We start from the raw sequence: 132,848 nt of genomic DNA on the forward strand, positions 1-132,848 counted from the left end.
TTGTCCCGGGTGGCACGCCTTCTTTGGGTGTGAGGCAGCGTCTGGCAGAAAGGATTTTAAGACCATTGAAGGTACGTGAAAGGGACAAGTCCTTTTGGTTCAGCCTTGGCTTATGCCCCAGTTCTCAGGCGAACTTGCAGTGTGACCTGGAGCAGATGGTCTCTTCTCTGAGCCTCAGTGACCACATCTGCAAACCTCGGGAGGACCAGGCGTTCCAAGGGCGGTTCCAGCTCTTACATCCTCCGACTCCCCTCTTAGAGAACGCTGGCTGCGGTACTCCGCGGCAGAAGCCGACACACAGCTGGGCCTTAACAAAGAGCCCGGGTCTCGGGCAGGTTCCCGCCCCCAGCAGGTTTTGGAAAGTCTGTGCGGCCGAGGGGCGGGGCTTCAGCACGCCGCAGCCAATCACCAAGGGCCCAGGCCGCCGGGGCGGGGCCTCCGCGAGCTGCGGCGGCGGGCAGGCTGGGTCCGAGCATCCCGCGGCTCCGGACCCCCCGGCCCGGACATGGCGACCGTCCGGGCCTCCCCGCGTGGCGCGCTACTGCTTCTCCTGGCCGTGGCAGGGGTCGCGGAGGTGGCAGGGGGCCTGGACCCGGGCAGTGCGGGTGAGTAACTGCTGGAGCAGCGGTTCGGGGCGGTTCGGAGCGGCCGCCTCAGCGCTCCAAGATGGCGCGGGGCAGGGGGCGGGGGTGCCGGCGACCCCCAGACCCGGCCCAAGTCCGGTGACCCGGGGTCCGGAGGTCCCAGCAGGCTGCAGGAGGAGCTGAGGCGGGACGAGCAGGACCCCTCTCCACGCTCGCTCTCCCCTCCCCGATCTGCTGAACTGGGAGCGGTGACCCGGGTTTGAGGCCTTATTCTGTCACCCATCGAGCAGGGGCCCCCAGCTCAGCCCTTATCCCCTCACCCGGCTCGGGTCACTGTACAAAGAGAGTGAATGCCTTTGCCCAGGATCGTCGCGAGGGTCGGATAGGATTTATGAGGTGCCGCCGCCTTACCCCCGCCCTGGCCAGTTATTGTTGCTTGTTCCTTGACCCGCGGTTCAGAAAGGCCGACCTCGGGCAGCGAGCATTGATGGGCCCTGCAGCCTGCCTGACTTCTGAAGTCTCAGAAGAGAGTAGATCCAAGCCTACTAAATCCGATTCTGCTGCCGTTCGCTGTGGGTATGCTGTGTGTCCAAGACAGCGCTGGGCTCTGGCAGGAGACAGATTAAAATCCAGTAAACTGACTCTTTGGGGGCTTACTGGCTTGAGGAAAGTTTAGTTCTTGCTCTAGAGGAATTAGACCACTAGTGGATAGCAAGCTGTTCAGTGCTTATTGAGTGTCTCTCATGTGCTGGGCTTTTAGGAGTTGTTGCCATCTCCTGCTTTCCAGCAGCTCTGGCTAGGAGGTGGGGTGCAACAAGACATGAGCAACTCGAATTCAAGGCAGAAGGGTCCAGAGGAGATGAAGGGCTGTGAGTGCACAGAGGGAGAGAGATGATGGATGATGTCCACCTAGGGCAGGAAGAAAATTGAGTGACGCCCCAACTGCACTAGATATTAAAAGATGGCTGGGATTTATACATGCAAACGTGGTGGAGAAGTGCATTGCTTACAGGGAGACACACCTAGAAAGAGCAAAATCAGTCTCAAGGTTATAAGGTAGCTTACAATGTTAAAGGTTTTTTTTTGTTTTTTTTAAGTCAAGAGTATTTGAAGAAAGGAGAGGATTGTCAGGAACCTGGGGTTAGATAGTTAATTATAATTGGATTCTAACAAGCTGTCAATTAGACAAATCAAAGGAGAGAGAGAGAATGCTGTGTATTCGTGGCTAAATCAGCTTACCTTTCTGGGTCCCATTTTTCTCATTAAGTTAAAGAAATTGAACTAAAGCACTTTCAAAGTTATGGTTCATTAGAAAATTAGTCGTCCATTCTTATTCTACAACTAGTCAATTCTGTGGGAGATAGCAGGGTAGAATATAGTTAAGAATATTTGAACAAATTAGTTAGCTTTAGTCTCTTTGTGCTTTAGTATCCACATTTATTGTATACAGAAATTCTCATAGATTTTATTGTGAGAATTGAGGTAATACATGTATAGCATTTATAATAGCATATAGTAAGCACTGAAATGTTAGCTCTTCAGGTTGGGAAACACTGTACACTGTACCCCTCTCTTATAAATTCGCAAACACGTTAGATTCATAATAATTCGCAAGTATTCCTGTAGTAAAGAAACTTGTTGCTGGGAGAATAGAGAAATGGGGAACTGACTGCTGATGGGTATGGGGTTTCTTTTAGGGTGATGAAAATGTTCAGAATTGGAAAGTGGTGAGCACAGTTCTGTAAATGTACTAAAAACAACTGAATTGTGCACTTCAAAAGGATGAATTTTGTGGTATATGATTGTTAAAAGATAAACTGAGGCATATTAAAATGTTAAGAGTTTGAGCAAAAATTGATTTGAATTGGGCAGTGCCAAATGGGAAGTAACAGGAGCTAGGGGAAGGACTTTTATGAAAGAGGTGGAAACAAAGCAAGGAAATATTCGATTGGTTATAGCTTGAGCAGGTGCCTTATTTGAGAAAGTCCAGGTGGCTGTTTGCAATTGATTGTCCTTAGGGTTCTGATTTCTTAACCTTGGGGCACTATAGGCTTAGGTTTTGACTTGCTTAGGTAGGCTACTGAGGCATTGAAGCTGCCTCAGTCTGATGGCCTCCTTGTTTTATTAATTTAACATGATTTATATCTCAATAAAATTATTATGCAAAGAAAGAAAGAAACTTGTTTGCTTAAAGAACTCTTTTTTTCTTCATAACACCTAATGCACACTTTAGAAAATTCTGGGCTAGATGATTTCTAAAGGACCTACCAATTCAAAAAGTCCATGACAATATAGAGTTTGCATTGTTTGGTAAGAAGAAAAATTCCAAGTTTGATGTAAAAGTGAGATTTGTCCCTTGTACTAAATTCTTAGGCATATATTGCCTGGTTCCTTACATAAAGGGCGTTGAGTAATACAATGGACAAAGGCTTCCACTGTGGATTTGTATAAACTGTGGAAAATGTTCTTCAATCCTAAACAAAAATTAAGAACACAATATTAAATTGTATTTCATTGAAGGCCTGACTTATATTCCTGCTCAGACAGTCTTCTTTCCCATCTCCTTACCCCATCCAAAGTTGGGTACTCCTGTCTCCTCTGGTATAAAGCGTTACACAAGTCTCATCCGTTCTGACTTGGAGATTTTTGTTCCTGTTGGGGGAGAGGGGGTGAGGGAAGGAATCATTTGACTTGCTCAATTATTATTTTCTCCTGTGAAGTTTGGCCACACCCTCCTCATTGGAGTAATGCCACACTTCCTATCCTGTGTACTTTCTGGTCTCCTCAACACCCCCAGCTCTCCTCCCCAGCACCTCTAGTGTTCCCTTTGGAGGATGAGATGGAACCCTATGCTGCAGTCTCAGGATCTGTGTGTCGTGGCACCTGATATTAGCTCTGTTTCCATTTAAGATATTTTCTAATAGTACAAAAGAGAGAAAGATGTAACATTAAGGGCTAGGTTTCAATAAGTTGACATTTAAGAAATTATGTAATAGTCAGCCTAGAATCCTGAAAAAGAATGTAATGAATTTTAAGTTAGAAAAAGCAACCGCCTATCTGGAGGAATGTAATAAGAAGCAGATTCTCTTCCCTAAGAACTATCTTGGCCCACACTGTACAAAGAGCTAGAGTTGGTGATAGACCAGATATGACAGTTTATTCTGGTGTGCTACTAAAAGTTTCTATCTTATATCCATAGATTTAAACAGTCTTTCATTAACCATGCTTTTCACCATATGTCACTTCTGGAAGAAAGTGGGACAATATCAAGGAGGTGGTTTTTATTTATTATAAGTGTGTTTTTTTAAAAGAGCAAAACAGATACTACAGGGGTTTGTTTATTCAAAAAATATTTGCATGCTTACTATGTGCCAGGCACTGTTCTACGTGCAGGGTTGCTGCTCTCAAGGGGCTTACTCTAGCAGAGGGGAGACAGGCAATAAACAGTTAAATAAAATGATTTCTGGTAGGGTTAAATATGCTGTGAAGAAAATACATAGATGGTAGCGTAGAGCAACAGTCCCCAACCGTTTTGGCACCAGGGGCCGGTTTCGTGGAAGACAGTTTTTCCACGGGGTGGGGGGCGGGGGGAGGGGGATGGTTGAGTCGGTAATGCTAGCAGTGGGGGAGCAGCAGCTGAAGCTTCACTCGCTCACGCTCCACTCACCTCCTGCTGTGCGGCCCAGTTCCTAACAGGGCCGTTACTAACAGACCATGGGCCACCAGTCCATGGCCAGGGGTTGGGGACCCCTGGCGTAGAGGGGAGTGGTTCTTAACATAGTGATGACAAGAATGGCTTCTTTGAGAAGTTAAGGTTCTGAACTGAAATCTGAAGACCGAAGGTGCTGTCCTTAGAAAAGGCCCGGGTGGAGACCAGGAAGTACATAGGCCCTAAGGCAAGAAAGAACAGTAGGTCAGTATGGTTGCAACATAGTGAGCAGGAGAGTAAACCAGGGCTAGATGGTGCTGGGCCTTGCAAAAAGCCACGTAAGGACTGTGGATTTTATTCTATATGCAAATAAAAACCAATGGACTTTTAAGTAAGAGATAAGTGCTTTGATTTCTATTTTAGATCACGCGGGCTGCTGAATGAAAAAAAGTGATCGTAATAGGGTAGGAGTAAAAGCAGAGCTACTAGAAGCCCATTTAGTAGTCGAAGCAGGAGATAACGTCTTACCATAGAGTGGTGGTGGAGATAGAAGAGGAGAGAGTCAAGATATATTGCTGTTGGATTGGATGTGGAAGTGAGGGAAGGAGGCAGTAAAGATTATTTATAGATTTTTACCTTGAGCAACTTAGTGAAAAGTAATGCTATTTACTGAGGTTGAGAAGATGGGTAGGACCAAGTTGGAGGGTTGGCAGGTGAGTCAGGAAGAGAATCAAAATTTCCGTTTTTGTATGTGTTTAAGATGGATATTAGGAATAACTCCCCTTGGTCCATTGCTTTCTAAACTTAATTTCATGCCTGTAAGTATTCCATTCAGCAGATATTTGTTAAGGGGTTAATAGTGCCAGACACTGATAGGCACTAGGTATATAATGTGGTAAGCAAAAACAGACATGGTCTCTGCTTTCGTGGGGTTTAAGGTTTAGTGAGAACATCAGACATTAAATATCGCCAAAAAGTGTATAATATCTACACTGCTAATATTTATGTGGTTATATTAGTACATATCCATTTATATTCTAAATCTGAATGTATTTGAGGAAAAATGTGATTTAGTCAAGTAACGGGTGCCGTAGAGCACATAGATTACATGAAGAAGACTTCAAGAAAAGTATTAAGAGAAACATTTTGACCATGGACTATACCATTGGGAGCCAGACATTAATATTTTCAGATCCCTTGTTTTACAAGTGGGTGTCCTATGGCATAGAATGGGGAAGGGAATTATCTGAGAGTACTGGGTATTAGCATCTGCAGGGAGGATCTGAGGAGTCATTTGCTTTAGTTGTTTCATAATTATGAATGATAATGTGTTAAGGCTCTTCTGACCCCCAAAAGAACAGAAACCAAGGTTGCTCAGGATTAGGGAGCTAGTTATATAGCATCTAACAGGGAACACATGGAAATCCAAGCATAGGAAATTGAGCACAGCACAACCTCAGGAACTGCTGTGGGAACTGGAAAGCTGCCAGCAACCAAGACTACTTTTAGAGACAGTCTCTCTCTACCTCTTATAGAGTCTGTCTGTACATCTCTTGCATTTCACACTCTCCACCAACCAGCTTCCTCATTTTACTCATGGTTTCTGCACACCGTAAAACTTCCTCAGCCACAGGTCATCTTGACCTTATAGTTGCAGAGCCCACCACCAACTGGCTGTATACCTCTGTGCCTGTGCATGTGATTGGGTCCAGCTTATCTTCTGACCTGGGTCAAAAACTCATATGATGTTTGCTAAATCATGGCTTGGTCACCGTGTGAAATATGGTATGGCAGTGGTATAGTGGGAGAAATAAACTTTTTGTACTTTATTTTCTGATTAAAAAGGCATTGTATAAATAGGAAATTATTATTAACCAATGAATAAATACAAATTTTCAAGCTGAGCACTGTGCTAAATGGGTACAAGAAGTTTCTGTTCAATCTGGAGATACCATTAGTACACACATGAAATTATTAGAGTTAAGTGTTAAAGCTTCCAGTTCTGACTGGAATCGTAAGACATTAAATAACCAAAAAACCAACATAGCCTGGAGTTGTTGGAGAAGAAAGGCTTACTAAGAGTTGAGATGAGATTTCAGCCTTGAAAGATGTTTAGGATTTATGTCAGCAGGAAAGAGGGCACTAAGCACTTCAGGCAGAAGGCTGTGTTCAAGGTAAATGTAGGCTTTCCTTGTTAAAAAGTAATAGAAGATCAGGGAAGGGGAGGTAAGAAGATGACTTGGAAAATTTAGAACTGGAATAGCAGGAAGCCACTGTAGGCCCTTAGATTAGAAGAGTGACATCATGAAAGGTCTATTTAAAAAATTAATCTGGCACTCATTGATAATAGAAGAGAATGAGCATAATTGGCTGTTGTAGCAGTGCAGTATGAGGCAAGCAATGGAGAAGGATATCCATCTGTCTAGATAAATAAAGTGGTATGACAAGATGTTAGCAGTGTTGAATCCAGGTGGTGGGTATATAAATAATCATTTTATTGTTTGGCTCTTCCTTGGCTGATGATATATTTTATGTATATACACAAACATATATATCATTGAAGGGATAAATGTGACAATTGTAAGAATGCATTTATAAGTTAAAGTTGCAGTTGTCATTTAAATGTTTTTAAAGTGATTGTCAATTTCCAGGCCATTATAGAAAAAAACATTTGATTAAAAGTAAGATGAGATTTTTAAAATTAATGTATCTTTTTTATTTGAAATGACTGTCTTTTTTATTTGAAATGACTGTTTTCCGCTATCAACTTGGATTTAGTTTTTTCCCCTTCAATAGTGCAGGATATATATATTCTGTTCTAGTAATTCTCTAGGAATACATTAATTAGAAGGAATCTTTATTTTCTTTAGAAAAGAAAACAAGACTGGCTTTTCATTAACCAAATTGAATTACAGCTTTTGGGAGGCTTCTGTGGCAAAATCTCTTTTAACTTCAAAAATCCTATAATTCTGTGAATATTTTAGCTTTAGATTAGGGTGTGTATTTGTTTTTTTTAAATGCTGGTTGGTCTTAGAAGTTGCATTTTTCCCTCGTGGCTGGAGCATGTGCTTCCTGCTTACTTGCCTATCTTTAGTAGACATGTGGTCCAAACCAGCAGACAAACCTTGATGTTTCTAATTATTGGATGATTCTACTCGCATATTTCTAGGTTACATTAATACCTTCTTAAACCCAATATACATGGCCTTTAGTAATCAGTTTTTGGTTTTTATTAATTTTATAATTACAGACTTTTGGAATAAGAATGCAAAATATGACGCTCTTCCTTATGTCTCTAATAAGGATAACACCTGTGCTATTTATTTTCATCCTGTCAATATCAAGTGTTATTTTGAACTAATTTACCTTTATCTGCTCAGTTCCATTTTATGAAAATAACCAGAGTTTTAAACTATTCTTGAAGAGCTAGAAATTAGGTTAGAATTAAATTATAAAAACAAAACATTTCTAGAATTCACAATGTCTTCTCTTGTATAAACCATTAGGCTTTGGAGAGTTTTTTTGCACTCTAATAGTTCAGTGACCCAATTAATCCATTTTAAAAGCTCTAAAAAAGACAGAGACCTTTAATTGCCACATTAATTGCGTTTGAATCCTCTGCCCTCATTCTTAATGAAGGCATATGACTTGATATCTATTTGTAGATATTTATTTCTTAAAAAATATGCAGTGTTTAAGATTCTAGTAAGTTTTTGTTGTTTCAAAGAAAGAAAAATGTAACGATGACTAAGGTTAAAAATAAAGTGTGGAAAATGTGATGGAGTGTAGGTCCCCTAGCCTGTTCTAGGAGGGTGGCAGTCCTCTCAAGGGAGGAAATGCACTATTACAGAGGAATGCTTGGTTGGGAGGGGAAAGGGCATTATTACCAGAAGACTTCAGGCTGCTCTCTTTAATCCCATTTTGTCAGAAATTTCAGAAGACTTTTGGAAAGACTAGAAGGAAATATGTCAAAATGTCAACACACGTTCTGGCAGGACAGTGGGAATATTAGGTCATTTTTCTTCTCATTTTCCAAATTTTGGGGTTTCTTAATGAAAAAATGAATTATTTTAAAATTTTAACTTTGGTGGTCACTCCACTATAAATTTGACCTTCACCATTAAATAGGAAAAAAACAGGCCTTTATATTTTTAATAAAACCTTTCATTGTTATTGGAGTTTTAATTATGACATGTTTTATGTTTCTGTTCTAAATAGACCTTTGCTCCAAGAAACTTTTTTCCAAAAATCCTTAGGCCCAAGTCAGACTCTTGTCTGCCTGACTGTTTACTTTTTGCTAAGCCTGTGCTTATTGGGACCATATGTTATCCTGAGCTATCTTTGCTCTTGATCAGCTGGATTTTCTGCCCTCGTGTGACCTTTGTTGTTGGAGGATAGTAGAAAGTGGCAACAACTTGAGCACTTCAAAAGAGCACATCAGTATCACACAGGAGACTCCCCCCCTTTTTTTCCTGCCTGTCTTCTCCATTCTAATGAGGCTGGGGACATAACAGAATCTTAGAAGAGGGGGTCGGCATGGTGTGGCATGGCAGGGGAGAAGGGGTGTTGTGAGAAAGTCTCATGAGTGATTGCGCCCTCCCTCGAGTTAGTAGCTTCTAAGAAAGCAACTACAGCCTATAAACAAGGAATTTTTAGAATTTCTGAAACTTAATGGAATTTCTATATGTTTTTCAGAATTTAAAGTCAAATGTTTAGAACTTCAAGACAGCTTTTCCCACATAGTATTAGAAAGCCAGCCCCACAGTAGTCTTTTATGAAACTAAATATAGTGATATAATGTCACTATAATATCACTATATATCACAGTAATATCATATACCCTGTCATTGTTTTATGGATTAACAGTGATTGGTTTTGAACTTAAAGGAGTTGGTAAGAGCTAAAGAGGACCTTTTTTATTCATTCATTTCTCCCCAATACTAATCCTACCTTCAATCAAAAAAGCTCTGCTTTCACGTATACTGAAATTATATAGATTTCATTTAAAGAGATTATGTTGCATATATATATATAAAACCATTGTATTGATCTAGCTGCCTGAAATATAATATTTTTATGTCCTTGTCTCTTTTGACTTAGCAGTCTAAACAGTCACTGATCAATGTAGTATCTTTTTTTTCCAGTCAGCATCACTCTAGAATAGTAACATGCCCCTGCTGATTATCTCTATCACCAATTTGTTAATTTCTCTGGGCCCATAATGCTGCTTGGCAAATGTTTCCTTTTCTCTGATATTTCTCAAATTGGCATTCTGAAATGTTAATACGTGGCATGAAAAAAAGTATTCTGTGCTCTGAGAAATCTGTCTACTTAGATCCCTTTTTAGGAGATTAATGATGCATATTAACATATTAAAGCCTACATAAAATCCTACAGAAAAGAATTCTCTTTAATTTTTTAATCCTTTGTTTCCCAATTTATTTGAACATGAAACATTTTCTCTTGAGGGATAGATATTAACAATTCATGAAACAGTGTTTCATAGAACAGAAGTTTGAGAAACATTTATAGTTGCCTTCTTTATTCTCTACGATGGCTGTTCCAGACCTCTACAACCTCACCTCAAGCCCAACACCATCTCAATCCTTTTTGTTTTCAGACCTAATCTCTACTTCACTGAGATAATGGAGGCTTACATGTAACATGTCCAAAACAAAATTCACTATCTTTTTATCATTTAACCTTACATTATAGGTATAATAATAGAATATAGCCCATAGGGTAATAATGAGGGTTGAATGAGATAATACATAAAGCAAGCAGTAAAATTCTGGCATGTAGAAAGTACACAGTACCTAGTAACTGCTATTACTAAATGACAGTCTCCCCTATTAGGTTGTAAGCTTCTTGAAGGCAAAAACCACATTCTCCAACACAGCACCGTCCTTGACTTGAAATAGGTACTCAGCAAAGGTTTGTTGAGTTAAAATGGATAGTAATAGTAATAATTGTTGAATAAATGGTTTGTGTAACCATCTGGCTTAGCTTAATCATCATGTTTATTTAACAGTAGGCAACATCAGGTGTTTATTTTTTCTCCCTAGGTGCGCTGTGTTGTAATCATTCAAAGGATAACCAAATGTGCCGCGATGTATGTGAGCAGGTAAGCTTACATAATAATTGTAGAAGATATTATTTAGTATAATTGTTTTGGAGAAATCTGCTGGGCAGCACTTAAAACAAGTGTTCAGAGTTCACATCACCAATAATGGAACAAATTAACGTGTGTCTGCTGACATGATGGAGCACAGTATCTTAAGTAGGATTCTTGTCCAAAATACATAACCAGAATCATGAGGAAACAATAGGGCAAACCCAGATTGAGGGATATTCCTCAAAACAACTGCCTGTACCCTTCAGAGGTATCAGTGTTATAAAAACAAAGGCTGGGCTTCCCTGGTGGCGCAGTGGTTGAGAGTCCACCTGCCGAGCAGGGGACACAGGTTCGTGCCCCGGTCCGGGAAGATCCCACATGCCGTGGAGCGGCTGGGCCTGTGAGCCATGGCTGCTGAGCCTGCACGTCCGGAGCCTGTGCTCCGCAACGGGAGAGGCCACAACAGTGAGAGGCCCGTGTATCGCAAAAAAAAAAAAAAGAGAGAAAGAAAAACTAACTGGAGATAAATCCTTTTTCATTGTCGTTAGCATTCATAGACTTTACAATCTTGACTATTTGCAGGTAATAATATATGTAATGATTTAAATTTACAGAGACATCAAATTACAATTGCATTAATTAAAGTTGTAGTTGGAAGTGAGCCAACTAGCCTGATGAGTGAACTTGTCAACCCCTCAGCAGCTTTATTTAAAAGATGGCTTTGTCTCTATTTTATGGAATTCTGTGGAGAAGTTTTTGCTACAGTGCTATTCACAAAGTTGTTCTTCACCAATATAAAGGGTATGGCATAGTCTATTTTTCATTGTGGTCAGTTGACTAAAAGCAGTTTATAGGACAGTTTAGAATAGATTTATTGTTTTTTCTTTTCTGTTTTTTTTTTTTTCTCCCCTGTACCCTAACAGGTTAACAGCTGGTTTTCTCCATTTTTGATCATTAGACTTGCCGTATTTAGACTTTGTTGATTATTTGCCAAGCTAACCAACCTTTCAAGAAATATTACCTCACCTTAATTTAGATCTTTCCAAAGGTTTTCCGTTTATAAAGGGAAATTGGAAAATATTCTAGACAATTCATAAATCTAGAGGATAAGTTTACCTCCTCTATTTTCTTATTGAAAAAATGCCACAAAACTTTTTTTTTTTTTGTCAAATAGATATTCTCCTCAAAAAGTGAATCCCGACTAAAACATCTGTTGCAGCGAGCCCCAGATTATTGCCCTGAAACAATGGTAGGTCTTATTTAACTGAACTATGGAAGCTTTTGTCTAATGAAGCACTCTAATGAGTTACTTTAGATTTAGCAAATCTTTCAGTGTGATTGGGGTTTGTGGTCAAAGTAAAATGTTAGATTTAACTAGGTACTTTAAAAAGATCTTCACACAAATTGCTAGATAGAATATTGTTTTTCATTGTTTATTTTATACCTATGATGTAGGTATATGACATATTCCAGTCTTTAAATTTCATTATAATAGTTTATCTGGAATTGGGAATTTTACTTATTATCATATTTTGACAATTTTATGAAAACCATAATAACTAAGTCTTACATATATTTTGATTTTTAAAAAGTTGGATTTGGGGTAAGGGAAAATGTGTGACTTCTCATTACTTCTGTCTTCCCATTTTCTGGTATATTATAGATACATTGCATGCCTGTCTGAATGTATTGCATGCATGTAACTTAAAATGCCTCTAATGCATGGGCCATCCTCAGCGTTTGGGATACTCCTGAGCCAGGCTAAGAAAGTCTGAGCTGGCATGAGGGAGCCTCCTTAGATAAGGTAGCTTGGGTTAAATGGGGGGGAAGGTTGATGATCAAACAGTTCTGACTGACATATTTTCCTTTAGTCACTCAACAGGCACTTTTATCTCTGTGCTTGGAAACAGTTATCCTAGTAAGCATCCTGAGTAACCATATTTGTCCTTAGTACTCTCAGATGGAAAGATGGGAAAGCAGCAAGCAGCATTTTTACATCTCAGTTCTGTTTTTTCTTCCCTGAATAGCTGGTTGATACTCATATAGTTCTAGATCATTGATTGTGTAGACACAAACATAATCAAATTAGCTATACATAATTTCTGTAGAAATTTTCATATTTAGGAACTGGTTATCTACATAAAAGTCTTTTGGTGATTACAATTTTAGGTTGAAATTTGGAGTTGTATGAATTCATCTTTGCCAGGTAAGCAATAGAACTGCAACATTTAGCGCTTTATTTTTTGAAACTTATTTTGTGATTGTAAAATCTGTGTCATAGTCCTGAAACCTAATGTTTACCCTTGAATTTCTATCCTCTCCTTCCTGTAGGCACCCAAATTTTCAAATGTATAATTAATTCTCATTCACTCAGTCCTTAATGGTACTCTTGTCTCCACTTCTACCATTCTATTGAAACTGGTCTTTGAAAGATCACCAGGATCTCTTGGTTCCTAGATCTTATGGCTTTTTCTCAGTACTTATTCTCTTTGACTTCCCTGTGACACTTGATATGATTGACCACTCCCTCCTTGTGACCTCACCTTGGCCTTGTGACTTTGCCCTCTCTTATCCCCACCTCCCCCACACACTGTCCCCCCCATAACTACCACAGTTATTTCTGTGTGTGGTCCTCTTCCCTTCTCTCTCCACATTCACCCTGGTAACCACATTCCTTCCCAGAACTGTTATCTAATCAGCTCTGGGAAGATAACTTTCAAATCCAAGTCATTGTTCATGACCTCTACACGTCTTTACCTGGATCTATGCATCCAGGTGGCATCTGAAGTGCCAATTCAAAACCAAACTCATCTTATAACTGCTTTCTCTTGTGAATGACACTCTAGACTGGAAGCCCTCAAGTCATTATCTCTGATAGCTTTTTCTTTTTAGCTCATTGACTCTCTTCTTGTAAAATCTTGCATCTATCCTCACTATTCCTAGTTCAAGCCTTTATGATTACACCTTTGGGGTAGATTATTGCAATAACCTTGTAACTGGTGTTTCAATACACCATAGCTGTCCTCCCCACCCCCTTCAAAAAAAATCCCTCCGGGGATATCCACTTCCATCGGAATAAAGGTCAAACTCCCTAGCCTGGTATTCATGGTCTCCTAGGATTAAAGCTCATTTTCCAGTCCTGGTTAAAGCCAGTGCCTTGAAAAAAAGGGGCTATATCTTATGTTTCTCTGAATTCTGAAGGCTCTCACACTGTTTGAAGTTTTCATTTCAAACAAAGTGGACTGTTTGCTTCCTAGAATTGCCCACGTCCTTGCTTGTTCTCCCAGTTATCCCTCTCCCTAGTGTCTGCAATTATATATATGTGTGTATTGTTCCTATCAAATTGTAATCTCCATAAAGGGATAAATCATATATTTTATCTATCTCATAGCCCACAAAATACCTAATAGAGTGTCTTGTACATAATAGGGGTTCAGTGAATGTAAATGCTTGTTGAATAATTTAATATTTTCTAAGAGGCACTGGATATGTGAAAACAGCAGTAAAATGCATTATGGTGTAAAAGTTCACAGAGTTTATGACCTACATTGATTCCATTCAAAATTCTTTCTAGAATATGAGTGATTCTGAATAGCAAGCAGCAAAGATTGAGAGGAAGCTAACTATACTAGGCAATGGGACTAGATGGGAGTCTGTTGCCCTTTATACCATTAAAACATGTAGGGTTATAGAAGCTTATGATATGCAGGATTTTTAGCCAGTTTTAACAATTGGGCTGGTTTATGATTATATTTTGAGAGCTTTGTCTGTCCATGGGCCATTTGTTTGCTTTGGTTTGTTTTTTAGCAGAATACTTCTATTTGTTATATTAGGTCTTAGTTTCGTGTAGAGAACTATGTTACATATTGCCTTGAATCCCTGACATTTTTAAAAAATGGAAATAATAATCTAATGTACATGTGGATTTGCAGATCTATGTATTATATGGAAGCAGCATAAAGCATTTCTTAAAAGAGATAAGAAGGAATTTGTAGCATTCCTACAAGTGAATCTTTTCTTTTTTCATAATTATTACTTATATCTCCTAATTTTATCCTAGGAGTTATTCATTGACATTTATGATTGCAAAAAGGGATCTGGAAATTGCATTAGAACACTTTGTAATTTTATCACCTTTTGGTATCACTGTAATTTGGTTGGAGAAATAGAGCTATGCATAAATTGAACCAGAATAGTCATTTTGCCCCACAGTAAAGTATACCCATCAAAGTCAGTCATGGCTCACAGGAGATGTTCCTGTCTGTTTACTAAGTATCAGTTTTTAAACAGCATCATGTGTTTTATGATATTCTAGGTATTTAATATTTTGAATGTTGGAATACAATAATACTCATGCCCTTTTTTGTTTGTTGGCTTATTAAGTTAAATTGGAATCCTTTCCTCTTCTGGTTCATAGTCCAAAGGTGAAGAAAGCCTCTCATTGCTTTCCTTAGCCTGTATGTCCTCTAGAGATTCTGTTTACCTAAGAGTGAGAATGAGCTAAAGAGAGTTTAGGGTGGGCAGGGAGAAGAGGGAAAAAAACAAAGGACCTGGTAATTATGCTGTGAGGGACCCTGAGAAGACTGATAGCATTGAGAGTAAGGGTGGGAGGAGGGGCTTCATACTTTGAGACCCTGCTATCTAAGTTAGCTTTCTCATGGACACCTGCTTTGACTTGTAGTGGTATCCATGAACCAGTTTGGCACTCTATTTGTGTTTGTCACTACTTATGACCAAAACATTTGAACATTTTCTTTTTAAGGTGTGTTTAAGAAGTCTGATGGCTGGGTTGGCTTAGGCTGCTGTGAACTGGCTATTACCTTGGAGTGTCGACAGGCATGCAAGCAGGTAACACTTGGCAATCAGGCTCTTAAGCAGCGTGGAGTAGAGTTTCAGTTTCGGCTGTGTCTTGGACCTAGCCTACCTCATATCTTTGGAGAGGTGACCCATAAAAGCTGCAAATTTAGCATTTCTTACATGGACCATTTCCTTTTAGACATGCTGCCTTTTCAGATATGGCTGCTGCATGTAAGACCCTCAGCCTTCTCTTATTCTTTCTTAACTTCTATCTGCCACACAAAGAAAGAATATGATAGGAATCAAGGCCTTTTGTATTCTGCCTATGGTCATGCTTAGTCAGTGCTGAATGACTCCAAATGGTCGTGTAAATTTCAGGCATGCTTGGATGAGAGCAGTTGACACAGTTGGCTTATTTTGCTTTCATCTTCCCTCTGTCGTTCATCATGGGTTTACTCTGAGTATGTTCTTTTATACCTTCTCTGCCCCTAAGGTGAGCCTGTCTCCTACAGTGAATTATGACTTCTCTTTGATTTGATATATCTCAGGTCCAATTCAAGTTAGGCCCCTGAACTCTTCCTCACTGTATGTTTTTCATAGTGGTTCCTCAGAGTGCTGTGGAAAAACTGGTCTCCTGGCTCCTCATACTCCAAATGGTGGGAGTATGGAAAACTGGGAAATTTAAGTGTCCCTAAAACTAAACGGGAAAGCCTTCTCTTATTTTCTCCTTCTAGTGACTGGTCTCTAGACAGGAGTATATGAGACATGGTGATGCCTTCACTTTCATACAGACCACTGAGCCACACTCTTTGGGCAGCACATAGCCTAGCTATCTGCTGTTCTCCTCCAGGCATTGAGATGAAACTGAGTTGTAGAGCATTTGAGCTGTAGTACATCTAGTGGGCCACAGAATAGTTGCCAGTCCATTCTGCTTCTTGCTTTCCCTGTCCTCATCAGCTGGTCTATTCAGAATTGCATGAGCCTAGGTGATAGAACGGGAGGAAATAGAACAAGGAACCAGAGTCCATGGCTCTGGAACTCCGTCTCTAAATGAGGATTATCATCATGTGGAAGAACAGCCACCCCTCAGCAGATTTGTTTTGGCTTGTTTTTTATAGAAAGTGTATACTTAAATGTAGTAAATAACTTTCTATTTTTCTGTCTGTCAGTTTCCTCATCTGTAGAAGGAATAATATCTTCTACATAAACTTGTTAAGAAAATTACATAAAAATAACTTATTAATTGCCTGGCATTGCCTTTCACTCTTTAGTTGTCTCCTCTGTTATATATGGATCTTGGCTCATATGGGAACTTAAAACATGAAGGGTTAAAGAAAAAGCAAACTATAAATGCCCTAGCAAAGCTTCACAAGAAAATTCACTGCAGCAGAGCTTCAGAGCTTCACAAGAAAATTTGCTACAGAATGGAATTCAGCTTAAAAAAAAAGTCCTCTGATTTACATTTCCTTCAAAGTTATCTAGTTTCTGAAATAACAAAAGGACTGTGTCATGATGTGAGATTAAAGCCATAAAAGTGAGAGTGAAATTCTAGCATATCTGGAGCTAATGTTTGTTTAATGTGGATTAAATAAATTAATGCAGAAATTTGTTATTTTTTAGGCATCTTCAAAAAATGATATTTCCAGAGTTTGCAGAAAAGAATATGAGGTATGCATTTTATTTAACAAATTTGGATAGACTAATTAGATGTTATCAGAATTGATAAAATCACTCAAATTTTAAAAATGAATTCATCGTTAAATAAATTGCCTTTTACTTTACAGAAAATATGGCGTTGAGAAAAATGTCATTTACCTTTTTTTAGAAATGTTATAATTTTAATTAACTTGTTGAAATTAAACGTTAATTTGAAAGAAATGCCTAAATCACATATACAGAGGATTTAACCTATGATGTTTTCATAATAAAGCAACTGGTTGTATCCAAGGTTGTAAAATAGTTTTTCTTAGGTTCCATATCCTCTTTTGCCCCTTTTCCTATACCTTGATCCATCCAGGTATCCACTTTTATCAACTACCTCTAATTGGAAGAAACAAAATCACATTGCTAGTGTGAGTAGCTTCAGACTTTCCTAGCATCTTACATTTGGGGGGGAAAGGTACATACCAAATTACAAAGGCTATTAAATCTGAAGGACTCTTGTCTCCCAATGGTGGTGTTTCAAGCACTGTGGTATCTAGATTGGGTGTGGGGGGGAACAGGTTGAGGAGGGGCAGAGGTAGAGGAGGTATTTCACATCAGACAAATATGTACAAAAGATTGTCCCTAATGTGATAGAGCTCCTCACTGGGACTACTTTGTTCAGTTCCTAGAACTTCATTGTTAAGTATGACAATATTATTTTTTATAGTGTAAGACCGTGTAATTAAGAATACTTAAGCACATATGCCTCATTCATCATTTGTATGTATAAACATTGAGATTCCTATTGCTTTTAATAGTCTGTATTCTCTTGGAGAAGAAAGATAGAACAACTCTCTTAACTGCTTCTAGATTATAGTTCTAATTTTTTTTTCTTTTCTCAAAGCCTGTAATTATAGCTCTCGATTAATATTTTGGAATTGGAAAAATCTTATTTATCCTTTGTTCCTTTGTACTATTGCTAAGTTATATCTGTTTCTCTGAAGACAAATTTCCAAATTAACTGCAACTCTTTTCTGTTCTTATTGAAAAGAGCCTTTCTACAAAGAAGTAAAAGATCTTTCTTTTTTTTCTTATCTCTCTACCTTTGAAATAACTAGTTTTAGTTTCTCTTGAACAAAGTGGCTAACTGTGATAATTCCTTCTTTTCTCCCACATGATGTCTGACACTGTCCATCTCCTGTAGCCTGTCCTCCATTATTTTAGTGTGCTTCCTTCTCTTGTCTGGATTTCTGCATTGCCCTAGGAAGTCTGCCAGTATGTGTTGATGAAGGACGGGACAGGAAAGGTAAGAGAGATAAACACTGTCCTATGAGAGAAATACTAAGAGTAGTTTACCTTTTCCAGTCTATCCTCCCCTATTTGGCCTAGAATTAAGCAACTATCTTCCAAAAATATACATGCCAAGAAGGTTCTTTCGCATATATATAAACGTAAAATATATATATGTAATACATATATGTAAAGTATACATGTGTTTTATATATATATGTGTGTGTTATATATATATAAAACTGTACAAATTATTCAAGATAATTCAAGATTCAATTTGATTTTTTATGTTATTTAGAAATAAAAAGAGAGACAAGAGCACTTTAACACAGAAAGAAGTTTCTGCATTATAAGCCCCAAATAACAGTCACTCTCACTGAATTGTTAAAGTCTAGTCTAGACATAATGGCTATTTGTTATAAAGTGAATTGGGTAACATTGGTGTAGTGCAACCTATTTTAACTGGATTAGTTGCTTATCAACATTAGAATAATTTATAAAACTAGGCTTTTGGTACCTTTTCCTTAACACTGGAGTGGTCCCTGGAAGTGAATTTCCAGATGTGTAAGCTATTCCTTTAGGCTTACAACTTTAGGAGTTAACATTTACCCTGAAGGATGGTGTTGTGCAGTTTGACTAGAGATTCAGAGAATGAGCGGTTATATTTGAAGGAGCTAATGTTTATCTTTACTGATAAGCTGCTGCAGAATCCCCTTCGAGGGGATTTCCTGAGAAATTTACTTACATGAATAAAGTTTAAAATTTTTATGCCATTTAAGATTGTTTTGTTCCAACCAAGCTAAGATAAACTAGTGAAATGTAAAGCATTTTTATGTGTGGTTTTATAGTATCTGGTTTCTTTTTAGGCAAATCAACAAATATTTATTGAATAGTGAGAGGCAGTTTTATTATATTAGAAAGAAAACAAACTTTCGGGAATTCCCTGGTGGTCCAGTGGTTAGGACTCCATGCTTCCACTGCAGGGGGCATGGGTTCGTTTCCTGGTCGGGGAGCTAAGATCCCTCATAGCTGCGCAGCATGGCCAAAAATATATAAATAAAATAAAATTATCTTAAAAAAAGAAAGAAAACAAACTTTGAAGTCAGACCTATGTTAGAATTATGGTTAAGCTACATATAGCTCAACTTCAAATACTAAAGAATTATACCTGAGTCAAGATAGTTAAAATATGTACTGAACATGCAAGAACTCAAGGAAATTGGAAAGCAGACTGAGCATGTTGGGAGTTAACAGGGAAAACTTTGCAAAAGAGAGGCCTGAAAGGATTGGTATAATTTGGGTCAGAAGACTGGATCAACAGCATGTTAGCAAAAATGCACATGACTGAGGTGGGGGGTGAAAAAGAAGATAGGCCTATTTTGGGCTGAGAATCTGCTTGGATAGGAAAGTGGGACCAGATCCTGGAAAAATGATATTTTGGGGCTCAGCCCATTATTTAGTAGAGGGAGATGATAAAGATTCTGTGATAGGAGACCAACATAACAAATAAAAGTCCAATATTTTAGAAAGCTTCAAGTGTTAGGTATGTGCAGGCTAAGTTTTAGATCCCCCAAGTTCCTCTAACTTAGCTAAAAACAAATAAGGCCCACAACTAGGATGATAGCAATAAAATCGAGTATTTGGGAATAAATCAGAGATTTGAAGGTAGAGTCCGTCATTCAGGATTTGTTATAAAGGATTGAATATAGGAGATGATGTTCAGGGAAATATAAAAAACAATTAGTGAATTGGGAGATAGGACTAAAGAAGTTATATGGAAAAGCAGCGCAGGATAGGCTGAAAGAGAGTTTAAGGAACATGGAGAATAGAGGAAGTATTCTAATTGGAATACTCAAAGAAGAAGAAAGAATATGGGACAGAGGCAGTGTTTAAAGAAGCCCAAGAAATCTCCAGCAGGATTTTTTTTTAAATCCATACGTTACAGACAGACCTCATAGCCACAGGTCTTAAAAGCAGTCAGGAAAAAAGACATTGTCTTCAAAGGAGGTCAACAGCTGATTTTTCAGTAGCAATAGAGGAAGCCAGGAACAGTGGAATGATACCTAAACTGTTCTGAGAGAAAATAACTATCATATCCAGCAAAAATATTTTTCAAGAAAGAAGGCAAAATTAAGGTATTTCCATATGACAAAAACAGAGAATTGCCAGTACTGGACCCTTGCTAGAAATCCTTCTTTAAAGGAAGTTCTAAAATATCTATAATTATTTGAGATGCAAAGGAAAATGAGAACAATAAAAATACAAAGTGACTAAGTTAAAACACACACAGGTTGTATAAAACAGTAATAATTTATTATTGAGTTTAAAAAAAAGAGAAAATACACAGCAAAGATAGCATATACATTGGGAAGGGATTTTAAAGAAATTGAAGTACATTGTTAGGTCTTTTTAAGTGTAAAAACCCATATCTCAGAGGTAGTTAGGAATACCAGACTAAAGATGAGGAGAGATCATGCCCAAAGTCAACCATGAAGTGACTCTTGAACGTTGAGAGTGAAAGAAAGCTTTATGAAAGAAAAAATATAGAAAAAATAGAAAGCTGATTTTGAAAATCGTTTTTAGGGAATGGAAAGAGAAGGAGCCATGTACTGATCTGACATTCAATGAGAATATTAGATTGAGATATTCCAAGAAAAAGAGAAATTCTTATTAGTGAAAGTGTTCAAAGCAAAGATTTACTGGATAAATACATTGTGGAGGGGATTTCTGCAATGGATAGGAGATTTGGCTATTCTCCCATCTTTGCAGTTCTCTTATTCTGACTCATACCTATGAAAGAGTACCACCTTCAGAAATTGAGAATACTTCTTTCAGAATCACACACATTTGGTTAGAGCTATCAAAATCAACCAGTGGCTTGATAACTCCATCACAGATGTGTTCAAGTGTCATGGGCATGCTTGGTTCTAGGTTAGCCATGCGTTTTCACAGGCTTGGTCTTGGCCCATCTAGAAGTATTTATCAGGCCACATGCACTCATGGATGTATGATACTAGACCAGGGATGATATTTAAAATATTAAACAACTGGAATGACCGGCACCAACAATCAGAACAAATGCTGGATATAAACTAGAGCCATACTAGTTTAGCCATACTAGGGCAAATTGGCTGATTAGAACTAAAGTAAAAACTTAATCATGTTTTCCATGAGGTGTGAGACATCTAGTGTAATACTTTTTGCATAGTCTTTGTCTATAGCTGGCTGAAAACATTTTCTTCTAGCCACCAAGACGGTGGTTAAAAACAAAAATTGGTTGTTGATAGTGATTTTCTTGAATGTCAGAATAAACATCAAGATGATATGAGGCTGGTGTATTCCCAGAGACCTGGCAGTGTCTGTAACATGATGAGACAAATTTTAGTTTCAGGTTCATAAACCCATTTCATACCTTTATGTCACACCTTACCTGCCGTTCTCTAACATAATGGCCATAAATATATATACCTTTCCATTTGCTGCATGAGCCACTGAAATACAGTGTTGCAAATTTGTCCTCAGACTTTTGTGCTTTTACTTTTTTATTCCTTCTTTCACAGATCCTTCTCTGCGCTTTTCTTTATATTGTTTTCAGAAATGTGATTTTCATTTCTCTCCTTTCTTCCTAGCTTTCTTCAGTCCAGTTCCTTGATGTTATTTCATTAAGGAAGTTGAGAAACTATGAAGGAAAGTCAGTAGGAGATATTTTTGTGAGGATTTGCTTTTTTTTTTTTTTCTTTTTAAGCTTAATCCATTTAAGTTTTAAACTAAACTGTTGCTAAAGAAAACTAAAATAATGTTCTGTCCTGGGGCTCTGGTTCTCTGAGAATGCTGAGATAAAATTAAGACTCTGAGGATATTAAAAAGAGGCTCTAAGAACCACAAAAACAAAGATGGTCAGCCTTGTGAGTGCCAGGCTCAGGTCTGTCAGCACTATCCTATCAACACACAGCTAAATGCATAAGAGTGCAGGTATGTGTTAAATTTTATTTTTTGAATATTCACATGTTCAAAATTCAAAACAGTATACAATAAAAAGTCTCTTTCCTACCTCTTATACCACAGCCACCCAGTTCCTAAGGTCACCAGAGATATTTTATGCACATAAAAGTAAATATGTATATATAGTCCTCTTCTACCCTTCTGTACACAAATGGTAGCTTACCACACACTTTGTGGTACCCGTGGATGCCAGTGTTTGGTGCATATTTATGTATGTCTGTATGGGCTGTCCAGTGTATCCTCAGGAAATGTCGCAATAAAATGTTCTGTTTTAAAGATTTCTATGTTTTAATTTTATTTTGTTCCTTTTCTCTCAAATTAACCTTGATTCTAGATTTACTACCAGAAGCATAAAGGAAAAGGGATGAAAAAATAGCCCTAAAAATTTAGACCTAGGAGGGCAGGGATGTAGGACCAGCAGGATTCTCTGGACAGCTAGGGGCCTTCTGTGCCTCGGTATGATTGGATCTGTGCCGCAGTAGTTCCAGGAATAGAGTAGACCTTCTTACATGGCAGATGACAGCCTAGGCTTTGGACAGTTGGCTTGGGGATTTTAGCAAAAAGAATCATGTGGTACTTTGCCTCAGCAGAGCCTTCAGCACCTAAATGTAAAGCTTCTTTTAGTACCAAGGAAACTCCAAGAATTGTCAGAATATGGTAAGTAGAAGACTGTGAATGGGAGGCTTTGTAAATGGTAAAATGCTATACAGGTATGCTGTGTCAGACTAGATTTGAGCCGTTACCTGCAGCTGATGAGCTCCAAAAAGAGCGAAACCTATTAGGTCCTGCAGTACTGGCTTGAGATAGTATAAATCCTTGATTACGTTCCATTTGTATGTTGTTTTGTTCTGTCATACTTTGTACTGGGGAAGGGAATAGCTCCCATTTAGTCTCCTTGAGCTAGTGTATTTCCTCTGCAGTCCATTCTTCTTATAAGTCACCTGAATGAGATCATCCCAAAAGGGAAATCTGATCAAGTCTGATTAGATTGTGACCTGGTCTGATCCAAATGGCCAGGTTTTTCTCCCTAGGCAATCTCATCTACTCCCATAGCTTTAATTGCCCCAATATGATGACAACTCCAGAATCTTCTTTGCTAACCTCTTTTTCTCCTGAATCACTGCTGGATATGTGTTCTTTTGATGTTCAACTGACATTTCAAATCAGCCAAACTGACTGTTAACCTTCCCTACCTCTTCTTCCCTCCACCCTACTGCTACACAACACCACACATACACACATCCCCAAACAAAAACTTACCATTTTCTTGCATTTCTTGCTTGGTTGTTTAAGTACAGTCCTCCCAGACACATAAACTAAAAGCCTAAGAGGTGTTGTCTACTCTTTCTTCTTTCTCACCACCTCCCACAGAACAAAACAAAAAATAAAAAAACTGGCTATTAAGCTCTAAAGATTTGCCTCTGGAATATGTCTTAAATTGGTCTCCTTTCCAGATCCTCAGTTACTGCCTACCTCAGGCCTTTATACCACTTTGGGGGACAACTACAATAGCTGCCCAACTAGCTTTCCTGTCTCTAATTTCTCCTCTTATTTACTATCTCCACTTCTCGTAGGGTGACCTCTTAAAAGACCAAATATGGTCGTATCACTCCCTTCCTTGAAACTCTTCAGTGGCTCACCTGTAAGATACAGTTCATGTTCCTCAGCCTGGTATACTTAAGCTTTTCTCGACCTAGCCCCCGACTCTTCCCTCCTTGACGCTTCAGCAGCTTACTGCTTATAACTTCCCAGATTACCATGTGTTGTATTTGTTAGTTGTACCACCTGTTGCCCTCCTGGAATTCCCGTTCCCTGAATCCATCCTATCATCCCCATCCATTAGTAGACTGGAGCCAGCTCCCACCAGCTAGGGAGAACTGGTTGTTAAATATTCAGGAGTTTGGCAAGCCAGCTTTTAACTTGAAAAGCAGCTGTGATGGGGGTACTTATACCACGCATATCAGCAAATATTACAAATCAGAACTCCCCTTCACCCCCACCCCACCCCAGCATGCCATAACCCTACTGAAATTCTGGCTTAGATGGTTCCTCTTTAAAACCTTTCCTGCTCAGCCCTCTACCGTCACACACACAAAATTAGTTGCTATTTATAAACACTTGACATGCTTTATTATAGCATTGGTCACCGTATAGTGTAAGTCTTTGTTTTCAAGTCACTTTTTAATGCTAAAGTCTTGAGTTCCTAGGACAGAGTCCATTGTCTCAATTGTCTTTGCATGCATGTCATTCATTCATTCCTTCAACATTCATTGAGTTGATACACTTAATATGTATCAGGCACTGTTCTCAGAGTACAAAGATGGAAGGATTTAGCCACTGTCTGTAAGAAGTTCATAGCCTAGTCCATGGGAAGAGAGAAATTCAAATAGTCCATTACAATACAGTGAGACAAGTACGTTGCTAGAAGTCTGTGCAAGACACGTTGAAGCCTGGAGGAAAAAACCCTTCCCAGGGTAATGGGGAAGTCTTCACAGAGCAGGTAAGACTTAAAAGATGAACAAAAATTTGTTGCCTGTAAATAGGTGCTACAGTTAGTATTTTTATAGATAGAATTTTTTAATAGAAAGTTTTCCCACTCTGGACAGTACATAAGGTTCTTTGTTTCAGAGTAAATAGCAGTTTTATGCGAAAACCCTGTGTAAATATCTATGAATCAGGCATTCTTTGAATGAACAGAGAAAGCACTGAATACTGTATCTGTAATCACAATGTTGTGTAGCAAACCATCCCAAAACTCCATAGCCTAGAATTATTATTATTTAATAATAATTTATTATTTCTCATGCATTTAGCAGGCCTAGCTGCTTCTGGCTGGGCTCACTTGTGCATCTGCAGTCAGCTGGCAAGTCAGCCAGGGTCTGGCTGGTTTAGGATGCCCTTGGCTAAGTCAGCTCAGCTCTCCTCTTTGTGTCTCTCCCAGCCTTCTAGCAGGCTAGCTCAGGCAGGTTCCCATGGTGGTGGCAGGGGCTCAAGAAAAGAAGTGGAAACATGCAAGTATATGTGCAGGTCTCTACTTACCTCATGCTTGCTACTGTCCACTTAACTAAAGCAAAATCACATGACTAAGTCCAGAGTTAGTGTGAGAGAAATAGATACAGGGAAATGTAAAAAATTGGGGCCATTGCTGCAGTCAATTTGCCACAAACACATACTCTGTGTAAGCTGTGTTCTAGACCTCATGTTACTCTGCAGGTATTACTTGCTAGTGAATTTGCTTCCAGCTGGTTGGATGCTCTGGGTGATAATGAGCAAACTTCTCTGAGCAGTCTGGACCTATTAATCTTATCTCAGTTTTGGGTTTCATTTTTATCCCACTATTGAAATGACATTTATTATTTGGGAGGCTGAAGAGTCATTTGTTTAGTGATATCCATGTCCTATTAAACTCCTTTACATATTCTAGTCACTTAGAATTTTTTTTACTAAAAAGCCATGGTGTCCACAACAAGGAGAAAATACCTTGTGGAGGTTTAAAAAACATGTTTTTAAAGGTCAGTTATTGGGGAATTCCCTGGTGGTCCGGTGGTTAGGACTCGGTGCTTTCACTGCCATGACCTGGGTTCCATCCCTGGTCGGGGAACTAAGATCCTGCAAGCTGCACGGCGTGGCCAAAAAGAAGAAAAACAAAAGGTCAATTATTTAATCTCTCCAACTTAGCTTTTTTTTTTTTTTGCAGTACGTGGGCCTCTCACTGTTGTGGCCTCTCCCATTGCGGAGCACAGGCTCCAGACACGCAGGCCCAGAGGCCATGGCTCACAGGCCCAGCTGCTCCGCGGCACGTGGGATCTTCCCAGACCGGGGCATGGACCCGTGTACCCTGCATCGGCAGGCGGACTCTCAACCACTGCGCCACCAGGGAAGCCCCAACTTAGCACTTAATAAGCTAGATTCTTCATGCAAAACTTCAAACTGGGAGAACTCTCAGTCCATCTGTGAAAAGCAAACAGATTTTATTTATTGAGACCTTAGGAACAAAGCAGCCCCTTTTAACTAGTAGCCTTGGGAATAGGAAACATTAATAACAGTTCATAGAATGTACTCTTTTGGGTCTTTGTCCAGAAGTGACTAAAATATCCAAGATTCAAACCTGGTTTTGTTTGTTTTTAATAAGATTCATGTGAAATGTTTGTTTCATTTTCGTCATCCTCATCATTGGTGAGAAAGGGAAGCTGGAGGGACCAGTAGTAGTAGAAGGGCAGTGGACAGAGAAAGTATTGAGACAAGTGGACAAATGGAGAAATGCCAGAAGGGGTCACTGAAGTAGAAAAGTGAGTGGCCAGGTCAGAAAATAAATCTGCAGAGCCAAGTTCTGAGCAAGAGGTTAGAGCCGCAGAGTCTACCTCGCAGATGGACCCCAATGGCTCTTCCCCCCAGAAGGAAGGTCAGTGTGGCATAAAGGATCACATAGGGTTCCCTTTGATTTCACGCTGTATCTTAGTTTTTCTGCTAGGTGTGCCCATAGGTGGGAGGGCTTATTGCAGTTCTCAAAAACCATTTTAGGTAGGGTAGGGAACTGGCTAATGAAAGCAGCTGCCTGAGGAAAGATTTCATGATCAAAATTTTTTAAGGGAAATGATAATACTTCAAGAAAATGATTTTTTCACAATTTAAGATGTTGATTTAAAAAATAGACTTAAAATAGGATACTCTATGGACATAAATTCAACCTTGCATTGGCTGCATTCAGAATAATAATCCAAAGTCTTCTCACGGGATAGTGTCATGGGAGAGCACTGGCAGAGTAATCTGGGTTCTAGCCCCGCCTTTGCCCTTTGCTTACTCTGTACATCTCTATCCAGCTGTATAGTGAAGGCTTTGGGACTTGAAGGTCTCTTGCTGTCAGCGCTTACATACTGACATGTTCTTTGGGTCTCTGAGGTTTTTGTAGATCCTAACCTCAGTTACACTGTAATTTTGATTTATAGAGTAAGATGAGTGGGGTGAGGGAGCTGCTATAATGGAGTCACATTGAGTATTAATATTGGTGGCAGAAGATCAAAAGAGGCTTGGGGGCTTCCCTTGTGGCGCAGTGGTTGAGAGTCCACCTGCAGATGCAGGGGACACGGGTTTGTGCCCCGGTCCAGGAAGATCCCACATGCCGCTGAGCGGCTGGGCCCGTGAGCCACGGCCCCTGAGCCTGCGCGTCCGGAGCCTCTGCTCCGCAACAGGAAAAAAAAAAGAGGCTTGGTATAAACCCAACTGAGTATAAACCCTCAGTTACTGCCTACTTTTGCCACTAGATGGCGATCAGACATTTGAAAGACTTAAGAATTGACTAGCTAAGACCCTGATGGACCATCTTAAGAAATGAAGAAACTGTCAGCCAGGGCTGTAACTCATGTGTGTCTTAAGCCCTGTCAAACTAGTCAGCAGTAGTTTTAGCAGTGAAAAGGTAGAGTTACCTATAGTTTATACCTTAGGTAGAGTTACCTAAGGTTAAGAATCTTTTATCAAAGAGGGGGATATGATAAAATCATGATGCGTGTAAAGTAAGCAACAGAGAATTGATGAATTCATCAAATACCAGTATACTTGAGTGAAGGACCATTCTTTTTTAAATTTAATTTCATTTTCTACTGAAGTATAGTTGAATTACAATGTTGTGTTACTGCTGTACAGCAAAGTGACTCAGTTATACATATATATACATTCTTTTCCATTATGGTTTATCACAGGATATTGAATATAGTTCCATGTGCTATACAGTAGAACCTTGTTGTTTATCAATTCTGTATATACCAGTTTGCATGGTATATATACCATGCAACCCCAAACTCCCAATCCAACGCTCTCCCACCCACCTCCCCCTTGGCAACCGCCAGTCTATTCCCTATAAGGACCATAGTTTGAAACCTTAAAACTGGTAAAGATAAAGAAAGAGATGTAAAAATGGTGTTAACACTAGAGGTGCTGCCACGTGGAAATATAAAAGTTTTTAGTTCAACAAGTTAGAGTAACGCTATGCATGCAAGTCTATCAGTGAACATTAAGGGAAACGAGAAATGCTTAGGGAACATCTCTGAGCTCTGGATGTGACATCAAGAGAGACAGCTGAGCCCTTCTATATCAGCCGTTAGCAAACTTTTTCTGTGAAGGGTCAGAAAGCAAATATTTTAGGCTTACCAGCCAGTTTAGGCTTACTGTCCACTCAACTCTCCTATTATAGTGTGAGGTAACCATATACAATATATAAATGAATGGGTGTGACTGTGTTCCAATAAAACTTTACTTACAAACACAGGCAGCGGGCAAGATTTGGCCTGGGTGCCATAGTTTGCCAACCCATTTGTGGGTGAAAGCTAGGGTCCATAAGTAGTTCTCCTTTCTAGGCCTCAGACTCTGGCTTCTGTCAAACGAGTTGGATTAGCTGATCTCCGACATTTTTCAGATTTTGTGTCCTTTAATACCTCTCTCTGAAGCTAAGTGATCCACAAGGCTGACCCAGAGTGATATTTCTTTTATTTTTAAGATCAAATTAAAAAAAAAATCAAGCTTGAACAAATTTGTAAGTTTCTAGAGCAGAATTTCTCAACCTTGACACTATTGACATTTGGGGCCGGATAATCCTTTGTTGTAGGGGAGCTGTCTTATGCATTGTAGGATGTTTAACAGCATCTCTAGACTCCTCTACCTACTAGATGTCAGTTCAGTAGAACACCCCAACCCCCCCCGTGTTATGACAACCAAGAATGTCTCCAGACATTGCCATATGCCCCCTGGGAAGCAAGATTACCTCCACTTGAAAACCACAGCTCTAGAGACTTTAAGAGTAACTGGAAGAATAACAAAAATGGAAATCAGGCCATGTAACCCAGGACGGCCACCAAGATAATAAACATACTTCTTTAGGAACAAGGCCAAAAAAGCCAAAACCAAGAGGAACCAAGAGGAACCAAGAGGAACAAGAGGAACAAGAGGAACAACCTGCATATTAGAAAGAGAATCGCAGGGAATTCCCTGGCGGTCCAGTGGTTAAGACTCCGTGCTTTCACTGCTGAGGGCCCTGGTTCCACCAGGAAACTAGAATCCCACAAGCCTCTCAGCTCAGCCAAAAAAAGCAAAGCAAACAAAAAAAAGAAAAGAGAAGGGCAATGAGAATTTTATTCACCCAGTTAAGAGGGGCTGGAAAGTTGGTAGCAGATGACTTTTTTTTTTTTTTGGCTGCACCAGGTCTTAGTTGCCACGTGTGGGATCTTCAGTTGCTTGCAGCATGAGGGCTCTTTTAGTTGCGTCGTGCGGGATCTAGTTCCCTGACCAGTGATCGAGGCCGGACCCCCTGCATTGGGAGCTTGGAGTCTTAACCATTGGACCACCAAGGAAGTCATGGTAGCAGATGACTTTTTAATATTGATTTAGATCATTTTATTGAAAGTGTTCCTGAAACCATTGAACCAAAATAGAGGGCTACCTATAATGGGTAGCTGAAAAGTCAAACTAAAACAAAGAAACATGGATGAAGAGAAATATAAAAAAGACCACTATTAAAGAATACCAAGAATATTTACTTTTCACTATTTTATATTATTTGATGAGATCTCTAACAGAAAGAATTCATACTGGGTGAATTCATTAGCCCTTATCTATGGGTCCTGGGTATTTTGTTTTGCTTTGGATAAATCAAGTGTGGTTTATTCCTACAGTAGAATATTATTTAGTAGAGAAAATGCAGTACAGCTTTACACAACTACATAGATGGATCCTTGAAGCTAGGTTTTAAGTGTCAGTAAAGCTGATCCTTTAATAAGGCTAGATCACGTAGCCAGCTTGGAAGTTAGTTGCAAATAAAAGCCAAAATCATCTCTATTCATTAATAAGGGTGTCCTTGTTTTCCATCTACCTTTTATTTATGCCCATATTCTTTTAAGAATTTATTCTCTTCCAAGTGTGATATTAATCATAGTCTACAAGCCCTGATTATCCAAATAGCATTGTACAAGGAAGTTTTTGTTTGTCTTGTTTTGTTTATTTTCCTTACAATGACTTTAACACAGTGTGATATTTTCTGAACAGTGATCTAAGAGATCTAAAAACATTAAGTCTAGTCTCAGATTCTACTTTTGACTTGCTCTGTGAGCTGGGGCAGTCTCTCCCCTGCTAAGGAAATGGTTTCTTTATCTGTAATATGGTAGAGAGATTCCCCAACTCTGGCCCCAGGATGGCTGCATAAGAATCATCTTTGAGGCCTTGTTTTAAATTTAGATTTCTGTGCTTCATTCCCAAATTCCAATTCTGTAGTCTAAGGCTAAGGCCTAGGAAGCCCAGGTGTTCTAGTGCATGGCCAGGTTTGAGAACAATTAGAGGTGATCTCCAAGGTCCTTTCAACTCTAAAATGCAGTAGTTATATGAAATATGTATTTCCTAAATAACCTTTATTATATTATTATCTGAAAGCTTTTTTATGTTCTACAAGAAACAATTGAGATTACTACATTGTACTTTCCCCACATACACACATTGGTACAGCTTTACATAAACTTGGTTTGCTATAATGTGGTCAACTTATGGCTTGGGTGATAATCTTGATCCCCAAAATGTATTAGAAGATGGTTTCTCTTTTCACCAGAATGCTATATCATAGTTTCTTTGTTTTTAATCTTGGATTTAGAGAAGGATTAAATAGTTTGATATCCTGATTTCCATATAACTCTAAAAGTGGAATAAAATTAGAAATTCTATGTGGTTGTTAATTTCTGTTTTTTTTTTTTCCTTTAATTTACAGAATGCTCTTTTCAGTTGCATTAGCAGAAATGAAAGTAAGTATATTGTTGATGGTTATACAAGCAATCCAAAGAGAAAAACATGGTTTACAGAATATGATTTAGCTGTTATAAATATTGCCAAAACTCTGACATTATAACTTAGGTTGTTACTAAACCGTCTGAAGGAATGTGCACAGCAGGATTCTGATAGGCTCTTTCCTCTGGAGTGTTTGGGCCATTCATGAATTCTAACAATTCCCATGTCCTAATTACAGATTTACAAAGCAGATATCAGTGCTGGGTGTTTTAGAGGAAGATCATGCCCCACTTGGATAAACAGGAAGTTGAGCACTCCCACGTGATATAAACAGAAGTTGAACACTCCCACGTAGTATAACGTAATATAATTGCAGCACTAGCTGAGGGCTGCCTCTCAGTTCATTCAGCAGATATTCACTGACTACTTGCTCTGTGCAGGGCAGATGCACACCTGTGGGGGACACAACCTGTACACAAAGAACTCTGGGACATGGTGGGTATGGGATAGAGTTACTGATAAGGTGCCACGGGAGTTCAGAGGAAGGAGGGATCACATCTTGCAGGGGCGCTTAGAGGTGACTTCATGGAGTTGGTAGCTGAACTGGGCCTTGAAGGATGGACATGATGTGAGCAGTAGAGATTGGAGGAAGGGAATTCCAGCTGAAGGGAACAGCGAGAGCAGTTGGAGATGGGGAAACACGTGTGAGGAGTAAAGAGTTGTTAGGTGAGCTTGGCAGTGGGGTGTATTAAAGTATAAGAAACATTAGCTGTCTGTACTTTATCTTCTACTCTTTCTGACTGGGGTTTAGTTCAAGATTTTCCAGATAGTCTTTAGCACATAATCCTATATCCTCCCACACTGAGGAAGCCAGCCTAATTGGGGCATCAGAAGACAGGCATCTTTGTCCTATTCTCACTTGTCTCCTCTGTCCTCAGCATCCCTCACCCCTGCCCCCAGTTTTAGCTTCATTGAGGTTGACAATGATAAATGTAGCCATTAATGATTGTTCTTTGTGAATAAAATGAACAATTCAGCAATGAACAATGTAAGTTTGTTAGTAATTTCAAATCAGAAACTTAGCTGGCACAATAGGTATGAAACAGTTTCCTTGTCCAGGAAAGAGGCTTGTCTTGCTATCAGTGTAGTCCTACTTTAGTTCATTTGTATATGATTTTATCATTATCATTATTTCTGGAAGTCGCCTGAGTTCCCTGCTCATTCCTTGGTCTGTGGAATCCACCAGAAACCGGATTCTGGTTCCTCTATAACCATCACTAATTATTATCAGAGGTTTCCTACCTGCCATTTTCTTAACCTTTTCCAGCCATACCTCTACCCTTTTGGCTCCCTTCAGCCTCCCACAGACCCCTTAGCCTCTCCTATGAGGACCTCTTGTTCTTCATTATAAATCCCACATCTGCACCCCCAGCCACTCATCCTGCTCTTCCCAGATACCTTAAATAGTCCACCTTGATTTTTAAAAATACATACGTCCAGAATCGTTTATTCCAAATGTGGGTTTTACTTTTCAGTGTTGAAGCAAGTCATATCAGTTTTGAGGTGAGCACTTTCAATTTAGGCATAGTCTTGGAGATTTTCAAACAGTATAGAACTTTAGGGATTTTGTTTCAAGATGGACAGTTATATAATTTGCAAATTTATGAAGTGGTCCTGATATCTCTTGGTTTTTACTGGTCCTATTTTATAAATGTGAGGTATTTGGGGTTTTGTTTTATTTTGATATGTTTGATTTGTTTTGCTTTGGTTTGCTTTGTTTATGAATCTCCACAGATCCAACGTGGAAGGAAGCTGTTCCAGTGGTTCTCAACATGGGTGCTATTAGCATTTTGGGAGACAGTTTCGATTATATGAGACTTTCCTGTACGTTGCACAGCCCTGACCCCCATGTGCTAAATGCCAGCAGTCATCCTTAAGTCATCATGAAAACCAGAAACACTTCCACATGCATCCAAATTCTCCCAGGGGCTGGTACTGCTCCTGCTGAGAACCACCGCACTATAGACTATAAGTTGACAAATAATGACTTTCTCAGACCAGTGAGCGCCTGAATGTCCCCATGGCCATGCTTATAGTAGTGCTGACTTTAACTACGTGTCTTCTATGGCATGGTTTTATTTCTGAAATTCAAAAAGACACATATTGTTCCATCATTATTATGATGATTTAATGTTAGCAAATAGCTGATTTCATTTCAATGTAATCTTTTTTTTTCCCCTAGTGGGCTCAGTTTGTTGCAGTTATGCAGGCCATCACACAAACTGCCGAGAATACTGTCAAGCCATTTTTCGAACAGACTCTTCTCCTGGTCCTTCTCAGATCAAAGCAGTGGAAAATTATTGTGCCTCTATTAGTCCACAATTAATACACTGTGTAAACAATTATACCCAATCTTATCCAATGAGGAACCCAACAGATAGTAAGTAAAAGCCACATATTCCTCTCATTTCAATCTTTGGTAAAATAATTTGTAAAAAAAAACGAAGTAAATTCTTGAAGATATCTACAGTCTGGGTCATTTGGGAAATACCAGGCTTCCTTTGGTCTTTAGATTTGGCAGACTGGACATTATCATCACAGCTAAAAGATGCCGAGAAAGACAGGGCTGTCAAGGGTATGAAGAAACAGGCACTCTCTATTCTGAAGTGGGAAAATTCACTGGTATGGATACTTTAAGAGGGAAGATTGGGTTATGCCCATGAGACTTTCAAATAATCATACCTTTTAATCTAGCAATTCTATTTCTCAGAAATTATCCTTCACAAAAACTCACAAATTTTCAAAAATACATCTATACATATAAAGGATGTTTACTACAACATTGCTGGTATAGAGAAAAATTTAAAATGACCTAAACATCCACCAATAGGATATTGATTAAAGTTGATTAAATAAATTATATATCTGTATAATAACTACATTATACAATCAACATACTGGAAGATGTATTATGTAAATCAATGAAGTTAGAACACTCCCTCACACAATACACAAAAATAAACTCAAAATGGCTTAAAGACTTAATTATATGACATGATACCATAAAACTCCTAGAAGAGAACATAGGAGAAACATTCTCTGACATAAATTTTAGCAATATTTTCTTAGATCAGTCTCCCAAGGCAAAAGAAATAGAAGCAAAACAAACAAATGAGACCTACTCAAGCTTACAAGCTTTTGCACAGCAAAGGAAACCATAAACAAAATGAAAAGACAGCTGTGGACTGGGAGAAAATATTTATAAACAACACGACCAACAAGGGCTTAATTTCCAAAATATACAAACAGCTTATACAACTCAATATCAAAAAAGTAAACAACCCGATCAAAAAATGGACAGAAGACCTAAATAGACATTTCTCCAAAGAAGACATACAGATGACCAGCAGGCACATGAAAAGATGCTCAATATTGCTAATTGTTAGAGAAATGCAAATCAAAACTACAATGAGTGAGAGGGCAGACAGCAGAAGCAAGAAGAACTATGGAACAAAAGCCACATTCACAGTAATATAGGCAAGATGAATAATATAGGCAAGATGAAAAGGCAGAGGGCTATGTACCAGATGAAGGAACAAGATAAAACCCCAGAAAAACAAGTAAATGAAGTGGAGATAGGCAATCTTCCAGAAAAAGAATTCAGAATAATGATATTGAAGATGATCCAGGACCTCGGAAAAAGAATGGAGGCAAAGATCGAGAAGATGCAAGAAATGTTTAACAAAGATCTAGAAGAATTAAAGAACAAACAAACAGAGATGAACAACACAATAACTGAAATGAAAAATACACTAAAAGGAATCAATAGCAGAATAACTGAGGCAGAAGAACAGATAAGTGACTTGGAAGACAGAATGGTGGAATTCACTGCTGCAGAACAGAATAAAGAAAAAAGAATGAAAAGAAATGAAGACAGCCTAAGAGACCTCTGGGACAACATTAAATGCAACAACATTTGCATTATAGGGGTCCCAGAAGGAGAAGAGAGAGAGAAAGGACCCAAGAAAATATTTGAAGAGATTATAGTCGAAAACTTCCCTAACATGGGAAAGGAAATAGCCACCCAAGTCCAGTAAGTGCAGAGAGTCTCATACAGGATAAACCCAAGGAGAAACACGCCGAGATACATAGTAATCAAATTGGCAAAAATTAAAGACAAAGAAAAATTATTGAAAGCAGCAAGGGAAAAACAACAAATAACATACAAGGGAACTCCCATAAGGTTAACAGCTGATTTCTCAGCAGAAACTCTACAAGCCAGAATGGAGTGGCATGATATACTTAAAGTGATGAAAGGGAAGAACTGACAACCAAGATTATTCTACCCAGCACAGATCTCATTCAGATTCGATGGAGGAATCAAAAGCTTAACAGACAAGCAAAAGGTAAGAGAATTCAGCACCACCAAACCAGGTCTACAACAAATGCAAAAGGAACTTCTCTAAGTGGGAAGCACAAGAGAAGAAAACGACCAACAAAAACAAACTCATAACAGTTGAGAAAATGGTCATAGGAACATCATATCGATAATTACCTTAAACATGAATGGATAAAATGCTCCAACCAAAAGACACAGGCTTGCTGAATGGATACAAAAACAAGACCCATATATATGCTGTCTACAAGAGATCCACTTCAGACCTAGGGACACATATAGACTGAAAGTGAGGGGATGGAAAAAGATACTCCATGCAAATGGAAATCAAAAGAAAGCTGGAATAGCAATACTCATATCAGATAAAATAGACTTTAAAATAAAGAATGTTACGAGACAATGTTACAAGGAAGGACACTACATAATGATCAAGGGATCAATCCAAGAAGAAGACATAACAATTATATATAATATTGTAAATATTTATGGTGCACCATAGGAGCACCTCAATACATAAGGCAACTGCTAACAGCTATAAAAGAGGAAATTGACAGTAACACAGTAATAGTGGGGAACTTTAACACCTCACCTACACCAATGGACAGACCATCCAACCAGAAAATTAATAAGGAAACACAAGCTTTAACTGACACAATAGACCAGATAGATTTAATTGATATTTATAGGACATTCCACCCAAAAAGAGCAGATTACACTTTCTCCTCAAGTGCGCATGGAACATTCTCCTGAATAGATCACATCTTGGTTCACAAATCAAGCCTCAGTAAATTTAAGAAAATTGAAATTGTATCAAGCATATTTTCTGACCACAATGCTATGAGATTAGAAATCAATTACAGGGAAAAAAACGTAAAAAACACAAACACGTGGAGGCTAAACAATACGTTACTAAATAACCAAGAGATCACTGAAGAAATCAAAAGAGGAAATCAAAAAATACCTAGAGGGCTTCCCTGGTGGCACAGTGGTTAAGAATCCGCCTGTCAATGCAGGGGAAACGGGTTCAAGCCCTAGTCTGGGAAGATCCCACATGTCATGGAACAACCAAGTCCGTGTGTCACAAGTACTGAGCCTGCACTCTAGAGCCTGTGCTCTGCAACAAGAGAAGCCACCGCAATGAGAAGCCAGTGCACCACAGCAAATAGTAGCCCCCGCTCACCTCAACTAGAGAAAAGCCCGGGTGCAGCAACAAAGACCCAGTGCAGCCAAAAATAAAATTAATTAATTTTTAAAAAATCATTTTAAAAAACCCTAGAAACAAATGACAGTGAAAACACGACAATCCAAAACTTACGGGATGCAGCAAAAGCAGTTTTAAGAAGGAAGTTTATAACAATACAAGCCTACCTCAATAAACAAGAAAAATCTCAAATAAACAATCTAAACTTACACCTAAAGGAACTAGAGAAAGAAGAACAAACAAAACCCAAAGTTAGTAGAAGGAAAGAAATCATAAAATCAGAGCAGAAATAAATAGAAACAAAACAATAGCAAAGATCAATAAAACTAAAAGCTGGTTCTTAGAGAAGATAAACAAAATTGATAAACCATTAACCAGACTCATCAAGAAAAAGAGGGAGAGGACTCAAATCAATAAAATTAGAAATGAAAAAGAAGTTACAACAGACACCACAGAAATACAAAACATCCTAAGAGACTACTACAACCAACTCTATGCCAATAAAATCGACAACCTGGAAGAATTGGACAAATTCTTAGAAAAGTATAGCATCCAAGACTGAACCAGGAAGAACTAGAAAATATGAACAGACAAATCACAAGTAATGAAATTGAAACTGTGATTAAAAATCTTCCAACAAACAAAAGTCCAGGACCAGATGGCTTCACAGGTGAATTCTATCAAACATTTAGAGAAGAGCTAACACCCATCCTTCTCAAACTCTTCCAAAAAATTGCAGAGCAAGGAACACTCCCAAACTCATTCTATGAGGCCACCATCACCCTGACACCAAAACCAGACTAAGGGGCTTTCCTGGTGGCGCAGTGGTTGAGAGTCCGCCTGCCAATGCAGGGGACATGGGTTTGTGCCCCGGTCTGGGAGAATCCCACATGCCGCGGAGCGGCTGGACCCGTGAGCCATGGCCGCTAAGCCTGCGCTTCTGGAGCCTGTGCTCCGCAACGGGAGAGGCCACAGCAGTGAGAAGCCTGCGTACCGCAAAAAAAAAAACAAAAAAAAAACCAGACTAAGATACTACAAAAAAAAATTATAGACCAATATCACTGATGAATATAGATGCAAAAATCCTCAACAAAATACTAGCAAACAGAATCCAACAACACATTAAAGGGGTCATACACCATGATCAAGTGGGATTTATCCCAGGGATGCAAGGATTCTTCAATATATGCACATCAATCAATGTGATAACCATATTAACAAACTGAAGAATAAAAACCATATGATCATCTCAATAGATGCAGAAAAAAGCTTTTGACAAAATTCAACACCCGTTTATGATAAAAACTCTCCAGCAAGTGGGCATAGAGGGAACCTACATCAACATAATAAAGGCCATATATGACAAACCCACAGCAAACATCATTCTCAGTGTTGAAAAACTGAAAACATTTCCTCTAACGTCAGGAAGAAGACAAGGATGTCCACTCTCGCCACTATTACTAAGCATAGTTTTGGAAGTCCTAGCCACGGCAATCAGAGAAGAAAAAGAAATAAAAGGAATACCAATTGGAAAAGAAGAAGTAAAGCTGTCACTGTTTGCAGATGACATGATACTATACACAGAGAATCCTAAAGATGCCATCAGAAAACTACTAGAGCTAATCAATGAATTTGGTAAAGTTTCAGGATACAAAATTAATGCACATAACTAATAAGAACCTGATATATATTTTAAAAAACTCAAAAATTCAGAAAAAAGAAAAAATTAATGCACAGAAATCTCTTGCATTCCTGTACACTAGTGATGAAAAATCTGAAAGAGAAATTAAGAAAACACTCCCATTTACCACTGCAACAAAAGGAATAAAATACCTAGGAATAAACCTACCTAGGGAGACAAAAGACCTGTATGCAGAAAACTGTGAGACACTGATGAAAGAAATTAAAGATGATACAAACAGATGGAGAAATATACCATGTTCTTGGATTGGAAGAATCAATATTGTGAACGTGACTATACTACCCAAAGCAATCTACAGATTCAGTGCAATCCCTATCAAATTACCAATGGCATTTTTCACAGAACTAGAACAAAAAATCTTAAAATTTGTATGGAGACACAAAAGACCCCAAATAGCCAAAGCAGTACTGAGGGAAGAAAACGGATCTGGAGGAATCAGGCTCCCTGACTTCAGACTATACTACAAAGCTACAGTAATCAAGACAATATGGTACTGGCACAAAAACAGAAATATAGATCAATGGAACAGAATAGAAAGCCCAGAGATAAACCCACGCACCTGTGGTCAACTAATCTATGACAAAGGAGGCAAGGATATACAATGGAGAAAAGACAGCCTCTTCAATAAGTGGTGCTGGGAAAACTGGACAGCTACATGTGAAAGAATGAAATTAGAACACTCCCTAACACCATACACAAAAATAAACTCAAAATGGATTAGAGACCTAAATATAAGACTGGGCACTCTAAAACTCTTAGAGGAAAACATAGGAAGAACACTCTTTTACATAAATCACAGGAAGATCTTTTTTGATCCACCTCCTAGAGTAATGGAAATAAAAGCAAAAATAAACAAATGGGATCTAATGAAACTTAAAAGCTTTTGCACAAAGGAAACTACAAACAAGATGAAAAAACTCTCAGAATGGGAGAAAATATTTGCAAACAAATCAACGGACAAAGGATTAATCTCCAAAATATATAAACAGCTCATGCAGCTCAATATTTAAAAAAAACTCAATCCAAAAATGGGCTAAAAACCTAAATAGACATTTCTCCAAAGAAGACATAAAGATGGCAAGGAAGCACATGAAAAGCTGCTCAGGGGCTTCCCTGGTGGCGCAGTGGTTGAGAGTCCGCCTGCTGATGCAGGGGACACGGATTCATGCCCCAGTCTGGGAAGATTCCCCATGCCACAGAGCGGCTGGGCCCGTGAGCCATGGCTGCTGAGCCTGCGCGTCCGGAGCCTGTGCTCCGCAACGGGAGAGGCCACAACAGTGAGAGGCCCACATACCGAAAAAAAAAAAGAAAAAAAAGCTGCTCAACATCACTAATTATTAGAGAAATGCAAATCAAAACTATAATGAGGTATCACCTCACACCAGTTAGAATGGGCATCATCAGAAAATCTACAAACAACAAATGCTGGAGAGGGTGTGGAGAAAAGGGAACCCTCTTGCACTGTTGGTGGGAATGTAAGTTGATACAGCCACTATGGAGAACAGTATGGAGGTTCCTTAAAAAACTAAAAATAGGATTACCATATGACCCAGCAATCCCACTACTGGTCATATACCCAGAGAAAACCTTAATTCAAAAAGACACATGCACCCCAATGTTCATTGCAGCACTATATACAATAACAAGCTCATGGAAGCAACCTAAATGCCCATCGACAGACGAATGGATAAAGAAGATGTGGTACATATATACAATGGAATATTACTCAGCCGTAAAAAGGAATGAAATTGAGTCATTTGTAGAGACATGGAGGGATCTAGAGACTGTCATACTGAGTGAAATAAGTCAGAAAGAGAAAAACAAATATCGTATATTAACACATGTATGTGGAACCTAGCAAAATGGTACAGAAGAACTGGTTTGCAGGGCAGAAATAGAGTCACAGATGTAGAGAACAAACGTATGGACACCAAGGGGGGAATGTGGCGGGGGATGGGGGATAGTGTGATGAATTGGGAGATTGGGATTGACATACATACACTATTATGTATAAAATGGATAACTAGTAAGAACCTGCTGTATAAAGAAATAAAATTCAAAAATAAATTTTAAAAATAAATAAAAAAAAGAAAACTACAATGAGAGAAGGAAAAGAACTACACCTCACACTAGTCAGAATGGCTGTCATCAAAAAGTCTACAAATAAATGCTGAAGAGGGTGTGGAGAAAAGGGAGCCCACTGACACTGTTGGTGGGAATGTAAATTGGTACAGCCACTATGGAGAACAGTATGGAGGTTCCTTAAAAAACTACAAATAAAGTTACCATATGATCCATCAATCCCACTCTTGGGTATATTTCTGGAAAAGATGAAAACTAATTTAAAAAGATACATGCACCCCAATGTTCATAGCAGCACTGTTTACAATAACCAAGGCATGGAGCTTCCCTGGTGGCACAGTGGTTAAGAATCCGCCTGACAATGCAGGGGACACAGGTTCAAGCCCTTGTCCGGGAAGATCCCACGTGCTGCAGAGCAACTAAGCCCATGTGCCACAACTACTGAGCCTGTGCTCTAGAGCCCGCGAGCCACAACTGCTGAAGCCCTCGTGGCACAACTACTGAAGCCCCCACACCTAGAGCCCGTGCTCAACAACAAGAGAAGCCACCACATTGAGAAGTCCGTGTACCGCAACGAAGAGTAGCCCCTGCTCGCCGCAACTAGAGAAAGCCCATGCGCAGCAACGAAGACCAAATGCAGCCAAAAATAATTAAATAAGATTTATTTAAAAAAAAAATAGCCAAGGAATGGAAACAACCCAAGTGTTCATCAACAGATGAATGGATAAAGAAGATGTGACATACACACACACACACACACACTCACACACACCCACAATGGAATATATTACTCAGCCATAAAAAAGAATGAAATAATACCATTTGCTGTAACATGGATGGAGTGGAGATTATCATACTAAGTGAAGTAAGTCAGACAAAGACAAATACTAAATGATATCACTTATATGTGGAATCTGAAAAATAATACAAATGAACTTTTTACAAAACAGATAGACTCACAGACATAGAAAACAAACTTATGGTTACCAAGGGGGAAGGGGGGTGGGGTGAGGGATAAATTAGAATATGGATTAAGATGTACACTACCACATACAAAATAGGTAAACAACAAAGATTTACTGTATAGCACAGGGAGCTATATTGAATATCTTGTGACAACATATGGAAAAGAATAAAAAAACCCAACATATATATGTATAACCGAATTACTTTGCTGTGCATGTGAAACTAACACAATATTGTAAATCAACTATACTTCAATACAAAAAAAAAAATGTATGTTTATAGAAGTACAAGATGTAATAAGCAAAAAAAAGCAAGTGTCAGAACTAAATGTGTATAGTAAGGTACATTTTTAGTTATATACCTATTCCACATTATATGGATGTGTAATGTTTGAATTTTACCAATGAAATTTATTACTTTTATAATAAAAACATCAATATAAATGAGATCCTGATACTTTTAAAAAATTAGGGCCTCCTAATGAACTTGCATGTTATGGGGTCTTCAAAATCTCAGCTTTGGAAAGCCTATAATCCACTTTGTTCATTTAGAGATGATCAGACTTTAAGAACTGACTAATTAAGCAAAACTGGCAAGAGACTTGTAAGACTCAGAAGCCAGATGCCAATGTTTTGATTTACACTGGGATATTGAACGACTTGTTTTTGTAAACTCAGAAGCAGTGCTATGTGCCTTGTTTGGCCAGAATCTAAAGCAGAACTCTAAGGCTTATGACATTTGTGTGGTTGTGTGATGAAAATCAGAGGGTGAAGCATTTGCCATAATAACCTTCATTCATTTTAAAGGCAGATCTGTCTTCACTGACATTTAGGCTATAGAGAGGTGCTGCTGAAGCAATGTTGACAGATAGCAGCTCAAAAAAAAAAAAAAAAAAGGCAGAAAAATGTTTTAAGGGTAGAACAACCATCTCAAATGTCTGTGCTAATACATAGGAAATCCGGAAAAGAAACCTACAGACAGATAACAGATATGCCTGAATAAGCTTCTTAAGAAGTCAAACTCCTAAGAAAACTACTTCAAAGAAGCCCTCTGAATCCTATAGACTTGTTGAAAGTGTTCTCTTGCTTTCTGACTTTTTATAGAAAAGTAAGGGCAGAAGCAAACTGATATCTTGTCAGAGTTTTTAATTGTATTATTTAAATTACTACTTAGATTAATTCATTTGCACAGATTTGTAAAAGCTTTATATCCCAGAATATAATGAAATACAGTATTTGTGGTTATTGCTATTAAAATTAGTCATCTTTCTCGTTATGTCAAGAACATAATCCCTTTTAGGTAGCTGTTTCTAGCATGAAATAATTCCAGTTTGATCTACAATACCCTTTCCAGGAACAGAAAATGCCTTGCATGTAAGGACCTCTTAGGTGTAAGAGGACCTTTCATTTATCTAGGAATAGTGCTGGAGATCCCATGATTGGGCACAGTGGTGAATCTGGGAATAAATACCTAGTCTACCTTTAGCTTTTCACTTATTTGCTATATTGCAAAGTAATGGAGAGAGAATTTGGTAGGCTTAGTATACTGGAGAAATTGACATGACTCAAGAGTAGTGACAGGTTCCAGTACACCACTGGGTCCTTCTGTCTGAGCAATGCATGACATAAAACCAGCTAATTAAGCCACTTATATTCTGAAAATGTAGGTTTATATTGCTGTGACAGAGCTGAAGATCATGCTTGCCAAAATGCCTGCAAGAGAATTCTGATGTCTAAGAAAACAGAAATGGAGATTGTTGATGGCCTCATCGAGGGTTGTAAGACCCAGCCTTTGCCTCAGGATCCACTTTGGCAGTGTTTTCTTGAAAGCTCACAATCTGTTCACCCTGGAGTCACTGTACACCCTCCTCCCTCTACAGGCCTTGATGGCGCTAAATTGCACTGTTGTTCTAAAGCAAACACTTCAACGTGTAGGTCAGTACCTCATTTTCCTTTATTAAAAACAGTAGAAAATAGCATTTTAATTAATGAATTTAAGTCTAGCAAATGTGTGTTATGTTCTTGCACTGTGTAGTCTTAAGAGTCTAGAAGATATAAAATCATTCTTTCATCCAGCAGATATTTATTGAGCATGATGTATATATAGAACATTGTTTTTGTACATTGAGCTAAAAGCACTGTGTTTTGCGGTGTGGAGGTTTAGCATTGGCAGGGCAATAAATATTTAAAGATGATGCAATATGAATTCTACCCTCGAGGTTATCGTCAAGTAAGCTTACAATTTAGGAGATGTTTTGACCAGACATCTAAGGGATATTCTTTTTGTTAAATTGTGAAACTTTGAACTTAATCAACTTTTTGCATGTGTTGGTGAATAACCTGGGCTGGCACTTATATCCAAAGTTAGACAGCAGTGTATTGGCATTCATTTGGATGATACACTTAGGGATAAAAAATTGGCAATACTATTTGTGTAGGTTGGAGGAAACACAATCTAGAGATAAGAATAAATGGAGATAAGGTAAAGGTTTAACACAGGCGAAACAGAAGTTTGCTTTATTAGAGATATTTTGGGTGAAAAGGTACCACATGTTACTAGAATATCCTGAAATGAATACGACATATGAGGAGTGAAACGATCTTTCCTCTGGTTTCTAAATTGGATGGACTTTAGCAAAAACTTGTGCCTAGAATAGCTCATCAGACTTTATCAAAGATATGAAAAAATCTGGAAAACATCCAAAGAAAATTAACAGAAGGGCTAAAAGAGAAGTTAAGTTGGCCCTATAATTCAGGAAATTGTATTGCTGATAGGAATTAATAAATGTACATATGGGAGGGATGCTGAGTACTTCTTTGAATGTCTACAAAAGAGTTTATGCCCTGTAGTCACTGGAGATAGGACTGGCTGTGTCATCCCAGAAGAATTTCAGTAAGAAACGTGGCACCTCGTACCTTGATGTAAGGTTTTATGGTTTACTGAATGCTTTCACTTTCATCTCGTTTCATCCTCATGAAACCTTACAAGATGACTGGTATCATCTTATGACTGATGTCAATTTGTATAATTCTTGTATATATATAGAAAACTAACTCTGAGATGTTAAACAATCTGTCCAAGGTCATTCAGAAAGTTAGGACTAAAGAAAGGACTGATTTCCAGATCAAGGTACCTAATGGATTTTTTTTTTTTTTTTTTTTTTTTTTTAATGGCTGCGTTGGGTCTTAGTTGCTGTGAGCAGGCTTTCTCTAGTTGTGGCAAGCAGGGCTACTCTTTGTTGCGGTGCACGGGTTTCTCATTGCTGTGGCTTCTCTTGTTGCGGAGCACAGGCTCTAGGCACAGAGGCTCAGTAGTTGTGGCACGTGGGCTCAGTAGTTGTGGCTCACGGGCTCTAGAGCACAGGCTCAGTAGTTGTGGTACACAGACTTAGTTGCACCGCGGCATGTGGGATCTTCCTGGACCAGGGCTCAAACCTGTGTCCCCTGCATTGGCAGGCAGACTCTCAACCACTGCACCTCCAGCGAAGTCCCTACCTAATAGATCTTGATATCAGCTTTCTCATCCCCATCATGTGTAAGCTCAATTGAGAGCAGGGACTTTGTCTCTTTTATTCACCACTGCATTTCCAGTGCCTTCAACAGGGCCTCACACAAAACAGGCACTCAATAAATGCTGGTAGAGTGAATGAGCAAACTTATAAAAGTAAAGATACCCTCCTCACAGGGGTAATTATGAGAGTCAAAATGTGACAGGGGTGGAGAATTTCTACTTGTGATTTTGCATATTCCGGTAGTATTAAAATTTTATATTATGTGTTACTTTTTTTGACACTTGTATTACATTTATAAATGTTAAAAATTAAACTAATGAATATAATGTGTGAAAGCACTTTGGAAATGATACTGATGTTATTTTAGCTTTATATATGCACTGAAGTTGCTTTATAATCATCGAGTACTGAAATAAAAATGCATACATATTACAATAGTGTATATATATATATATATATATAGTATATATTACTATATACAATAGTTTATAGCAGCTTTGGAATTCATAAAGCCTTTACATGTAGGCTATCTTGGTATATCTTAAGGAATATAAGTGGCTTGGGGATACTTTTTCAGGGAGAATCCAGTGAACCCTAAGTCTATAATGCTTTTTAAAAGGAGTCTGGGGCTTCCCTGGTGGCGCAGTGGTTGAGAGTCTGCCTGCCAGTGCAGGGGACGTGGGTTCGTGCCCTGGTCCGGGAAGATCCCACGTGCCGCGGAGTGGCTGGGCCCCTGAGCCATGTCCGCTGAGCCTGCGTCCGGAGCCTGTGCTCCGCAACGGGAGAGGCCACAACAGTGAGAGGCCCACGTACCGAAAAAAAAAAAAAAAAAAAAGGAGTCTGAGGATCATGTCACAGTTTTGCCTCCTGTGATTGAAGTATAAATATAGTGGACTATATCTTTGTGGAGGCAACACCATATGCTTTACCTTACTTCAAGTAAAGGTAAAAGAGAGATCAGAAATATAAAGGGGAATAATTGTGCCAAGAATAAGGATGTACAATACTATAATTAAACATTAAATTTAGCACTGAGCTTTCTAGAAACCATAGCAAAAAGGAAAGAGATGGATAATAAAGCTAACTTTTTCATATAAAAGATGACTTTTTCAGGCTCTAAATTCTAGAAGATAGATCTTAGTCTTTTGGTTTTTGTACTTTTTTTTTCGTTTATGTTCTAAAGTACAGTTCATAGAGTTCACGTTTTATGCAAATCAAATATTTATTCATTTGGCTTATCTGTACGTTTCTTCATTTGTTCTTTTGTTTCAGGGAACTGTGCACTAAACTTTATAGCATGAGCTGGGGCAATACACAGAGTTGGCAAGAGTTTGATCGCTTTTGTGAATATAATCCAGTGGAAGTGTCCATGTTGACCTGTTTAGCAGATGTTCGGGAACCTTGCCAGTTGGGCTGTAGAAATCTTACTTACTGTACTAATTTTAACAACAGGTAGGAGCAAATTACTATACGTGGAATAGAAGTATTTTATCATTAATTGCCTTGTTTTTAAATAAGTGAAAAGATCATTTTACTCTGATTTTGTTCCTGCTAAGTTAAAAGGAAGTAGTATACCTTTATCATTTCATCTTTAAATGCTATATTCTATCTTGTAAATCACCCCTGGGAAAGGAAGCACTGTAACAAAGTCCCTTCTAATCTCGAGATACTTCAAACCTCTAGAACTCAAAGAGTCTCCTCTGCCTTCAGTCTACCATTCTTCCCCTCTCCCTTCTGCTGCACCACCAGTGGAAATAATTCACTGCAGAATAAAACACTGTGAGCAATTTGCTCATCCAAATGCCCTCTTACGGACAATTTGTGTTTTTTTTGTTTTTTTGTTTTTGTTTTTGTGGTACGCGGGCCTCTCACTGTTGCGGCCTCTCCTGCTGCGGAGCATAGGCTCAGGACGTGCAGGCTCAGCGGCCATGGCTCATGGGCCCAGCCGCTCCGCGGCATGTGGGATCTTCCCGGACCGGGGCACGAACCTGTGTCCCCTGCAACTGCAGGCAGACTCTCAACCACTGCGCCACCAGGGAAGCCCGGACAATTTGTTTTGAAAGACCTTCAGATTGGTTGAAGTTCCCACTCAGTGAGTCCCCTATTTCATACAAAAACTTTCTTTACAGAAGCAATTTGAATAGGTGTTTCCCTGAGATATCAGTTATGGTATGAAAAATAAGGGCCAAGAACTGAATTAATGGCTGAAGAAGCAATGAAGAAAACAGAAAAAGGGCATCCAGAAGCATAGAGAATGCCATATCAGAGAAGCCAGAGAGGGAGAGTTTCTAAAGAAAAGGGGACTGGCTGGTTTTATGAGCTGCAGCCCAGAGATCAAGAACACAAAAAGGAAGAGAATCATTCAGTTGAGGCAGAAGGAAGTTCAGAGGATACTCACCTCAAGCTAACACACATCCGATCCTCTTAAATGTATTCAGATTATTATTTTGAGTAAGAAAATTGAGGTATCTTTACAACTAGTGTTAGCCAATAAGCACCTGGCTTAGAGGTTGAGCAAATTTGAAGTCTATGAAATGTTTCAAGTTAAATTTGCACATAGTTCTAGCTTCTGGTAATGGTGGAGCAGTTTGTGTCAGACTGCCACTCCTGTCAGTACCAATTATGAGCTCTGCACAAAATATAAAAACATAATTGTTTTGAAGCCATTTGAGAGTGACCAAAAGCAGGAGGAAGTACATCTCATGAAAGATAGAAGCCACACTGAGTGGGGGCCACATTTATCCAGTTTTTTCTTCATGGGCACTCTCAGTCCCCTGGCATGGCATATAGAATTCAAGCAAAAAGCAGCAGTCTTGGGCTGAGGAGTTAAGAGATCACAGTTTGGGGCTGCCAGAGTGGCTGGATATGAAATTGGAAAATCCCAGAAAGGAGGGAACCACAAAAGGAGATGCCCCAACAATCTGCACAAGCTCCCCTTAAATCCTTTTTAACAAAGTCACAGGGTACAACTTTAACATACAAAAGCCAATTGTATTTCTGTATATTAGCAACAAACAATTAGAAAATGAAATTTATAAAAAAAAATTTATACAATTGCATCAAAAATATGAAATACTTAGAGATTAACAAAAGATGTGCAAGAACTCTACACTAGGAACCAGAAAACTTTGAAGAGAGAAGTTAAATGGAGAGAAGTACCATGTTCATGGATTAGAAGACTCAATATTGTTAAGATGTTAATTCTCCTGAAACCAATCTCTAGATTCCGTGCAATCTCAATCAAAATCCCAACCAGCTTTTTAAAATAGAAAGTGCCAGACTAATTCTAAAATTCATATGAAAAGACAAATAACCTAGAAGAGCTAAAACAATTTTTTTAAGGAATAAATTTGGAGAACTTACAGTACATGATTTCAAGACTTATTATAAAGCAATAGAAATTAAGTCAATGTAGCAATTCCCTGGTGGTCCAGTGGTTAGGACTCTGTGCTTTCACTGCCGAGGGCCCAGGTTCAGTCCCTGGTCAAGGAACCTAAGATCCCACAAGACGTGTGGTGCAGCCAAAAAAGAATAATAATAAATTATATAATAATAAATAAATAAAATTTTTTTAATTTTAAAAAGAAATTAAATCAATGTAATATTGGCATAAGTTTAGACAAATAGATCAATGACAAAATAGGCAAGAACAGACCCACACATATAAATTGATTTTCAACAAAGGCAGCAAGGCAATTCAGTGCAAAAAGAAACATCTTATCAACAAATGATGCTGGAACAACTGAATATCTGTATGAAAAAAATAAAACCTTAACCTCCATCTCACACCATCCACAAAAATTAATTCAAGATGGGTCGTAGAACTAAACATAAAAGCTAAAAATAAAAGCTTCTAGAAAAAAAAATAGGAGACTATGTTGATAGCCTTGATATAGCCAGAGATTTTGTAGGCAGGACACAAAATACACTAATTATAAAAGAAAAAAATTAATGAACTAGAGTTCAACAGTAAACATTTTTGTTCACCAAAAGACACCATTTAAAATTTGAAAAGATAAGCCACAGTCTGAGAAAAAATATTCAATATATTACACATGTACACACACACAATCACACACACGTGCATTTGACAGAGGTCCTGTATCCAGAATATATAAATAACTCCCACAGCCTCATAATAAAAAGTCAAACAACCCAATTAAAAAATGGGCAAAAAATTTTCAAGGACACTTCATCAAAGAAGACATCAAAAGAGCCACTTAGTATATGAAAAAGTGTATTACCATTAGTTATGCAAAATGCAAATAAAAACCCCAATGAGATGCCTCCTCATACCAAATAGTTAAAATTAGAAGACTGACAAGCATGTAAACCAACTAGAAGTTTCATACATTGCTGGTGGGAGTGTAAAATGGTATGACCACTCTGGAAAACAGTTTGGCAGTTTCTTAATAAGTTATGACCCAAAAATGCCATTCATAGCCAGGGGAAAGAGACATGAAAACTAGAAACAACCTTAATGTCTATAAAACAGTGAATGAATAAACCAGCATTTCTCAAAGTGTGGTCTGCAGTCCCCAAAACCCCTTGAGATCAAAACTATTTTTATAATAATACTAAGATGTTATTTGTCTATTTCACTCACATTCTCAAAAGAGTGAAGAGTGAAGTTTTCCAGCTGCTTTAAGACATGATACAGCAACAGATTGAATGTAGGAGCAGATATGAAAATGCAGCTGTCTTCTATAAAGCCAGACATTAAGTAGATTTTCAAAACTATAAAACAGATCTACCCTTCTCACTAATTTTTGCTTTAGCATGTAATGGGTTTATTATCATTTTAAATGAATAAGTACTTTAAAATCTCTCAGTTTTGATTTACAGTGTGATGGGTAGGGGTGGATATAACCCACATAAACAAAAACTTTTTGAGAACTTAATAATTTCAAGAATGTAAATGAGTCATGAGATCAAAAAGTTTGGGAACCACTGAGATAAACAAATTGTGGTACATTTATTAATGGAATACTACTGAACAATAAAAAGAACAATTTATATGTATAACAACATAAGTAAATCTCAAGAAGATTATTTAGCTAAAGACACTAGACCCAAAAGAATACATATAGTATGATTCCATTTATATGAAGTTCTACAACGGGCAGAATTAATCGATGGTGATCTAAGCACAGATGGTGGTGGCCTCTGGGGTGCAGTCAGCAGGGAGGGCATTGACTGGACAGGGACACAAAGGAACTTTGTGACATGATGGAAATGCTTCTTTATTGATTTGGATATGCCTGTGTAAAGGTACATGTTTGTTAAATCACATCAAACTAACCATAAAATCTGTAAATTTTATTTTTATAAATAATACCTCAATTTTTAAAACTTGGACTTTAATATTTATTTTGTGAAATGAAAGAAATGGTATAGTTGGAGATGATAGTCCTGTCCACAGTGTTTTAAAGTTTTTAACTGCCTCACAAAAATCCGTATTATAAAGAAAAATTGCAATCAGAGTCTTAATGCTAGTGTCTATGTCTACATTGAATTTTCATATATTCAAAGCTGACAATCTTTGATAGGTTGTATGTACTTTCTTCCTTAAAAAAAAAATCAGATTTTCCTGATGCATTAGCATGTCAAGATTTTACACATTGTTTCTCTGTAGAAAGTAATTGCCTCTTGATTCCTTCTGGACTTTTTTCTCTTCAGACCAACAGAACTTTTCAGGAGTTGCAATGCTCAGTCAGATCAAGGAGCCATGAATGACATGAAGCTGTGGGAGAAAGGAAGCATAAAGATGCCATTTATCAACATACCTGTTCTTGACATTAAAAAGTGCCAGCCAGAAATGTGGAAAGCAATAGCTTGTTCACTGCAGATTAAACCTTGTCATAGTAAATCCCGGGGAAGTATTATTTGCAAGTAAGTTTCTTTCATCATAATGACTCTCTGGTTTTGGTTCAGACCTTTCATGATCTCTACTCACAGCCTATCTTTAGTTTTCTTTCCCACCACTTCCTTTTGCCCATCACCCCCACATGTTAAATGCTTTTCCTCCTCTGCTGAAAATACTCTTCCATCTCCACTCGCCCACTGCCTGTCCTTCTTAGCCTCTCTCAAATACCAGTCATTCCTATGGAATCTTCCCAGATTTCTCCAGCTGATAGTAATTTATCCTTACTACAAATTTCTGTAGACCTTTATTTGTACTTCTCTTATGGAACTTAGTTCAAGAAACATTGCATATCTTCAATGCACAATTCTATTTGTATATTTTAATTTGTGTACTTGTTTTATATTCTGTTAGACCTTGCTCTCCTTGAGGAGTTCATTCTTCTTTGTACCTCTCTTTTCTTATCTCCTCTCTCCTCTTTTTCTCCTCTTCAGGGATTAGCATAATCCTAATATGCAATAGGTATTCCAAAAATGTTTGATGAGTGAAAGACTTAGTAAATATAGTCATTAGGGCCTGTTCCTAAAACATTTTGTGAATGGTTTGCTTAAGATCTAGGATAAAGTACAAGGACCTACTGTATAGCACAAGGAACTATACTCAGTATTTTGTAATAACCTATAAGGGAGAAGTATCTGAAAAAGAATGTATATATATATAAAGAAAAAGAATATATATATATATAACTGAATCACTTTGCTATACCTGAAACTAACACAACATTATAAATAAAACTATACTCCAATAAAAAATAAAATTTTAAAAAAGTAAATAGGAAGACAAAAAAAAAAAAGGATCTAAGATAAAGATGAAAGCTGCTATGGTGGGTGAAACCAAAAGCATTAACTACATAGTAATCTGTGTCAGCTGCTCTTCGAGCATCTTTTTTTCCAAAACCAAGGTAATATCCAGCCCTTAAGGTGTTGGTATGTGGCTCAGTGCTGCTGGGCACTTGATGACTGACTGCAGATTATTTCAACCTTGAATAGGGTCCGGATCTGTTCTCTGACATGACTTGAGGGTGGCCTGAGTAGGGGAGAGATGAGGGGTAACTACTGGGTGACAAGCAAGAGGCAACAAGTGGGAAATTTATAGACTCTTAGCACAGAAATTTTATAGATGTCAAATCCCTATTGAAGACAGAAAATTTTAAAGTAGTGGATTTTCCAGTTGTTATAGGCCAAACACCTTAATGTTGATAACAAAGCAGATTTTTAAAAAGAGAATGGCAGGAAGGGAGTGATAGAAGAAGAAAGGAAGAAGCAAGCATGCATAAGGTCCTGAGACAATGTATGATTTTGCAAAGAGCAAATCAGATTAGCCTAGGTTCATTTCCTTTCAAAGACAGTGAAAAGCCACACTGATGGTAGTAACAGTAAGTATGAGTGTAACATTTGAGCAAGGCCTTTGATCTCAGGTCGGAGAAAGTTAGGCATGCTTTGATATGGTAATACATTACTTACTCCTCAACTTAATAAGGTCTGCTATCACTCCTATTCTCTTTTGTCATAGTTACACCTATAAAGTGTGAAACATTGTTGAGTTATGAAAACTGAAACAGAATTGATATTGGCTAGACAACGTGAGGCAGTTCCTCAAACCCTAAATTTGTGTGTGTTTTCCTTTTCAAGATCAGATTGTGTGGAGATTCTGAAGAAATGTGGGGACCAGAACAAATTCCCTGAAGACCACACAGCTGAAAGTATTTGTGAGCTTCTGTCACCTACAGATGACCTGGAGAACTGTATACCTTTGGATACATATCTCAGTAAGTACTTTGGTTTTTTTAATTTCAAAGGCTTCTCCCTTCTGTCTCTGCCCTTGTTGTTTGCTTTGGATGAGTATCATTCTGTTAAGAACATGTGGTTTAATGATACTACCTCAACTGCAGACTCTTATTTGCTTGGCCTCTTTGGCTCAGGAAAGAATTGTCATCTTTCTCTCTTTTCTTTTTTTAATTTTTATTGGAGTCTAGGTGATTTACAACGTTGTGTTAGTTTCAGGTGTACAGCAAAGTGAATCAGTTATACATATACATATATACACTCTTTTTTAGATTCTTTTCCCGTATAGGACATTACAGAGTATTGAGTAGAGTTCCCTGTGCTATACAATAGATCCTTATTAGTTATCTGTTTTATATATAGTAGTGTGTATATGTCAATCCCCCCCATCTTAAAATATGTACAGAGAAGCAATTATTATATCAGTCTGAGGAGGTAGTGAACTGTTATCAATCAGGAATTCTAAGTGGTGAATCAGGGGCCAGCATACTCAGATAACCAGCCTTTTATCATTGCCGTCTCCTTGCCATGATTTGACCAAGAAGTGGAATTTCCCCTAGGGATTCTTCAGCTTTCTGTCGTCGGAATATCAGTGGACCTGAGCCAGGTGTTGGCTTGGACTTATCCACCAAATAGGGGGTAAGGAATGATGGTCTGGGTTAGTTCATGAAAAATGGAATTTTTCTGTGCCAAATACTCCTGCCAAGAGCTAGAAGAATAAGTTGGTATCTTCTTGAGGGATTCTGGAGCTAAGCTTCCTGGCAGGAGGTGACTATGTGTGGTGGAAACCAGGGATTAACAAGTAGAACTCATACACACCATGTAGTTAGGGTAAGGGAAGTGTTTAGGCTGCCACCAGGGGGCATTAGTGCCATGGGCTAGCTGGAAAGGCAGTGAGTTCAGCTCCTGCTAGCTTTGTTTTCCTGTGTTAGAGAGGATTAAGTTCAACTGCAAATGACAGAACAGATAGAAGCAAAAGAAAGCCCAGAAGTAAATAGTCCAGGGCTGTTATAGTGGCTCCATCATCAGGAACCTAGCCTCCTTTTTCTTTCTCCACCATCCTTAGTGCTTGGCTTCCATCATCAAGGTTACTTCATGTATTTATCGTCACAACATGACTACTGTAATTCCAGCCACCATATCCTAGTGTAAGGGAAAACCACGCCTAATTGTAAGGGAAACTGGGAGAGATGTTTTTATCTGTGGGCCCATTGCCATCCTGCTATATATAGCAGAAAATGTCTGCTATATTTTCTCAAGACAAACAAACTGTGTCCCTTAGCCTTAGTGACCAGTATAGAAAAAAAGATAGCATTAGACTAGAATCATAGGCAGATCACTTCTTTGAGTCTCAGCTTCCCTATTTATAAAATGATTGGGCTGGATGAGATAAACTCCAAGAGCCTTCTACCTCTGTTAGCCTTAGAGGGTGAGTCTGGCCTAAAATCAAGTAGGCAAAATGAATGTATTCACAATCCTGGATGCTATTAGAGCAGTCAAATATATGTGTAGAAGGAAACTTTTTCAGTGGGAGGAAACTTAAAGAAATGCTTTTGTTTAAATTTCAATACTCTTTTTAAATATCACACATATAGTTGGCCCTGCATATCCACAGGTTCCGCATTTGCAGATTGAAAATATTCGGAAAAGAAAAATTCCAGAAGGTTCCAAAAGGCAAAACTTGAATTTGCTGTATACCTGGCAACTATTTACATAGCATTTACATTTTATTTACAACTATTTACATAGTATTAGGTGTTATAAATAATCTAGAGATAGACTTCCCTGGTGGTACAGTGGTTAAGAATCCGCCTGCCAATGCAAGGATCACAGTTTCGAGCCCTGGTCCAGGAAGATCCCACATGCCATGGAGCAACTAAGCCTGTGCGCCACAACTACTGAGCCTGCACTCTAGAGCCCGCGAGCCACAACTACTGAAGCCCATGTGCCTAGAGCCCGTGCTCCACAGCAAGAGAAGCCACCCCGGGCTTCCCTGGTGGCGCAGTGGTTGAGAGTCCGCCTGCCGATGCAAGGGACACGGGTTCGTGCCCCGGTCCGGGAAGATCCCACATGCCGCGGAGCAGCTAGGCCCGTGAGCCACGGCCGCTGAGCCTGCGCATCCGGAGCCTGTGCTCTGCAACGGGAGAGTCCACAACAGTGAGAGGCCCGCGTATCGCAAAAAAAAAAAAAAAAAAGAGAAGCCACCGCAATGAGAAGCCCGCGCACCACAACGAAGAGTAGCCCCGCTCGCCGCAACTAGAGAAAGCCCGCGCACAGCAATGAAGACCCAACACAGCCAAAAATAAATTAATTAATTAATTTAATTAAAATAAATAATCTAGAGATGATTTAAACTATACAGGAGAGAGTACTTAGGTTATATGCAAATACTATGTATGCCTTTTTTTTTTTTTTAATGGTTTTATATATTTATTTATTTATTTATTTATTTTGCGGTACGCGGGCCTCTCACTGTTGTGGCCTCTCCCGTTGCGGAGCACAGGCTCCGGATGCGCAGGCTCAGCGGCCATGGCTCACGGGCCCAGCTGCTCCACGGCATATGGGATCCTCCCGGACCGGGGCACGAACCCACGTCCCCTGCATCGGCAGGCGGACTCTCAACCACTGCACCACCAGGGAAGCCCCTGTATGCCATTTTATATAAAGGACTTGAGCATCCTCAGTTTTTGGTATCCATGGAGGTCCTGGAACCAATCCCCCACAGATGCTGAGGGATGACTGTATATTAAATGAGATTCTTCCTTGGTCATTGTTTAACAAGAAATATAATCATGGTATAGGGTCCATCTTACCATAATAAATTACCATCATTTATGGTGAAATGTGCTAAATTATCCCTCTTAGACATAAGCTATTTGACTACCTTATTGAAAATATACCTGTTACTTTCCATCCCCTTACACTGCTTATTATTTATTGTTATCTGACTTTTTATTTACATAGATATACACACACACACACACACACACACACACACACACACATACACACACAGTGTCTATTTATTGTCTATTTCCTGATCAGAATGTAAACTCTATGTTAGAGATTTGTCTATTTTGTTCACTACTGTGTCTCCAGTACCTAGAACCTTGCCAGGTGTATTGTAGGCACCCAATAACATTTATTTATAACAAATGAATGAATGTATGTTTATGCTAAATGCACAAATGATCAAGGAATCTGAGTATTTTAATAGCTTACTAGAATCAGTCCTCATGAGCTGTCCATTTGTTCCAGATGTCATTAACTCAGACAATTTACAGACCTCTGTTACTCTTTTGGGTTGGTTAAACTGATCTGTTTTTGTTTTTTCAGGACCAAGTACTTTGGGTAACATTGTAGAAGAAGTAACTCATCCCTGTAACCCAAATCCTTGCCCTGCTAATGAGCTCTGTGAGGTAAACCGGAAAGGGTGTCCGTCTGGTGATCCCTGCCTTCCATACTCTTGTGTTCAAGGTAAGAGGTAGATGGGTGGGGTGTGGGGTGGGTATGAGTACGTGCCTCTGCTGTTTCTTCATAGGAGTTATCTTTGGAATGAGATTATTTTCTAAATTATGTTTTTCTGTAATGTTCAAGGTTTTTCCAACATGTATTATTTATGTAAGCAGAAAAAGACAAAGACAAATGTAATTTTCAATAGTCATTTTGATTGTAACCTAATTTCAATCCAAAACCAGACTCTCATAACGAGTCATAGGGTTCTTGACAACAAAAGAAGAAAGACCCTTGGGCCAGCTTTTTGTACTTTGTCTTCTATGCTGTAATGTTTGAGAAGATGTACTGCACACTGTTCGTGTTTTTTCTTTTCTCTCCTTTAAAACATGGAGAAATAGCATTCTCAATCGGATGTGTAATTATCTTCATAAATTTAATGTTGTGCTGAAATGCACATGATCTTAAGGCTGAAAAATTTTTATCCCATAGAATTTTTATGGTCTTTATCTCTCTGTGGGTCCCTTTAGAATATAGTTGCTTTCTTTTATCTATTTTCCAATTGAAAATGTTTCTTTATCGTGTTAGAATCAACATTTTTAAACATGTGTGAAGTAAAAAGGAACAAAAGATTAAATAAGCATGATATCTCAAAAGACCATGTATAATATTTGTGTAATGCTATAATATATCAGCTATAGCATCATAATAAATCTTGTTAAATTTGGAAACAAATGGGTTTTCCTTAAGTCCAATCAAGTATTCAACTTTTCTTTGAACTTAAGATGTACTTGTATTCCATCACTAAAAGTTTTCTGACCAAGATTATTCTAAAACTAGTCAGTCGCCATACTCCATTTTAAAAATATCTGTGATTTTAACATACATTTGATAAGCCTAAAGAAATAAAAAACTACATATCTGATAGCATTTTTGTACAGAACTATTGGTAACTTTGAGGTACATGTCCTTTAATCATCACCATCTCACAGAACATGGAATTTTTGTTTGAGAGGTTATGCTTTTGGCCCGTGAACCAAAGCAGTTCTTTAGTGAAAGTTCTATTACATAATCTTCAGTGGCCACACAGTACCTATAAGACTTGTGTGAAGTGTATCTAATGTCATAAAACAATATCAGAGAACAATACCAACTCTCTCAGCTAATTTTGTCTATACAGGTTGCAAATTGGGAGAAGCATCTGATTTTATTGTCCGTCAAGGGACACTGATCCAAGTGCCATCATCTGCAGGGGAAGTTGGTTGTTATAAAATTTGCTCATGCGGGCAAAGTGGACTCTTAGAAAACTGTATAGAGATGCACTGTATAGACCTTCAGAAGTCTTGTATTGTTGGAGGAAAAAGAAAAAGTGAGTCTTGAACTGTTTTTGTTTTTAACATGAGATTAGTTATATTAATTTTGTAGGGAGAACATTGGATGGGTTCTCACCAGAAAGTAAAGTCTACAAAGCAGATATTCCAGGGAAGTATTTTTCAACTATACAGAACATGAGGACTTCTAAGGAACCCTCTTAGAAGCCTCATCAAGAAGGGACTAATAGCTAATAATAACTAACACTTGAACTCTTAACTGTGTGCCAAGCACTATGCTAAGTCTTGGCCTGTGTTATCTCCTTAAATCCTCCCAGTTGCTCTTCGATACGGGTGCTATTGTAAAGAAGCTGATGGTAAGAGAGGTCACCCACCTAGTAAGTGACCAAAGCAGTATTCAGTCCCAGGCCTATTCGACTCCAAAGCCCTTGCCCTCCACAGGCAAGGACACAGGTCTACCCCTCCCCACCCCTTCCTCAACAGTCTCTCTCCCCCTGCCCCTTTCCCAGAAGTAAAACTCAGAGTTTGACGTCATGCAAAGCAAACTGGGGGATGGAAACTACACTGTTGATTCGTGGTTGCGAGAGAGCACATTAAAAGGTGCCCTGCTTTATCGCCTTCTCTAAAAGTCTAAGAGTCTTGCTTTCTCACTGTTTCCTTAACCATCTTTTGCTTATAACCCTAATAACTGTTCATATCAATATATAACCTCAAAAATTGTGAAAAAATACCACTTTTGAGAATGTGTTCCCCACTACACGTGCTCATTCTGCTACCCTTACCTCTATGTCCATCCCCCTACCCATCAACCAGAGTAGTTCAGCTTTCATATGCCTCTTGCTTTACTCTTCTGGGTGAGATTTTATTTTAAGAAGAGTACTCTTGGCTAAAAAGGGCTTGCAAATTTCTGCTTAGACCAGCAAGTCAGGTATTCATTGCTTAGTCCATATTCTAAAATGTAATGTATGTACCTTGAATCACAGAAAACATCTGAAGATAGACAAGTTCATTCCTTCCATAAGCTTTCACTGATTAAATGCCTGTTCTGTACAAAAGAACATACTAGTGCCTTGTGGAGCTGAAACTAGGGTGAGGGATTGAGGTCATGCTTTGCATGCTAAGAAGGGAGAGAATTTGAGCCACAAAAAGGAGCAGACCAAATGTATGTACTTTAAGGAGCTAGTCATTTCTGCCAGGGCATCAGGAGAGTCTTCAACCCAAAGATGGCATCAGGACTGGTCCTGGAAAGATGAATAAAGTTCCAGAAGGAGGAAAGGAATGAGCACTTGAGGCAAAAGAGGTAGCCAGGAACATTCTCAGAGAATAAGGAGCAGTCTGGTGAGATGAGCACATTAGGGGTTTGGAGGGGTATGGTGGGAGGTAAATACAAAACTATAAGTATTACAAATTTAACTCCCTAGTTTGTGTACTCAGAAGTCATCTTTCAAGAATTTCTATTTTAAAGCTCTTTAAACTATTACATTTTTTAATTTATGATTTATTTATAAATGCATTACATAGATCAACATTTTATTTCTCTTTCTCTCAGGTCATGGAACTTCCTTTAATATTGACTGCAATATCTGTTCTTGTTTTGCTGGTAATTTGGTGTGTTCTACCCGCCTGTGTCTCAGTGAGCACAGCTCAGAAGATGACCGTCGTACCTTCACAGGTAACCATGGTCACCCAGAAGCTGCCCTCATCCCTTTGTACTCATGTTCCCTTCAAGGCAGCTTCTCTGGTCTTGCCTTAACTGCAAATTTTCACAGTAATATTAATACATAACCTGAGAGCAAGGCACTTTCCTCTCTGGATCTGTTGCCTCCTCTATAAATTGAAGGCATTAAACTAAGTGGTTTCTTAGGGTCCTTTTAGAGTTCCATGAGTCAAAAAGAGCAGGGCCAGTGATTGGGATGGTTTTAGTTAAATGTAATTTTTCTACTTGCTAAAATACCCATTTATCCCTACCATTATGGTCTAAAGTGTCCATGTATTTTCTAAATTTGCTTCTGTTTTAATGTTTTTATTACCACCTTCTTTCTTGTCCTACCTTGTCTTACTGAATTCATATAGGTAGGGACCCCTATAAACAAAGCTATAGGTAGAAAAAATAAAGAGTGTTTCTCCCAATCTACTATATAAAATCTAGAAGTTAGATGTATCAAGTCTCGCTTGGGAGATTTCTGGAATGTTGAAGGGTGATAACAAAAGCAAGACAAAGACAAAGGTTGTAAACGCCTTACATAGATTCCTTCCATTCATATCTCCTTAGGGATGGGGAAAAACAGGAAAGTAACTCAGGAAATTATTGTAATTTTGAAACTTAAGAATTTTTGTGAACAATCGGTCAAGAATATGACTTTCTTGACTTTCCTTTGCTTTATGCTGCTGGTATTATGCTCACACCAGCTGCAATAAGTGAAAAACCTAGCTCGATGGGATGCTCTTTTCTTGAGAAGAAGCTACGGTTGTCAACAGCAACAGCACAGTGGCTGGCATCTGCTGGTATCTGCTTTTTCCCAAATCTGAAATACCTTTGCTTCTGGGTGAAGAGGAACCAGGTAGCTGCCCTTACTCCATGTCTTGCTGCTGCACCAGCAGCTTGATTCTCCTTCCATGGAGTTGGTATTACACATGGAGTGGGGTAGGAAGAGAACAGAATAGGGTTTTACCAACCTTGTATCTCCAGCCCATTGGAAATAAAAAGGAGATCAGAAGTAAGAAGTGAACGGCAGACTGATGAGGAAGTAGAGGGAGGACTAGCTCCACCCCATCCTCTGTCCACCCTAATGAGTACCAGTCTTTGCTGCTTTATTCTTCTGTTGTTGTTGTCCTTTATTTTTATCCTTTGTCTGCTTGGTCTGATGAGGACAATTCATTCTGCTTAGAGAAACAGTTAAAATGATGTGGGGATGAAAAATGAACTAAGGACGTACACGGAAGACTTTTATTTATTTACTTACATCTAAATGTTTTGGGAAGTTGAACTTTACAACTAGCAGGATGCTTTTTCCCTGTAGTGTGTAGCCAGCCCCTCGTGTCCTGGGATAAATTACATTAATGACTGTTTAGCTAGCAGACTCTAAGGAGATTTTACTGGCCACAAAGTATACCACATTCTGGGGGACTCAGAGAGTGCCCCAGTCCACACAGGACTCAGAAGGAGATGTTCATGAAAATTCTTAAGTCTCAAGTCACAATAATTTCCCAAGTTACTACCTTCTTGTTCTTCCCCCTCCCTAAGGAGATGGAAGGAACCTATGTGACGCATTTACAACCTTCATTATTTGTCTTGGTTTTGATATTATCCTCTAACATTCTAGAAATCCCCTAAGCCAGAATCAAACATCTAAATTTCAGATTTTATATACCAGATTGGGAGAAACATTCTTTACTTTTCCTACCCATAGCTCTGTTCGTCTCTACCCCTGGAATCAAGATCCGGAGGCCCTCAATTAGCTGGCAATAAATGGAACAAAGGAAAGTCGTTATGCAGACAAATGGCTTTTCAGAACCTTGCCGCCTTTAAAAACACTGTCAGAGATTGGAAGGATTTTTTTTCTGACTTATTAAAATTGTATTTTAACCTGAGACCTCTGCGTGCTTGTTAGTGGTTTGCCTTAATTAGGAAACAAGAGGGGAAGGGGACCGTACAAATGCACATTGTTGAGGCACTCTCCTCCCTTCAGGTCTGCCCTGTAACTGTGCAGATCAGTTTGTCCCTGTGTGTGGGCAGAATGGACGCACTTACCCCAGTGCCTGCATTGCTCGCTGTGTGGGCCTCCAAGACCATCAGTTTGAGTTTGGATCATGCATCTCAAAGGATCCATGTACTCCTAACCCCTGCCCAAAAAACCAAAGGTAAGTCAAATGCCTCCTTATCTTTTTCAACTGAAGGTCACCACTTACTCTATACCAGACAGTGAAAATACAAAGATGAATTAAGGTGGTCTCTGCCCTGAAAAGTTGGAGTCTAGAGGGAAAGATCCAGGTAAAGCTGCTTGGTAACATGCTTTGATTGGGGGCCCAGAAGTTGAGCAGTTTACACAGCCTGGGGGAACCTGGGAAAGCCTCTAGAGCATGTGACAGTCGGCTGGAAAAACGAGGAGGAGACTGACAGCAAGGTTTACGGTGGAGGAAAGGTGGTGCTGGTGAAGGTAGAGAGAGTAACAGGAGCAAAGATCTTGGCTGCTGGAAACGAGGAGAGAGCGTGGTGTATGCCGGGAGCTAGAGCAGTTTTGTAAGACTGGAACAAAGTGTGAGGCAAGGAGAGGTGGCAGTTGAGACAAGAGAAGTAGATGCATTCTTGTTACTAGCTACCTATGCCTGATGGCAATAGGAAACATTCTACTTAAAACCTACCTCCATTGTAGGGATGGGACATGAGAAATCTCTGGAAGTGTAACTTCAGTATTTTATGAAGTTGTTTAGGGGCTCCTTTCTCTGCATTTTCCTCAGGAGCTCAGAGTGCAGTTGACCTTGCCTTAATGATGGATTTCTGCCTGTGGTGGCTGCAGGATGAGGGTCCTGATGATTCACTTAGGTTTCAAGCTTCTAGAACTGGAGTTTTCACTGACTACTTCAGAGAGCTGAGCAGGACATGTCCCAGTGCCACAGTCCTTGCCTTATGAAGGTTTTGTGGAGAACAAGCAACTGCTTCTCCATCCTGAAAATCCTGGTGCAGCATGAAGGGAAGGAAAGATCTTCTCGTGTGTTAAATTTATTTTAACAAGTTTAAATTCTCTTTTAGCAAAGAGAGTTGGTCACCCATCTAGCAAAGTTTACATCATGAAAACTAAGCCCAGAGAGTTGCTATGGAAAGAAGACAGGGTGCTATACATAAAGAAACATGATAAAGAAATAAGTCAAAAGGATAATATAGTTGTGTTGGGAGGTAGAATTGAGGGTTGTTTTGGTATTTGTTTGTTTCCCTCTATTTGCTAACCTTTCTGAATAAGGTTGGCTTGCTTTTATAATAAAACAATAAAATCTCAAAGTGGAAAGGGCTGGCTGGGTATAATACAAAATCAATATAAAAGAAAAGTTTGAAAAATGCAGCTACATGAAAATGAAAATTTTCTGCATGGTAGCAAACAAATGACAAACTGAGAAGAATCTCAGAGAAAGGGCTGATGTCCTTACAATATAAAGAACCCCTACCAATCAATATGAAAAAGATGAACAACCTAGTATAAAAATGGGCAAAGATCAATAACCAATAGAAAATGGACCAAGGATGTAAACATAGGAGAAGAAGTACAGATGGTTCTTAAACACTTGAAAAGATGCTTATATTAGCTGGCGGGGAGTAACTCTAGCTACTGTATACAAAATATCAGTGCTTTAACATAGTAGAAGTTCAAATACAGTCCATTTGGGTGTTCAGCAGGTGGCTTTCTACATGTGATTCAGAGACTTAGGATCCTTCCATCTAGCAACTCTGCTCCTACAGCCTCTAGTCCTCCTCTGTCCAGCAGACAAGAGAAGGGAGATGATGGAGGTTGCTCTTGAGAAGCTTTTATAGGCCAGGTTAAAAATTCATCTCTACTTCCAGCCACACTCCATTGTCTAGAACTTAGTCATTTGGCCAGAACTACTGCCAGGGAGGCTGGGAAATGTAGTCTAGATGTATGCCCAGGAAGAAAATTAAATGAATTTGATGAATGATCATCTAGCCGATCTACCACAATGCTTAACCTTTCTCATATTAAGAGAAATGTAAATTAAAGTAAAACTACAATTGTGTACCATTTTCTGTCTACCAGATTGGTAAAGGTAAAAAGTTTGATAACAAAATGTAGGCAAGTAGGCACTCCCATACAAGAGGATTTGGGGGTGAAGATTGGTACATCCTCTTTGGAGGGCAATTTGTCCAAGGCTACCAAAATTTTAAATGCACATACTTTTTGAGTCAGCATATATAAATGCTTATTCTTACATAAAATATCTCTGGAAGAATAAATAAAAATTGATAATAATGGTTGCCTCTGGGGAAAGGAATTAGGTGGCTGGGGCACAAGGAGTAGGAAGGAGATTTACTTTTCACTGTATATGATTTTGTGTCTTTTCACTTTCTACATGGGCTTGTATTATCTGTTCAAAAACTAATTGTTTAAAAAACAAAAAGTTGAGAATAAATAAATAAATAAAGTTATAGTCATTCATCAAGTATCTACTGATATACCAGGCATCTTTCTAAACACTAGGACACAATAGTAAGCAAGACAAAGTCCCTGCCCTGATTGTGTTTATTTTAATTTACCCCCCAGAGTCTCAGCCTTTCCTATTGATCCTCTTATTTCTGTACGTTCATATTGGTAATGTTTTTCCTTCCAAAATTACCAAATTTCTCCTGATATTCTTTGTTCTCATTCCTTCAATGTTAATAGATAGTGAAGTTCTAAATGTTCTTCTTTTTCATTATTTCTCTTCAAATGTCTTAAATTTCTGTAAAATTATTACTACATGCATTCTAATTTCTTTCTTCTAGTTTTATTGAGATAGAATTGACATATAGCACTATATAAGTTTAAGGTGTATAGCACAATTATTTGACTTACATGCATCATGAAATGATTACCACAATACGTTTAGTGAATATTCATCATCTTATATAGATACAAAATTAAAGAAATAGAAAAAAATTTTTTTCCTTGTGCTAAGAACTCTCAAGATTTATTCTGTTAACTTTCATATATAGCATTCAGCAGTGTTAATTACATTTATCATGTTGTACATTACATCTCTATATTATAACTAGAAGTTTGTATCTTTTGGCTACCTTCATCTAATTCTCCCTCGCCTCACCCTTTGCCTCTGGTAACCACAAATCTGATCTTTTTCTATGAGTTTGTTTGTTAGTTTTGAAGTATAATTGACCTACAACTCTGTGTTAGTTCCTGGTATACAACATAGTGACTCAGTATTTCTATACATTTTGAAATAATAGTTTAGTTACTGTCTTTCATCATACAAGGATATTATTGTACGTAGTTATCAACTATATGCCCCATACTGTACATTTAATACCTGTGATTCCTTTCTTGTGCAGCTGGAAGTTTGTACCTCTTAATCTCCCACACCAATTTCTCTCCTCTCCCCACTCTCCTCCCTCTGGCAACCACCCGTTGGTTCTCTGTATCTATGACTCTGTATCTTTCGTTATGTTTGTTCATTTGTTTTGTTTTTTAGGTTCCACATATAAGTGAAATCATACAGTATTTGTCTTTCTCTGTCTGACTTATTTCACTTAGCATAATACCCTCTAGGTCCATCCGTGTTGTCACAAAATTTCATTCTTTTTTATGGCTGAGTAATATTCCTGTGTGTGTGTGTGTGTGTGTGTGTGTGTGTGTGTGTTTGTGTGTGTGTGTGTGAGCGCTCACACACACACGAAGTTTCCCTTTCTCTACATCCTCACCAAGACTTATTTGTTGTCTTTTGGATAATAGCTATTCTGACAGGTGTGAGATGATATTTCATTGTGATTTGACTTGAATTTCCCTTATGATTAGTGATGTTGAGCATCTTTTCATGTGCCTGTTGGCCATCTTTATGTCTTCTTGGGAAAATGTCTATTCAGATCCTTGGCCCATTTTTTGATTGGGTGTTTGTTTTTTTTGATGTTGAGTTGTATGAGTTCTTTGTATATTTAGGATATTAACCCTTTATCAGATATATCGTTTGCAAATATCTTCTCCCATTCAGTAGGCGGCCTTTTGATTTTGTTGATGGTTTTCTCTGCTGTGCAAGAGCTTTTTAGTTTGATGTAGTCACATTTGTTTATTTTTGCTTTTGTTTCCCTTGCCTGAGGAGACATATCTAAAAAATATTACTAAGACTAATATCTAAGAGCATACTGCCTATGTTTTCTTCTAGAAGTTTTATGGTTTCAGGTTTTACATTTAAGTCTTCAATCCATTTTGAATTTATTTTTGTGTATGGTGTGAGAAAGTAGTCCAATTTGATTCTTTTACATGTAGTTGTCCAGTTTTCCCAACACCATTTATTAAAGAGGCTGTCTTTTCCCCATTGTGTATTCTTGCCTCCTTTTTCATAGATTAATTGCCCATATAAGAATGGGTTTCTTCCTGGACTTTCTATTCTGTTTCATTGATCTATGTGTCTGTTTTTGTGCAGTACCATACTGTTTTGATGACTGTGTAATATAGTTTGAAATCAGGGAGAGTGATACCTCCAGCTATGTTCTTCTTTCTCAAGATTGTTTTGGCTATTCAGGGTCTTTTGTGTTTCCTTACAAATTTTAGAATTATTTGTTCTAGTTCCATGAAAAATGCTATTGGTATTGTTATAGGGATTGCATTGAATCTGTAGATTGCCTTGAGTAACATGGCCATTTTAACAATATTAGTTTTTCTAATCCATGAGCATGGCATATCTTTCCATCTTTATGTGTCGTCTTCAGTTTATTTCATCAGTGTCTTATAGTTTTCCAAGTACAGGTCTTTTACTTCCTTAGTTAAATTTATTCCTAAATATTTTATTCTTTTTGATGTGATTGTAAATGGGATTGTTTTCTTAATTTCTCTTTACGTGCATCCTAATTTTAAATCCCATCGGAAGAGGCAACCACATTAGTAGTAGTGATGGTGGTGGTGGTGATTTCAGTGCAGGAAGCTTATCTCTAAAAAGAATAGAAGCAATTTCCTTTGAAATTATATGATGCTAGCTAATACATTCTTCTCCTTTTACTTTATAGACTAATATTTGTATATCTTATTATTTCAAATACCCAGTAAAAGCTAAACATTTTCGTAGGTCTTATCTTGTTATAGAAAATTATAAATACCCTTTATAGAAATGAGGGAGACAAAAAGAGTCTAAAGAAGAAAAGAACCATCCTCCCTAACCCCTCTGAAGAAGTTCAGGGATTGAGAATGGAGCAAGGTTCAGGTATTACTAGGAAAACCCAGCTTCAGGGGGTGGCATTCTCTCAGTGATTCACTACCAGCCAGCATCAGGTCCTCAGCCTTGTAAGCACAGAAACCTGAAATTTTCAGCACATACTGTGAAGCCTTCTCTTAAGATAGACTCATATTAGCCAAGCTGATAATTAAGCCTCTGAAAATGCTCCATTTATTATTAACGAGAAGGCCTCCAGCATTGGGCCCCAGCCCATTTGATGGCTTCATGTCATGCCTCTTCCACCCCAAGCATACTTTGCTCCTGCTCTCGGGGTCCCCTGCCCTCTCCCCCAGCACCACAGGGTTTCAGGCATCACACCTTTGCTCTGCTGCTCCCTCAGCCTGGCAGGCCTTCATCCTCCTGGTTCTACCTCCTCCCGGTGCTTTCTCCAGGCTCCCCAGTCAGAATGACTCATTCCCACGATCACTTGGTGTGTGATTTTCTACCTGATAGCCTGCTTTACATGCGTGCTCGACTCCCCACTCTCCATAAGCTCTTGGGCACAGGGACTGTTTCTGATTGCTCTCTTACTTTCTCCTCAGCCTCCTGTGCCCCGTCAGTGCTTTGCCGGCCCCACCATGGTCCCTTACGACACTGGCTCATGGTGCTGCGTTTGTGTTTTTCAGATGCATACCCAAACCACAAGTCTGCCTGACAACTTTTGATAAATTTGGATGTAGCCAATATGAGTGTTTGCCAAGACAGCTCACCTGTGACCAGGGCCGAGATCCTGTTTGTGATACAAACCACATGGAGCACAGCAATCTCTGCACTTTGTACCAGAGGGGGAAGAGCCTCTTATACAAAGGCCCGTGCCAGGTACCACTGTTTACCTGACAAACCCAAGTACACTGAGCATGAAATCAGCTTATGATCTTTTACACATGAATCAGCAGTGAGACCCCTTCAGGGTCTGCTGTGGATCCCGTCAAATCTAGAGCACTCAGTCCTCCACCAAAAATGAGCCACCCCGAGGCTGGCTTTTCCTCCTAACACTGGAGGGCCCCCTTGCTCATGTGTGAACCTTTGCACATCTAGTGTACAGAGCAAGAAGAGGGAGGCTTCTTGCCGCCAACCATTAGGAAAAGAATTTAAAGTCTCACACGCCTGACATTGGTCAGCAGCATCTTCACTTCCCCTAGTTCTGCGGGCCCTCATTAGAAAACAGCCCAGGAAGGATGCGAGGTAAAACAACGAAGAAAAGAGCTCTTTCCCCACTCTTCCCACTGAAGTCCCACCTGAGGTATGAAAAGTGACTGAAAATTTCTCTGAAACTTAATGTTGTCTTACATCAGTTTATCTTTCAGTCTTTGAGGGTCGTGAAATCTGTATTCATGTTAAAAATAACCCCAAGGACAACCCCACTGAGGCCTCCCACAGTACCACTGATCTATGGGCTGGGCCCTCTGCCTGGGGGAAGCCCAGCCTTGGGCCAGCACCCCCTGCCCACAGCTGGCTGACACCGGACCTGCTGGCTGCTCATTTCCTGGTCTTCATTGTCGGAAAATCCCTTCAGGTCATCCCCCTGGGCTTGTTTCCCCTCAGAGATCATGTTCCAAGTGCACTGATACCTTTACTCTGAATTCCCAGTCTTCTCTTCCTGTTGTTCCCTGTTCCTGGCTTCAAGTTTTCGCTTCCATGTTCCTAACCTACCTCATGGAGCCAGTCTGTCTGCTCTCCTGATCTCTCCACTCTTCCCTCTCCTTATCCCAGCATGAAATGATAAGGCCTCTGAATTTGCATGAAGATTGGTCTTGTTTTCTTCTAACAGGTTCTTCTGGAATAAAGGAAGTCTGGAGGGAGGGAGGATTTTTATCTCATATCAGTTCACAGAGAATGAGTACCCAAGTCCCAGAGAGGCTGAGAAAAGTAATCTCTTCAATTCATCTTGGGACACCCTATTGCCCCCAGCCCCACCCCACGTTTAGCAACCTCAGGAGCTTACTTCAGAGGGTCCAAGAATTTATACTGTCTTTCTTCCTTCCTGAAAATAGGGAGACCTACTCTGCACTCTTGGTTAGGAAAAGTGCACCACAGAGGTTTACAGGCTAACTGTGCTTTCTTGCCCTCAGCCCTTCTGCAGAGCCCCAGAGCCCATCTGCGGGCACAACGGGGAGACCTACAGTAGCGTGTGTGCTGCCTACTCGGACCGGGTGGCGGTCGATTACTATGGGCCCTGCCAGGCTGTCGGGGTCCTCTCTGAGCACAGTTCTGTCACTGAGTGTGCTGCTGTGAAATGTCCTTCGCTCTCAGCGACCGAATGCAAACCCATCATCCCACCCGGTAGGCTGGCAGTATTTGGGGTGGGGCAGGGGTGGAAGCGGGAGGATTTGCGTATCTGTCTCCAGAGAGTGAGTCACTGAGAAGAGAGATGACTAGTGTGTTTAAACTTCAGGAAGTCTTGACTCCAGCTGATGCTGATTAGATGCATTACTCTGGGCCAACCTTAAAAAGCTGTGGATCTGCCTTAGACATCATCTGGTCTGGTGATTTTAAAACAATGTGGAAAACTTTTTTCAATCCTGCCTTAAACACCAATAGATAAACAGCAATATTTAATTGCTAGAATTACGGTTATTAGTTCAAATGCATAGTGTTTGCATATTATAAAGTTAATGAATAAGGAATTGGTTACTAATGAATGAATAATTGAAGTAGTTTTGATGAAGACAAACATTTGAAATTGAGAAAAACAGAAGATGGTTGTTGTCTTAGATTGGCCTTAGCATCTAATTTAATTGTTTTTGTTGCATATAATCAAGAAAGTCTTGTTTCGTACAGGCTATTATAAGTGGTGACAGTTTTCAAACAGCTTACCTTACAGTCTCATACTCTTCGGTTAGACAGAGATGTCAGAAGAGACTTTATCCCAAGTCTTCACAGAACAGATTAACCTGGAGTCTAACAAGTTCATTCCTCTGTCCATGAACTCAGCAAATGTTTCTTGAGCTTCCACTATGTCCTAAACACCTTCTAGGCACTGGGGACACAGCAGTGAGCAGAACAAAGCCTCTTTCCTCCTGGAGACCACGATCTGACATTTTATTATGGTCTAACAGTTTAAAATAATTTTTAAAATTAAATTTGAATTAAACACTCATGGAATCCCTGAAACACTTGCTCCTGTGTTTCGCAGACAGGAAACACTTGCCCGGGATCACACAGTGAGTTCTGAGCAGGGCAGGGTCTAGGCCCTGCCTGTCTTGAAAGGCCAGCTCTCCCTGTGCTGTATTAAACCACAGCTGCCCCACCTGAGAAGTAGCACAGGAGGAAAGCAGGGATGGAGGAAGGATTTCGGTAAATGTATAGAGTATAAGACTCCAGGTTGGTCAGGGAACATATCTAAAAGTGCAGTCATCAGGAAGGACTGCTGTGACTTTCCCAGCACAAAATGAAGGGCTGGTCATTTCACCAACTATTATGAATTCTCTTTGTTTCTAATTCTGAACACACATAAAATGGTTTCTGTTATACAGGTGCTTGTTGCCCGTTATGTGCTGGGATGTTAAGAGTTTTATTTGACAAAGAAAAACTGGATACTATTGCTAAGGTAGGTTGCTTTATGTGCTATGTACTGTTGAAACCTTATCGATAAACCTGTCAGTAGTCCTACAGACAGAATGAGTCATGTCATTTATAGATGAAGAAACTAATTTGCACGGGAGCAACTTGCCCAAGGCCGTATAGTAGCTCACAACCAGGAGAACTGGGGTTTGAACTCAAGGTGTCTGGCTCCGTCCTGTGCTCCTTCCCTCTACAGCCTGGCTGTGTGGTGACCTTGCTCTGCAATCCATCGGCCCGGGCCTTTCTCAGAAAAGGTCCCCTGCCGGCATAGTGGAGGCAGACGAGGCAGCCAGGGACTGGTCACGCCCAGATGGTCTCAAGGTTGCCAGCCCTCACATGGTCCCCATGCCGCCGGGGGCTGCGTCCAGAACCGGCCACATTCCTCTGATGGTTTTGCCTCTTTCCCTTTGCTGTATCATCACTTTTTCTGCTTGCTGTTTTAGAGACTTGTCTCTAGAAATGTAGCAGCCAACACCTGCCACTACCTAGAAAATTATGTCCATTTCTATGAAAACACCTGTATTTTTACAGGAAGGCTTTAATTAATTTCCTGTGGCGTCCAACTCAGAACTGTCCCTTAAAAAAGTGCTACTGGGGCTTCCCTGGTGGCGCAGTGATTGAGAGTCCGCTTGCCGATGCAGGGGACACGGGTTCGTGCCCCGGTCCGGGAAGGTCCCACATGCCGCGGAGCGGCTGGGCCCGTGAGCCATGGCCGCTGAGCCTGTGCGTCCGGAGCCTGTGCCCCGCAGTGGGAGAGGCCACAGCAGTGAGAGGCCCGCGTACCGCAAAAAAAAAAAAAAAAAAAAAAAAAAAAGCTCCTCGTGAGAGTGTTTATCTCAGCCAGAAAACTCAGCAGTCAGAAAACAAAAACAACAAACCCGTTGGAATGGGCTCTGTGGATATTTTAGAATTCAGGCAGCAAGGCCCTGTTGGGGCCCCGCACTTAGGGGTTCCTTGGTTAAAAGAGCCTCTGTGGCTTAGGCAAGGTGGCAAGGCAGCTTAGGCAGTAATAAGGAATTCTTCTTTTTTTTCAGGTAATGAATTTTTTTCTCTCTCTAGGTGGCAAACAAAAAGCCAATAACCGTTCTGGAAATACTTCAGAAGATCCGCATGCATGTGTCTGTCCCACAGTGTGACGTATTTGGATACTTCAGCATCGAATCAGAAATTGTGATCCTGATCATTCCTGTGGATCATTATCCAAAAGCTTTGCAGGTGGGGTTCAGCACATGTTGTGCAAGCATCCTGTTACTTTCAAGTATGGAGGCCTTGGGAGGGGGTGAGGGCAGGAGGAAGGAAAGCATGGCAGTCTCTGAGGGGCGGAGCTGCACTAGGTTAGCAGTGGCCAACAGAACGCAAAGGAGTGGGAGAGGGCAGAGGTTGAGATGCTGTGACTCAGAGCGTGCAGAGATGGAAGGCATCTGCTCATCATCCAGACGAGGAGGCGGCTGAGGCCCAGGGAAGGCAGGGACTGACACAGGTCACGCAGTAACAAAACCAGGACCGACTCCTGTCTCCCGAGGGCTGTGCCCCCACTGGGGAGGAGGAGCACACCAGCGCTGGTCTTATGGGCCAGCTCACAATCTAGAGGTGAACTTCACTCAGGAGGCCCAAGTTTCAGTGTCAACATAGTGAGGGCTCCAGTGAAGGGGGTGAATACAGCCGTTTATAAACTGCCACAGTTAGGAAGCTCATTAAGTCTAATTGCTTTCCTCCTGATGTGTCGGTGGGCATTGAAAGGCCACTCCCTGTGACTATGTTTAAGCTTGAAAAGATAACTTCTAAGCATGGAGAAGGGGTGAACAGGATTGTGGGAAAAGAAAGGGCAGTGGCAGTGTGGGTCATGGCTTTTTTCATTTGATTTCCATTGATGCAGTTATTTTTTGTGTAATAAATTGAGACTATTAAAATGTTACTTTGGCTAAGAAAAGAAGGACAAAGAGAAAGCCTATTCCTGGTGTTAGGGTATTTGTGGAATTTGTCTGACTTGACCTTTTCATGGATTCTGTGATTTTATATTAAAAGAATCTGATTATCCTCTCCCAGATTGAGGCTTGCAATAAGGAAGCAGAGAAGATCGAATCCCTTATCAACTCCGACAGCCCTACTCTGGCGGCCCACGTCCCTCTGTCCGCCCTCATCATTTCTCAGGTGCAGGTCTCCAGCAGTGTGCTTTCGGCCGCTGCCAGCGCCCAGCCTCCCTGCCACTCCCACCTCTTCCTCCTCATCCTGGGTCTCGCCTTGCACAGGGTCTGGACACACAACTGACTGCCCATGAAAAGTGCAAAATATTCCTCGATCTAATCTTTCTACTTTGGAAAAGACGTACAGGACTGCTGGTTTATAGTTGAATAGTGGCCAAGTCAAAGCACTTGTCACCTCTAACCTCTATGCACCACACAGTATTTTTCTTAATCACCAGTGTTAGTAAGGGTTTTGTTTTGTTTCTACAAATGTTACAATACGTTCTTCCAAATACTGATGAAAAGAGGATGTCTCCTTCTGGCGGATCACTGCCTTACAATTTACATTTTGCTCATTAGATGGGTCCCCCACTCTAAAACAAATTCTATATCATTGGTAAATGAGATGATCACATTGTAGAAATATAGCTCACTTTACTGTGGGCTTCGTATCACAAAAACTTCATTTCCAAGTTCTTTTTAGTATTAAAGTGCCCCTAGCGTGTGTGTTTGTTTACAGATATTCCCTACTCTGTCTAGAAGTGAGGGGTCAGAGCAAAGAGCCACTGCTATTAGAGTATGAAATAAAGATAAGTCATCTTTGGAATTATCATATAAATCATCAGGCAAATTTAATTTACAGAAATCTAATTCAGGATTCCATTTAATGTGGTAAGCAAAAGCAAGCTAAGTAAATGGCACTCATACAATATATTGTAAGTGACAGTCTCAGTGGTTCCTAATGTGTGTCTGTGACTTTTGTGAAAGGGAGAAGTTATATCCCATCAAAGCGACTTGTATTATGCATTTTTATATTAACCAGATGTATATTCTTTGGTATCATCCAAGTTAAATTTAGAGTTTTTAAAGATTGACCTTTAAACCAATTGCTGCTACTTATGTAATTGCCAAAAAGTGAAATAATTAGTAGTTCGTGTAAATAATACATGATTTTTCTATTTTATTATGAAGAAGGTGAATAGCCATATTTGTAAAATGACAATCATGTGTGTTAACCCAGTACTTTCCGTTCATGAAGACACATTTGCTTTTTGTGATATGCACAGTGTAGATAAGTGTTCTGTTTGACTTTCTTTTTTGACATAGAATTATAAAGAATTGTGGTTTATATATTTAAAAGTGTCAATCTAAGTTTGAAAATGTTTGCATGTTGTCTAAGAAATTGAATACTTTGAATGTGTTTCACAGTTTGAAATAAGCTATTCAGTGTAATACTTCTTGTTTATATGCACCTAAGCTTAGATTTTACATGAAGTGTTTTTTTCAGTGTTATATGTACCTTCTGAAAAATATAGGGATATGCATATTATACCAAAATGTTGTTTAAAAGTGGGCACTTAGGGCTTCCCTGGTGGCGCAGTGGTTGAGAGTCCGCCTGCCGATGCAGGGGACACGGGTTTGTGCCCCGGTCCGGGAAGATCCCACATGCTGCGGAGCGGCTGGGCCCGTGAGCCATGGCCGCTGAGCCTGCGCGTCCGGAGCCTGTGCTCCGCAATGGGAGAGGTCACAATAGTGAGAGGCCCGCGTACCGCAAAAAAAAAAAAAAAGAAAGAAAGAAAGAAAGAAAAAAAGTGGGCACTTAAAGCTTTCAAAATTTCTCAGTGGTGATGTAGCATGTTTGTTGCAATTGCTTTTTCTATATAAATGTCTTCAATGCAATATACTGGAAAGCTTTTCTATTTTAATAAAATAATTTTATATGATTATGTGTATTTCCAAGCAATGTGCACATTTTAAATGAAACCACTGATCACTCTTGGGCAAGCTATGTCCTTTGCTTTGGAATAAGAAGTTATGGGAGTGTTATTACTCCAAACCTGGGAAAGTGGAGCAGATGGAACAGAGCTGGTCAGAGCAGACCCAGGCATGACCAGAGGCCAGGCTGTGGCAGAAAGTCAAGTACAAAGACCCCAGCTTTAGGTCTTCAGGACAGAGAGAGCTTCAGGCCCTCCAAGACCAGGAACAGACTAGGGAGTTCTGCTCCCCACTGCCTCGGCCCAATATTCCAGCCCCAGGATATGTCCTGGGAAAAAGGGAACTGGTCAGCAGGCCCGAAAGGTTCTGTCAGTCAGCAGAGGCTAAAGCCCCAAACCTCCATCTTGCTCCCATCACATGTCTGCTGTGGGTCAGTTGCGCTTCTTCTCTATACTGTCTTCGCTTCTGGACCCACCCAGTGTCCTCACAAAGAGAAGAAGGAGACGAAGAAAACCACAACTGGCCCTTAGGTCTCTGCTCAGAAGTGGCACTGTCGTTTCTGCCTACGTCTTACCAGCCCAAGCAAGTCACTCCCGAGTTCAAAAGGTAGGGATTTGTCGTCTTCTGGTGTGTGTGTGTGTGTGTGTGTGTGTGTTGGCAGGAGGCAGTAGGGAAGGAGCTGGGGGTGGGACCATGAGTATTTTGAACAATGATACAGTATACTGCAGAGGCCCTTTCTCATCAGGATAGGACAATAGCCAGGACTGACTAAATTTCTTATTATAAAAGCAGTAGAGGGGCTTCCCTGGTGGCACAGTGGTTGAGAGTCTGCCTGCCGATGCAGGGGACACGGGTTCATGCCCTGGTCTGGGAGGATGCCACGTGCTGCGGAGCGGCTGGACCCGTGAGCCATGGCCGCTGAGCCTGGGCGTCCGGAGCCTGTGCTCCGCAACGGGAGAGGCCACAACAGTGAGAGGCCCGCGTACTGCAACAACAACAAGAAAAAAAGCAGTAGAATGAGAGAGGTGCTTGGGTTTGGGGGAGAGGGAATATCAAGGGAGGAAAAGATCTAAAGGTTGGTCCTGCCCTGAGGACACAATCACACAATTATGAGAACTCTGACGATAGATAGTCACTGGCCAAACAAGCCCAGTGCTGGTCAATTCAGGCGATGGTGCTCCTCACTGGCCAGTGGCTGTGGTGATCACAGCCAGGCTGCCTCATGGACAGGGTGTCAGTGGCTTCCTGGCCTTGAAGCAGGACAGAGCCCCTGCTGGTTGGCTCTGCCCAAGTGTGTCAGGCAGGCTAGCAGAGACCCTGTGGGAGTCAGAGGGGCTGTGGGAGAGAGAGAAATGAGGCCCATGTGCCCCTGTAATAATGCCAGGGCTTAGTAGCGGGGTGGTGGCCTGGAAGTCCAGGAGAAAACGGTTCTGCAGGATGGGGACAGTTTAGCAGGTGAGGTAACTGCATGAAAAGGGGACTCCAGAGAAAGATTCAGAGGCTCCTATGGCCATGGGTGATGAGGCCAAGTCTCTAGGAAACAGATGAGATGGCCCCCTATCCAGCCTACAGGAAGTAATTGGACAGGAATGGACCCTAGGAGAGTCATAGGCCTGGCCTGGGTCACATGCTCACCTCTGTGGCAGAGAAGGAAAATCAGGAGAGCTTCAGCCCCAGCTAAACCAGATGGAATGGATTTCTCACAGGAAACAGCGCAGTTCCTAGAAGAAACCTTCTGCTAGATGTGTCCTCTGGGGTGTGTGCATCTCTCACAGGCCGTTAGCCCCCAAACCAATCCAGCCTGGGAGCACAAAGCTATGCCTCGCCCTCAGGCCGGGCGCACACCTGGAGCTGTCAAACTGTCAGCCACCAGAGCCCAGGAACAACCAACAGGGTCCCTGTGAGACTGACCTATTGAAAAAGGGAATTATCCAAAGTGATTGATAATAAAGTAATTGTTATCCACAGAGCAAAAGTGCCAACAAAAAGGAGAGAGTGATGAGTGCAGAAATTTTAAATCAGTACAGAAAAGAAGCAAGCCGACTTGGGGAAGATTCTGCTTGCCTCCTGGGTGCCTCGCTCCAGAGCAAGCTCTATCAGGGAGCTTCCCAAGGGCTCCAGGACCCGGGACCCGGGCTTAGGACTTGATTGGCGCTGGATAACACTAAACTGTGAGTCCCTCCTAAGTCATTTTTCTGTAAACCAGGGACGGCCAATGCATGTCATTCATGCCACCAAAGCGTCATTTGAGGGCTCCGTCATGGTCTCCTGGTGGTTGTCTCCGCTCCAAGCCGAGCTTCAAGCACAGTGTTCTGAGCGAGGAAAAAAGGGGATGAGAGTCGTGGTGCCTTCTTTTCCTGCCAGCGCCTCTTATGAGTAAGAAAAAACATCTCTCAGAAATCCCTCAACAGTTGTCCCTTGTATTTCCTTCAGGATCAGGTAATATTCCCAACCCAAGTCAGTTGGCCAAGAGGAGTAGGATAGCCGTAGCTGGCTAGTCAGGGGCTGCACACACTGCTGCCCCAACCAAGTCGAGGTGCAGGAGGACAAGAGTAAGATGGTCAAGGCCGCCAACAGCATTCGCCTTAAGATAAAGCCAGTTTTTTACAGTCTCAACTTGTTAGAGTGTAAATGTGAAAAGTTTTGTTTTTCCAGTAATTGCCCCTGGCTGTTCTAGTTGGACCCCTATGTCTAACTAGGTAGTGGAACCCCATAAGAACGGCTGGCTGATTTCATAACTTTAGTGCTTTCCTCCAGTTACTTAAACAGCCTCACTTCATTTCTCAGGCCTCTGTCCTGGTTATCTTAAATCTTCAATCCCATATCCAATGCGAAGGCCTCTTCCACCTCCTCTGGCCTAGATGCTTGCTTAGAGTAGGGGTGTGGCAGGGATGGTCTTTTTGCATCCAACAGAGACAAGGCTTACTTCTCAGTGCGTCGGTGAGCTTATCATGGTGTCACTAGTGGCGTCAGTCACAGACGTTAGGATGGCTTCAGTACAAACTGTGGGACATTAGTTTCTAGTAAGAAAACTTGTCAACCAAGAGCTGAGTGGTCTTGCCCTCAGCTATGGTTTGCCTGTACAAGACAGGAATAGGTAACCTAATTGTACAATGTGTCATGGGAAGTGTGAGGAGAGGGAGAGAAAATCTAATAAGGAGCAGACAGAAAGCTACCCAAGGCGCTTGATTTGAGCTGGGCCTGGTGGAAATAGGGATGCTCTGCCAGATTGCTTTGAGGTGAGGCATTCTAAGTAGAAGGGACGGTTTAAGCAAAGATACAGAAGCAGGAGAGTCTGGGTCCGTCCCAGTGGTAGCACAGTGGAGCTGACAACTTGGGGAGGGGTGGTGAGGGGAGGTATAAGGCAGGTCATGTGTGCAGCCTTGAATGCCAGACCAGAATGGCACCCAAAGCCGCTGGCCTTGCCTTCCCAGCTATACTGGCTGACTGGATAGCTCTGGTGTACGTAGGACCATGGCCATCCAACTTCAGTGTCCAGAGAGACCTTCAAGATCACCCACTGATCTTGTTATGGGGCTGTGCTCCCTTCCCCTCTGTCCTGTGAACATCCTGGACTCTACGGAGGAAACATTAACTGAGCCTGGCTGGGTGCCAGGCTTCCCCTCGGCCTGGTACCCTCCCTCAGGGTTCAGCCTGGGTCTGTTTCAGCTCCACCTTTGGAAGAAAGTTAAACCCGCCAACAACACTGATAGTCTTGACACAGAATCCATAGAAGACATTTTCTTTTCCTTCATTTGAATGGTTTTGCTCTAGCCCTGGCTGATGGGAGTCGAACCCACACATTCCCACAGAGGGAACTGTATTTCTCAAAGGGACCAGAGGCCCTGCTCCTGTCGCCCTCCCTCCCAGCTGCATGTGAGCTTTGCCAGGCGAGGGAAAGGGAATGCTGAGGGATCATTCCTAAGGAAATTCCTTTCCCCAGTCCAGCAATCTTGGAGCTGGGGAGCAGACATCCATTTTGTACACAGAGGGCAGTAGGCCCAGAAAGCAATATTAGCCCAGGGTCACACTGCGAGTCAGGGCAGAGCCAAGCCTGAGGCCAGCTCTGGGCTTTCCCCAGCACAAGGCAGCCGGGCAGGATTTGTGCTTCTCAGGGATGGAGCCAGCCACGCAGGAGAGCTCCGCGAAGGTGGACACCAGGAGTGGCCCGAGTGAACTAGGTTCAGCATCAGGTCGGGCTGAAGAGGCAGGCACCTGAGTGGGGTCTGACAGGTCCAAGGAGCAACAGGGATCATAAACGTAACAGACACAGCTCTCCTGCCCTTTCTGTGACAGAAAACGGTACAGAGAGGGCACGTGCTGAGTCTAAGGTCTGGTTAGGTTCTCAGGAAGTTAGGCTGGTGGGGGTAAGGGTAAGGCAGGAAGCCTTCACATGGGAAAGCGTGTTAACACCCCTGCCCCCAGCTCCACCCACTCTTTCATTTTTCCTAAATGAAATTCTGTTGTGTTCTTAATGTAAAAAATAACCTGTGTGCGTTCCCCCAAATACCTGGAAATATAAACAAAGGAAAAAGTCACCTTCCATGCACCTTCCTTCCCCTGCCTCTACAAATGAGCGCAGAATCCTTCTAGAGCTGTCTCTGTACCTAGTTGGGGCAGGGTCCTTCCTCTGTGTGCGTGGGAACACAGGTGGTTACCCCGGGACCATGGTTTCACATCTGGGACGTTGCCTGCTGGTTGGCACTTCCCTGCCTGATGGTCCGCAGGTGGAAGCTGCGTCTCGGCCAGAACCTCGCCGGGTCATCAGCTGTCCTATGCCTGAAGCCTGCCTCACTGTTTCCCTGGACAATCTCCCTCTGACCTCTGCTGGAGATGTGAGCCGCAGTTTTACTAAGGAGTCATGGAGGCATTTATGTTGGTCAAGACCCAGCAGGAAAACAGGTGGCCCACCCAAATCAGGATAATTTGAGGAAGGCTTAATAAAGGGACTATTTACAAAGGTGTGAGCAGGATGTAAGAAACCACAGGAAGAGTGCAGGGCATGAGCTATAACATGGGGCTGTTAGCCACCCCTTGGCCCAAATCAGTGAGGTTGTTACCAGAGCCCAGGGGGAGTGCTGCATGGAGCGGGCGTCCTGCCCCGCCCTCAGGTCTCCCCCTGTTGCTGAACCCTGTCAGAAGCCAGAGGACAAGGGGGCCTGCTGCAACTATACAGGTCAGCCTTCCCAACAGAGAGCAGGGTGCAGAGTCAATTTAAGGAAGGAAATGGAGCGAAAGAAGACACCAGCACAACAGGGCAATGCCAAGTAAGAGGACGGGAGATGTGACAGTATCTGCCCCCTCATTCCAGTGCACCTCCCTCTTGATTTAAACTTTTGGAGGGGTCCCGCTGAGCACGCCTACCTTCCTGACCTCACTCAGCCTCCTCAGTTCCTCTCTATCCTCCTCTCATAGCCCTTCCTCATGCCCACATTTCCCAGACTCTCTCCCCAGCTCCCCGAGAATCCCCACCCCTCCACGACCTAGAAAGGATTCAGGCCCTCTGCCCTTCCAGAGTCACACAAACACGCTCCCAGCCTGTAGCGCTCCAGACAGGAGCAGAGTTACGGGCTGTGCTTGTTCAGACCATGGCAGAACACTTCCCCTCCCAAGCAGAGGACCAGGCTTCAGGATCCAGCTCACCTTCCCCATCAGCAAGGAGCTGCCCAAGAGCAAGTACCCTCCTCAACGTGAGTATTCATTTTCTTCCTAAAGCAGCCCAGGCTGTCGCATGTAAAGAAGGGACAAAATCCTCATAATAAAATGAATTTGATCATGTGTCTAGTGAAATAAGTCTATACCTTGGTGCTTTTAAAATGGGTTGCTGGGCTTCCCTGGTGGCGCAGTGGTTGGGAATCTGCCTGCCAATGCAGGGGACGTGGGTTCGAGCCCTGGTCTGGAAAGATCCCACATGCCGCGGAGCAACTAAGCCCGTGAGCCACAACTACTGAGCCTGCACATCTGGAGCCTGTGCTCCGCAACGGGAGAGGCCACGACAGGGAGAGGCCCGCGCACCGCGATGAAGAGTGGCCCCCGCTCGCCTCAACTGGAGAAAGCCCTCGCGCAAAGACCCAACAGAGCCAAAAATAAATAAATAAATTTATATATTAAAAAAAATAGGTTGCTGGCTTTCTGGGGTCTCTATTATAACAGCACTAATCCCATTCATGAGGACTCTACCTTCATGACCTAATCACCTCCAAAGACCCCACCTCCAAATTCCAGCATATTGGGGGATTAGGTTTCAACATATGAATTTCAGCAGGACACAAACATTGTCTACAGCAATACAGTTATCAGTAAGAAGGGATTTTCCTTGAAGTCCCTTTATTTTCAAATCAAAGAAGTATCAAGCGATAAGTCACGGGGACTTCCCTGGTGGTCCAGTGGTTAAGAATCCGCCTTCCAATTCAGAGGACACGGGTTTGATCCCTGGTTGGGGAACTAAGATCCCACATGCGTGGGACAACTAAGCCACAACTAAAGAAGCCCGTGTGCCGCAGCTAGAGAAGCCTACGCACCGCAATGGAGAGCCTGTGTACCGTAATGAAGAAAAGACCCAGTGCAGCCAGAAAAAAAAAAGTAATAAGTCACTATCTATAGACATTTTTCTCAGCCCTTTGATGGTGAAGCTTCTCTCTTTACTGGTTTCCAAGCTCTGGGCAGAGAGTCGGGTGTGTCCCCTCTCTTAAGAAGGGGATATAGTAAGAGACTCATCTAGAGTTTGGCTCCATTGATATGCTGTGGCGACTGCTTCTCTCCCTTCCACCTTACCTTCCTTTGCTTATCCAAGTTTGACAGTGATGTCATCTAACTACAGCTTTTCTTTCCATCTGGAACACTGAGAGATGAACTTGGTCTGTGTGTTAACAGGAATACTATACTACAAATCAGCAAAATGTAAAATCTAGCAAACACTCCATGCTTGGTTATATCTTACATCTATTATCTCATGGAACTAGTATAGCTTAAGCCTTGTGTATCATGCTCTTCTACTGACGGTTCCCACTGGAAGAATTATCATGTGAAAAATGACCAAGAAGGTTCCTAGACCATTTTCTCAAGATTGTCCAAGGATTCCTTTCACACAAGCATAGTGGTCAAGTGTTTTAAATGAATTACCTCATGCAATTCTCACAACGTCTCTCTGAGTGAAATAGTATTATTAATATCATTTACAGTTGATGCAATTAAGGCTTGAGGAGATTAAATAATTTCTCCAAGGTCACATGGCTGGTAAGTAGCAGAGTAGGGATATTTTGAACTTAGGTCTAATTCAAAGCTATACTCATATTTATTATACTGTGTATTTTCCTCTAAGTACAGCTTTGGCGGCATCCCGTATATTTTCTAACAACAATAACAAAGACAGCCTAACCCAATAAAATAAGGAGATTTTCTGCCAAGGTTTTTCTTTCCCCCACTCTTCTAGTTGCCATGCCCTTCTACCCATTGAACTATTACAATGAATTTTTTATTCCAAATAACTCTGCAGATCAAGACCCAAAGGCTGAAGGGCTTAAAGCATTATACATATCTTAAACCATAGTTTAGGGAAGAATTCATAAGAATATAAGACTTTAGACACTGAGAAAGGCTGAATCATGGAGTGCAGCACACTCTGGGCAAACATTTAGGACAGAAACAAAATTTCCCTTTCTGAAAAGGGAGATATGGTAGACATCTTCTGGGTTTTGGCTGCTCAGCATGTAGAGAAGTCTCCGTATGAGTGTAAAAGATCTTGTATCTAACTATGGAAGCTGAAGGGGGGCAGACATTCCTCTGTTCTCTTTCTGAAAGCTTGTGTGAAGGCATGTGACTCAGGATCAGCCAAACAGATGCTCCTGCCCAAGAATCTGAGTCTGGAAGAGTTGACCCAGAGGTGTAGAGAGGGGCCAGGAAAGGTTCTGGATTGCTTGAATATTTACCCCCAAGAGACTAAAATAGATGTGACTGAGTTTCTGTCAATATGCAAGTTTAAGTTTTCTACCATCAGCAGAATTTGGACTAGATCTATACAGAGAAAAAGTTACCTTATTACATATCTAAATTGGGACTGTGAAATATTACACACACAAAAATAAATGATTTTTAAAGCGTGCTTTTAAGTAGCATCTCATTTAATTTAAAAAAAATCCTCTAAGATAGGTATTACTGTCTTCATTTCAAGCACCTGGATCACAATCAGTCAGTGGGCAGCAGAGTCAGAACATGGATTTGGGCTACATGACTTCAAGTCCATGCCCCAGGCTCTTAACTGAGTATTCTAATTGCCATTCATCTCTGAACACCTGTTTTGACTTCACATTTCTGTGCTCTAGGAGGGATTTTAAAAATTTTCTAAATAGCTCAAAATTTTTCAGTTAATATTTTGTTAAATTTTAGTGTTATTATATTGTGTTCAGAAAATTTAACTGAACAGTTTTTACTTTCGGGAATTTATCATGGTTGACTTTAAGGCCTAATATTTGGTCAACCTTGTATTTGTTCCATAGAAATTTGCAAATAATGTTATCAAATAGAAATGGTCTTAATACAAATTAAAAGACAGATATTGTCAGACTGGATAAAAAGAAAGACCCAACTACATCTTGTCAACTACAAGCTGGCCATTTTTTTTTTTTTTTTTTTTTTTTTTTTTTTTTTGCTGTATGCGGGCCTCTCACTGTTGTGGCCTCTCCCGTTGCAGAGCAGAGGCCCCAGACGCGCAGGCTCAGCAGCCATGGCTCACGGGCCCAGCCGCTCCGCGGCATGTGGGATCTTCCCAGACCGGGGCACGAACCCGTGTCCCCTGCATCGGCAGGCGGACTCTCAACCACTGCGCCACCAGGGAAGCAAGCTGGCCATTTTTAATGTAAAGAAACAGCTGTGTTAAAAGTTAAAGAATGGAGTGGTGGTAAACATTTCTACAGTGCTTAATATTGTCAAGAAGTGTTCTAAGTACTTCACATGTATTAGATTTAGTGTGAACAATGTTGCAATAAAGCAAAAAGTATACAGTTTTTGCCTATGTGTGCAAATTTTGTCTTTTGTATACCAGTCAATATATACAACCTTCCAAATAAGTCAATATCAAGTTTTATGCCAATAAGTCTATAATTCTATAAAACACTAACGAAACATGGTGTTTTGCTATGTAAAACAGTAGTCTTCTGGGTTGCTGAAAGAAGGAAGAAAAAGTTAAAGGATGGAAATTAAATGAACCTACTAACACTAATTAAAAGAAAGCTAGAACGACTATATTGATTTCAGACAATGTAGAGATGTCACAGGAAGGAGTATTGCCAGAGATAGTGTTCTTGCATAATGACAAAGGAGTCAGTTTATCAAAATGATACATGAATTGTCAATATTTGTGCTCTTTATTTGGAGCATTACCTTTTTATTTAAATGCTCAAAGTACATGAAGCAAAACTGATTAGAATATAGAGGAGAAACAGACAAATTTACAATTATAGCTGAAACTTTCAACATCTCTCAATATTTGATAGAACAAGTAGACAAAAAATCAGTAAGGATATAAAAGACTTGAACAACACTATAATCAACTTTATCTAATTAGCATTTGTGGAATATTCTACCCAAGAACAACAGAACACACAATCTTTTCAAGGGTACACAGAATATTTACAAAGATAAGTCACATTCTGGGCCATAAAACAACTCTCAGTAAATGTAATAAAAGATTGAAATCATTAAACAATATTGTTTCCCAAATATTTAGAAACTAAATAGCATTGGGTTTTTTTTGGCTGTGTTGGGTCTTTGTTGCTGTGCGCAGGCTTTCTCTAGTTGCAGCGAGCAGGGACTACTCTTCATTGCGGTGCATGGGCTTCTCTTGTTGTGGAGCATGGGCTCTAGGCGTGTGGGTAGCACGTGGGCTCAGTAGTTGTGGGACATGGGCTTAGCTGCTCCGCAGCATGGTCTGGGAAGACCAGGGATCGAACCCGTGTCCCCTGCATTGGCAGGCAGATTATTAACCACTGCGCCACCAGGGAAGTCCCTAAATAACATTTTTAAATAACCCATAAGTCACAGGGAATAAGTCATAAGGGAAGTCAGAAATTATTTTGAACTGAATGAAAATGAAAACACAACATATCAAATTTGGTGACATGCAGCTAAAGACAGTCTTAGGTACAGGGTTAGGTTCCTGTGAGCTTCTAGTCACATTTTTTTGTCTGACAATCAATAATAACCCTGATTTGTGTGTGTCTCTGTTTAAAGACATTCTATTTAATATATACTGTTGATTCATCAACATTGGACTCATGGCCAATAGCACTATACCTCATGCCTGGAAGAAACTTATCTAATGTACATTTTCTTCTTAAGGCACACCACAGCCTTCCTGCAGTTAGGAACACTAAACAGCACTTCAGCACTTCACTTGGGGGTCATTTTAAGGAGGAAAATCACCACCACCACCAAGAAAAAGTTACCAAAGCTCACTCAAGAAAAAATAGATCATCTGAAAGGTTCTATATCCATTAATAAAGCTGAATTTATCATTTAAACCACACCCCCAAAAAAGGACCTCCATGCCTAGATGGCTTCATTGATGATTTGCAGGAAATATTTAAGAAATAATACTAATTCTATACAAACTTCCAGAAAACAGGAGAACCCTTTCCAACTTATTTTATAAGGCCAGCATTACCCTGATACCCAAGTCTGAAAAAGACATTACAAGAATAGCAAACTAACTATAGACCAACATTCTACAAAACATATCTGAGAGGGATTAAAGAAGATATAAATAAACGGAAAGATATACCATGCTGGTGGATCAGCAAACTCAATATTGTTAAGAGGTAACAGTTCCTCCCAAGTTTATCTATAAATTCAAGGCAATCCCAATCAAAATCTCAGCAGGCTACTTTTAGTTGTTTTGTTTTAATTGACAAGCTGATTTTTTAATTTACATGGAAATAAAAAGGACTTAAAAGGAACAAAACAACCTTGAAAAGAAAAAACGGGGAGATTTACACTATCTGATTTCAAGACATTATAAAGCTGTAGTAATCTAGACAGTGGGATATTAGTAAAAATAGGTATACAGATCAATAGCATAGAATAGAGAGCCCATATATATATATGGCCAATTGGGAAAGAATAATCTTTTCAAGAAATTTTATTGGAGCAATTTGATATTTATATGCCAAATAAGAAAAAAAAGAGAGAGAGAGAGAACTACAACCCTGACTTCACACCATACACCATAATCAAAATGAATGTAAGAGCTAAAACTGTAAAACTTCTAGAAGAAATATAGAAACTTTTCATGATCTTAGAGTAGGTAAGGAGTTCTTAAATAGGACATAAAACAAACAAAAAATAACTTGGGTCAAACACTCTTTCCGTATGACTTTTGTTGCCATATCTCTTTTCTCTGGGGCCAGCTAGGCAGCGACTCCCCCTCCAACCAGCCCAGGGCCCTTGGTAGGGGGTCAACTTTGGCACTGACATTCAGCACACTGTCCCTTCCCCGTGCCTGCTGCTAAAGCCAGCTCTAAAGCCCACGGCATCCCACCCTGCACAGACTCCAAAGATGCCACTACTTAGGATCCTGTCCCCCACCCATTCTCAGGCTCTCACCTCTAGCCCTCAACTCTATACAAGGAGATGTGAGTGAAACTTGGTCCCCACAAGGGCTTCTGGCTGCGTGCAGTGAGTGGCTCCACTGTGCTCAGCTCTCTCAGCCCATGCACCACCTTGAAGTTTTGTTTACCATGGAAACCATCTTCTAGAGATTCTAGAGGTGACATGGAATTCTTCCTACTGGGTTCATTTGGTCATTTCAATGGGGATCTGTTGGCAAAATGGGAGAGGAATTGAACAGAGGGAATTAGACCCCCACCTAGCACGGGAAGTCTCTTTGGATTTAGAGTGGGCAGCAACTTGGTCCCCTCTGATGCTGTTTGAAAGTATGAAACTACAGTAAATGTATTTGCCAGACGTAGGGGAGGGAATAAAGAGGGCAGTGCCCAGCCTTGCCCTACTGGATATTTGAAGCCCCTGGTGTTAAAAAGTCTACCCTTAAGGGACTTCCCTGGTGGCGCAGTGGTTAAGAATCCGCCTGCCAATGTAGGAGACATAGGCTTGAGCCCTGGTCTGGGAAGATCCCACATGCTGCAGAGCAAACTAAGCCCGTGCACCACAACTACGGAGCCTGCATGCCGCAACTACTGAAGCCTGCGCACCTAGAGCCCGTGCTCTGCAATGAGAAGTCCGTGCACCGCAACGAAGAGTAGCCCCCCGCTTGTCACAACTAGAGAAAGCCCGCGTGCAGCAACGAAGACCCAACACAGCCCCCAAAAAAAAAGAAAAAAAAAAAAAAGGTCTACCCTCATAATAAGTCAGTTCACTTCAGTGCCCACTTATTGAAAGGTCTTAAAATTAGCTTCCTTCAATTAGGGTTTACTGAGCCCCTTCCCCAATAAGGAGTTACTCTGGGGAATCTCACACAGGTGCCCCAGGCTATGTCTTTATTCCCCACTCTTCTCACACGGGGTGGGGCTGTGACTGAGACCAAGTCTCCCCAGTGCTAGGTATGTACTGACCACTGCCCCAAGGCCAGAAAAGGTCAGGACCTCTGGAAGTTGAAGGGACCCCTATGCCCTGAGGGAAGGGTAGGACTTGAATGGTCAGAGATGGGCCAGCAGCCCATGCTGACAGAACAGCCTGAGGAAGGCAAGGAGGCGAGGAATCTCAGAACGTGTTTGAGGAATATCAAAAAGTCTACTTTGGGGAATTCCCTGGCGGTCCAGTGGTTAGGACTCAGCGCTTTCGCTGCCAGGCCGGGTTGGATCCCTGGTCTGGGAACTAAGATCCCGCAAGCCGCTTGGCGAGCCCTCCCAACCCCGCAAAAAAGTCTAGTTTGACTTCAGGGGTGGGGGATTTGGCTTGGTGTGACAGGCAACGAGGGACAAGAGGACAGGTCAGAGCGGGGCTGCAGGAGCCTCCCTGGGACGGCCACGCAGGAGGGTTGGGGAGTGCCCGTCTCCCACCTGGACTCGCACCAGAGGGTGTGTGCTGGGGAGAGGACGAAGATGCCCTTCGGAGCCCGGGGTCACTGGGGAGGGGAAGGCGGCATGCTCGGGGCCTTAGGGGTTTGTGGGGGTCAGGCCGCGGCGGGAAGAGCACCGACCCCTGGTGACGCGGGTCGGAAGCGACCCTCACACCTCGACTGTGAGCCCCGCGGTCCCCGTAGCGCATCAGTTGCTGAGCATCTACCAGGAACAGGGTGAGAGGCGTGGGCTTCCCTCTGCATCCCCATTCAGTGTCCCCAGAGGGACAGGTATCCAGTACGCCCTGGGCTCCCCGTCCGCACCTGGAGAGCCCTGAGCGGTCGCTGGGGTCCCCACTCGGGGCAAGTTCTCGGGAGCAGGGCGAGAAGGCGCGCGGTGCCTCCTCCAGGCAGCCGGCGGTGTGGCCCCAGGCGCCTCCTCCTGCAGCTGCCGCTGCCTTATAAGGCGGGGGCCGGGCCGCGCCGGGGGAGGAGCTGCAGCCGCCCGGCCTCCTCCTCGGCTCTCGGAGCGGCGCGGGGCCGGCAGGGAGCGCAGCGCAGCGCAGCGGGAGCCGAAGAGCGCGCAGAGCCTGCCATGGGCAAATCAGGTGAGCTCGCCGTGCTAGCCGGGCCGGGGTGCGGGGATGGCTCGGAGCCCCAGGCTCCGGGGTCTTCACTGTCACTCTTCCCGTGGTGGGCTGGATCCCCGGGGAGCGGGTCGACAGCCTCCGCCGGGGCGACACGGTTCCGGCCGCGCTCCGGGACCACTGGGTGCGGGATGGAGGGGCTCGCGACGCGGGCGATTTCCGGGGCAGCCAGGAAGCCGGGGTGGCCGTCGGGCCCTCGGGAGAGAGGGAGGAAGGCGAGACCGAGGGAGGGTCCTCCTGTCTGCGAGCCGGAGATTGCGTCAGGGAGGGCTTCCAGGCGCTGATGGGATTAGCGCTCAGCGTCCGGCCAAGGCGTGGCTTTTGCTTTGTTTCAGGACAGGGTTAGAGTTGGAAAAAGCCACAGAACTGTGACAGCCTCTCTTCCTGCAAAACAGCTTGCCCCGACCAACCCTCCGAAAGACAGCTCTGAGCATCCTTTTCTTCGGTCGTTGTCTCTCCTCCTTTAAGTGCCCCTCCACCCCTACCCGGTGCCAGACTCAGTCAGGCTACACACGGTTGCCAACAACGGCTTCCCCTTTCTCTCTGACCTGTCGCGGCCCATCCTCACCAGGTGGCTGTCCCGGTGAAGTGCCGTCATTCCCTAACACCTTCCATCCCATTGTCTGCAGGTGAAAAGAGTACACATTCTTCAGCCCCTTTCCTCCCCCTGCACTCAGCTGTGCTCTGGGCATAGCTCTTCCGCTGGGTTCCCTTTCCCAGCGCTCACCACCACCACCAGCACTCCACCTCTCCCACTTCGGTGAAGTTGAAAATCCTCCCCATCTTTCTAGGCTCAACTCCTGTGCTGGGAGCCCACCCCGATTTCCCCACCTGGTGTCTTCTTTGTTGCAGCCCTCCCAGCAGTCAGGTTGGGACACTACCCAGCCAAAGATCTGTTTCCCACAGACTCCTCACTTTTGGCAGCCAGGAACCATGTCTATCTCAGCATAGTTCCTGCCTCACAGGAGGCTTTTTTAATGAACAGCTTTTGAACAGAGTTCAAAAGTCCTGCTTCATGGGAAGTTGAGATTGTCAGCCTCAGATGGGTAAGGCTAGGTCTCTTCTTGAACCTGTCCTCAAGATCTGGACTTACGAGGTACCAGTGTTGGGAGTAAGTAGTTTTCTCTGGCATTGGTCCTAACCTGCCCTTATCTGTAGTTACAGGTCTGGCTTTCAGCCCTGACTCTGCTAATCACTTGCTGTGTGATCTCAATCAAAGCCCTTTCCTTCTCTGTGCCTCAGTTTCCTCATCTATACAAGGAGGATGGCCTATATCATCCCCAGGGTCTTTTACAGTATGGAAAGGTGACTTGCAGTTAAAGAAGAATGTGATAGGTGGCGGGTGTGGGGAGAGGAGGGCGGGGACACGAGCATGGAAGATGTGAGAGGGCACTTTGAGATCCCTACTTGGGAAATCAGTTCCTTTCTCTATAGATTAGGAGAAAATCCACAAATTCTCTACAGCTACATTTTAATCAGTTGTTTCTGGCTTCTTCCCTAAGAAACAGTTTTCCAGAACTGCTGGGTGCCTATCTTCTATTTGTTCATTCATCCCTCTCCCCCTCTCTCCCTCCCTCCATCCTTCCCTCCCTCTCATCCTTCCATTCCACCATCTATGAGCTCTGTACCAAGCTGTGGACCCAGTGCTGCGGAGGGCATGGCCCCTGCCCTCAGGAGTGTTCATGTGGATTATGAAATGCACCATAAAGCGGATTGGGGGGATAGACAGGCACCACATGGCTCCAGTAAGAGGTGGAAAGTGATCTAAGCCACAAGACAGGTACAGGTGAAGAGAAGTGGGAGCTCAGGGGAGGGGAGAATCTCTGCCCAAGCGTCCAGTGAAGGCTCCTGGAAGAGGTGGTCAGACCCCAGAGTGTCTTGGAACTTTGGACTTTTTCCGATGGGACCTGGGGGGACCATTGAAAAGCATCGATCTCAAAGCCGCAGGACTAGAGCTGTTCCAGGGTGGAGGGCGGATCAGATGGGAAGAGGGTGGAGATGGGGGTCAGGGAGAGGCTGCTGCAGTTCCTCAGGCAAGAGATGACAGAGACATCTAAGGGACTGGAGAGGAAGCGGGGATGGATTTTTGAAATGGTAGCCTCGAGCAGACTTGGTGATTAACTTGCTGTGAATAAGAAGGAAAGGTCAGCGGTATGAATCTGGGTGCAGGAAGGTGATGACACCTTCCAGGACTGGAGGTGCAGAGTCCAGCAGGATGGTGGTGGAAGACAGGTTAGAGGTGGTTCAGGCAGTTTCCACCCCCCTTCCCATGCCCACCCTCCACATATACCCAGGGACCTTTCAGAATGCTGGCCCTTAGCCACATGCATTTTATTTCTCTCCCCCCACCCCGCCCCGAAGACTCTGAGCCCCCTGGATAGCATCTGGCTCCCCTAAGGGACCCCAAGAGAAAATGACTTTTCTGGGTGACACGGGCCCAAACCTTGATGTTCCGGGCTGCCAGCCTGAGGCTGTCTGTGCCCAAAAGACAGGCGGCATCACAGACGTGTATCCACCCAGGGGCTTTCTGTGGTTCCACAAAGACTCTCATAAGGAGCCTGCCTCTTCTGGGCCTCAGTTTCCTCATCCCTATATAGAAGCCCATCTCTTTTTAATCTTCAACCTCAGATATACCCCAGAGCTGTTGGGGTAGCGGGCATTGCTGGAAAAGTGTCACATAACCAAAACAGCTTAAATTCCAGGAGTCACTTGGCCCAGTGTTCAGAGACTTCCAGGTCCGGCCACTGGCCCTGGTCTCCCTGCTGGGCTTCAGTTTGCAGCTGGGCAGAGAAAGGCAATGGCCTGGGGCTCAGTGAAAGCCTCTCATATAGTCCCTAATAAGAGTGATCACCAATTATTCTGCTCCTGCTGTGTGCCAGGCTTGGAGCTGGGTATTTCACATGTGTTACTAACTTTCGTAACAACACTGTGAGGCAGTTGTTATCAGCTGAATAGATTTACAGAGGTTGAGTACTTCGCCCAAGCTCACACCCTGACCAATAAGTAGACAAACTAGGATTTGTACCCAGCTCTCTGACTTCCCAGCTGGGTGCTGTCCCCTCTACCACAATGACCACTTGTCATCCTGTTTCTCAGCCTGGACTCTGGCCCTTAGGGACATCCACACACCCTCTAATTGTCTCTAAGAATCTTCTTATCCCTTGACCCACATCTCCCAGCCCCAGAGGTTATCAGAGCAGAAAGACCTTCAGGGACCAACTAATCCGAATTTTCTACTGAGCAGGGCCCTCACACCTCTGCAGGGGGAGGCCATGTGGCCAGGTCAGTCCCAGCAGTACCATTTTCATCTGTTGATTCCAAAGAAAGGTTCAAAGAAAGGGTTTCCCTGCCTTGAAGCTATTTTGAAAACCACAGATGTCATCCTTCCTTCTCACACAGGTGGGGAAGCAGGGCCCTGGCACTGGGCAGGGACTTGCCCAGTGCTGGCGGGCAGGCCTGAGTGGCGGCAGGCAGGACTGGAGAGGGGACCACCTGTCTGCTGGTGAGAGCAAGCGCTCTCTCTACCCTGGCTTCTTCAGCCCTTCAGTGACTATTGCCCATCACAAAGGGGCAGCCGATACACTGGGACATCCTTGTCATTCTTGCTTAGGGAAAGGAAGATGTATGTAAGGTGGAAAGTGTGTGAGATCCGGGGCAAAGGAGGGACATTCTTAGATCTGGCTCTAATGTGGACTCACTGTGTGACCTCGGGCAATTCACATGTCCTCCTAAAGACCAAAGTTTCCTCCTCTGTAATGAGAAGAATCCTGTCCTCAGGGTTACCCAGTGATGGTGTGAGAATCTCATTCATTTGTTCTTGTGCTCACTTACTCAGTAAATATCTGAGCTCAGAGGTACTGAAAGAGGTCATCAAGGCCAGGTTAAATACCAGCAGCCCTGCTCCTGTTAAAATCTGGGAAGGGATCTGATGGGAGCAGTTTCCCCCAAGGCCAGGAGGAACTTTGGACTTCAGCCTCCTTTAGGAGGCTAAAGGCTCCTCTGCCCAACAGTAATGATAATAATTATAGCTGACATTTAGTTGAACTATAGTTGTTCACTTTGCTCCAGATCTGTTCCAAAGCATTTACGAATATTAATTTATTTAATTCTCACAACAACCGTGTGAGGTGAATACTGTTATCCCCATTTTGTATATGGAGTCAATGAGGCACAGAGGGATGAAGCAACTTGTCCAAGGTCACCCAGCTAGTAAAAGGCAGAGCTGGGATTTGCCTCTTGAATTTCCTGGAACCCAAGCTGAAAAGAGCTACTCATCTGGAACTCATTGCTTTTTTGTTTGTTTTTTGAATTTTATTTATTTTTTATACAGAGGTTCTTATTAGTTATCTATTTTATACATATTAGTGTATATATGTTTGTTTGGGTTTTTTTTGTTTTTGTTTTTCTTTTTGCGGTACGCGGGCCTCTCACTGTTGTGGCCTCTCCCGTTGCGGAGCACAGGCTCCAGACACGCAGGCTCAGCGGCCATGGCTCACGGGCCCAGCCGCTCCGTGACATGTGGGATCTTCCCGGACCGGGGCATGAACCCGCGTCCCCTGCATCGGCAGGCGGACTCTCAACCACTGTGCCACCAGGGAAGCCCATATGTTTGTTTTTTTAATCAACTTTTTATTCTTTCTTCCTGATAAACTAGCAAAACCAGCTTTGCCCCAAAGGCTTTCTAGCCTCTTGCCAGGGGACCAAACAAAACCAGCTTTGCCCCAAAGGCCTTCTAGCCTCTTGCCAGGGGACCAGAGGGGCCTGTCCATAATTCCTGCCTTGGCCCCTGACGGTCCTGGGCCTCTCTGGTGGGGAGTCTGGCGAGGGTTGAGAAATGAGTCAGCTGGGCTCTGGGAGGCCTCCGAAGAGGATGGATGCTGAGGGAGGAGCCCGTCGCAGCCACCAGCTGTGAGGGAGGAGGGGCACGGACCTCCTTAGATTCTTTATTCAACAGTTAGAAGCTCTGCCCTAAAGAACCTTCAAGAGCCCCCAGTCCAGCCCCACCCAAGATGCCTGCACCCTCCAAGCGGCAGAGACCGCCCCTGCCAGCCGCCTTCCCTCAGCCGCAGGAGCCAGGCCCAGGCAGCCCCTTCCACCTTTCAACAGCTCTGGCCTTAAGCCCCAGGTCTGCCCCCTGGAGCTTCTACTCCACAGCCCCTGATTTTTGTCTGGGGCCCCTCACGACGGTCTGTCTATAAAGGCCTTGGCACAGAGGAGGCTCTTGAGAAATCTTAGTTCTTTTCTCTTCTTCCTTCTTCCTCTTCTTTCCCCTCAGAGATCTGAAGGCGGCTGCCAACCCCACTAGGCTGATCCTCCTCCTCGGACTGGTGGCCCTATCTTTCTCTTCTCAATGATTTCCTCTGTCTCGTGACCCTTGGGGTGGGGTGGGGTTAAGGGCAGGGTTTCTCTCCTCGTGGGCCTACCTCTGGACCAGTTGTAGGAATGTGGACAGGTTATTTCCTTCTTGAGCCTCAGTTTCCTCATCCGAAAAATGGGTACAGTAGTGGAAGCTCCCACAATGGTGGTGAGAAGTAAATCAGATCTTGCACAGGCCTGGCACCTAGAATGACTGGCCATCGAGCAGAAGAAAGGTCCTCCTTCATTCCAGGCTGGTACCCTGAGGCTGTGTGACTTCTGAGCCTCAGTTTACCCTCCCACAAAATGAGGGCATAATCCCTCCCTTCTTCTCCCCCCACAACCATGGGGTGGCTCTGAGGGCTCTCCCTGCATCAGGCAGGGATGGGTGGGTTTTCTCTGACTCCTTTTTTCCTTATGTTTATCTGCTCTCAGGTTTCTCTACAGAAGTGAGGTGTGCCTCTTTCTGGGTGTGGTCATCAGTGGTATCTTGCTTCCCTGAGGTTGAGGTTCTGCTCACAGGGGCCGCCTGGACTGGGACTGGCTGCCGTGGTGAGAGGGGACCAGTGAGTCAGCCAGGGGTGTGGTCATGGGGCCGCCAGGCCTCCCAGCCAGGGGCAGGGAGAGAGGGCACCCCTCCTGACCCCTTCCTAGGAACCCTGGCCCAGGGCACTGGCTCTGCTGGGATCAATGACTGGCTTCAGCTTCTGGGCTACAAGCTTAGGTTGGGCGCAGGAACTTTCACTTTTGTTTCACTACTTCCCACGTTCTGGGAGTGCAGTGACCTAGTTTTTAGCAGCCTTATGTCCCCTCTGCCAAGGAGACTGCAGGGCCTGAGCACTCCAGAGTCCAGTGTATCTCACCCCAGCACTCAGAGCTGTCTTTAAATGGGCTTCACCTTAGCGACCCACCCATTCCCCTATCTCCACCTCCTCCACACAGCCCCGGGATACACCAGGTCCTTTCCACACTGGCCCTTTCTGCGCTTTTGCCTCCTCATTACCTCCTCCAGGGAGCCTTCCCTGATACATCTGTGGTCACCATTGCCCATGCCACTCAGTCCCATGCATCTCCCGTAGTGTCCCACCGTGGCCTGCCTGGGACATAGGAGCTGGAAGGGATATTAGTATGGGCCTGGCCAGGTCTGTCACTCAGATAGAGACCTTCTGCCACTTTGTGTGTATCCACACCTGCCCTTGCATGGACACATACACTTACCTTGATCACTTGTTAGACAAGCTATGAACTCCTGGAAGTTTGGGGTCAGTCGGTCATCTTGCCTCCTCTCACCCCTACCCTGATGGGACCTTATGGGATCTCAGGGTTGGAAGGGACTTAAAGGTCATCTGACTGGGTCTTCAGTGCCTGAATCCCTCTGAGAGGCATCACCTGCTTGTTTGTCCCCAGTGCTGGAGAGCTCACTACCTTGCGAGGTAGCCTTTTCAGTCTTCAGAAAGCGTTCATGGAGAGAAAGATCTTTCTTAGGCTGAGCTGAAATCTGTCATCCTGGCTTTTCCACCCACTGGCCCCAGCTCTGCCCTGTGCGGCCCCAGAATTCAGCAGGGCCCTCTACGGTGTCTTCCAAAGTCTGATCTTCTTCTGTACTTGCAACCATCCCTTATAAGACCACCTATCCAGCCCCTCCTTCACCTCATCACTATCTCTGAACACACTTCAGATTCTCACTGCCTCTAATGCAAGGTGGGGCCTGGGCTGGGTGAAGCATTCCAGCTGGACACTGGCTTGTGCAACACATCGCCCCGGAGCCCGTGGGTTTCTGGCTGCCACGCCACCCAGCTGACTCTTTAGCGTGTTGTCAGCGAGGCCCCAGTGCGGTTCCCGTGAGTTGTTGTGGCTCCCGCCACTTGCACCTGAGATATTCTGTTTTTTTTTTTTTTTTGCGGTACATGGGCCTCTCACTGTTGTGGCCTCTCCCGTTGCGGAGCACAGGCTCCGGACGCCCAGGCTCAGCGGCCATGGCTCACGGGCCCAGCCGCTCCGCGGCATGTGGGATCTTCCCGGACCGGGGCACGAACCCGCGTCCCCTGCATCGGCAGGCGGACTCTCAACCACTGCGCCACCAGCGAAGCCCCTGAGATGTTCTTTAAAAGCCTCTGTGACTCCATTATCCACAGGAACATGCTAAACCCAACATCTTTTTTTTTTAATTGTAAAAAACACATGACATAGAATTTACCATCTTAACCATTTTTTAGTGTAAAGTATATTCACATTGCTGTAAAACAGATCTCCAGAACTTTTCCATCTTGTAGATCTGAAACTCTGTACCCATTAGACAGTATCTTCCCTTTTCCCCCCTCCCTCCAATAAACCCCAAATCCTTGTCTTTCGTTCCAGCAAGGGCTTGGCCGGCCTCTTGGCCACAGAGGCCTGAGACTTCAGGTGGTAGCTCCACCCTCTGCCTTGTGCCCAGTTACCATCATCAGGGTTTTCACCTCCACGCCTTTGTCACAGCATCTCCCCATCTCTGCCTGTCAACCCAGATCTCCCAGATCCTGGCATTCAGCACCCCTCTCCCACCCCTGTCCCTGTCTCACTCCACATTACTGTGACTGGACCCCACTGGACTGCCCTGCCGGGCCCTGGAATGTTTGAGGTCAGGACCACTCGCTGTCCAATATTTTGGAAACCCCTTGGAAAGCTCGACCACCACTGGCATAGCCTGCAGTTTCCTTCCCTCTGCTGGGTTGGTGTCTAGCCCAAAGCTCCGGAGGGCAAGCCCTGGGTCTTCTTCCCTCACATCCCCTCAGAGGCCCAGTGGGATTCTATCTGAAGGCCCAGGAGACCTGAGGGATCTGGCTGAGGGAGGAGAAGAGGACCCCTGCTGCTTCATCTCCACGGCCTCTGGGGGAAGACAGCAGAGGAGGAGAAAGGTGGCTGGTGAAGGTGACCTAGGCTAGTGGACAGAGGGGTGCTTCTTTCATCCTCTGGTTTACACCCTCCCTGCCCATGGCCAGGCCTCAGGGGCAGGCTCCCGCCAGAGGGGACTAGCTCAGTGTTGTGGACCCTCTGTGGCCATCGCTCATAATTCACCCAGCTCACCCGCCGTTTCCATGGTGGAGGGGGTGTGGGGGGAGGGAGAGGGGGGACTCCCAGATTCCTAAGGCTGCGCTCTGCGCCTTCACAATCTTAGCCTGGCCGGCTCCTGTCCAGACATCTGTGGGGCCTCAAATCAGGGGTCGCCTTCCTGGTCTCCCAGACCGTGTTAGGCTGCTTTTCTCTGAGTTCCTCTTGACCTGTGCTCACCTGCACCTTGGCCCTACCACACTGTTGGCTAGTGTCTGTTTACAAGGCTGTCTCCCTTCTGTGTGTGAGCTCTTTGAGGGCAGGACACGGCTGATTTGTCTCTGGACCCCCAGCGTACATTATGGGACCTCGCCCAGAGGAGGCACTCAGAGAGCAGATGTACAGAGGGATGGGCTGGGGTTGGATGGATGATGGATGGGTGGTTGGATGTTGATGCTTAGATCATGAATCAATAGGTGGATGGATGAGTGGTGGAGAGATGGATGGAGGATGTGGGATGGATGGGGTTCCATTTCAGATCCGAATTGAAGGGACCTCTGTCCACTACTGACCTGGCCTACCCTTGGCTTCACCACTTCTTGGCCTTGCTTTTTCTGAGGTTGTGACCCAGTTGGACACAGGCTCCACCTCTTCCCTCACCTGCAAGCCTGAGCCCAGCTGATCCCACCCCACCACCGCGTTGTTTCCCACACTCTCCCCTCTCTCTGCTTCCCAATGCTGTCCTACCCTGGTTGGTCCTCTTCTCTTCATCTGTCCCTCTCTCTCGGGACAGTGCAGGCACCCCTCAACCCCAGCCAGGCCTGTTCTCTCTGGGCTCCCACCTCCAGCCCTTGCCAGTCCCCCTGACCATGCACTGTAGGTCCGCTCTGAGCTACCCAGTCTCCTTCAAACATTTTCTTGCAGAAGTCCTGCTGCTTCCTGTCCTGCCTCCCACCATCTGCTCTGCACCTCCAGCCCATCCCCCACTCAGCAGCCAGCAGGGTCTTCCAGAAACACAGCTCACTCCCCGCCCCCATTCAGTCGCCTCCCATTGCCTTGGATAAAGATCCAAATGCCTAACATGCCCCATGGGGCCCTGCGTAGTCCAGGGGGCATCAGTGTGCAGAGACCGGGGCAGCAGCCTGGGCACGTGGGCTGAGGTTTGAGCTGGGCTTTGCTCTGAAGCCTGCTGGCGTACTTTCCGTGGCTCTTTTCTCCACGCTGAGACAGTCTCCATCTTGAAATCATTGCAGCTTCCAAGCAGTTTAATGACGAGGTCCTGAAGGCCCACAATGAGTACCGGAAGCAGCATGGCGTCGCCCCGCTGAAGCTCTGCAAGAAGCTCAACCGGGAGGCTCAGCAGTGAGTCCCCCCGGGGCCCCGGGCAACTCGGGCCCTTCCCCGTGCTGCCCCTGCTGCAGTCCCAGATGGGCTCTGGAAGGCAGGAGGGACGTGGGTTGGGGGGCAAATACAGCCAGACTTGAATAACCACTCAGCCACTTACCCAGGCAGGTTCCATTGTTCCTCTGAGCCTCAGTGTGCTCCTCTGTGAAATGGGACTGGAGTGGGGGCTTAGAGGAGTTGCAGGTGTGATGCTCCTGATGGCCTCGGCGAGCCCAGGGCAGGGAAGGAAGTTCAGCCACACCAGGTTAGGGCTCCTACTCCGGGGGCTTCCCTGGGCCGTACTCGCTCTAAGGAAGCACCGTGGACTCCGGCAGGTATTCAGAGGCCCTGGCCAGCACGAGGATCCTCAAGCACAGCCCGGAGTCCAGTCGTGGCCAGTGCGGGGAGAACCTGGCGTGGGCATCCTACGATCAGACAGGTGAGTCGTTTCTCGGCTCCCCCGCTCCTGCCTGAGCCGGGCCTAGGACATCCAGCGTGCACGCCCCTCCTGGCCCCAGCGCCCTCCGTGGTGCTGTCGCCGTGATGCAGCCACAGGCCCAGAAAAAGGGAAGAGAACCCCAGAGCTGTCTGTCTGCTCCCAGGAGCTGACTGCAGCTCACCACAAGGTCTCCGATGGCCAGCTCAGGGCCAGGCCTGTGCTGGCTGCCAGGGACACAGAGATGAGTCAGACTGCCCAGCCCCACCCCCCTTCCAGAAGAGCTCCCAGCAGAGGAGTGAGGGCGGGGAGACAGACCGTTTCTGTGCTGAGTCTCAGCCTGACCCTGCGGGCCCTGAAGCATCCCCAGCCTCAGAAGGATTTTACGTTCCTCACGTTTTTCTGAAAATATTTACAGTGCTTGTGTATTAACTTTCTTCACGAGAAAAAATGCAATAGAGTTTTTTTCCGTGCTGGAAAAAGTAATCATAATGGGAAAGACAATTTCTCATCCAAGGTCACAGCCTGGAATGGTGATCCCACCACACTGACCAAACATTCTTGAGCTTCCTGGCTCTGACAAGGCTGTCGTGGCTTTTTAGGAAAAATGCTGGAGAGAGCTACCTCGTGCTCTGAAGCTTTCTCCAAACTCCCTCGGGAGAATGACTGCTCCCTCCCTGGCCTCACATTCCTGGGAGTTCCCCGGGGAGGCCCTAGGAGTCCTCTTGGTTTCCCTGGGGCAGAGTCCCTCCAGGAGAAGTGTGCACTTGCTCCCCGGGAAAGCAGGAGCCTGAGGCCCGCAGCCCCTCCCCAGGCTCAGACTGTGGGCCTTGGCGGGGAGAAGGGAGAGGGGTGGGAGAGAGCCGGCAGGAGACAGGGCTCCTCGCGCTGGCTCCCTGTGTGGCTTTGAGCAAATCTGCTACCTTCCCTGGCCCCAGTTTCCCCATCTCTACAGAGAGGGGTTGGGTAGGACATCTCTAGGGCAGTGGTTCCCCACCCTGGCTACACACTGGGATCTTTTGTGGAGCTTTCAAAAAATACTAGTGCCTGGATCTCTCCTCCGGAGACCCTGATACAGTCAGCCTGTGGCAGGCCCCAGGCATCAGTAATTTTGAACAGCTCCCCAGCTGCGGCCGCTGTGTAGCCACTGTTCTCGAAGGACTTGCTCCTCAAAGTGTGGTCCACGGATGAGCAGCGGCACCTGGGAACTTGTTAGAAATGCAGACTCAGGGCTCCACCCTAGATCTTCCAAAGTCAGAATCTGCATTCTAACAAGAGCCCCAGGTGATCGGTGCACTCATTCAAGTTCAGGACTTACTGCTCTGAGGTCCGAGGCTCCTAGCTCTCTGGCCCTGAGATCAGCCGCTCCCAGGGAAATGCTGTGACCAGTGGATGCTCCAGGGGAGTACCCTTCTGCCTGCAGTGGAGACCCTGACCCACCGGCCCAATTACATTTCCTCCTGTGGGTGTTTCAGGAGCCAGACTTGCGGTGGGATGAAGGTGTGGTCTCCCGGAAACTCAGAGCATCATTAGAAGCCCTTGGAGTACGTTGCATTCAACCCGATTGTACAGAACGGGGCAGGCCTTGCCCAGGATTACACAGTGAATTAGTGTCAGGGCAGGGACACAGATGCTGGTCCCCTGACCTCAGGCCAGGGCTCTTTCCAACCCCTAACAAGGCCCTCCCTGCAGCCTGGATGTGCTCATGGGCAGGAGTCCCCATGTCAGCTCGTTGGTGCTTTATGAGACGTCTAACTGTGGGATGGGTGCTTTGGGGTTAATGGGAGGAGATGGAAGGAATAGGGAGTTGGTTGATTTTGCTGCTGAGTTTTAAACTTTCTTTGCCATACAGGAAAGGAGGTGGCTGATAGATGGTACAGTGAAATAAAGAACTACAACTTTCAGCAGCCTGGCTTCACTTCCGGGACAGGTGAGTGACATGGTCACACCAGTGACCCGGCCCTGGGCTGGGTTGCAGTTTGGGTCTGACTTCAGAGAGGAGCTAACCCTCTGAAAATCAATTATTTCCCTCCTGTTTCACCTCTTCCATATTTCTGTGGTTTGACTTTGCCCAGAGGGCAAAACCCTCTTTCCCCAACACCTCTCCCAACACACACACACACACACACACACACACACACACACACACACACACACACACACACACACACACACACACCCCTCCATCCAAGAGCACCCAAGCTGCCGATTCCTGTCCCACCAGCTCAAAGCTCTTCACCTGACTGGAGTGTGATATAAGGAGGCTGTGGATTTCAAAGGTCGCTGAGTGTTTCTCTCCAGGAGTGATGCCTCAGCGCTTTTAACCTGTCATCCCGCTTCTGCTCCAGCCTGCTCCCCAGCGGCCAGAATATTCTAAGACCCTTTCTGCCCACGCTGCTCTCCTGCTTAAGCTGCCAGTGGCTTCCTGGGGCCGTTGAGAAAACGGCCAAGCTGCTGGCTCTTCTGGTCTGAGCTCCCTCCTCCCCCCACACCCTCACATCCTTCCTCTCTGCACCTCACTCCTCACAGCCTCCCAGGCATTCTCCCTTCACCTTTATACTCGAGTTTGTCATTCAGGAGTGCCTGGAATGCAGAAAGCTTGGATCTAGTCTCAGCTCTGTCACTATTAGTTGTGTGAACTAGGGTCGACTCCCTGTTCTTCCCTGTCCCCAAGGGAGAGGGACAAGGCAGAGGCCTCTATGGGACGTTCTGAGAGCCAGTATTTAGATGCAGGGGACTGGCCAGGGACCATCAGCCTTTGCGTAGGCCTCCCCGGTGAGCAGTAAATGGTTAGCTTACTAAGCCCCGGGCAGCCGCTCTGAGCTCTGGGCTCCCCCCGCCCCTCAGCAGCAGTCACCAGGCTCCTGTCTTTCCTCAGGACCGACTCACATGCACCCAGGGCCCAGGATGGGTTGGAAGGGGCTGTGCATTTCTCTGACCAGAAGGCACCAGGGAAACTGGAAAGGGGGTTCTCTGTCCACCCCCCATTCCTCTGCCCCACCCCATCCCACCCATGGATGGAGCCACTTATGGCTTCTTACCCCCGGAGACTTCTTCAGAAGCAGGAAGTGACATGTTCTCAGAGCCAGTCACCGTTTCCTGTGGTTTGTGCTCACCCCTTTGGGCAGGGGTTCTTGCAGTCGTGTGGGGAGAGGTAGAAGCGTCTGCCCTGCGGGGCAGGACAAGGAGGCCACTGTCAGGCCCTGAGTGAGAATTGCTGGTTCTGTGGCAATTAGATTTGAGAGGTGAGGGAGGGAACAGTGACAACCTCCTACCAGTGATTAAGGACGTGTAGGCAGAACCTGGTTTTCTTTTCATAAAGATCAGTATCCAGAAGACGTTTTATTTCACAGCGTCTGGACGTCCTTTTCCGTTGAGCAAGATTCTTGGGCAATCAGACATGTGTCAGAGCAAGTGATTGGCGTTGCTCGTGTGTGCACGCCACTTGACAGTGAAAAGCATCTCTGCCTCCATGGCCACGTAACCCTGCAACACCATTTGAAGGTGGGGCTTTATTCCACCCGTTTGCAGAAGAGAAACTGAGGCCCAGAAAGGGGAAGAGACTCCTGTTTACCTTCTGTCCTCAATCTGATGCTTTTTACATGGCCCCTGCTCCAAGGTGGGAATCTCTCAAGTGTCAGAACTGGAGATGGGACTCAACTTTCCGTGACCACTGACCCACTGTGATCCTGTCTGTTGCCCCACATCTCCCAGCCCTAAAGAGGAAAACCCCAGAGCCTCCAGGCCCTATGCCATCCCAGGTGCCAGTGGACGATGCCTGGGTCACACAGAGCCTGATCCTCAGACAGGAGCACAGCTTTGGGTGGTGATATAAGCGGGGCTCGCAAGACCCTTAAAGATGCTCAGGCCCATCCCCCATGAGTCAGCCTCCTCCAGAGCTGCTTCTTGCTGCACCATGGTTCAGGGGTTCCCTGACCTGAGTCCATGTTGCAGGTGCAAAGGCCTTTGAAATATCCTATAATCTGTCCCTACCGCACCCCACCTGGGTCAAAGTCTTGTGATGAAGGACACAGTTCTATGCTTTGTGCTGAGCGGAGAAAAATAGCTTCCTGCAGTCCCTTTATGTTTTCTTTTAATGAGTAGGCTTTGTTTATTCTGAATAAATAATACTTTTATATGACATGAAATTTGCAAGCTGTATAAGGTGGAAAGTCTTCCTTCCGTTCCTGGCCTCCAGCGCTTTCCCTCCCAACCAGTAATACCAGTTTCTTGTGGATCATTCTAGAGATGTTCTGAACCAGCAGTTGTGTAAATGCTCCCTTTTCCCTTTTTTATACTCTGGTGTCAGATAGATTATCTGTTTTGCACTTGCTTTGTCCACACAGCAGCTTGGCAGAGATTGTTCCATATCAATACAGAAAGAGATTCCTCTTTCTTATGCATTATTCTCTTGCAAGGATGTACAGTAACTTACTCAACTTGTTTTTCAAATGCATATTCTAGGAAGTTTGGGTCCATAGCAGGAAAGAGGATGTGATCCCTTTAGGAAAAAAAAAAGAAAAAGAAGGAAGCTGTTAGTAGTTTAGGGTTAGAAACCAGTGTGTATCTGATGGTTGCTAAGGAAGTTGTGTCCTTTAATTCATCTCTAAATACCCAGGCTTAATTATCTCCGCAGACAGAAACCTCTCCAGTCAGAAGAAGCATTACTTAGTCTCATCGATTTGGAATAGGCTTCCACGGGCATTCACACTGCTGGTGCGCATGTGGTGTCTGTAATTATTTTCTTGGCAACCAGTGGATAAATGGCAGCTCTTCCTTGTCTGGGTGACAGAGAGAGTGGGTGGGTCAGTGGCCAAAGCATGTGGTCTCTTGGAGAAAAGCCTTGTATGAAAAAGGGCCTGAGCCTTAATGAAAAGACAGTCTAAGGGACTTCTCTGGCAGTCCAGTGGTTAAGACTCCATGCTTCCAATGCAAGGGGCTTGGGTTCAGTCCCTGGTTGGGGAACTAAGATCCCACATGCCTCATGGTGTGGCCAAATTAGAAAAAACAAAAGAGAAAAGAAGAAGAAGAAAAAACAAGACAGTCTATAGAAGCAGTGACACCTGCTGACAGCCTGGAGATGGGAAAGAAATGTGACTCAAAAATGTAAGGACCCAAAAAACAAAAAAAGTGTAAGGACCAAGGGTGAATTGGAAGGTAGTGTTTCTTCTTTTCTGAGGTGAGAATCAAAGTGTATCGAGCAGCAGTTAACATGAGGTTAAGGATAAGTGGTCAGGATGCATAATCGTACTTAGTGTTTGTTTTCTTTTAATTCTTGCTTTGATTGTATCACATCAACCCTACTGATTAGTGTTTATGTTTGCTTATTTTCATAAAGAATTTAATAAACTCAAATCTTTTAGGGATGTAGACAAAGAAATAAACTATACCTAAATTTCAAAATTATAAAAATGGAGTTCATTTATAGGGGGAAAAAACACAATTTAATTAATGATGGTTTATTTAGTCCTTACCAAATACAAGACACAATGGGAAATATCAACTCTGTCTCTTCCCTGAATGGAAGAGTGTGGGTACCAGCCTGTCTCTTTCCTTCCTTCTTTCTTCCTCTTTCTTTCTCTTTCTTTCTTTATTTTGTGGTGAAATACACTTAACATAAATTTACCGTTTTAACCATTTTTAAGCATACAGTTCAGTGGGATTAAGTACATTCATGTCGCTGTGCACTCATCACCCCCATCCATCTGCTGAACTTTTTCATCATCCCAAATTGAAACTCTAAACCCATTAAACAATAACTCTTATCCTTTCCTACCACCCCCAGCCCAAGCCTTGGTAGCTACTATTCTACTTTCTGTCTCCATGAATTTGACTATTCTACCTATATAGGTAAGAATCCTACAATATTTATCCTTTTCTGTCTGGCTTATTTCACTTAGCATAATACCCTCAAGGTTCATCCATGTTGTAGCATATGTTGGAATTTTATTTCTTTTTTAAAGCTGAGTAATATTCCATTGTGTATACATACAACATTTTGTTTATCCATTCATCTGTCGACGGGCAGTTGTTTTCTTTCCCCCTTTTGGCTGTTGTGAATAATATTGCCATGAACACTGGTGTACAAATATTTGAGTTCTGCTTTCAGTTCTTTTGGGTGTATGCCTAGAAGTGGAATTACCAGATTATATGGTAATTCTGTATTTAATTATTTTAGGAACTGCCGTACTGTCTCCCACAGTGGCTGCACCATCTTACATTCCCATCAGCAAAGCAAAAGGGATCCAATTTCTCCCCATCCTCATCAACATTTGTTATTTGGTTTTGTTTTTTAAATAATTTCCATCTTAATAGGTATAAAGCAGTTGCCCTCTTTCTTTCCTAACCAGCCACTGGAAGCTTAGCTACTCTGATCACAATTTTCCTCCTTCCCTCTGTCTCTTCCTTTCTTCATCAGATATTAATTGGGCATCTACTATGTGCCAAGCCCAATGGTCAATAAGACAGATATGGTGCCTGCCCTCAAAGAGGAAATATAATATCTTTGGGGTTGTTTTCGAAAATGAATGCCATTCTGTGACATGGCAGTAAATATCCCATTGACCTGTCAAAGGATCTCTATGAGAAAGGTGCAAAGGATGAACTCCCAGTCTCTACTCCCAGGAGATGAGAATTTATGGTCATTGAGCAAAGAGTATGTTACAGCATCAGCTCTTTGACCCCAAAGCAGGAGGGGAGTTAGAAGCTAAGCTATGTTAGCAGTTTGAAAATACCAGTGAGTGAGGGGCAGGCAGCCTGAACAGTGAGAGAATGATGCTGGGAAGCTTTGGCAAGCCACAGAAGCACCTGGAGGGGCAGGCAGTAGCTTGAGAAGGAACTGGGCTATTTGGCTCAGAGCAGAGGGAACTGAAGGAGGCTCTAACTTGTCAAGGTCTCAAAGAGCTCAAACTGTAGAAAGCCTGCATTTCCAGTGGTGGCAGAACTTAGTCCAAGATGGTTCTTCCATATGCTTTTCATTCATTCACTCATGCATTCCATTCATTCATTCAACAAAGGTTTATTTTACATTTTCCATGTGTCAGGCTGTGCCAGGGCACTGCATGTACTTTGATGAATAAATCAATTTGGTTCCTGCCCATGTGGGGCTCATGGCCTAGTGAAGGAGCCAAACAATTAGCAAATAATCAGATATACCATTGCAAATGGTAAGAATGATACGAGGGGGAAAATGGTGCAATAAGACTCAGGGGAGGGAGGTGTTCAGGAAATAAGAGTGATTGTGAAAGGCCTCTCTGAAAAAGTGACTTTTTTTTTTTTTTTTTTTTTGTGGTACGCGGGCCTCTCACTGTTGTGGCCTCTCCCGTTGTGGAGCACAGGCTCCGGACGCGCAGGCTCAGTGGCCATGGCTCATGGGCCCAGCCGCTCCGCGGCATGTGGGATCCTCCCGGACCGGGGCACGAAACCGTGTCCCCTGCATCGGCAGGCTGACTCTCAACCACTGCGCCACCAGGGAAGCCCCTGAAAAAGTGACATTTGGGCTGACACCTAAGGGACAAGAAAACGCTGGTCATCAGAAGAGCGTTGCATACAGCGGCCAGTGTGTGCAAAGGCTTTATAGTCAGAAATAACCGGATGTGTTCAAGGAATGGAAACGAGGCCACTGGGGCAAAGCATTCACTCTCGTTTTAGGTACGACTAAACAATGGAAGGATTTTTAAGCAGAGAAGTAAACAGATATGACTTATGTCTCAAAATGATCACTCTGGCTATGTCAGTGGAAAGTGAATTGAGGCAGCAAGGGTGGCTTCTGGAGAGCCAGGCGAAGGCTGTTGCAGTGGTCCCAAGTGAGAAAAGTTTGCGGTTGAGACCACAGTTTGGGGAGTGGATGGACTAGAGATGTATTTTGGAGTTAGATTCTTCAGGATTTTTTTTTTAACATCTTTATTGGAGTATAATTGCTTTACAATGGTGTGTTAGTTTCTGCTTTATAACAAAGTGAATCAGTTATACATATACATACGTTCCCATATCTCTTCCCTCTTGCGTCTCCCTCCCTCCCACCCTCCCTATCCCACCCCTCTAGGCGATCACAAAGCACCCAGCTGATCTCCCTGTGCTATGCGGCTGCTTCCCACTAGCTATCTATTTTACGTTTGGTAGTGTATATATGTCCATGCCACTCTCTCACTTTGTCACAGTTTACCCTTCCGATTCTTCAGGATTGAATGATGGGTTGTTGTGAGGAAATGAGCAGGAGGGAGGAATACAGAGCCACCCTGAGGATTTTGTGCACAGAGGTACCAGACATGGAAATGGGAGGGACCAAAATCAAGAGTGAGGTTTGGGCAGGTTAAATTTGAGAGGCCTGTGACTCATCCAAGTGGAAATGTCAAGTAAGTAGTTGTGTTTGGAACACAGAGGAGAGATTTGGGCTGGAGAAAGAAATTTGGGAGCCAGGGAAAGATGAAATCGCCTGAAGAGTGCAAAAAGAAAAGATAAGAGAGCCCAGGATTGAGCCTTGGGAAATGCGGGTCCTCTAATATTCACAAGTGAGATAGAGGAGGAAGAGGAAGAGGCAGTGACATGGGAGGAATGCCAAGAGAGGAAACCAAAAGAGGAGAGTCCTTTGAAAAGCGGAAGAGTCGACTCCATTAATGTTCCTGAGATATCAAGTAAGATGAAGACAAAAGGTGACCATTGGGAAGGAACATGGAGATCATTGGTGACCTTGAAGAGTACAGTTCGGGCGGAGGGGTGGAAGCAGGTGCCAGGTAGGGTGGCATCCTAATTGTTGGGGTCTCTGGGCTTTGCCATGATCTCTGGGAGACCATGAAACCTTTGGGCATCAGAGAGTGAGATGAGTAGGGTCTTTGTGGCTGACTGAGAGGACCCGATGCATTAGAAAATTGGTCCGTGTTTTGTGTCTCCTCCCTCTGATCGGTGGCTGAAGATCAAGCCTCTCACAGCATGGTAGGACGGCACAGGGGTTCAAGAGTCCCTTGCAACATCATTCTCCAGGCTTTGCTAACTAATCTGTTTCCCTCTCCCCATGACTGCTCCCCTACAGGACATTTCACTGCCATGGTATGGAAGAATACAAAGAAGATGGGAGTGGGGAAGGCATCTGCAGGTGATGGGTCCTCCTTCGTGGTGGCTAGATACTTCCCAGCAGGGAATGTCGTCAACCAGGGCTTCTTTGAAGAAAATGTCCTGCCTCCAAAGAAGTAATTTGGCCAATGTAACGGGCAGGTGGCAGACGTAAGAACTTGGATTTGAAGTGCCTAGAACAACAAAAACTCAGCTGTGTGTCTGTCCCTGTGGGTGTATGTGCTTGCTCGTGTGATGCTGTGAGTCTCTCGAGCACACACTCGGTTTTACAGTTCTGCATGAATTCATTCTTACCAAAGAAATGAGCATATGAAGCCTTTACCTTGATGGTTCCCTAGACTACAATTATTTGGACTTTGGCGGGGGGGAATCGATTTTTAAACTTTAAAAGAATTTTTTAAGCAAACTCCTTTTGTACCTTTCTTACTTATAATATCCATCCCTGGACTTTCTGTATTCCAAATGTTTGTGATGCTGAGAAAATGAAGTTCATTTTATGTGACCTTCATGCATGGTAATCTACTTTTGGTAGATATTTAAGAATATTAAACCCTCATTAAATGTGACACAAGATACAGCTTTAAACACATAAATATAAAGCAGCTTCTATCGGAAACACGGGGTAGGCAGGGGCTCCATTTCACAGAATTACTGAGATTTCTCCGTTGTAAGCCATGATGTCATCTGCACTCCTCCTGGAATTCTCTGGTGGGATTGCCAAAGAACAAATGGAGAAAAAAGCTTTACTTCCTTGCATTTTTCTACCTTCCACCGCCCCTTGCCCACCCACCACCCTCCCTTTTTTCTTAAAATCCACGGGCATTTCAGAGTTCAATACGCCCCCCAGCACCACCTTGGTTTCCAGGGAGCTGGGCTAGGCCTGCGATTCACCCATCCCCCACTCAGCCTGGTGGCCTAGGGCCTGTTCTGGGAGAAAGCCCCTCACACCGCCTGGGCTCTTGGCCAAGCAGCCTTGGAGGATGAAGTCAGTGAGCGTGGGGGTGAGGGTGAGCTCACTCAGGGCCCCCGGAGGAAGCCCTCCAGCCTCTGCCCTCCCCCCAGCGCACAGGGTGGGAGCCCGGGGCGTGTTCCTGGCAGCTGTGGCTGCAGCTGTGTTGCTGCTCCCTCCAGGAATGTGTGACAGGCCCAAATGTTCCAGGAAGATGTCTCCCATGCGGGGGCTTAGCGTCGCTAATTTAGTTCTGTGTTTTGCCTCAAACTACACAAAGTCCTCTTGAATAACGACTTCACATGGTCCATGTGGGAGGGACCAACCAAGGTGCCAAGCTGTGTGTCCCTGAAACTGTGGCATCTCCAGGTGGTGAGATAGGCAGGGCTGGGAGTCTGTGCAGGCCAGTCTTTGAAGGTCTCTGTGGCACTGTGAACACAGGCTCATTCTGTGCCCTTCATTTCACCCAGGGATATTGATAAAATCTTTTTTGTTTGTGTAATATCTTACTCCCATGTGATTCATGCCTGATTCTGTATCAGTGACTAAGGTAATCCATAACTCTGAGTTCCCATCTTAGGTAACTCAAGATTCTGAATACCTCCAACCTCTCCCTTGTAGACCGTGCTCCTTAGGTGTCTATGTTTTGAATCACGTGACCTACCATCACACAGCTGACTGGTCTAGAGTGGACATGTGATCCAAGGGCAGCCAATCCCTAGGCTGGCCATGGACTGGGAATTTGAGCCAAGAAATATGGAGTGAATTTACCAGTGGAACTGAAAAAATACGGATGCCACGAGTTTGAATTAAGGCCACGGCAAGCCAAAGCTGTGTGCAAGCCCTGTTATGAGTTGGAAATATATAGAAGTGAGAAAGCCAGTTGTCAGAGGTATAAAACAGGTGGAAATATGGAAAGACTCTTCTTGACCTTTCTAGTTCCAGGCCAAATCTGTATCTTTAAAACATACCCTTCATTTTCTTCAGGGCTTCCCAACAAGTTGATATATCAGCTGATGGTCCCCAGAAGATTAGAATATTAGAGTCCCCTCCCTTAGGGAGTTTCCGTGAACAGAAAATGCTGAGCTGGGCAGGAAGCTGAGGATGGATGGAGTAAAGAGACCCAGCTGAGGGCCTTGAGATGAGGTCTTATTCTGGCCACACCTGGGCAGCTACCACGAACAACACAAACTTAATGACCAGTCATTGAATTTCCTGGGGCTCCTAGGGACACACTCTACCCAATACACACATACATAACGAGGTGGTGGACACTGGCAGGCTGCCAGCCTCTTTAGGCTGGAGTCTGTTTCCTCAGTTGGCTGGAGTAAGGAACAAGCTGACCAGGGGAGATTTCCAGGCTGAAGACAAGCCAGACAACAAAGCTGGCTGAGCGGGTGGGCACAAATCTAACTTCTTTAATGGATTTCTTAAAGATGGCAACTCCCACAAGTTCAACAGGAGAAGAAGACAAGCCAGATTGCCGGCTCTCCTTTGCAGCCAGAGGGCAGAGGAAGGAGCTGGGAACCCTGGCTCCCAGCCCTAGCTCTGCGAACTGAGTTGGATGAGCCCCTTCCCCCCTCTGGTCCCCAGTTTGTCCATCTGTACAAGGTCTGGCACATGGAGTTAAGTCTACTGGATGCTCTCAGGTCTCCATGACAGCCCATAAGCCCAACTTTCTTAACTGGAAGGAAGCATCTGATGAAAGACCTTCCCTCCATGGTGTTCTGGGACCTGAAACAAAAACAGAGGGGCATGGCCACCTCCTCCACCAAAGTGGGTGTGCGGACAAAGGAGTGGTGAAGCACCAGGGCCTGACCCTGGGTGGGCAGGCCTGGAAGCCAATGGGAGTGACAAGGGTCTGACAGCAGCACCAAGAGACCTCATCCTCCTCTGCCTGAGTCACCGCTGCCTCTCGCTGCCCCTCTCCAGAGATCAGAGCTGGAGAAGCAATTAAAGCTCAATTATCTTCACAGGGAGAGAACGGACCAGGTGGAACTCACCTCAGCCACACAGCTAGTCTGTGGAGGGGCTGAAAGCCAAGCTTTGTTCCTTTGGGGAAAACAGAAAGTCTTAGTCCTGTGCAGACACATATCTCCAGAGACTGAGTGCCTCTAACCCTGAAGACATCAAGGTGAACAAATTCAGCATTAAAAGGTAGGTACTTTAAAATAATTTTCGAATTAAGAAAAAGCCAGGTCTGGAATGAAAGGATGAGGGGGAGACAGTGAATGATAAGGAGAACTTGACTACACCAGGGAGGGAAAGACCTGGCAGGCTCACATTCCCCAGGCTGCAATGGCAGTTTTCCTAGCAGGGACGCTAAGGACGGCCTGAGGGTCAGGACTGGGGCTCAGGGCCCAGGTTGGAGGAGATCAAGGACGCGGCCCGAGGCCAGGTCCTCTCTGCACGACCACGCCAAGGCCGCCAGGGTCTGCGTGTTGAGCCCCTTCCTGGGGGCCCCCAAAGGCTGGTCCGGGTGGGGCCCGCAGGAGCCGGCCCTCCTCCGTGGGAGGCTCCGACTGGTCCTTATCCCCTCCTGGGTACAGCCGCGCCTCGGGAACCCCGAGGGACCCACGCCCGCTCGGAGGCGGGGAGTGCAGTGGACGTGAGAGCTGGCCGAGCCCGCGAGCACCCCACCCCGCGGGGCGCCGAGGGGGACGCCCGGTCTGGATGGCTCCTCTCTGGCCGCCCGGCCCTGCGCCCGCAGTCTGGGGCTCGATGCCCCCTTCTGGAAAATGGGCACAGTTGCGTTTTGTGTTGATTGTAGGAGGCCCGGCTACAGGGAGGAGGGGGTGGGGGCGGTGCGCCGCTCCCAGGCGGGAGATGACCCTCTAGCGTCACCGCGTGGCCGAGGGAGCGCATGGAGCCCGGCCGGAGGGGATGGGGATTGCAGACTTCCCAACCACTGCAAACTGGGAACCACCACAAGGGTTTTCGAAGGGAGCAGCCAGCCAGGGACGCCAGAGTTTGGCGAACTGGTGTAATATTAAAGTAATGGCGGCTAGCAACTATTGAAGGTTTGTTACGAGGCAAACACTGTGCTTAACACTTCTAGTCCTTTTCTCTTGTAAACTCGTATTAATCTTTTTTTAAAATTAATTAACTTATTTATTTTTGGCTGCGTTGGGTTTTCGTTGCTGTGCGCGGGCTTTCTCTAGTTGTGGTGAGCGGGGGGGGGGGGGGGGGGGGGGGGCTACTTTTTGTTGCGGTGCGCGGGCTTCTTATCGCCGTGGCTTCTCTTGTTGCGCAGCACGGGATCTAGGGTGCTCAGGCTCAATAGTTGTGGCGCACGGGCTTCGTTGCTCCGCGGCATGTGGGATCCTCCCGGACCAGGGCTCGAACCCGTGTTCCCTGCACTGGCAGACGGACCCTCAACCACTGCGCCACCAGGGAAGCCCTCTTATTAGTCTTTGAAGCGGGTACTATTATTATTCCCATCTCACAGAGGAGGAAACTGAGGTTTAGAGAGAAGTCCACACTTGATGGAGAGAGCAGACCCATCACAACCCCCAATATTTTACAAGCTAGAGACTTGGAAATGTGGAGAGAATGTCTCAGTTTTCGGTGGAACTGAAATAATCAGGGCTTTGAAGGCCCCCCCAGTATGCAGCTTACTCCTGTGTCCCTGCTCCTGAGAGTGGCCTCTGCCTCTCCCTCTATTTTATAAAGAATGGTATCTGTAACCACAAAGGTCAGAAGCCAAAGGACAGAGCTTTTCTTCTCTGATATCCAGGAGCCCTGGCAGAGGAATGTGCTTTGGGGCTTGAGAATCAGAGACAGAGGAAAGCTGAGCATCCTGGAAGGGTGGGAAAAATCCTACATTATAGAAGGCCTGGGTTCCAGGCCCTGCTCTGCTTCCAACTGGCTATGTGATCTTGGGCAAGTCCCTTCTCTTCTCTGGGCCTCAGTTTCCCTCCTGTACAATGTACATCCTTCTAGATGATCTAATAATCCCTTTCCTTCCCCCCCACCCCCGGCCTTCCTAACCCTCTCCACACCATCCCTGCCCAAACTGGCTCTGACATTCCGGAAGCAGCCCTGAACTGAGGTTGAAGGTCCCAGGTGGGAGTTGTGACCCATCTCTGAGTTTCCTCCTGAGTTCTCGGCCCTGACACTAGGCCCTCGCAGGGCATCTGGCCTTGGCAGCTCAGGGCCATCAGAGGGGAGAAAAGCCCTGTGCCTCTGAGAAAGGCCTCTGGGGGCCCTGCATTGTGATGACCTCATCCACTCTGTGACATCATCCTCTCTCCCACCCCCACTCCTCCCTGATCAACTGCTCTGCAAACAACCATCAGTCTGAATCCCAAAGGCCTGAGAAAGTCTGTTCTCCAGTACCTGCTGCAGATCTTCTGCCTCAGCCAGCAAGAGGCGCCATGAAATTGGAGTTCACCGAGAAAAACTACAATAGCTTCGTGCTTCAGAACCTGAACAAACAGAGAAAGCGCAAAGAGTACTGGGACATGGCCCTGACTGTGGACCACCATGTCTTCTTTGCACATCGCAACGTGCTGGCCGCGGTCTCTCCACTGGTGAAGAGTCTCATCTCCAACCACGACATGAAGACCACTGATGAGCTCTTTATCACCATTGACCCCAACTACCTGAGTCCGACCACGGTGGACCAGCTCCTGGACTACTTCTACAGCGGAAGGGTGGTAATCTCAGAGAAGAATGTGGAGGAGCTGCTTCGTGGGGCCCAGTATTTCAACACACCACGCCTTCGAATTCACTGCAGTGACTTCCTGATTAAGTCCATCCGCCGTGCCAACTGCTTGCGCTACCTCTTCTTGGCTGAGTTTTTTGAGCTCAAAGAGATATCAGACTTGGCCTACTCTGGCATTCGTGACAACTTCCACTACTGGGCCAGTCCTGAGGCCTCCATGCAGTTCATGCGCTGTCCACCTGTCATCTTCAGCCGCCTGCTCCGAGATGAAAACTTGCATGTGCTCAATGAGGACCAGGCTCTCAATGCACTCATCAATTGGGTATACTTCCAGAAGGATGAGCGGGAGAAGTATTTCAAGAAGTTCTTCAATTACATCAATCTTAATGCTGTCTCCAACAAGACGCTGATGTCTGCCAGCAACAAGCTGACGGGCATGGAGGACAGCTCAGCCCACGCAACCCTGATTGAGAGTGTCCTTGTGGACCGCAGGCAGGAGAGGCCAACCAGCCTGCTGAGCTACCAGCGGAAAGGGGCCCTGCTTGATTCGGTGGTCATCCTAGGTGGCCAAAAGGCCCACGGCAAGTTCAACGATGGAGTGTTTGCTTATATCATTCAGGAGAACCTGTGGTTGAAGCTCTCAGAAATGCCCTATCGGGCAGCAGCACTTAGTGCCACCTCTGCTGGTCGCTACATCTACATCTCTGGTGGTACCACTGAGCAGATTTCAGGGCTGAAGACGGCTTGGCGGTATGACATGGATGACAACTCCTGGACCAAGTTGCCCGACCTGCCAATTGGGCTTGTCTTCCACACCATGGTGACCTGCGGGGGGACAGTGTACTCAGTGGGTGGGAGCATTGCCCCAAGGAGGTATGTCTCTAACATCTATCGCTATGATGAGCGCAAGGAGGCCTGGTACCTGGCAGGGAAGATGAGCATCCCTATGGACGGCACAGCCGTGATCACCAAGGGTGACCGGAACCTGTACATTGTCACTGGGCGGTGCTTGGTTAAGGGCTACATCTCCCGGGTCGGGGTGGTGGACTGCTTTGACACCAACTCTGGGGACGTGGTCCAGTGTATCACCTTCCCCATTGAGTTCAACCACCGGCCCCTGCTCTCTTTTCATCAGGACAACATCCTCTGCGTGTACAGCCACCGGCAGAGTGTGGAAATCAACCTGCAGAAGATAAAGGCCAACAAGACAACTACCTTAGTGCCTCTCTTGCCCAACAACTGCCCCTTGGATGTGTCCCATGCTATATGCTCCATTGGAGACAACAAGGTGTTTGTATGTGGAGGTGTCACCACAGCCAGTGATGTCCAGACAAAGGACTACACCATCAGTCCAAACGCCTACATGCTGGACCAAAACGCAGGTGAGTGGAAGACCCTGGCCCCCCCACCAGAGGCCCTGGACTGTCCTGCCTGCTGTCTAGCCAAGCTACCTTGCAAGATTCTTCAAAGGATTTAAATGGCTTTTTAAGTGGGAGAATAAGTAAATGCATTATTATTCACAATTTAATGAGAGCGAGAAAGAGAAGAAGATGGCCTGTTGGTTCCTTCTTAGTCTTTGTTTGGCCCTAAAGGTGGAGATGCTGGGCTACAGCTACCCCCAGTGGGGGGAAATTCACGGCCACTCTGTCACTGGAGGGATCCAAGCTGAGGCTGGAAGAGTCCCTGATGTGTGGGATCAAGGCATCTCCTGGGTAGTGGCTCCCAATAGGTAGAAATTCAGGGCTACTCCGTCACTGGAGAGATCCAAGCAGAGACTGGAAGGGAATCCCTGGTGGGTGAGATTGAGGCATCTCCCAGGCACTGGCCAAGGTGATGTCTGGAAGGCCCCCTATTCTATACCCCTGTAGTCACCTTGCGGGCATCTGCTAGACTGACAGTTAAAGCATTTACTTAGAGTTGTGAAGCCTCAGACTCCTCCAACACTCATTTCCCTTGAGTCTGCCTAGGAAGGCAGGGGAGGGCCAATCTCAGGTCTGGGAGAGGAGCCTCCCGGACTGGGGAGAGGGAAGGCAGTGTGAGCCAGGCTCAGGGATGCAGGCAAAGGGAGTGGGGTTGGGATGGGAGGGGAGGCAGGGTTACTTGGCTGTTGTGTTTGGCCACGCAGCTATGGTGTGTTTGTGTCTCATTTGTGGGAAAGTTGGGGGTTTACTTACAATTGTTTCCAGTAAACAAGGTTCATTGGGAACTTTCTCCAGGAATACAAGTTCTGAGGAGCTGGGGGGTGGAAGAGAGGTGAGTAATGCGAGAGAAAAAGGAAACTGCATCTCTGTTGGAGAGAAGATTGGCAATAAGGTGACGGGATGAGAGACAGGATGGTGTAGCAGTTAGGGGTCTGGACACTGGGGACAGATGGCCTGGTTCAAATACCAGTTCCATCACTTACTGGGTAATCCTGGGAAAGCTATTGACATCTCTGTGCCTTAGTTCCCTTATCTGTAAAAGGGGGACAATAAGAGCGCCTCCCTAACAGGGTGATGTGATGTGCAAAATGCCTAGGACAGTCCCTGGCATATATTAAAGTGCTGTGGGAGTACTTTTTAAAAAGAAAAAAAAAGAGGAGTGAGGCAAGGGTCTAGGTTCTTGGGTCTTTATATTAAGTTAGGTTCCATAAAATGTTCTTTGAGACTCCCTACCTCAAAGTCTTAGTGAGCTCTCCTCAATTCTAACTCCCTCTTACCTTTCATTCGTGTACTTGCGTATAATCCTCAACCATTTAGAAGAAACTGACTCAACGATGGACGTCCTCGAACACTATATATAATCCTCATTCACCCATTCACTCGTTCATTCATGAATTTACTTGTCCACTCATCAGTTCACACACACACACAAACACACACACACACATCAGTCACTGAGGCCTCTCTGTGCAGGTCCCTGTGCCAGTGTGTATTACACTTACAGCATGGCTCATTTTGGACTCACTACATACATAAAGCCCCACAAAGCTAGTGTATTATACAGGGCAGGATACTTTACATATCCTCATGGTTCAAATCTGCTCCATCCCCTGCCTTTTCCCACTCAGTCCTACTCCACCTGCCTCGAAGCATCTTCCTGACTTCGCTGACAGGCGGCCTCCCTCTTCAAAGCCTACCCCTCTGCCCAAGTCTTACTTTCCTCCTTGCAGGCCAGGACCTTGGACGTCACAGCTGACACGCTCTCCCCTGGAACTTCTCCCACGTTTCTCACTTCTCCAATCCTGGGCAGCCCCCGCCTCTGCTCACTTCATTGCGTCCCCCAGCTGGAAGAACAGGGTCTTAGAGACCCACGCAGCTAAGCCCAGCTGCCCCGTCAGCACCCCAGCAGGCTTGGCTGACCTCAGAGTCACCTCTTATGACACCAGATGCCATTCCCTAGTGCTGATTCTCCAACCTTCTCTGGTGTCCTGGGGCCCGGCCCTTCCTTTCTCTTTCTTCTCAGCCACTTACCTCTCGTTCTGCCACCAGAACTCCAAAGAAATAGAGGTCAAGTTACCTAGCACCATAAACAATCCGTTATCCCCCAGAGCTTCTGCTTCTTTTCTGCACCTCAGAGGAAGAGGTGTCCTTCCATGATTCAAAGCTGACCCCTCCCTGTCTCTCTTTTTTTTAAAATAAATTTATTTATTTTAATTTTTATTTATTTATTTTTGGCTGCGTTGGGTCTTCGTTGCTGCGCGCGGGCTTTCTCTAGTTGCGGTGAGCAGGGACTACTCTTGTTGTGGTGCGCGGGCTTCTCATTGCGGTGGCTTCTCTTGTTGCGGAGCACGGGCTCTAGGCACGCGGGCTTCAGTAGTTGTGGCTCATGGGCTCAGTAGTTGTGGACGGGCTCAGTAGTTGTGGCGCACGGGCTTAGTTGCTCCGTGGCATGTGGGATCTTCCCAGACCAGGGCTCGAACCCATGTCCCCTGCACTGACAGGCGGATTCTTATACCACTACGCCACCAGGGAAGCCCCCCTCCCTGTCTCTCCATTCTGTGACCTAACAACTTTTCAGGCTCCCCAGTGCCCATCTCTCTCCACATCCCCTTCCTGATGTCTTCTCTTCATCCCATAAAGGTTCTCCTACCAAGGTTCTCCTTCTCTGAAAACAAACCCTCCTCAGTTCTGAGGTCCGCCTCTTGCTATCTGTGCATATCTCTCCTCAGCTGAGCTTCCTAAATGTTGCTTCTGCTCTCTGGCTCCAGACCAATCTCTAACCCACTCAGTCTGGCTTCTGTTCCCACCATGCCACCAAACTGTCTCCTGATGACACTGTCCTCTGTCTTTTTCTCAGCATTCTTTCTTTTCCTTGCAGTACTGGACAGTATTGGGCACTCCCATCTGCAGCAGAATCACTAGAGTGCTTGCTAAAATGGGAGATGTTTAGCATAGTGGGATTATAATTTGATATATTAACCAATGTGGCCTTTCCTTCCTCCTTCCCACGTTAAAATTAGACCATGAGGCTGAAGCATCCGGGTTTATCACCTTGAGGAGGCTGACACAGCTGAATGTAGGAATCAGAGTCCAATTCTTTTGTTGCTAGGGGAACTTTAGCAATTCATAGCAGAGATTATGGTCTTGAAAGACATGACTTTTGTACTGCAATCCAGGTCTTCAAACTGGGGTACATGAAGTCTTTCCAAGGGAAATTCAGACATTCATAGTTTTAAGGGAATCAGTTTCCAGATCCTCAACTTTTTCCTAAAATTGATCTGAGAATACACCTGTGGTGGAGATTTCATTCTAGCTCCCTTTTCCCATCTTCCCTTTCAAAATTATCTGTCAAACATTTTACATACACACACACAGAGCAAACTTTAACCATCCCAAATCTTCCCAGGATGCACTTCCCCGGATGCCACATAAGGGTATAAACTGGTGTCAGTGAAGTGTCGGCAAAGACTCCTTTCATCAAGACACCAATATCCAAAGAAGGGTTTATTGTATTTTTCTGGCTTTTCTAGGCAGTGTTTCTGCTAAGGTGTGAAATCTGGTGTTAGAAACTGGGGTATTTTGGTCCAAGTTGGGTTTTTCAGAAATGTTAAATAGCACAATGGTACGATGACATATTTTTAAAAGCTTTATTGAGGTGTAATTCACATACTACAATTCACTCATTTAAAGTGTAGAATTCAATGGCTTTTATATATTCACAGAGTTGTACAATCATTGCCACAATCAATTTTAGAACATTTTCATTGCTCCAAAAAGAAACCTTGTACCCGTTACCTGTAACACTCCAACCCCCTCATTTTCCCAGCCCCTGGCAACCACTAAGCTACTTTCTGTCTCTATGGATTAGCCTATTCTAAACATTTCATATAAAATACGACCTTTTTTCTAGCTCTCACTTAGCATAAGGTTTTCAAGGGTCATCCATGTCGTGGCATGTGCCAGTACTTCATTCCTTCTTACGGCTGAATACTATTCCATTGTGAGGTTATACCACATTTTATGTATCCGTTTATCAGTTAGTTGATGGACATTTGGGTTGTTTCCACTTCTTGGCTATAAGAATAGTGCTCTATGAACATTTGTGTACAAGGTTTTGTGTTCACATATGTTTTCATTTCTCTTGGGTATATACATGGGAATAGAATTTTTAGATCAAATTTTAACTCTATGTTTAACCATTTGAGGAACTGCCAGACTGTTTCCCAGAGGAGCTGCATCATTTTACATTCCCACCTACAATGTATTAGGGTTCTAATTTTTTAGTGATTTTTTTTTTTTTTTTTTGCGGTACGTGGCCCTCTCACTGTTGTGGCCTCTCCCGTTGTGGAGCACAGGCTCCGGGCGCACAGGCTCAGCGGCCATGGCCCAGCCGTTCTGCGGCATGTGGGATCTTCCCGGACTGGGGCACGAACCCGTGTTCCCTGCATCGGCAGGCGGACTCTCAACCACTGCGCCACCAGGGAAGCCCTCACCAGCACTTTTTATTATCTGTCTTCCCAAATATAGTCATCCTAGTGGGAGAAAGTAACATCTCATTGTGGTTTTGATTTGTATTGCCCTGATGTCTAATGATGCTGGGTATCTTTTCAGGGGCTTATTTTTGATTACAGTTGTTTAATAACCTTGCCTCTTCTGTGCTCAACTGTTAGGAGAGAAAGTATTACTCTTGAGGAAGAGTTCTGTGAAGTCGAAACAAAGATAGCATGGCTCAGAAACATGACAGTTGTAGTGCATTATTTCATTCAGTCCACAGAATCATGACAAGTCTCTATGTATTATTTCATTCAGGCCACAGAATCATGACAAGTCTCTATGCCTTCCTACCTAGCCATCTATCTTAGAATATTTAAGATTTTAAAAAGTATGTTAGAAAATATCCACTACCAAGCATGTCCTCTCTGCATTTTCACCATTCTCAGTATTAAGAAAGCACTCCCATTCTCCTGGGTCTATTTGCATATTTGGTAGCATTTAAAGGATGACATAAAAAGTTCCACATTTACTTACTTTTTAAAAAAATTTTTTAAAAATTTATTATTTAATTAATTTATTTTGGGCTGCATTGGGTTTTCGTCGCTGTGCGCGGGCTTCTCATTGCGGTGGCTTCTCTTGTTGCAGGGCGGGCTCCAGGCACGCGGGCTTCAGTAGTTGTGGCTCATGGGCTCAATAATTGTGGCTCGCGGGCTCTACAGTGCGCTCAATAGTTGTGGCTCGCGGGCTCTACAGTGCAAGCTCTGTAGTTGTGGCACACGGGCTTAGTTGCTCCGTGGCATGTGGGATCTTTCCGGACCAGGGCTCGAACCCATGTCCCCTGCATTGGCAGGTGAATTCTTAACCACTGCACCACCAGGGAAGTCCCCCACGTTTACTTTCAAAAGAACAGTGTTACATCTTTGAGCAAAAGTAAATATATCAACTGTAAGTTAGAATGCTTATTGGGAATTCCTTGGCACTCCAGTGGTTAGGACTCCGCCCTTTCACTGCTGAGGGCCCGGGTTCAATCCCTGGTCGGTGAACTGAGATCCCTCAAGTGTGCAGCATGGCCAAAAAAATTACAATTAAAATTTAAAAAATCAAAACAGTATTTGGGACTTCCCTAGTGGTCCAGTGGTTAAGACTCTGTGCTTCCACTGCCGGGGGCATGGGTCTGATCCCTGGTCGGGAAACTAAGATCCCACATGCCGTGCAGTGTGGCCAAAAATAAATTTAAAAAATTTTATTATTAGAATGCTTTAATTCAGACTTGTAAGAAACATTTAAAACCTTTTTTATTAGGGATATAACACACATAGAAAAGTGAAAATACATAATTGTATAGCTTAACGAATTTAAATATCCATGCAACCACTATTGAGTTCAAGAAATAGAATATTGCCAATACCTCAAAAGTCTCCTATGTGGCCCCCTTCCTGATTATATCCCTTCTCTCCCCTCTGACCTTTATGATAATGCCTTCCTTGCTTTTCTATATAGTTTACCATCTAAGTAAGCCTTTCTAATAAACAGATTAGTTTAGCCTGTCCTTGAAGTTTACATAAGAGAATTGTACAGTGTGAATTATTTTGTGTCTGGCTTCTTTCAGTCAAATTGTTTTCACAGTTGATCCATGTTGTTATGTAGGTGTAGTTCTTCCCATCCCTCTTCTGTATAGTTTTCTGTCATATGAACGTATCCTTTCATTTATCCAGTTTCCTGTTGATGGACATCTGGGTTGTTTCCAGTTTGGACAATTACAGGCAATGCTATTCTTGTAAATGTATCTTGGTGCACGTGTACTCAAGTTCATCTGGGACATATACCTAGCAGTGGAATTGCTGTCTTCATTTCTAGATAATGCCAAACTATTTTGCAAAGTGATTGTGCCAATTTACATTGCCATCAGCAGTACATGAGAAGTCCTGTTGTTTCTACATGCTTGCCAGTACTTGGTATTGTCCGACTTTTATTATCGCCGATCAGATTATGAAGTATTATCTCCATGCAGTTTTAATTTGCATTCTCTTGATTGATAATTATAGGTTAAGCACCTTTTAATGTTTATTGGACATTTGGATTTCCTCTTTTGTGAAATCTTTGCTTTTTTCTATTTGGTTGTCTATTTTCTCTTTTTGACTTGTTGGAATTCTTAATATATACTGGATATGAGTCCTTTACCAGTTTCAAATGTGGTAAATATCTTCTTCCACTCTGTGGCTTGCCCTTTCACTCATAATGGTATATTTTAATTTTAGTTAGTCTGATTTGTCTTTTCATTTTTAGTTACTGCTCATGATACTTGAGGAAACCATTCTCTACCCAGAGGACACGAATATCCCATATGGATATATAATTGTCCCAGTACCAATTTTCCCACTTCTCTGCAGTGCCACCTTCGTTGTAAATCACATGTCCATACGTGGGTGGACATGCTTATGAGCTCTCTTATTCCATTAGTCTATCCGTCTGACCTTATGCCAATACCACAGCCTCCATTTCTATAGCTTTAACATATCCTATACAGTTTAGAATTCATTTGTCAAGATCCCCCCAAAAAAAACTTTTGGGATTTTGGTTGTGATTGCAATGAATTTACAGATCAATTTAGGAAATTTTCATATATTTAGAATATCAGTTTTTAAAATTCACGGACTTGGTATGTTTCCATTTTGGTGAGCCTTCTTTAATTCCTCTTAAAGTTTTATACTTTGTAGAGGTCTTACACAACTTTTGTTAGATTTATTCCTAGGTACTTGATGTTTTAAAATTAACAAATATTATTAAAATATATATAGTTATGTATATTATATTCTTTTAAAAATACATAGTATTCTTTTAAAAATCCATTTCCTCTTTTTATAGTCTATAGAAATACAGTTGATTTCTGTATATTCATTATGTATTTAGCAGATTGTAGGAGATGTTTAGATATTCTAGATGTGAGCCCTTTATCAGTTGTACATGTGGTAAATATCTTCTCTCCGCTCAATATGAATCACAGCTCTAAATGTAAAATGTAAAACTACAAAACTTCTGGAAGAAAACATGGACAAAATCTTTGTACCTGGGGGTTAAGCAAAGATTTCTTAAATATGACACCAAAAGCATGATCCATTTAAAAATTGGTAAATTGGACCTCATCAAAATGAAAAACTTTTGCTCTGGGAAAGGCACTGTTAAGGGGATGAAAAGACAAGCCACATATTGAAGAAAATATTTGCAAATCACCTATCTGGCAAAGGACTTGCATCCAGAATATAGAAAGAATTTGTAATAATTTATTTGGAGATATTTCCATAGTTTCCATATACACAATTATATCATGTATAAATAATGACTTGGTTTTTTTTAAGGAAGTTCCCTCTATTCCAAGTTGCTAAAAGATTTTATTGTGATAGATGTTGAATTATCAAATATTTTTCTGAATCTATTGAAATGAGCATGTATTTTCCTTGTTTTAGGACAATTCACTTTTATTAATTTGTCAATGTAAAACCATCCATCCATTCCTGGGATAAACCTAACTTGCCTATGACATATTACATATATATTTTTATATAAAATACAATATACATTTATATAATTATTAGCCTCAGTAATTATATAATTTCTTTAAAATATTACCAGATTCCATCCACTATATATTCACTCAGGTTTTTATTTGTAAAGTTATCATATGGAGCTATTATAAACGGTATTTTCAATTTTTTAGTTTCTAATAATACACTGCTAGTACTATATAGAAATACAATTGATTTTTGTGTGTCGACCATATACCTTGCAACTTTGCTAAACTCACTTATTTTAGGAGTTTATTGGGTAGATTTCTTGAAATTTTCTATGTAGACAATCATGTCATCTACAAATAAGGACACACTTATTTCTTCCTCTCTAATCTGTATGCCTTTTATGTCTTTTTCTTGTCTTGCTGTGCTGGCTAGGACTTCCAGTACAATGTTGAATAGGAATGATGAGTGGGAACATCCTTGACTTATCCCTGATCCTAGGGGGAGAGCATTGAGTCTTTCACCATTAAATAGGTTTTTCATAGATGTCCTTTATCAGGCTGAGGAAGTTCTGCTCCATTCCTAGTTTGCTGAGATTTTATAAAAAATGAATGTTGAATTTTGTCAAATATTTTTTCTGTGTGAATTAATATAATTATGTGAGTTTTAGTCATTAGACTGTGAATGTGGTGGATTACAATGATTTATTTTGCAAATATTGAACCAGCTTTGCATCCTGGGATAAGCTACATTTTGTCATGATATATTGTTCTTTTTATATGTTGCTAGATTCAGTTTGCTAACATTCTGTAGGATTTTTGCATCTCTGTTCTTAGGGGATGTTGATCTACAGTTTTCTTTTCTTTTTTGGTACTACCTTTGTCTACTTTTGGCATCAGAGTAATGCTTGCCCCATAAAATGAGTTGGGAAGTGCTCCTTTTTCTCTCTCTCTCTTTTTAAAAACTTTTTATTGAAATATAGTTGATTTACGATATTGTGTATTTCTCTCTTTTTTCTTTCCCCTGGAGACATTGTGTAGAATTTGTCTTACTCTTTTAAATATTTAGTTGAACTGGCCAGCAATGCCATCTGGTCTGGAGGTTTATTTTCATGAAAGGTTTTAAGCTACAAATTCAATTTCTTAGATAGTTATAGGACTATTTAGGGTATCTATGTCATCTTTGGTGAGTTTGAGTAGCTTATGGCTTTCAGGAATTTGTCCATTTCACTTAAATTGTCAAATTTATGTGCATGGAGTTGTTCATAATATTCTCTTATTATCCTTTTAATGTTTGCCAGGCCTTTCATTCTGTGACAGTGGTAATTTATGTCCTCTATCTTTTCTTGCCAGTCTTGTGAGAGATTTATTGAATTTTTTCAAAGAGCCAGCTTTTAATTTCATTAATTTTCTATTTTTCAGTTTTCAGTTTTATGGGTTTATACTCTTATTATTTCTTTCTTTCTGCTTGCTTTGAGTTTATTTTGCTCTTCTTTTTCTAGTTTCTTAGGTGGAAACTTAGATTAGTTACTTGAGACCTCTCTTCTTTTCGAATATAAGCATTTAATACTATAAATTTCACTCTAAAAACTACATCCCACAAATTCTATATGTTGTATTTTCACTTATTCAGTTCAAAATATTTTCCAATTCCCCTTGAGACTTTGAGTTATTTAGAAGTGTGTTGTTTAATTTCCAAAGGTTTGGAATTTTCCTAATATCGCTCTGTTTGCGATATCTACATTAATTCCATTACAATCAGAGAACATACATTGTACTTTTTCCAACTATAATTGTGGATTTGTGTTTCTCCTTTCACTTCTGTCACTTTTTGCTTCATGTATTTTGAGATTGTTGTTGTTTTACATACATATTTAGAATTGTAATGTTTTCTTGGTGAATTGATCCTTTTATCATTATGTAATATATGCCTTTATCCTTTGTAATTCTCCTTGCTTTGAGTCTACTTTGTCTGACATGAGTGTTTGCATGATATATCTTTTTTCATCATTTTATTTTGAATCTATCTATATTATTATATTTGAAGTGAGTTTCTTATAGGCAGAATACAATTGGTTCCTGTTTTGTTATTCGTTCTAACCACCTCTGGTTTTTTTTCCATTGGTGTGTTTAAAATACATTTAATGCAATTGATCGATACATTTGGATTTAGGTCTTTTTATTTTTTCCCCCTTTTCCCTCTTTCATTCATCTGCCTTCCTTTGGGTTATTTGAAAAATTTTTTAGTATCCCATCTTAATTTATTGTGTTTTGACTATATCTCTTTGTATAAAGGCTTTATGGTTGCTTTAGGGATTACAATGTACATACTGAACTTAGTAGTCTTTAAAATTTTTTTTTATTTTATATTGGAGTATGGTTGATTTATAATGCTGTGTTACTTTCAGGTGTACAGCAAAGTGATTCAGTTATACATATACATATATTTTATTCTTTTTCAGATTCTTTTCCCATTTAGGTTATTACATAATATTGAGTAGAGTTCCCTGTGCTATATAGTAGGTCCTTGTTGATTATCTGTTTTATATATAGTACTGTGTATATGTTAATCCCAAACTCCTTATTTATCCCTCCCTCCCACCTTTCCCAATAGTCTTTTTTAAATTAATACTTTCCTACTTCAAGTGGAATATAAAAACCTTACTGCCATATAGATCCTTTTACTTCCCTTCTTTATATTATAGTTGTCTTATATATTACACCTACGAACACTGAAAACCCCATCAGACACTGTTGTTTTTTTGCTTTCAAATATCAAGCATATTTTAAAAAACTCAAGAGAAAAATAATAATCTATTGTATGTACCTAGATATTTATCATTTCTGTCACTCTTTCTTCATTCCTGATGTTTCAAGTTTCCTTTTGGTGTCATTTCCCTTTTCTCTGAAAAACTTTCATTAGCACTTCTTTTGGAACATGTCAGCTGGCCATGAATTCTCTTACTTTTCCTCCTGAGAATGACTTTATCTTTATGAAATCTTCATGAAATATTCACTGAAGGTGAAATATTCTCACTGGATATAAAATTCTAGCTTGATAGTTCTTTTTTCCAAAAATGTTGTGCCACTTCCTCTGGCCTTCATGGTTTCTGATGAGAATTCAACATTCATTCAAGTCATTGTTCCCTTTTCAGTAATGTGTTAATTTTGTCTGGCTGCTTTCAAGATTTTTTATTTTCTTTAGCTTTCAGCTGTTTTATCATGAGTCTAGATATAAATTTCTTTGGCTTTATTTTGTTTGGGATTCACTGAGCTTTTTGAATCTGTAGATTTATGTCTTTGCCAAATTTGGCGAGTTTTCAGCTCTTATTATTTCAAATATTTTTTCCAGCTCTGCACCCTTTCTCTTTCTAGGAGTCTGATGGAACGAATGTTGGACTTTTTGTTGTGGTTCCACAAGTCCCTGGGGCTCTTGTCAGCTTTTTTCTTTTTTTCCCTCACTGTTCAGACTAATATCTACTGATCAATCTTCATGTTCAATAACTCTTACCTCTGTCATCTCCATTTTGTTTTGGAGTCTATCCAGTGAGTTTTTAAGTTTGTTTTTAAAATCTTCCAGTTCAAACATTTCCATTTTGTTATTCTTTATATTTTCCATTTCTTTACTGAAACTTTCTAGTTTTCCATTTGTTCCAAGGGTGTTTACAGTTATTTGTTACAGCATTTTTATAATAGCTGATGTAAAGATTTTGTCAGATAATGCCAATATCTAAGTCATCTTGGCATTGACATGTGTTGATTGACTTTTTATTTGTGAGTTGAGATTTTCCTGGTTATTCATATGCCAAGTAATTCTAGATTGTATCATAAATATTTTGAATACCATGACATGAGACTTGAGTCTTATTTAAATCCTATGAAGAATGTTGATGTTTTTGTATTAGTATGCAATTGACCTAATTAGTTTCAGGACATAAGTTCCAACTGACCTGTTGTGAGCTGTGGTTAGGATTTCATTTCAATCTTCAAGGATTTTGCAGTGGTATTTGGATCTGTCCCATGCTTGCACAACCCAGTGGCCAGTCTGGGACCTGGATGATGGTAAATTCAGTTCTGTAAGTCTTTTATATGCCGACTAAGACCAGATCAACCAAACTACAGGTAAGGGCTGAGCCCAGGAATTTGTAAACAATTTTTTATGGTGTCACTCTCCCAAGCTCCTCACTCTCTATGATCTCCCTTGTACTCTTCAGTTCCCCAGGGTTACTCTTTTTGATTCGCCAGCCAGAGTAAAGTAAAAGCTAGAGCTTTACTTAGCCCACTCTGCCATGCATTTTCATAGCTGTGCCTATGTCTGCAGTCAAGTGGCAGAGGACCAGAGGATAAAAAATGGTGAGCTCGTTGCCAGTTCAGAGCTCCATATTTCGGTCTTCCCCAATTTGCCAGAGTCCTCAGATAGCTTCTGCTCCATTTATTCTGGCTAGGTTTTATAGCTGCATTCAGTGGGAAAGACCAAGAGGGATGTGCTTACTCCATCCTACTCCCACTCAGGATCTTTTCAACTATATTCATGAATGACTTCGCCTATAATTTTCCTTTCTCTTACTGTCTTTGTTGGGTTTTGTATCAAGATTATGCTTCCCATAAAACGAGTTAAGAAGTGTATTCTCCTTTTTAAAATTCTCTGGAAGAATTTGTGAAGACTGGAATTTTCACTAATGAAGCCAAATGAAATTTTCTTTGAAGTGTTTTATTAAGATGTTTTTACTAGTTATAGGAATATTCAGTTCTATTTCTCCTCGTGTTATTTTTAAGTTGTATTTTCTAGGAATTTCTCTATTTCATTTACATTTTCAAATTTATTAACATACAATTGTCTGTATATACTTTTATGATCTTTATAATGTCTTTAGACTCTTCAGTGATCCTATTTTTATTCCTGATTTGAATTTTTAAAAAACTTTTGTCAGTCTCACATAGGTACCTTTATGACCTTGGATAGCCAGTAGTTTCTTAGATATTACCAAAAACATAAAGAACCATCATAAAAATTAAAAACTTTTGTGCCTCAAAGGACACCATCAAGAAAGTGAAAAGACACAAATGGAAAAAATATTTGAAAAGCACATATATGACAAGGAACCTGTATTAGAATATATAAGGAAGTCTTACAACTCAGTAATAAAAGGGAAAAAAAGCAATTTAAAGATGGGCAAAGGATCTGAATACGTTTCCTCAAAGAAGATACACACATAGCCAACATGCACATGAAAAGATGCTCAATATCATTAGCCATCAGTGAAATACAAATCAAAACCACAATGAGATGCCACTTCATACCCACTAGGATGGTTATAATAACTTAAAAAAAAACAGATAAGAAATATTAGTGAGAATGTGGAAAAACTGGAACCCTCAAACAATGTTGGTGGGAATGTAAAATAGTACAACCACTTTGGAAAACAGTCTGGCAATTTCTCAAATGATTAAACATGCAGTTATCATATGACCCAGTAATATATATACTGGGTATACATACCCATTAATTTCATTCCTAGGTATACATACTCAAGAGAAATAAAAACATGTATGCACACAAAAACTTGTACATGAATGTTCATAGCAGTATCATACATAATAGTTAAGAAGTGGAAATAACCCAAATGCTCCACGCATAAATAAATAAATGTAGTATATCCATATAGTGGAATATTATTAAGCCATAAAAGGCATGAAGTACTCACACATGCTATAACATGGATGAACCTTGAAAACATTATGCTAAATGAAAGAAGCCAGTCACAAAAGACCACATGTTGTATAATTCCATTTTTATGAAATGTCCACAATAGGCAACTCTACAGAGACAGAAAATAGAAAATTAGTTGTTGCCTAGAGCTGGGGGATTTGAGAGTAGTGAGAAGTGGAGACTGAAAGTACAAAGTTTCTTTTGGGGGGTAATAAAAAGGTTCTAAAATTGATAGTAGTGATATATGCACAGTTCTGTGACTATACTAAAAGCCACTGAATTGTATACTTTAAATGGGTTAATTGTATGGTATGTGAATTTTACCTCAATAAAGTTATTAAAAAGATACCATGCCTCTGTCTTGGTCATTCTTTCTTTCTTGGATTACTCACTCTGGGGGATGTCAACTTCTGTGTCATGAGCAAACTTTTGGAGAGGCCCATGTGGCAAGGAACTGACACTTCCTGACAACAGCCATGTGAGACAACCTCATGAGAGATGCCCCTCAGATTCCTGACCCTCAAAAACTATGTGAAATAATAAATGTTTGTTATTTTAAGGTACTAAATTCTAATTACACAATAGATAATACAAGCCCATCAAGATCTTTAAGACATGAAGTTCTAATAAAATTTTACTTTTTATATTTAGTAATTATTTATAAAATTTTCTGGTATATTTTGTTGCTTTGGTTAAATGTATACTACTAATAATGATGTCAACATTCAGAGCCTTATGGTCATAGGATATTTTAAAATTAATTATATTACATATTTTTGTTACCAGGAAGTATGATAGGGGCAAGTGTTGGAATGGTAGTATGTGTTATGGAGAAAAAGTAAGAATCTGAAATTTAATATTAATGAAAAGCTTTATCATTTTTTAATGGATTATGGTGAGTATCAAATCACTATGGTATTTAGATGCTACCAGATACATTTAAAAGAGCAATGCAACGATTTTATTTGAAAGGATCACTATTACAAGATATGAGAAATTATATCCCTTACAACTAATTAAGTTATGAAAAAAATTAGATGTCAATTTTAAAATGCACAAGAGGCATGTAGATTTTAAACAGTTCTTTTAGGGAGCGTTTTTGGTTTTTTTTCTTTTTATCTTGTTTGGAGTTCATGGTGATTCTCTTAAATCTGTGGTTTGATTTCCTTTACCAATTTTGGGAAATTCTTAGCCATTTTCTCTTCCAATATTGCTCCATTCTTTCTCTACTCTCCTTGCTGAATTTTTTTTAAATTAATTAATTTAGTTATTTATTTTTGGCTGTGTTGGGTCTTCGTTGCTGCGTGTGGGCTTTCTCTAGTAGTGAGCGGGGGGCTACTCTTTGTTGTGGTGCGTGGGCTTCTCATTGTGGTGGCTTCTCTTGTTGTGGAGCACAGGCTCTAGGCGTGCGGGCTTCAGTGGGCGTGGCATGCGGGCTCAGTAATTGTGGCTCACGGGCTCTAGAGCACAGGCTCAGTAGTTGTGGCGCACGGGCTTAGTTGCTCTGCGGCATGTGGGATCTTCCCAGACCAGGGCTTGAACCTGTGTCCCATGCATTGGCAGGCAGATTCTTAACCACTGCACCACCAGGGAAGTCCTCTCCTTGCTAGAATTACATTATAAAACCTGTCCCTCATATCCCATGTTTTTTATGCTCTTTTCTGTGGTTTTCATCCTTTTGATTCTGTTTCTGCTTGGATATTTTTCTGCTCTGTCTTCTGGTTCACTAATTCTCTTTTCAGCTATGTCTAATCTACTATTAAACCTCTCCATTGAACTCTTAATATCAGATACTGTAAATTTTAGTTCTCAAAATTTTGAACTGCTGAAATTCTCATTATTTTAATTCCTTGAAGTCTTTAATCATAGCTAGTTTAAAGTCTAGGTCTGATAACTCCATTATCTGAATCCTCTGGAATTTCTATCGTATGCCTGTCCTTGAAAATATTTCTGAACATGTTTTGTCTTTTCGTGCTTATTTATTTTTGGATGAAATTTTCTTCTGTCAGAGAGAATTTACTCTTGCTTTTGGCAGGCAGCTCTAAGGTAAGGGCACTAGAAAGCCTGGATCGATTTTATTCAGTCAAGGCCTTTTCCCCCTTTATTCCTAATAGGTAGCCCTTTGGGGTCCCAACAAAAAGCCTGGTACATTTATCAGGGCCCCTTCTTCTTGGTAGGCCCTCAACTATTCAGCTTCTCAGCCTCTGCTTTTACAACTAACAGTCTCCTTGAGAGGAAAAATGGCTCCAAATGTTAGGCTCACTTTTCTTGGCTTCCCTTCCCTTCTAGAACTTTGGCCCACAATTCCTCACTGCTTTGGTAGTCCTCTGATGCCTTCAAAGAGATTTTTAAAACTTTTTGCCCAGATCTTCTAGCTGTTTTCAGCAGAAGAGTTGGCCCAGAACAACTTGCCCACCATTGCTGGAATTAGATCCTCCTCTCTCCTGAACTTCAGACTTAGATTTCCAATATCCTTTGGAATGTTTCCTGAATATCCCACAGGTCCCTCATGCTCAATATGTCCACACTGAACTCTTCATTTGCCTCATCTCCTTCCATTCCACACAACCGGCTTTTCCTGTTGTGGCTATTTCTGTTCATGGTTTCACAAGCTATAAAAGTTATCTGTGAATCTCCTCTCTCTCTCTGTGCCTCCTCTCTCTGCTATTACTTACAAGTATTATATTATGTATATTACCTCCATTATTTTCCTTCCACCTGAGCCCACTGCTGTTTCCTAGAATATCATCCTTGGCCCCCTGCATCTCCCTCCTGAACCCCTGCAGCAGTCTTTCCTAACTGTCCTCCCTGTTTTTAGAACCCTCTGCCATGCTAACTGCCTGAGCTGCCAGAAGATTCTTCCAGAACAGGGTTCTGACAGTCATTGGCCAGGTAAGATCCGTCAAAGGCTCCCCACAGCTTCTGCAAATGTAGTAATAATCCTCACCTGGGCTCTCAAGTGCTCCATGATTTGACTCCAACACACTTTCTTCAGCTGTATCCATTTACTTTCCTGATCTTCCATCACCTAGCCAAATCACTTCCCAGAGCACAGCCTGCCTTTCTTCCTCTCCATCATATATATCTCACAACCCTTCTCCTTTGAGATCCATCTCAAATGCCACTCCATTCCAGCAACAAATGTTTATTGAACACTTGCTATGTGCCAGGTATAATGCTAGACCCTAAGAATACAAAGATAAGTAAGGCATACATGGCCCCTGCCCTCACCCCAGCAGATCTACCTTCAATTATTCCTCTAGTAAGCCCTTCAGGCCCAGCCAAACTAATTTACTCTCTGTCCCCCAAACATGCCAAGCTATGAGAGATAGACACTGCACTTATCTCCCGTATGAAACTTTTCTAGGACTTCTCAACCAAATGTGACTTGCCTCCCTTCCGTCTTTTCAGTTCTTGCTTGCTCACCACTGCCCTCTCCACACCCATACCACATCACCATTTGCACCTATCTTAGAGTAATTTGTATGCATTTCTTACCACCCTTCTTCTGGATCAGATACTTTTTGGCTTTAGAGAGTAGGGTCTGTGTCTTAACCTCTCAACCAAGACCCATCAGACGTCACTGTGTGGCCCTTGGTCTGGCTCTGGCAGAGTGCTGAGGAAAGACCCTGCACAGTCCAATCTCTGCCTCTCCCTAGAACCAAGGGTTCTTCCCAGCTGTGTCACCCAGTACTTCCCTCTCCCCATCTCTCCCACTCCAGCCAGGAGCTCCCCTCCTTGTGTATACTTCTAGCCACCTTCTGGATATCGCCTAAATCATCTTCTCTGTCTCCTGGCAATTACTGGAACTCCCCCAGAGAGCATAAACTAGTGGCTTTGGTGATTTCAGGTATGATTTATGATCTCATCCTTTCCCCCTGCAACTCTCCCAGTCCCTACCTCTTGTGGTAGGTAGGGACTTCCCATCAGTGCTCCCCAGATCATCGAAGTCCACATCACTGCCCTGCCTGGACCTTCATCATGCCATTCCTCAACTTCTTTCCCACAGCCTCTGTTCCCATCCATCCTGCACCCAGGGATCAGATTAACCTCCTAAGCAGCACTTTGATCAAAGCATTCCTTTTTCTGGAACCTTCCATAATTTCCTATTGCTAATAAGCCTCTTTAGCATGGACTGCATTCAAGACCCCAGCATATGTCTCCATATTTACCTTCAATTATTCCTCTACTTAAGCCCTTCAGGCCCAGCCAAACTAATTTACTCTCTGTACCCCAGACATGCCAAGCTATGAAACCTTGCACAATTGTAACATTAGGGCGCCAGGAGTAACTCTTCTAAACCTTACCCAAATATCATAACTGAACTCCAAGCCACCTCCCCTGTGAAGTCATCCCTAAACGACGAGCTGATTTCCTCAATTTTGAGTGAATAAACACTTGCTGATTTTGCATGATGAGAGATGGTGCCCCCTCTAGCAAGTGACTCTCAGGACAGCTTCCCCAGAGTTATGCGCTTGCCCCCGAGAGAATGCTCTCTGTCCCTCAGCTACTACTGCTGTGAGCAACCAAAAGTTGTCTTCCTTGGGCCCTCTCAGGGTAGTCCCCGTCCCTTATCCTCCTAACAGGGGCAGGATATATTGTTTCAAAGAGAAGAGGAATGTGAAACTACTTCATGCATTGTTGCCAATTTCTGTTAGGGATGAGTCCATTTATGTTAGGGATGAGCATTAAAACAAAAAGAGGGGGGAAACTGAGTCAGGTGCAGGCCCTAAAATTTTAAATTTCTTAAATGATTTTCTTCAAAACTTTCCTACACTTCATACTTTAAACGACTTTAAAGGTAAATACATGCTTTAAGGAAGCAATTACCCTTTTGTGTCAACAAAGATTAGTGTATATTTTTAGGACCCACTTTCTTGTCCCTTGCTGACTACCTCTGGAGGCAACTTTGACCTCTGGCTGGTTCTTTTGGTTTGTTTCTGTTTTCAACTTTTTAGGGTGGTGGTGGTGAAGGAGAAAGGTCCTTCTTTTGGCCAGTGGATAAGCCCCTCCTCAACATGAGCACGAGAAACTGGAATCACTGGATTATCCTCCCTAGGGTGTAGACAAAATTAACTAGCCATGTTATTAACATGTCCCTGATTTAAAAGAAATACTGACAGCACTTTGTTTTCTAAGCAAGTTCCTGCTGTCCTTAGGTGGGAAGGGTGCGCACATATAAGATGTTGTGGCTAGTACCATTCGGGATTGCCCAGGAGACCAGGGTTTCCTCTTGGCCACTGACTCCCTGTGGGACTGACCCCTCATGGGGGCCTCAGCTTCCCTACGAACCCGATGATCCTTAAGGAATTTTTCAGCCCTAGAAACTTCTGTCGAGCTCTGAAAAGAGTACTGGCTGCAAAAGGGCTTTGTATAAGGAGATATATTCGCCTTTTTATAACAATACTATAGGGGAGAAATGTCAGAGTGTATTTGAATTGATTACATTTAAGTCAGGCGGCTCTAGGGGAGAAAACAACCCAGACTGGGTCAATGGGTTAACAAAAATTTTTTTAGAAAGCCAGTACACAGCCGTAAAAGGAGTCAGTTTTCCCAGTAATCCTGGGAGGGAGATAGTGCAGTATTCTTGTTCCCATTT

At 42.6% G+C, this 132,848-nt stretch overlaps 3 protein-coding genes across 8 annotated transcripts; all 3 read left to right on the forward strand.

Annotated features, from left to right (window-relative positions):
* Positions 1-446: 446 nt before the first annotated feature.
* RECK (reversion inducing cysteine rich protein with kazal motifs) lies at positions 447-73,584 on the forward strand. 5 transcript variants are annotated; one of them, XM_033858269.2, is made up of 22 exons: positions 447-605; positions 10,299-10,357; positions 11,523-11,597; positions 12,518-12,554; positions 15,111-15,196; positions 16,766-16,813; positions 30,822-30,855; positions 32,633-32,722; positions 33,081-33,278; positions 42,852-43,119; positions 45,969-46,148; positions 50,376-50,588; positions 52,251-52,387; positions 55,740-55,880; positions 57,037-57,225; positions 58,737-58,859; positions 60,877-61,048; positions 66,739-66,931; positions 68,185-68,395; positions 69,589-69,662; positions 70,736-70,891; positions 71,723-73,584. In XM_033858269.2, exons 1-22 carry the CDS (start codon positions 506-508, stop codon positions 71,942-71,944), a joined length of 3,006 nt encoding a protein of 1,001 aa, XP_033714160.1. In that variant the 5' UTR covers positions 447-505; the 3' UTR covers positions 71,945-73,584. The 5 variants fall into 5 exon arrangements, with proteins under 5 accessions (XP_033714160.1, XP_019804682.1, XP_033714161.1 ...); XM_019949123.2 differs by lacking the exon at positions 32,633-32,722; XM_033858270.2 differs by lacking the exons at positions 32,633-32,722; positions 33,081-33,278.
* A 13,467-nt stretch (positions 73,585-87,051) lies between these two features.
* On the forward strand, positions 87,052-107,003 carry GLIPR2 (GLI pathogenesis related 2). Of its 2 annotated transcripts, XM_033858273.2 has the most exons (5): positions 87,055-87,192; positions 96,867-96,975; positions 97,332-97,435; positions 99,285-99,362; positions 106,461-107,003. In XM_033858273.2, the coding sequence occupies exons 1-5, from the start codon at positions 87,180-87,182 to the stop codon at positions 106,619-106,621; spliced, it is 465 nt and encodes a 154-aa protein (XP_033714164.1). In that variant the 5' UTR covers positions 87,055-87,179; the 3' UTR covers positions 106,622-107,003. The 2 variants fall into 2 exon arrangements, with proteins under 2 accessions (XP_033714165.1, XP_033714164.1); XM_033858274.2 differs by lacking the exons at positions 97,332-97,435; positions 99,285-99,362 and having other exon boundaries at positions 87,052-87,192.
* A 3,660-nt stretch (positions 107,004-110,663) lies between these two features.
* CCIN (calicin) lies at positions 110,664-114,168 on the forward strand. Its single transcript, XM_004320709.4, has one exon. The coding sequence runs from the start codon at positions 111,827-111,829 to the stop codon at positions 113,591-113,593; it is 1,767 nt and encodes a 588-aa protein (XP_004320757.1). The 5' UTR covers positions 110,664-111,826; the 3' UTR covers positions 113,594-114,168.
* The last annotated feature ends 18,680 nt before the right edge of the window (positions 114,169-132,848 follow it).

The sequence above is a fragment of the Tursiops truncatus genome, chromosome 6, assembly GCF_011762595.2.
Source record: "Tursiops truncatus isolate mTurTru1 chromosome 6, mTurTru1.mat.Y, whole genome shotgun sequence".
Lineage (NCBI taxonomy): Eukaryota > Metazoa > Chordata > Mammalia > Artiodactyla > Delphinidae > Tursiops > Tursiops truncatus.

What these genes read in the sequence shown, in the direction of transcription:
- RECK (XM_033858269.2), top strand. Translation starts at nt 506, where the DNA reads ATGGCGACCGTCCGGGCCTCCCCGCGTGGCGCGCTACTGCTTCTCCTG. An exon ending in CGATTATATGAGACTTTCCT is followed by an intron (nt 32,723 to 33,080) that starts GTACGTTGCACA and finishes TTTTTCCCCTAG; the next exon opens with TGGGCTCAGTTTGTTGCAGT. An exon ending in TATACAAAGGCCCGTGCCAG is followed by an intron (nt 66,932 to 68,184) that starts GTACCACTGTTT and finishes TCTTGCCCTCAG; the next exon opens with CCCTTCTGCAGAGCCCCAGA.
- GLIPR2 (XM_033858273.2), top strand. An exon ending in CTCAACCGGGAGGCTCAGCA is followed by an intron (nt 96,976 to 97,331) that starts GTGAGTCCCCCC and finishes GGACTCCGGCAG; the next exon opens with GTATTCAGAGGCCCTGGCCA. An exon ending in GGCATCCTACGATCAGACAG is followed by an intron (nt 97,436 to 99,284) that starts GTGAGTCGTTTC and finishes TTTGCCATACAG; the next exon opens with GAAAGGAGGTGGCTGATAGA.
- CCIN (XM_004320709.4), top strand. Translation starts at nt 111,827, where the DNA reads ATGAAATTGGAGTTCACCGAGAAAAACTACAATAGCTTCGTGCTTCAG.